The 143411-nt window shown below is 41.5% G+C and overlaps 7 protein-coding genes and 1 long non-coding RNA gene across 21 annotated transcripts; 4 read left to right on the plus strand and 4 right to left on the minus strand.

Annotated features, from left to right (window-relative positions):
* Nucleotides 2518–8135, plus strand: LOC8070245. Its single transcript, XM_002449956.2, has 7 exons — nt 2518–2746; nt 4175–4261; nt 4400–4645; nt 4758–4928; nt 5905–5958; nt 6058–6210; nt 7610–8135. The coding sequence occupies exons 1-7, from the start codon at nt 2633–2635 to the stop codon at nt 7979–7981; spliced, it is 1197 nt and encodes a 398-aa protein (XP_002450001.2). The 5' UTR covers nt 2518–2632; the 3' UTR covers nt 7982–8135.
* LOC110435350 lies at nt 27775–32141 on the plus strand. The gene is made up of 7 exons (XM_021460821.1): nt 27775–28053; nt 29322–29408; nt 29518–29763; nt 29880–30050; nt 30655–30708; nt 30824–30979; nt 31448–32141. The coding sequence occupies exons 1-7, from the start codon at nt 27784–27786 to the stop codon at nt 31817–31819; spliced, it is 1356 nt and encodes a 451-aa protein (XP_021316496.1). The 5' UTR covers nt 27775–27783; the 3' UTR covers nt 31820–32141.
* Nucleotides 36564–45421, minus strand: LOC8070246. Of its 2 annotated transcripts, none has more exons than XM_002451236.2 (24): nt 45178–45421; nt 42026–42249; nt 41761–41860; nt 41560–41661; nt 41373–41432; nt 41219–41297; nt 40567–40714; nt 40349–40472; nt 40047–40224; nt 39926–39954; nt 39670–39818; nt 39498–39600; nt 39297–39392; nt 39001–39062; nt 38772–38910; nt 38499–38561; nt 38295–38354; nt 37971–38132; nt 37792–37865; nt 37616–37709; nt 37372–37508; nt 37199–37279; nt 36995–37100; nt 36564–36896 (listed from the first exon to the last, which is right to left on the minus strand). In XM_002451236.2, the coding sequence occupies exons 1-24, from the start codon at nt 45367–45369 to the stop codon at nt 36840–36842; spliced, it is 2619 nt and encodes an 872-aa protein (XP_002451281.1). In that variant the 5' UTR covers nt 45370–45421; the 3' UTR covers nt 36564–36839. The 2 variants fall into 2 exon arrangements, with proteins under 2 accessions (XP_002451281.1, XP_021317533.1); XM_021461858.1 differs by having other exon boundaries at nt 36627–36896; nt 38772–38907.
* On the minus strand, nt 60247–70126 carry LOC8085994. Its single transcript, XM_021460830.1, has 24 exons — nt 69773–70126; nt 67580–67803; nt 67376–67475; nt 67191–67292; nt 67019–67078; nt 66859–66937; nt 64594–64741; nt 64373–64496; nt 64044–64221; nt 63922–63950; nt 63669–63817; nt 63491–63593; nt 63276–63371; nt 62859–62914; nt 62615–62753; nt 62396–62458; nt 62189–62248; nt 61864–62025; nt 61681–61754; nt 61504–61597; nt 61184–61320; nt 61005–61085; nt 60797–60902; nt 60247–60701 (listed from the first exon to the last, which is right to left on the minus strand). The coding sequence occupies exons 1-24, from the start codon at nt 69971–69973 to the stop codon at nt 60645–60647; spliced, it is 2622 nt and encodes an 873-aa protein (XP_021316505.1). The 5' UTR covers nt 69974–70126; the 3' UTR covers nt 60247–60644.
* LOC8085995 (probable disease resistance protein RF9) lies at nt 76861–93319 on the minus strand. 6 transcript variants are annotated; one of them, XM_021462053.1, is made up of 10 exons: nt 93068–93319; nt 92721–92800; nt 88899–89004; nt 87897–88673; nt 87667–87789; nt 87302–87385; nt 83834–83919; nt 83622–83694; nt 77456–79868; nt 76861–77223 (listed from the first exon to the last, which is right to left on the minus strand). In XM_021462053.1, exons 3-9 carry the CDS (start codon nt 88943–88945, stop codon nt 77492–77494), a joined length of 3567 nt encoding a protein of 1188 aa, XP_021317728.1. In that variant the 5' UTR covers nt 88946–89004; nt 92721–92800; nt 93068–93319; the 3' UTR covers nt 76861–77223; nt 77456–77491. The 6 variants fall into 6 exon arrangements, with proteins under 6 accessions (XP_021317728.1, XP_021317726.1, XP_021317727.1 ...); XM_021462051.1 differs by having other exon boundaries at nt 88899–89028; XM_021462052.1 differs by having other exon boundaries at nt 88899–89031.
* Nucleotides 103457–113369, plus strand: LOC8085997 (disease resistance protein RPP13). Its single transcript, XM_002449957.2, has 4 exons — nt 103457–103752; nt 104029–104105; nt 104355–105345; nt 110878–113369. The coding sequence occupies exons 3-4, from the start codon at nt 104396–104398 to the stop codon at nt 113006–113008; spliced, it is 3081 nt and encodes a 1026-aa protein (XP_002450002.2). The 5' UTR covers nt 103457–103752; nt 104029–104105; nt 104355–104395; the 3' UTR covers nt 113009–113369.
* LOC8076314 lies at nt 122729–124470 on the plus strand. The gene is made up of 3 exons (XR_002453197.1): nt 122729–123082; nt 123460–123663; nt 124162–124470. It is a non-coding gene; the product is annotated as an uncharacterized LOC8076314 (long non-coding RNA).
* LOC110435365 lies at nt 124952–138237 on the minus strand. 8 transcript variants are annotated; one of them, XM_021460851.1, is made up of 7 exons: nt 137986–138237; nt 137639–137718; nt 133816–133921; nt 132811–133590; nt 132581–132703; nt 132216–132299; nt 124952–125262 (listed from the first exon to the last, which is right to left on the minus strand). In XM_021460851.1, exons 3-7 carry the CDS (start codon nt 133860–133862, stop codon nt 125250–125252), a joined length of 1047 nt encoding a protein of 348 aa, XP_021316526.1. In that variant the 5' UTR covers nt 133863–133921; nt 137639–137718; nt 137986–138237; the 3' UTR covers nt 124952–125249. The 8 variants fall into 8 exon arrangements, with proteins under 8 accessions (XP_021316526.1, XP_021316525.1, XP_021316521.1 ...); XM_021460850.1 differs by having other exon boundaries at nt 133816–133945; nt 137986–138148; XM_021460846.1 differs by lacking the exon at nt 124952–125262 and adding an exon at nt 128918–129129.

Here is a 143411-nt window from a genome sequence, read left to right on the forward strand (position 1 = left end):
GAGAACCAAGCTTTCTAATAACAACAAATCTAGATATAAGCTATGAGTTTGACTTCAACTTTACAACATGATTGCTTCGACAGCCCGTAACATAATGATACCAGCCCGCATTTATTGCTTGTATCATCATAGAGGATAGTTTAGGCAGGGTGTACCCATTATTCGCAAGTTTATTTATTTCAACATGCAATGACATAATATTTTTGTGCAATTTTCTTATCAGGTGCCTTTATTCCTATTGCTTAGATTTGTACAACATTCCTTCCTAGCAGTGATAGAAAAGCCAATTTGACATTGGATCAATCCACCATTATCTACATGAAAGCTCTCAACTTCCACTCCCTTAAACCTAAAATTTGAGAGTGTCTCTTCAAGCCAAACGATTGGGTCAAGTGCCTACAGTATATCTAAGAAACACATATATATACATATTGGAAAAATATATTATTTATACAAGCATATTTAAAAAATATTAATTATTGAAAATTTATATCGTTGCTTACTATGCTAGGATGATTGATTAGTACATTCAGCAACCTTGGTTTGAATCCCTGAGTAATACAATAGCCCCAAACTCGGACAACCGGTTTAGGGAGACGTCCAGCCATCTCTTCTCACTAAATTTAATATGTCAAAATTCATATAACTACAATTTAGCAAGGGGAACCAAACAGGTTCTTACAAGTAGAAGGATTGGGATCGTAATACCCATCTACAACACGCTAGCCATTCGCCTGGTGGGGTCCAACATAGAACCGCTCAAATAAAGGACTCGGCAGTCCAACTCTTTAGTCGATGGCTATGAAATAAAAATAACTAGAGCCATGCACTCTTTAATATGAAATGTGAAATTTTGCAGTTCTTAGAAAAAAATAGAGCCACCCATTTAGATAGATCAGATGGCTATGAAATAAAATTAACCAATGTAGATGAACTTAAGTTGTGGGCCGAAACCTGAACTATATGAGTCTAGAACCAAAAATATATGGATCAGAAATTATTTTCAAATTTAAAGCGTAGAATATAACTTTTTCTGCCCCTTATCTCCCTGGCCATGGAAAAGCTATCTTCTCGGTGGCACCCGCCAGCCATGTCAGGCTGCAGGCTGCAGCAGCTTGGCGCCAAAAGCCAGCTGGTGATGGAGTCCAGCGATTCCGAGGCCGACGAGTTCTGCATCTCCACCCGCCGTCTCTTGATCCAGGGCTGCCCGATGATGTTTTTGCAGCTGGAGTTTTCAGCTCTTCTGGGAATTGGTTTTGCAAGACTTCTGAGGGTTCAGACCGAGAAGGCTGTGGCGGCGAGGAAGCCGTGAAAGAGGGCCACTGGTGATGGAGTCCCGCAATTCCAAGGACGACAAGTTTTGCATCGCCAGTTCAGTCAATGAATTAACAAAATAAATCCCAAGCTAATGTTGGCATGATGGGATAACTTGGGCCTTGTTTAGTTCACCCCGAAATCCAAAAACTTTTCAAGATTCCATGTCACATTAAATCTTGTGGCACATGAATGAAGCATTAAATATAGAAGAAAAAACAAAAATTAATTATACAGTTTGTCTGTAATTTACGAAATAAATCTTTTGAGCCTAGTTAATTTATGATTGGACAATATTTGCCACAAACAAACAAAAATGCTACAGTACCAAAATCCGAAATCTTTTCGGAACTAAACAAGGCCTTGGTAGAAAGCCTATTCGATGATGTGCATGAGGGAGGCGGCGTTGGATCAACGATGGGGTGGAGCACGAGACAGGCAAACGCCAACGAGTCCCTAGGAGTGGAGCGCCTTGTCGATGGGTGCTTCGGAAGGGGATTAAGTTGGAATTACTAGACCGCCCTTATTTCTAATTAGTTTGATTATTTTCAGATCAATGGTTGAGAAAAATTTAGGTGGAGATGTAAATAAAAGCACTATTTAACTGTAAATAAAGCATCTCATATGAAATATTAGGTGGAGATGTAATTAATTAACTGCATGCCGTCCTATTGATACCGTTCAAGAAAAAGCACTAGTTAATACAGGAAGAGATATTATAATTAATAGAACAGACAAAAAGTCAAGCAATCCTTTTGCGTATAATAGTATGATGTGTCGTCATGTCCCAAACATGATACAGCTATACTGATGTATTAGTAGGTATATTTAGTTTTCATTAAACTAATGTAGCTCGGCAATCATGATGTGTACAAATACATTCATGTTGCTTCTTCGAATTGTCCATCATAATAATGTAAGCACTTGGTCATGTTAGCTATCTTCATAACCGTGTGTAATCGGGTTTGGGTTGGGAAAGGATTAATTCAACGTGTTTTGCCCATGGGAACAAGTCAAAATTTCCATGCATGTCTTCTAGTCATGGTTCAGAATTGAACTGGCCGTAGCAACTGGGCAGATTGGCGCTCCTTGCGATGACCATGCCTCCAATCCATGTCGAAAGCACCCGAATAATTATCGTCTGGAGGAAAAATAATAATAATTGGAGGAGACGTCTCAATAAGTCTCCTCTTCGCTCTGTCTCTCTAGCTGATCTGATCTCTAAATATAAATCAATGGTTATACAGATTGCACAGCAAGTGAGAAGCAGCACGGGGCAGGCAGGCCAAGCTCTGATACACAAATAAACCAACACGTAATGGCTTCGACGCGAGTGCGCTTGGTGGCCACGCTCATCATCTCTCTTGTGCTTCTCGCCTTGGAGGCTGCAGCTGCGAGGCAACTCAGCGAGGCTCCCCTCACAAGCATTCAGGTACATACAGCGTCGCCACGTTGGTGTGTTTTTCTACTGGAAATCAAAATTTGGGACCTTTTCAATTTATATGTTTGCTGGCTTTCTTTGGTTGATATATATAGTTCTGTTTCTGAGACAGACTACCGTACCTAAAGAGACACTGATAAATATGCAAGCAGCCCACCCTTCTTATGAAGGCATGTTTGCTTGCGCATCCTACTCATATGAGCACCAACATGAACCTGAGCATGCACATCTTGAGAATATAAGGACGATAATCAATATAGGCATCTTGTTGTTAACGAGCACATCATTTAGGCCTATATGAATGTCACAGGCTTCTTCTTCCACTGGCAATCAATAGTTGTGCAGAAGAGAGGCCTCATGGTCTTCCACTGGTTCTTGGGACCTGGGCAGTTTTCCAGGGTCCTCGAGTGTTGCCTCCATCATATCCACAATTATAAACATCCTAAAAAATAAGAGTCCCTATATACATAAAAAAATTCCTTTGTTGTTTAATCTGTCAAACAGCCTGTTGTTGCTCGATCAAACAGTGCTAACCTGTGTTAATTTTAGACAGCTAGCTTTTAATCTGTCCAAACCGGCCATTAGATATGTTAGATAATGTTTACATTGGGTGTCTGCTGGCTTCCGAAGCCTAGCCGTGCCGTCGGCTCTCTGGTCGCTGCAAACTGTTGCTATGTAATTTTTTAGAAGACAATCCAGTAGCGTAGGCGTTCTTGCTTGTTTTGGCTACTCGCCGCTGCAGCAAGTCTCTTGTAACATTTGGTTACTCCACTTCTTAATGAAAAACGGGCTAAACACCCGCTCTAGAAAAAAAAGATAATGTTTACATTAACATTGACCACACCTTTTGTTAACAAAACCAAATAAAATATGGTCACAAACATAAGCCGTTGAGGTATATCGCAAAATCATATAAAGATAAATGACTTTGCTTAGAGTAAGTGATGAAGACTTCAAGATCAAAAAACAATAAACATAGGTCAGTATTGGATGGGTTTGGTCCAAGAGATAGAATTAATTCCTAGTCACTTAAGCTACAGTTCATGCAAAATATAAACTAGGAGCATACCCCGCGCGTTGCTGCGGGAATCGCGGATTAATGGATTGTGTAGTACGATGATGTGGACTATACTTATTTGTCTTGTTGGCGTGGACACTACAATTGTCATATGTGCTATTGGATTTTAATTGTATATATGTGGTAGCACATTGTATGTTAAGATAAATAGTTATTGAGGTTTTACTTAGTGGATTTTAACTCAATATGGTAGTGCATTGCTTAGGTGGATAGCTTGCATGCTTAGAGAAATACTTAGTGGGGTTTAGGATTATAAGAGTTATAGATAACAAGGGGTCATATGGACGATTGAAATCTGTTACGGTATCTTCTTGCAACCATTGATTCTGAGAAATTCACAGAGCCCAGATGGAGATATCATAGACTGTGTGCACATCACTAAACAGCCTGCATTTGATCATCCTCTCCTCAAGAATCATGTTATCCAGGTTCCTTCTACAACACCATTTCAGATTTCATTTCAGTGTTAGCTGCCACCTGCCAATTAATTGTACCCTCGTGTGTCCAATATACATGTTTATTTCGATGTGATTCATTGGTGGTGGTGCTCCATCATACCGTTTCAGATGCGGCCTTCTGACTACCCAATAAGCCATTACGATGAGTCCAGCATTATAACTCATCCTTTCACCCAAACATGGCATCAAAATGGCGAGTGCCCTGAGAACACCATACCGATCCGAAGGACCAAAGATGAGGATATACTGAAGGCTAGCTCTATCAGGAAGTATGGCAAGATGATGCCCATCGGTGTCCCAAATCTAATGTCTGTCGAAGACCCTCAAACATCCAATCAAACCAAAGGTCACCAGGTACAAACTAAAACCTCCCATTCAAGAATATTTTACATCCTATCTCATGGATGTATCGTTATTATATGATCTAACATTGCAAGTATACTTTACTTCCTATCCCATGGATCAGCATGCCGTCGCCTCTGCTTGGGGCAATGATAAGTACTATGGAACCCAAGCCACCTTCAATTTGTGGCAACCGACAGTTGAGAGCGCCAAGCACTTCAGTTTGGCTCAGCTCTGGATCACCAGTGGGTCCTACCAGAACAACGACCTCAATACCATTGAAGCAGGATGGCAGGTAAGACCTAAACGGGACACATCATTCCAAGCTTATGCACATAAATTATATTAAATGCTGCATTTTAAGCTCCATGACGTATCTGCTGCTACGATAACATAAGAAGAAGTAGACTAGGTTGTCCATTCACATGCAAAACTTTTTCTTTCATGAGTTATACTAACAGCACTGTTTTTAGTAACTGAGAGAAGGCTTGAGAGTATAAACTACTCCTGTATTTTACTCTTTCTACAGATCCATGTTACCCACAAATAGTACTGAACACAACATCCATAGTAGGTTCTCTTTACCAACCCTTCTGGGGCCTTTAAGCTCCTCTAATAAGGAATACATGTCTAAGGTTCATATCTAAGTTAAACATTTTAAAACATATATTATAAACTTGAATACAAATATTGATATAGTATTAAACTATTTGTGTCTACTAGTGTTAATATTGGTATTCGGGTCCATAGAATGTTTCAGTTAATGATGCTACAAGTGAAATAACATTGCTTCGGCCGGACAAAATCAAGGATGGACATATATATATTTATAGTCATTGGAAGAAATATTTTATTCTCAAAAGAAGACACTGCCACACAACAAAATCGATTTGAATCCCAAGCAGTTGTCTTGATTTTTATGTTTTATTTATGGTTTATGAAAAGGTAGCAACATGTTGTCCACATATGGCAGCTCATGCATAGGACACACCTCAAAATGGCATACTGACTCATAGCGCATCTAGCAAACGGCAGTATGGAAAATTAAAATCAAACTGTCCAGATGCAGTTAAAGGGAAATCGAATCAACAGGAAAATAAATTTTCTTTCAAAATGTTGGAGAGTAATCTTAATTAATTATATGCATACATGACGAGTAACAAAGCAGAATATAACTAACTGCATGCCGATTCAACTGTGTAATATGTCAAAGAAACATGTGCAATTTCTTTCAGTGTGGCTCATGGGCTGTGCACTCTACTATATTGCAGGTTTTCCCTAATCTGTATAATGATAGCAACGCTAGACTCTTCATATACTGGACTGTAAGATAAATACAAAAATCTTTTTTTCTTCATTGGCCATGTTGAGTTCTCTTTTATTAAGTTGTGAGATAGATTAAAGATACTAATTATTTATGGCAGAATGATGCTTATGACAAAACAGGATGTTACAACCTATGCCCAGGATTCATCCAAACAAACAATCAAATCGCCATTGGTGGCAGCATCTCACAACTGTCCCCCGTCTCCATTTATGCAGGCTTGCAGTATGACATCACTATTTTAGTTTGGAAGGTAAAACAGAAAAAAATTTTATTATTATGAGCATTCAAAATAAAATTCATGAATTAGTACAAATAATTTGTGCCAGTTGCATCTTGTTAATTCTCATGGGGCCTTGACTTCAGGAAGAATCTAGCTGTTCTATTTTTTCAGTTTTCAAATATAATGATGTTTTTATACTTATAGGCCATACTATGGATTTGGTATATTTGTGGTGTCCCACATAGTAATGCATTTGTCCGGTTGCTTGTATGATACTCTTTTTCTTTGCAAAACCAAGTACAGAACCCTACCCCTATTAGGGCATGCGAGAGACTAAGGCCTTGTTTAGTTCCAAACTTTTTTGGGCCAAAAGCAAAATATTTTGTGTTTTTGCATTTTGGAAGTAAATGGGGTCAAAAAATTTTGGCCTTAAACTGTGCAGTCCCAAACTGAGGTATTAAATACGGGTTATTTGTGTCTCTGTTTTGCAAAATGTTTTGGAACTAAACACCAAAACCAAAACATTTTGGTGTTAGATTTTTAGTGGGTTGTTTAGGTTTTGGGGTTTTTGCAAAAAAATTCCAAAAACTAAACAAGGCGACCAGCAAATCTCGGCACAGATGAAGTCACAATAGGTGTTATTGACGGACACATAAGAAAATATTCTGAAAAATGCAAGCACGCGTGCTATGTCGATGATTTCAGTCCAAGTGGACAAGTTTCATTGCATGGAACGTTACCAAATGAGGTATACTGTCAGTTCGCACATTGCACAGATTTTAACATAACTTAAGGGATTACTAAAATGACAAATGTAGTCATCGATTAAACCTTATTGATTTGTTTCTCCTAGAGTAATGAATTATTTTTAAACAATCTCTGCTAAACCTGATCATGGCCATCATGTATCGAGGATGCCTTATATTTCAATATCAAATGCAACATTGTAATGTAGGATGTACGGAGTAGTCTACAAATGCAACATTGTAATATGTTAGCATTTGGTACAACGGGAGCAAACAAATATTTCTGTGCATTAATGACTTTAATTATACATTTTAATAGTATAGGTGAAGACATACTCATACAAATAAAGGAAGTCGTTTTATAAGTCTAACTTTGACTCCTTGTTTTTATAAAAATATTTATCAAAAAGTGGTATTTGTATATTTTATAGGAATTATTTTTCAAGATAATCTATTTATATGATTTTTATATTTCCAAACTCAATAACTTAAAAGTTATTTATGATTTATATTTTCATTGTTTGACACAAACCTTGTCCAAAACGACTTTCTTTACGAGTATAAAGGGAGTATGAACGTTTTATATGCACTTTCATTATTTTAATACTTATTGGGGATTGGCAGCCATAATTATGGTTGTTCACAATCCTCTCATTTTAATTCTCCTGTAATTTTGTTTGTAGGGCCGAAAGGATGGCAATTGGTGGTTGAAAGTTGGAAGCTATGTTTTGGGCTATTGGCCACCGTCCATCTTCACCAACTTGGCAAACAGTGCCGAGTCTATCCAGTGGGGTGGTGAGGTGTACTCGCCTAACCCTGCTTCCCAAACTTCGACAGACATGGGCAGTGGACACTTCCCTGAGGAAGGGTTTGGCAAGGCTAGCTACATCAGGAACATCCAAGTGGTAGATTCGTTCAACAGTCTCATATCGCCAAATGATGTGGCCTTGGGAGGTGCGCAACGCAACTGCTATCGAGTCCTAAATGGTACAGCAAGAAATTGGGGCACTTACATCTTCTATGGAGGACCCGGGAAGAATCCTAACTGCCCATAGCAAAAAAAAAAAAATGCATCGCTTTTAGAGTGCAAACATCTCCACGGCACAGGCAAGTAGGGTTTTGTGTGTGACCAGGCACCCAATAAATAATTTTATTGTCTATATATACTTGTGAATGCATATTCGTTGTAATGATCAGTTGGACAGTTGCTATGTGTGTTTGCATTTTTTTTATTTGCATCTGGTGTGAACAAGCATTAGAAGGATGCAGTGGATCACATATTCATGTGTGAACACATGTTTAGGAAGAGGAACAAGCTGCATCCTTTATTTATGTTACCTTACAAAAGTATACAACACTCATCCTTGAGCGAAGGCGGTCATGATTTTTCAAAAAGCGAAGGCGGTCATGCTCTGAAGAAGGCAAAGAGCCGTGGAAAAGTTCGTTATGCTGATATAGTTGACGGTCATGATCGTGCTTAGTTTATTATCATCACTAAAGTCATCCAGAGAAGTAACACTGTAGGAGATGTCATGCAATAGCTGATGTCACGCCGCAGGCACCCTACGATGCAACCGCAAAGTCATAGAGATCACGCCTCCTGATTTTTATGAGTTTCTAAAACATTAGGCTTTGTCAGCTAGGATTCGAACACGGGACCTCTTGCCTTGCATATACAATTTTCTTTCACTACAACAAAGTCACTTATGAAAAAAGATATGATGTTGTCCCTATGAATTAACATGCATGAATCATGTATTTGTTATTTTAGATTGTAAATGATCTTAGATATAAAATATTTAAATACAAAGTTTTAGATCTCGTCAGGCAGTACTACAACATTGATATAGGTTGTGTCATCATCCGAGATCATTTGAAAATTTAAAATTTGAAGTTTAAAATCTGCATAAATGGGCTGTTAAATGAGCTCAAATGAAAGTCTTTGACTACATGATTTTAGACGTGGTTCATCTCTCCAACTTTCATATAAATTTTGTGCTTGTCTGACCTAATTTTAAAGAGGTTATATTTTACCTTCAAAAAAGAGGTTATATTTTATTTGTTCTGAAGCAATTTTATAGTGTGATTGACTATGAAAAATGTGTTTGTGGGGTGCTTGACTAAGTCCAAAACCTCTAGAAATTGAGCAAATAATTTTATTGAGATCACTGAAGAATAACTGCCTGGGTATGGTATCGGAAGAAACTTCCGGTTCAGGGGATACAAGTGGAATAAAAAAGAAGTGATGGGTTAATATAATTGAGAAGGCAAGAAAATTGGTCCGTGATGGAAGTATGGAGTTCCTGTAACTCAAGCTAGGTCAGATATCAATATAATCACCTAGTATTTTTTTTATAACCCATGTAATAATATGATTGGGTCTAATTAAAAAGGATCAACGTCTTTTGCCCGCAAGAACAAGTTACGAGACCAGGTTGCCATGATGCATGCCAGCCTTTCTGTACCGTTCAAATCTGGTTTCAGGACGTATGTGTCAGCAATGAATGAAAATAATTAATTAATGACAACAGCCGGATAGGAACATGAACATTGTATCCGTTGACGCGCCCAAATTCCTCCCGATCGAGTTTCCTTTCGATCCACGACTGCAGCATTATATCAGCATGCATGCATGCACAACGAATTCGTATATGTCATATGCATGCATGATTGTTACTTGTGTGTGTGTATAATAAAGAACAAGTAGCAGATAGTGAGCTGCACGTCCACTTCAACATGGGAAAATACGAAATTGCGTGCTTTATTTCCTCGAAGACTTGGACCAGGTAAGTCTCTCCACAACTTGACGCACGGGTCCAAGATTAATTTTTTAAGACTATCTCCAACAATCGTTATCCAAAATATAATACCCATTTGTCCTTTGGGTAGTGCTACAGGTAAAAAGTTATATACCTATTTTTAGTCTTTGTTGGGGAACGGCTGCATCCTTCCCCCTGGTAGCGTCGGAGGTTATCCTTCACCTGAGGAACCTCTGACGCCTAAAGCGTCGGAGGATACCCTTCGACGGGAAATGCTAATGTTGACGACTCGTCTGGTCGTGCTAAGTGTGTGCAGGGACTGAGACACCGGCGGAGGTCCACGAGCGAGGAAAGGTGGGAACCTCCGACCCTCCCGGGTCCGAGGATGGCGGGAGAACGCAGCCAGGCCGAGGAACCTCCGACTGAACCAGGCCAAGGAGGAACTCCCGGGGTGGCCGGGTCGAGCAACCTCCGGCCCAGCCGAGCTGAGGAACCTCCGACACCAAAGCGTCGGAGGATCCGCAACCGGGCGGAGGATCCAAGCCTCCGACCAGCTGAGGCCCCAGTCAGAGGATGAACGAAGGGCTTGCAATGTGAAATTACGCAGGTGTATCAGGGTCAGTAGACTGCGATGAAAGAATATACCGGAATATTCCCCCACCGTCACGGGGCATTTGTGTAAATGTCATTAGGTCGGTTTGCAGGCCCTATAAAAGGGGCGCGATACCGCCATTAATAGAGAGAGAGAGCATTCACTGTTTTCACCTACTACTGAGCCTACTGTCCGTTCGAGCTCAAACCTCTCACGGCACCGAGTGAGAAGGTTCACGGTTCACCGTACTGCTGGGGAGTGCGGAGGGCATCTCCCCAACATTGGCGCCCACCGTGGGGCACGAAGTATAACCTGCGATGGCTGGAAAGAGAACAAGCACCACAAGACCTCGGGCAGAGCCCTCCAGGAGAGGAAGGCCGAGGAGGGCCGTGCGGAGCACGTACGCGGCCGTGGAGGGAGAAGGTCCTGAGGGCGGGCAGCCAGAGAACGAGCAGCCGGAAACACACCAGGAACCTCCTCCCGCCGCGGGCCCGACACAACCCACGGCCACGCAAGAGCTCCAGCAGCTGCAAACGCAGTTGCAGAACCTTCAGCAAGAGCGAGACCGGATCACTGCTGCCTACGCCGCCAGCCAAGAAGCAGCGGTGGCCGCGACGCAAGCGGCCGAGATCAGGCAGCAGCTTTCACTTCTGCAGGCAGAAATCCTCAGCATGCAACCTCCACCTCAGCCGACGATCCAGCCCGCTGTTCTGACCAGCGCCGGCCCGACATTAGATGTGCAACCAGCAGACTACGGTGGCATGCTGCGGGGCACGTTGGACCTTCGTTCCCCCTTGTCCGAAGGATTGCAGACCTCGCCTTGGCCAACAACCTACAAACCTATCACGCTCCCTAAATTCAGCGGAAAGGCAGACCCGCGCCAATTCCTGATGAGTTTCGAGGCAGCCGTGGCCTCAGCTGGAGGGAATGAAACTGTGATGGCAAAATCCTTCGTGATCGCAGCCGAGGGAGATGCCTTGGCGTGGTACTCGATGCTCAGACCCGGGTCGATCTATTCATGGGAGAACCTTCGAGACAAGATTTTAGCGAATTTCCAAGGATTCGCGGTTGAATCACTAACCTCCACGGACCTGTTCCAGTGTCGTCAGAATCAGGGAGAGGCACTGCGGGAGTACTTCCAAAGGTTCGTGCAGACTAAGGCGAGAGCACCCGGTGTGCCGGAGGAGGTTGCCATTGAAGCGGCCATCAAGGGTCTTCGCATAGGGCCCTTCGCGGCTCATTTGGCCAGAGAAAAGCCAGCATCCATGCACGAGCTGTACCACGAGTTTGAGAAGTATTGCAGGTCAGACAACGACTACCGCAAAAGGTTGGAAGACCAAAACTCTCAGAAGAGGCAGAGCAATGATAGAAATTCACAGAAGAAGAACCTCAGCCAGGATGAACGCCGGCCGCAGCGAGAGGCTGGTGGGCAGATGATGAATATCGAGCAACCGAAAAATGACAGGCCGGGAAATAACCGTCCACCAGCGGAAGCGCGAAGCTCGGAATGCATACCCAATCAAGCCGGAAGAGGGGATCGAAATGCGGGATGGCGAAAAAATCAAAGTCAGCGACCACGGAAACAGTATTGCTTCTTCCATGGAGAGGAGAAGGGTCACTCCACCAGAGATTGCCCAGATGCAAAAGAAACTTAGGAGAGGATCAAGAGCAGGTCAGCTCCGCAACCTCCGATACCAGTTGCTCAACCTCGGGAAGTAAATCACACATTCCCTCAAACCTTCTACCATTCATACGTCGGAGGTTCAAGCCAGCAGCACCCAGCTCCACTTCAGCCCAGCGCGCTAGCCTCCGCTTACTATCCCAGCTTCCTACCAGCTTGGCGTCCAGCCCAGGAAACCGCGGACCACAACCTTCCACCAAACTATGTTCCTCCACGACCTCCACATATTACGTACATCGAAAACCCGCAACCCTGCCAGCAGTCACTACCTCCTCCCCTAAACCAGCTACAGCTACTCCAAGCCCCACCACCACCAAAAACCGAACCCCACCCCGATAATCAGATCGACTCCTGGACGCAAAGGTCATCAGAGAAGTCATGTACCCGGAATGGTTGGCAAACGTAGTCCTGGTCTCCAAGAAAAATGGCAAAATATGGATGTGCATAGATTTTACGGATCTCAACAAGGCTTGTGTCAAAGACTCCTTCCCCTTGCCAAGGATAGATACCTCTGTGGACAAAGCAGCTGGTTGTCAGAGATTCTCACTGCTGGACTGTTTCTCCGGATACCACCAAATTTGGCTCAAAAAAGAAGACGAAGGAAAGGCAAGCTTCACAACCCCATTCGGCACGTATTGCTACACCAGAATGCCAGAGGGCCTCAAAAACGCTGGAGCAACCTTCTCCAGAATGATGGGGAAGGTTCTAGGAAGTCAGCTGCAGAGAAACATTATAGCATACGTCGACGACGTTGTCGTCATGAGCAAACGCAAGGAGGATCATATCAAGGACCTTCAGGAGACCTTTGTAAACCTTAGATCTGCCGGACTGAAACTCAACCCGGAGAAATGTGTATTCGGGGTCAGCAAGGGAAAAATGCTGGGATATATCATCAGCTCCGAAGGAATCAGAGCTAACCTAGACAAGACAAAAGCAATCATGTCAATGGCAGAACCTTCAAACAAGAAAGAAGTGCAAAGGCTGACTGGCCGAATAGCAGCCCTCAATAGATTCATCTCAAGATCGGCAGAACGGAGCCTCCCATTCTTCAAAGTGTTGAGAGGAGAAGGTAAAACAGAATGGGGTCCGGAACAATCAGAGGCCTTCAGGCATCTCAAGAATTACATTGCAACCAACCTGGTGGTAACAGTGCCTGAGCCAGACACCCCACTACTACTGTATGTGGCTGCCTCCGACCACGCTGTCAGTGGTGTCCTGGTGCACGAGACAAGCGACAATAAGGGAACGGTGCAAAGACCCGTTTACTACGTATCTGAAGCTCTGTCAGGAGCAAAGCTGAACTACACGGAGATAGAAAAAATCGCGTACGCGGTCCTGTGTGCATCGAGAAAGCTCAAGCATTACTTCCAAAGCCATGAGATTAAAGTGCCCACTTCACAGCCATTGGGTGATGTCCTTAGGAACAAAGAGGCTTCCGGACGTATAGGAAAATGGGCGGCCGAACTATCACAGTTTGACATCACCTATGTCCCCAGAACCTCCATCAAATCTCAAGCCCTGGCTGACTTCATGGCAGATTGGACACCTTCGAACAAAAACGAGGAGAAGGTAATCGATCAGCCGTGGACGCTGTATACAGATGGCGCCTGGGGGCAAGCGGGAGCAGGAGCAGCAGCCGTTCTAATCGCACCATCTGGACTCAAACTAAAGTTTGTTGTACGACTCGAATTCAAAGCAACAAACAACATAGCTGAGTATGAAGGTCTCATCCTCGGGCTGAACAAAGCTAAGGCTTCGGGAGCAAAAACCCTACTCATCAAAACAGACTCCCAAGTGGTGGCAGGGCAAGTGGAGAAGGAATACCTAGCACACAACCCGGAGCTAGCAAGGTATCTGGCCGTCGTAAGAGGCCTGGAGAGAAGGTTCAAGGGATTCACTCTGCAGTACATTCCAAGAGCCGAAAACTACGAGGCAGACGAGCTAGCGAAAGCAGCAGCCAACAACACCCCCTTGCCAGAAGGAACCTTCCACCAGATTGTTGCAACACCCGCAACCGAAACGTTGCCAAAAGCCTTTCGCTCAGTCCTGCTGACAGAAAGCGAAGATTGGAGGCAGGCAATAGCCGATTGCCTCAAAGGCGAGACAGCTGTAGATGACGAAGCAACAGCCAAGAGGATGGAGGCAAGAGCAAGGAATTACACCTCCATTGACGGGATCCTGTACAAGAAAGGCGTAGTCCAACCTTTGCTGAGGTGCATATCACAAAGCGAGGGCAGAGAACTCCTACAAGAGATACACTCCGGGATGTGCGGGTCTCACATTGGACCTCGCGCGTTGTCTGCTAAAGCATTAAGACAAGGCTTCTACTGGCCAACTCACATTAAAGATGCTGAAGAAATAGTGAAGACATGCAAAGCCTGCCAAACCTTCTCACCAATTCAGTCAGGACCTTCAGCACTAACTCAGCTCATACCAGCATCATGGCCGTTGCAGAGATGGGGAATGGACCTGGTAGGACCAATGCCAACTGCCCAGGGGGGAAACAAATTCACCGTCGTGGCCATCGAATACTTCACAAGATGGATCGAGGCTAAGCCACTGGCAACCATAACCTCTGAAACAATCAGGAAATTTTTCTGGCAGAACATAGTCTGCAGATTCGGAGTTCCACGCTTGCTCACAGTTGACAACGGGAAGCAGTTTGATTCAGACAGTTTCAAGGAATTCTGCCATCACATAGGAACCAAAATTGCTTTCGCGTCTGTTTATCACCCAGAGTCAAACGGGGCCGTGGAGAGAGCAAACAGAACAATATTCTCCGCAATCTCCAAGACCTTACTCAACCTACGCAAGGGGAAATGGGTGGAAGAACTACCAAGAGTTGTATGGTCACATAACACAACAGTTTCAAGAACAACTGGGTTCACTCCATTCAAGCTCTTGTATGGGGAAGAGGCAATGTTGCCCGAAGAAATCAAGCATCAAAGCCTGCGTTCCATGAAGCAGCAGTTGGCTGAAGATGAAGAGTACTGCAAGGAAACCTTAGAATCAATAAGACTTGAGGCAGTGGAGAACATTACCAGGTATCAACAAGAAACCAAGAATTGGAGAGACCGCAAGGTAGTACGAAAAGACATACAAAATGGGGACCTGGTGCTCAGGAAAAAAGGAGATCACCCAAACGCTGGTAAATTGCAACCCAAGTGGGAAGGACCTTACACAGCAATACAAGCGGGAAGGTCGGGATCCTTCTACCTGAAAGACCTCGAAGGTAGAACCTCCACCCACACGTGGAACATCGACAATCTACGTAGATTTTACATTTGAGTGTAAGGATGACCCCTGCAAAATAAGCGGCGGCATCCACATCCCTAAATACGCTTGTTTTCTTTTTCTCTACTTTTTCGCATTCCAAGGTCTGCACTCTTTTCCTCACAGGGGTACTCCTACCAGGAGGTGAGGTTTTTAACGAGGCAGAACCTATGTAAAAACCTCTGAAATATAAAGAGGAATCCACCCCAGAACCAAAGCCCAAAAAGTCGAAAAACAGCCAGCAACGAGGCTGTAGCATTCGACAAAACATCACGTGATCACAAGGACCCTCCGCAGCTTTCATCCAAAAGATAAGAAAGCTCGGAACGTCCTCAAAGGTGAAAAAACACCAAATCCTTAGCAAAAGACCTAACCAAGAGCCGGGCAGCAAGGATAACATGGCCAAAAAGTGAAAAAGTCCTGTCCTCCTCAGGCATCACAACATGGCCAGAAGGAACAAAACCTTCAAACCTGACAAAGACCTGAGGAGAATCAGGCATCAGGAACTATATTATATTTGCCAAAAGGCAGCGGAGGTTTACCATTCACAATACAGACATCAACAAAATTCACATAACCTTCACCAAAATAAGGTCGAAGGTATCCTGCTACTCTAAGCAGACCCCCAACAAACAAAGTGTGAAATTAAAACAAAACTACAATAACCCTCAGTCAGGTACAGCAAAACCAACTACCGCAACAACCATCAATAACCCAACAATAAATTTTTACCTAACTAAGTACATAAAATAAATGCATGAAAGCCTATAAAACCAGGCTCACCCTGCCCCCACCCTCAATCAGGATCAGTATACAAAGACCCGAGCATCGAGTACAAACCTAGCAGTCAAAAAGCAAAAATTCTAGGCCACCATGGAAGCAGGAGTTAGCCTCACAACAGCAACAAAAGTTTGTATCGCACGAAGCTTCGTAATACTAGAACTGCGGCGTTATGATGAACATCGACCACAAAGTCGTGTTCAGCCACAACAGAAACAATAGAAGTCAGACTCAGAGGTCTCTGAAGGGTATCGCACGAAGTCTCGTAACGTCCCTTCAGAACCTCCGACTCAGATACCCGAAGGTTCCCCTCGACAACACTCCACGGGAGTCGAGCAAAGGAAAAAAATAGCACAATTCAGCGGAGGCTCCTTCGCACCAATAAAGTCGAAGGTTCTAAAGCCAAGAAGCGGCGATCCTCCGCACAAGGAAAAATCAACAACACCTTCGCAACATCGAGCACCAAGCACAAGCAGGCCACAGCAACACAAAGATCCTTAGGATCAACACCACCGTGACGTTGCAATGTATAAATGCTGTAGCGCGCAATGTATAAATGCTGTAGCGCGAAGGTTGTAATAAAAATGAGATCGAAGGTTGTAGCAAACTTAAAAACTTTATTATTGATGAACAAATCATTACAAAAGAACAGTTACAAGGAAAGAATAAAATTATCCTTCGACCCATAAAAAGTCGAAGGTTATAGGTAGCTTGTACAAATCCAACATTCAAATCCTCTGTCGACTAAACAACCGAAGGATCTATGAGTCACGTACAAATCTCATGCATGAGTCACCAAAAACCCTAAAATCACTACAATAATCCCGTGCGAGATAATCAACCAAATCGTCAACATTAAGCGAAGGACGCGTAGCTCTCCACCAGTCTATTAACCAACCACTTGCATACAAGTCGCCACGCTTGAACGTCAATGGCGTCACATAGCTTCCTTCGACAAAACGCGGAGAAAGAACACATTCAGGAGGGGAAAGAACAACCTGCGCAGAAAATCCAAGTCAAAAATCACTGAACCAAGCGAAGGACTCAAACTTATCAAAAAACCAAAGTCTCGAACCTCCACACGCCCAGGCAGGTAACGCTCATACACATCAGGCCCCTCCAGCCAAAAAGATTCCTCAATCTCCTCTCCAAATATGCGAAGGATAGGATACTTCAACTGCATAAACACATCAAACCAAGTCATAAAAAAAAAGAGAAAAACACAAATAGCCTACGGCAAGGTAGAAACAAAACAAAAACCACCACCTAAGCCGGAGGCCATGAACCTCGGCGCGCAAGCGACTGGATAAATCCAGATCCTTCGCCATCAATATCATATCCAACAAACTCGAACATATCCACCAATCTCATGTTAGGGAAGGCAACTCGCCAGTACTCCCACAATTCGCCAGAAGCATAAATCCCTTTGTAAAAAATCGAAAGGGGAGTAATGAAATGATCCTGCGCAGGTCCTCCGCCAGAGACCTGCGCAGAATCAAAGTGTAAAACAAAGGCTTATCTGAAAACAACTTAATATATTACATCCTCAACAGTCTGTACAAAATAAGCAAGACCTCCGGCCTTATTTACAAAAAGCGTCACATGCTTGGACGCAAAAAAGACTAGTAAAAACCTAAAAACTAACAAGCCTCACACCTGAGGCGGAGGAGGAGCAGAAGTCTCGGGCAACTCTGAAACCTTGGCACCAGATCCCTCCGGAGCTTTGGCACCAGCATCACGAGCCTCCGCTTCAGCCTGGGTCGGAGGACGCGCCTCGCTTGGTGGACGCGAAGGACCGGCCTTGTCAACCTTAGCCTTCTTCTTCGTAATCTCCTACAAAGTACCCATCTTAAGTAACATTGCAAAGCAGCAAAGCAAAATACAAAAAGAAAAAAACCAAATCAAGAATACCTCAGCGCGACGAGCCTCCGCCATCTTCTTCGCCTCAGCCCGCCCAAACCTAATCCAGAACGAACTGATAAAGTTCCGGACAGATTTGCGCAGGCCGGGGGTGCCCTCGCCAACGTCCTCCGCCGTGGCAAACTCCACCTTATCAACCCCCTCGGCGTGGGAGCAACCTCCGCGCCGCAAAAGCCGAGCGAAGGAGCTAACCGCAGCCAAAGCCCCAAAATCAACAGCTCCTCCGACAAAGTCAGGGAGCATGCGAATATGGGACTTCAACCACGCGAGGCTAGCCCCAACGTCGCCGCTGGGCGGAGGAGCAGAGGTGCTACCTCCGAACTGTGCTAGCGAGTGGGTGTAGAGCCCAACAACAGCGGCAGCCTCCACCTCCGCCTTCTGCAGATGGGACTGCAACGCAACAGCAGACGTCCTTTCAGCATCCAACTCCTTGCGCAGCCGGTCAGCAACGTCTTCGGCCTTCTCAGCGCGCTGCACAGCCAGGTCCTTTGTCAGTTCATGCTGAGAAGCACTCTCGCGAAGGACAGCCGCAGCAGCTTCAGCCTCCTCCTTCTCCTTCTTAAAAACCTCCGACGCAGTCTTAAACTCTTCCTTCTCCTTCCTTAGCACCTCAACCGCCTGCCGAATAGAAGCAAATCCCTTAACTTCCTCCGACAGGCGAGCCTTCTCAGCCTCCAAAGTTTCATTTTCCTTTTTAAGAGCCTCAATTGCTTCATCACGGCAAATAACCTCTCGGGAGCACCGCTCCTCTAAGGCAGCAGCCATGTGATGACCCTGCCCAAAAACAACACACATGAAACCTCCGAATAAAAAACGGCGAAGGAAAATACAACACATCACAAACATACAAGGCTATGGTGCTCATATTGCACGCGGAGGAGCGTGTCAAAGTCCATGCCGCGGAGCTTCTGACGAAAACGATCTGTAAAGCAAAAACAAGTAAGAAAAAACATCGTAAGAACCATAAAACCTTTGGCGGAGGCCAGACAACGAACCTCCGACCAAGGAATGAACCTCGCGCAAAGCACCAGTCCAACCTGTGATCGAAGGATCAGAAGCACCTGCGCAAAAACAAAACAAACCTTAGAATAAAATACCAAAAAACAAACCAATGGATAGAACAAAAAATAAGAAACTTACCGGGACCAAGTACATCAGCAGGCGAAGGCCTGTTGGCCAACGCGGAAGGCGCAGGCTCACGCCGCGGAGGAACGGCAAGTCCTTCCTGCGCAACGCTGGCGCCTTTTGCCATCTCCTCCGCGGTAGCCAACCCAGCAAAAAGATCCGCTGAAAGATATACAAAAAACATGAGACCAAGTCAATCAAAATATGCATAAAAACACATAATCAACAAAAAATCATTACCCATGTACAACGAATTAATACCGTCACCAGCCGGACGAAGGGGAGCCTCCGCCCTCCTGATCCTCCGAACAGAGGCGGACTCAGCTTCATCGCTGGACTTCACCTGAATCTCCTTAGGCGGGGAACCTCCTCCAGCAGACACCTCACGTGCAGGACTCGCCTGCCGTGCAGGACTCACCTCCCGTGCAGGACTCCCCCTAGGGGCCTCCGCGTCGGAGGAATCCTCACCAAGAAGCGACGCAAAAGGCGCCCGCACAGACGAGGCCGCACGAGAAGCCTGAACCTCAGGACCTCCGCCAGCAGCGACGGTCTCCGCAGGAGTAGAAGCCACCGAGTTCGACTCGGCAGCAGAAGATCGCGCGGAAGAAGACTCCACAGGAGTCTCCAGCACAACACCCGCCTTGCGCTTCTTCGCAAGCTGCTTGACTGCGCCTCCCCCTTTCCTCTTCTTTGACTCCGCCAAAGCAACAGCCTTGGAAGAGTCCTTCTTCTTCTCCAATCCAAGCAACACATCCGGAGGAATAACATAATCCTCATACTCGATCCCCAATTCCTCAAAAACACGGTTGAAGCGGGGCATCGTCCCGAGCGCAGACCTCCGCTGGAGATATTCCTTCTCCGAGATCTTCCCGACGATCCTCCGAGCAGAAACCTCCACGCGATCAAGAAAGGACTCCTTGGTCTCATCCTCCGGAAGACCCGCGCCAAACCGGGGAAACGGTAACCCCTCCGGAGGACCAAACACAGGGACTTGCACCATCTCAATGGTGAACTCATCGGTCCTGCGGCCAAGGGGCCAGTAGTCAGCAGCGACCATCTCCTCAACCAAATCCCGGCCTCCGGAATATCGGCATGCCAGCGCAAATGCCTTATCACAGGCCAGTCGTTCCTCCGACATTTCCTGCGAAGGATCAACCTTCGAGAAAGGCTTCAGCTCCTTCATCAACGACGCGTAAGGATAAACCTTATCAACGCTGCCATCATCTAAAGTCCTCGACGCAGCGGGGGTCTTCACGTAGAACCAGGCTCTCATCCAATCCTTCTCCCACTTGCCCTTTTGGCAGTAGGAGATCTCGCACCTTGGCCCAGGCATCGTGCGGCGCGGCATGAACGCGCAGCTTCCAAACTGCGCAATGCACTCAACACCTTCAGCATCCTTCACCTTCTTAGGTTGACGCTGAAGTTCAAAATACGCGCAGAAAGTATCAATGTGGGGCACGGCTCCGTAGGATTCACACGCCCAGGCAAATTTGCTAAGGGTTAGTATCCCATTGGGGCTGAAATGCTGTAGCTCCACGTTAAAACTCTCCATCACTTCGCGAAGGAAATGATACGGAGGCATCCGAAGCCCGCAGGTGAAGAAATCCCTAAAAACCACCGCATAACCTTCCCCAGGCGCAGGCACCGTTTGACCCGCAGGAGGAGCCTCCGCCCGACCATCCTTGAAAAATCTAGCCTCAACCATATCGGCGATATCCTCCGTCCTCACAGTCGACTGCCCAAACTCAAAGGTAATCGCCGCCATCTCCTCAAACTCCTTCGCACTGATCAGATCACCAACAGAAGCTTCGACGTCGGACAACGTCTCCTCCAGGTCTTGAGCTGCTGCCACCTCAAGCATCCACTCCTCAAACCTCCGCGACCAACCACCGGACCTCACACTAAGAAAATTACGCAAAGGACCAGAAAAATCTGACCTTGAAGGACGAGGCGAAGGAAAATGAGCCACTTTATAGCCTCCGCAAACACTTAAGAGCTATACGCAACTAGAGCGAATGCAAGTGGGCGAAGGAAGAAGCGCAAACAACAGGCAGCAAGGGTGAGACCCAAGAGCCTCCCCAATGCCCTTTTATAGGGGGGGGCCTGCGGCAACGTGACCGTTGCGATTCCCCGCGCCCAACGGCTATAAGCGGAGGAATCGGCCCGACCGTTGCGCCTCGTCAATGCCAACGGCTACCTCCAACGGCTATAATATCCTCCGCAATCCTCCGCAATCTAACGCGCGTAGGATATCAGACTAACATAGCAACAATGATCGGAGGATCCCGGCAAAATAAATAAACCAAGAAAATTTATGACTAAGTAAAAGAAACAATTATCCAACATTTGCTAACAAACACATCCTGCGCACCAGGGGGGAAGGCAGCAACCATGCTCATAGTCTCCGCAGCGTAGCATGTTTTTGAGCACATGGACCGCAGGAGTGCCATTAGCCCAAAAAGAGGGGAACTGTTGGGGAACAGCTGCATCCTTCCCCCTGGTAGCGTCGGAGGTTATCCTTCACCTGAGGAACCTCCGACGCCTAAAGCGTCGGAGGATACCCTTCGACGGGAAATGCTAATGTTGACGACTCGTCTGGTCGTGCTAAGTGTGTGCAGGGACTGAGACACCGGCGGAGGTCCACGAGCGAGGAAAGGTGGGAACCTCCGACCCTCCCGGGTCCGAGGATGGCGGGAGAACGCAGCCAGGCCGAGGAACCTCCGACTGAACCAGGCCAAGGAGGAACTCCCGGGGTGGCCGGGTCGAGCAACCTCCGGCCCAGCCGAGCTGAGGAACCTCCGACACCAAAGCGTCGGAGGATCCGCAACCGGGCGGAGGATCCAAGCCTCCGACCAGCTGAGGCCCCAGTCAGAGGATGAACGAAGGGCTTGCAATGTGAAATTACGCAGGTGTATCAGGGTCAGTAGACTGCGATGAAAGAATATACCGGAATATTCCCCCACCGTCACGGGGCATTTGTGTAAATGTCATTAGGTCGGTTTGCAGGCCCTATAAAAGGGACGCGATACCGCCATTAATAGGGAGAGAGAGAGCATTCACTGTTTTCACCTACTACTGAGCCTACTGTCCGTTCGAGCTCAAACCTCTCACGGCACCGAGTGAGAAGGTTCACGGTTCACCGTACTGCTGGGGAGTGCGGAGGGCATCTCCCCAACAGTCTTCTCCAACAACAAGACCTAAAAGACAACACTCTCTGCAAATAGGTCTCAAGGAGAGAGGATACCCAAATTTGGGTTATGCCTCTCCTGATACCCAAAATGGGTCTTCTGTATGGGTACTCTGTTGAAGGCTATAGGTATTGTGTTGGAGACCCATTTTAGGTTTGGGTTCCCAAATAGGTCTCCTATTGGAGACAGCCTAAAGACGTTATAATTTGTACTATTATTGGACTGAGATATATACATTGTTGCCTAGCCAAACGCGGTGCACTCGTGAAGTATTGGAGATATATAGGATCTTGAGAGTAAAAAATGTAGTCGCAAAAGAGATATGACCAGGATCGAACGTCGCATCGTCCGGCCACTCCGTTCCACCACCCAGCCGATATGGACTATACTTGTGGGTGGAACTGACCAAATTTTCCACACGGTCCTGACCACGTCGACGTCTCCTTGTGGCGAGAAGCAATCTCAAACATGTTCAATAGTAGAGGATGTCCGGCATGGCAATGCATGCGTGCAATTGGTCGGAAGGAAAGGAGGGTTTGGAACTTTGGATCTCTTTTCCCTAAACCCTAACCGTGTGTTTGGTTGGAGAGCGGGGCGAGCCGGGTCGGAGCGAACCCATTCCTGTGGCTGTTTGGTTGGAGGATGGGAGGGTTGGGTTGGCTCCAGGGTGGAATATTCCTCTCAGATGCGGGTTGGACTCATCCGTCAAAATCTGGCGAACGGAGCCGCTCCAGCCGGGTTGGCTCCCACCAAACACTAGAGATCACGAGTCCTGATATTAGAATTTCTAAAACATTAGGCTTTGTCAGCTATGATTCGAACACGGGACCTCTTGCCTCGCATGTACAATTTTCTTTCACTACAACAAAGAGTCACTTATGAAAAAAGATATGATGTTGTCCCTATGAATTAACATGCATGAATCATGTATTTGTTATTTTAGATTGTAAATGATCTTAGATAAAAAATATTTAAATACAAAGTTTTAGATCTCGTCAGGCAGTACTACAACATTAATTGATATAGGTTGTGTCACCATCCGAGATCATTTGAAAACTTAAAATTTGAAGTTTAAAATCTGCATAAATGGGCTGTTAAACGAGCTTAAATGAAAGTCTTTGACTACATGATTTTAGACGTGGTTCATCTCTCCAACTTTCATATAAATTTTGTGCTTGTCTGACCTAATTTTAAAGAGGTTATATTTTACCTTCAAAAAAGAGGTTATATTTTATTTGTTCTGAAGCAATTTTAAAGTGTGGTTGACTATGAAAAATGTGTTTGTGGTGTGCTTGACTAAGTCCAAAACCTCTAGAAATTGAGCAAATAATTTTATTGAGCTCACTGAAGTGATGAGTTAATATAATTGAGAAGAAACTGGTCAACGGAAGAAACTGCCGATGCAGGGGATACAAGTGGAATAAAAAAGAAGTGATGAGTTAATATAATTGAGAAGGCAAGATAATTGGTCCATGATGGAAAGTATGGAGTTCCTGTAACTCAAGCTAGGTCAGATATCAATATAATCACCTATGATTTTTATAACCCATGTAATAATATGATTGGGTCTAATTAAAAAGGATCAACGTCTTTTGCCCGCAAGAACAAGTTACGAGACCTGGTTTGCCATGATGCCAGCCTTTCTTTACCGTTCAAATCTGATTTCAGGACGTATGTGTCAGCAATGAATGAAAATAATTAATTAACGACAACAGCCGGATAGGAACATGAACATTGTATCCGTTGACGCGCCCAAATTCCTCCCGAGTTTCCTTTCGATCCACGACTGCAGCATCAGCATGCATGCATGCACAACGAATTCGTATATGTCATGCATGCGTGATGCTATATAGTATTTACATACTGCCAAATAAAGAACAAGTAGCAGACAGTGAGCTGCACGTCCACTTCAACATGGGAAAATACGAAATTGCGTGCTTTATTTCCTCGAAGACTGACCTGGTAAGTCTCTCCACAACTTGACGTACGGGTCCAAGATTAATTCTTTAACGACGTTATAATTTGTACTATTATTATTGGACTGAGATACATTTGTTGCCTTGCCAAACGCGGCAACAGCTTGTGCACTCGTGAAGTATTGGAGTTATATAGGATTTTGTGAGAGTCAAAAGTGTAGTCGCAAAAGAGATATGACCAGGATCGAACGTCGCATCGTCCGGCCACTCCGTTCCACCACCCAGCCGATATGGACTATACTTGTGGGTGGAACTGACCAAATTTTCCACACGGTCCTGACCACGTCTCCTTGTGGCGAGAAGCAAATCTCAAACATGTTCATTAGTAGAGGATGTCCGGCATGGCAATGCATGCAATTGTTCGGAAGGAAACGAGGGTTTGGATCTCTTTTCCGTGTGGGAAATTACTAGAAAAGGATTTATAGCAACACATCTTTTTTTAGGGGCGGCTCAATCTAAAAGCGTCCCTACAAATGGTCCCAAAATGAGCCATCTCCCTATAAATAGATTTGTATATAAAGCTGCTGGTATTATCAGGCACTCCTATAATAAATGACCTTATTTATAAAGGCGGCTTTAGATTCAGACGTGCCCTTATAAATGGATGTTGAATATTAAATATTACATATGAAAATTTGAAATTTTCAAACATCCTCGGATAAAGAAATGATCAAAACAAAAATGCTATATCTCAAAAAGTTGACAACGTTTTTATTTTAAATCATCTCATCAAGAAAAACTACATTTGAATTTTATACATTTAAATTCGATTTTTTTCAAACATCCTCGGATGGGAAAACAACCAAAACAAAAGTTTCAGATCTCAAAAAGTTATACAATTTTGCAGTTGACAACTTCTTCATTTGAAATTCATCTTGTCATGAAAAACTACGTTTCGATTTCTCACATTTAAATTTTGAATTTTCAAACGACCACGGATGAAGAAACAGGGAAAACAAAAGTTATAGATCTCAAAAAGTTATATAACTTTATAGTTGAGAATATTTTTATTTAAAAATCATCTAGCAAAGGATAATTATGTTTTAGTTTCCAACATTTGAAATTTGATTTTTTCAAAAGGGCTCAGATGGAGAAAAAGCAAAAGTAGAAGTTGTAGATCTCGAAAGGTTATACAACTTTTCAATTGACTACATTTTCATTTGCTTTCTTTGAGACTCCCAAATACTCATTTTAAATTTAGTTATGCATAACATGAGGAGAAAGAATATATGCTATAGACACAGTTTAGCGTCATGTAGTTGTTAGAGAGTACTACAATGCAATGTTGGGGGTCGTCGGTTCGAACCCTTGAAGCCACACGAAACACATGTTTTTCGCGTTACTTGTGATCCAGGTGGTGGGGCCTTCTGGGATTAGATTTTTTTGCTATTTTTTCACCCAGATTAGTAATTTTTAGAAAATAAATTTTATAGTAGCGGCTCGTTCTTAAGCTGTGCCTAACTACATAACGATTCATTGGGACGGCTGATCAACTGCTTCTACAAATCGTTGATTTGTAAGGGTTGTTTGGCACAGCTCAACTTCACTAGTAAAGCTGTTTTTTTAGAAAATAACTTCATGAGTGACTTTCTAGATGAAGTTGAGCTGTTTTAAAAAAGTGTTTGGCAAAATAGCTTCACCAACTACTTCATACATAGTTGAGAGAGAGAAATGAGGGAGAAGCTGCAATAAGCTACTTTTTTCTAGCTTCATCCAACTTATGTCTTTGTGAGAGGAGGAGAAAAACAGCTTCACCCATGAAGCTGTTTTGAAAATAAGTGTTTGGCAAAAAAAAAAAAGCTCACAATAGCTTATGAAGCTGTTGTGAGCTATACCAAACAGGCCCGTAGTCTCTTATTAAATAGGGGCGTCTAAGCCAACCATCCCTAAAGAGGGTCAAGAGCTGCCCGTTTAAATCCCGTCCGTAGTAGTAGTGTAGCGGTAAACATGCCATTTTTCTTAGTAAGTACTCTACTTTTTAATAATTTGTAAATAATAACAAAGTTAGGTGAGATTCAGAAGGATCATCTTTACCAAGTATAATTAGCTTAAAGGAATTAAAGACTGTAGTAAAATGTGCTCTCTACCTAGTCGTCGCTGATGCCGCGCCCACACACACCCTCTGCGCGCGCCACTGCTGCTGCACCCACCCGCCATCATCTGTATCGTTTGAAGATGGCAACTGGTATTACCCGTATGCCCGCGGGTAAAAACCCGGTAGGGCGAGGGTACGAGTGCAACTTTGTGTCTGTAGTTGTAGGTGTGGGTTTGTAGTTGAACCTAATGAATAAAAAAATTGTACACATAGAAAACTTATAGCTGTATCCGCTTCACCCGAAAACCCGCTCCAACCTCGTGATACGTAGGTCCCTTCATATACTATATTTATAAACAAAGCAACATAGTTTTATGATTTTCTCATTTGTATCTATTTATATATAAGAGAACAATTTTTATGTTGATATAATGCTAGGTAGTTTTGATTTTCATACTTAAACTCTTTTAAATCTATGTATGTATTATTAATTTATTATTATGTGGTTTTATGGGTACGCCCATAGGTATGGACGTGGGTGTAGATTTCTATCCATTTGGATTACAGGTGCAGGTGTGGGTTTGGGATTCAACCCTCGAGTGTTGGTCTCTATGTCTTCCACTCGCAGGTAACATGCCCGTTGCCATCTTGTACTATTGTCATATAGCTTTCCATGGCGCCCCCACCCTAACTCTCTGTGCGTCGCCGTCCAGCTCTGCTTTGCCGACGAGCTCCGTGCCACCGGCGAGCTCTGCACCGGTGACCTCCAGGCGCCGACGAGCCTCCACTCGTCTTAGTAGCATGGAGATGTTGGGCTTAAAGCGCAAGTTGCAAAGCGTATGTACATCAGCACGATCCATATATATGTACATGCAGGCAGCGTCGCTTCCCCACGGAAGAACTTGCATCACTTGTGGTGGCCCAACCAAAGTATCTTGCTTTGCTTTCATCATCTAATATACAATATAAACCTTCTATATATCTAAAATATTTTTGGAAACACTACAGCGACAAAAGGGTGGTGGTGCATCTCAATCTGATCACCTGAAGCTCGAGGCAACTGCTGACCGTATACCGTGTCAAGAACGCAAGGATGATATCTAAAATGTTCTGTTCTAGCTATCCACTAATACTGTAGCATTTTATTTTCTCTACTACTTTTTCCACGGTGTCCGATCCTCCTTTCACGATCGAGGGGAAAAAAATTAACGAACCGTGAGAACGACGCGCGCGAGGACCTGAGAATCGAGCCATCGAGGGAAGAAAACAAGTGGCGCGTACGCGTTGTTGAAGAAGGCCTGCTAACTCCGAGTCTGCAGCGTCGTCGTCGTCGTCCAATGTCGACGTCATCGTCGTTGTCGAGTCGTCGTCCATCTCTTTTCCCCGTCCAAAGACGAAGAATCCTGAACCAAGTACCATGCTGTTTCGAGGCACTATTTTGTCCATCCGATCCATTCTCCAGCAGCTAGCAATATATACTTCCTCTCCTATATATATAAAACGGCATAGTACGTCCGTGCTCACGCCCATGTCGCAGCCGTCGTCGCCTATATATATATATATATATATATACGTATGCAAAGCACAGCCAGAACAAGGAAGACGAAGCCGCTGCCCGATGGCAATTTCTTGGCGAGTGTGCTTGTTCGCGCTCGTCGTGGCTCTAGGGTTTCTCTTCTTCTTGGACGGTGCAGCGGCGGCGAGAAGTGCAGGGACGTCGTCGGCGGCAGCGCAGCGCCGGCGAGAGGTTCGAAGCCTCCTCACGCGGCTCAACAAGCCTCCTCTCGCGACCATTGAGGTATACACACATCAACTGGCCTATAGCTACACGCTCGTTACCAAATTGAATAATAAACGAAAATTCCTCGGAGTGAATTCTTGCCAACACGTACGTACGTACCTTATTTGCTAGTCCCAAACACTCCAAAATAAATAAATAATTAATTAATCATGTGCTCATCGTTATATGCCCGTGCATGCTGCCTCGCTCGTCACTACCTGGATCGATGTCCAGTAGTGCGTGAATTGCACTTGCAGCACCCATATGGCACACCAAGCATGCATGGAGTAAATGTGGTGCTAGCTTGGCCATTGTTTTAAAACTGTGTTTTATAGCAGCATAAAAAACCGTGTTTTAATACAACTGTGTTGTAGCGGACCATTACAGTGTCCCTATAAACCGTTTTATTTTTTTTTAAAAAAAAAACTGGTGCTTTTTGATACAGAATACGTTCGGCTCAGCATATATATATGCTAGCTTGACGAGTAATATCCACGTACTCCTGGAATGCAACCAAGTTTCCTACGAGAAGTCTTCATCTAGAAACATTTTCCATGTATTGGTGGGTGCACTCCATTGTGGTTTTTAGACGAGAGAGGATACCGGAAAGATATAGCTTACTGATGGTTTTATTAAGTCAGCCGTCCAAAACAAACGGTTTTAAGCAACATTTATTTGACTCGGTAAACAACAGTTTCATTTTTTTTAAATAACAACACATAAAACTTTCAAGGGTATTGAGGTCGTTGTTCTGGTAGGACCAGAAAATTGATTTTTAGAATTGGTTCATAAGCTACAGTGCGGTCTAGCAATTATAGAAGCAGTTGACTAGGTCGTCTGGCAAAATATGAAGTTTTCTTTGTAGACCACGTTGATGGCGCGTGTTTCATTAAACAGATAGCAAAATATGAAGTAAATATAACAGTTACTACGTGTGTAGTCCTGCCAATATGAAGTTGTCTTTTTTACTTTTAACAGTATATATTTTGCCAATATAACAGTTACTATGTGTGTAGTACTTATATTATAAAATCAAGCCAACTCTGTGTTGTAACCTTATTATATTTTACTTTTATAATGACTTTGCTGGAAAATACACACAAACAGGCACAAGGACAATTTGATTTATTTTCTTCAATTTATTTGGTAATTTTGAGGCTCGAGATTAACGTGTGGTGGAGGCTCCTTTAGTTTTATTGATCAAATACTAAGATAAAAATATATATGTTCTCTTTCCCTGCCTTGTTGCAAAAACTGATTCCGCAGTTGTGTTGACAAATTATCAGAGCCCAGATGGAGATATCATTGACTGTGTCCACATCTCGAAGCAGCCAGCATTCGATCATCCTCTCCTCAAGAATCATAGTATCCAGGTTCCTCTCTTTATAGCACCGTTAACCTTTTGGTTTAAGTGTTTTGCATGTTAAGCTAGCCTACCTAATCATGAAATGACTCAAATGGTGCTCTATGGTCACCTTTCAGATGATGCCCTCTTGCCACCCAGAAGGACTCAATAACAATTCAAATATTGCACCAAATCCTTTCACCCAAACATGGCATCAAAATGGCAAGTGCCCAGAGAATACCATACCGATCCGAAGGACCAAAGAAGAGGATGTCCTGAGGGTGAGCTCCATTGAGAGATATGGCAAGAAGTCGCCTTGGAGCATCCCAAACCGTTTTTCCATTGATGACCCTGACTCGGTGAACGTATTAAGAGGCCACCAGGTACAAAAATGTCCTCCTAGAATCACATTCATAGTATTACTAATCTTCCCTTCTGGGTTTTTGTTATTATTTCTGAAATTTCACATTCATTTATTATTTTCTCACTGACTGAGCAGCATGCCATAGCATCTGCGCCGGAGGATGACAACTACTATGGTACCCAAGCAACCTTCAATTTGTGGGAACCAATTGTTGAGATGGACGAAGGATTCAGTTTGACCCAGTTCTGGATTAGTAGTGGGTCCTACTCAAACAACGACCTGAATACTATAGAAGCAGGATGGCAGGTGAGTCCTGTTACATAAGAAAAGATACAGTATGTCTAAACAAACTCAGTTGAACAGAAGCAAACAACAACCAATTGGATGAGCCATGACGAGTACAGAAAAGACAAGTAGCAGCTACTGTGAGAACAGAATGAAGACACTACAAAAACAATCCCAAAATAGGGAATTTCACATATTGGTTGACGTGTTGGCAAGACTTCACACTGCATCTAGACACCCTCAATGAAAAAAGACAGAATAAGCCGTCTGCGATACTAAGTTCATCCTGCCTGTTTCGTTTGCTTCCACCAAATGACAATCTCAAATTCTCTGTCCTCTTTTGTGAAATTCTCTGCACTGTTTTGTCAGCTAACAAAATAAATCTTAGATACCCTAGCTAGGTAGCTATCTAGAACTTCATTCAGTCATTATTACTAGTACTTGACAATTCTTACAGGAAAATAAATTGTATGCCAATTTAGCTGTTTGAAAGTTCAAGAAAAATTGACAGACTTGGTAGACGATAACATGTACTATTATGTAAGACAGTATTTGTTAAAGGTGTAGTTCGCTGTGAAATATCTTTCATTATTGCTCATGTACAAAAGCTTTCTACAAATTGTAGGTTTACCCAGGTCTGTATAAGGATAGACACACAAGACTCTTCATCTACTGGACTGTAAGATAAATATTATGGTGCTTTTTATCATCATTTTTTATATTGGTCCCTTTTTTGTAGGGTCATAAATTGCATAACAATGATCTAATTCTTTTATAAATTTGGAATATTGTAGCGGGATGCATACAACAAAACAGGATGCTACAATCTACTATGCTCAGGGTTTATACAGACAAGCAACCAGATTGCCATCGGTGCTAGCAACTCCTACCTGTCCCCTGTCTCCGTCTATGGTGGCTCACAATATGACTTCACTATTTTAGTTTGGAAGGTAAACACAAAAACCTTTCACAATCCATGCCATCTACTTTTTGTTCATACTCAATGTACTTTCAGGCTTTATGACACATTACATATGGATTTAGTTTGTCACCTTGCATGTTAATGTTTGTCTACACATGCACCACTTAGACTGTTAAAGTAGTGCTCTTTTAAGCGATTTCCTCTACTGCTAGTGATTTCTAAGGGAGTTAGAGTGATCCAAACATTTAGCTAATGTACAATTGCAATTTTTCCCATTGTGAACTTGTTTGGTGGTCTTGCTGCTAAATTAGACTTAGGACTTAAGACTTAACAGATCTATAGTACAGATTGAAAAACTATCAACTATTAACATTTCTGATTACATATGGCATGACATGGCATTTTTTAATTCATGCACTTTAGATAGGGAATCAACAACAATATTCCTTAATCATGATTTTGTCTACTGAAATCTCCAAAAAATTTTGAATTTCAGGACCCAAAGGATGGCAATTGGTGGTTGCAAGTGGGAGGCCATGATCTAGGCTACTGGCCAACTTCGATCTTCACTAGGTTGGCAGGTAGTGCTGCCTCTGTCGAGTGGGGAGGCGAGGTGGCATCGTCACCTGATGCTGGCCAAACATCCACACAGATGGGTAGTGGACACTTTCCTGAGGAAGGGTTCAGCAAGGCCAGTTACGTCAAGAACATCCAATTGGTAGATTCGACCAACAATCTCAAATCGCCTAGTGCTGTGAGCTTGGTAGCTAAGTGGCCCAAGTGCTACAACGTGCAGAATGGTACTAGTGCTGATTGGGGTACTTACATCTTCTATGGAGGACCCGGGAAGAACCCTAACTGCCAATAGCAAAAAGTGAACTGGTTGCAGCCCAAACATCTCATTGACAAAAGAACAATATAATTCCCCATAAGAAATGCAATATGCAGTACTCGACGCCGAGTAAGTATTATTAGGATGTATATCATTGGGTGTAATAGTATGCTTTCCCAGTTGTCGCATTGCAAGGGTAAACTGCTACATATTTGTCTACGTTGTAGCCATAAACATAAGGAATGGAAGTTTGAAGCATATATAAATTCAGAGCATGTTTTACAATATCAAATAAGCTGGTGTCATCATCTGTAAAAATACAAATGCACTGGGACTGCTGCGAAGTTTTTATTAAATTGTTAATCCCTTTTTATTCAATATTTTAATAGTAACAATGTCAAAAAAATCGTAGTCTAACCATTTTTTATTTAATATTCTAAAAAATAGTTGTGCCTAAAAAAATCGCTACATATTTGACAAAATAACACTATCGCGCGATATGCGTTGGCATGATAAGAGTTATCACGTTAGACTGTGTTGGCTACGTCAATAAACTTGTCATGCTACTCTAATTGGTCTGACAGTATTATTTTGTGGCACCACAGGTAGTGGTGATGAGACTCAACTTAAAAAAAAATCGTAGTTCTTGGATACTACGTCAAATGAATGTGTTGTTTATATGGAAATTATAGATAACGATGAGATCATCAAATTTTTAGTTTTGAGTTTTGTCATTTTAGATACTAAGATGCACAAACAAATAATATAAATTCAGCAGCATAATAACCACGTACTACTTTTTATATAAAGGTTTTAGCTGTCAATGAGACTACAAATTTATGATTTTTAGTTTTTCCTATAAAGGTCGTTAAGATCCTCAAGAAAAAAATATAAAGTTTTAGCGACAGATTAATTGTGGTGACTTGTCACCTCACGAGAATTATATTTTTCTTGAAAGTTGTCCACGGAAGATATTTCCTATATCAAAGTTGTATGTGCCGATGGCATTACAAGTTTTAAGTTTTGAAGTTTTTCATTTGAGATTGTTAAAATACTAAATAAAATAATAGAAAATTTAAGAGGCATAGTAATCCCTTACCAAAGCTTATTCTTTTTAGAAAAGTCATTTACTTCTTAATTCATGTCCCTCAAAAATGTTTTTGGAGTAGTGATGATGAGGACATCGAACCGATGGATACGTCCCTGAAATGCCCCCTACTTTTAAAATGGTTGCAAAGACCAATTGCCTCTAAAGTGGTAGCACTAGAGGCAGCTAAACTTTCCAACTGCTATAGACGGCATTTCTAGGGGCATCTAGAAATTTCACTCATCTCTAGAAATTGCGGCATTTTGAGGAGAAGCTATTATTATCACAAGCATACGACTCAATATAAAATAAAGAAATAGGAGCATCGTGTGTCCTATTTTTTCAAAGAACACAAAGACTAAGAACTTCTTATTAAATATATAGGACATACATAGAATACAAAACAAAAAACTACTCGTCTGATTTTAGATAGATATTATTTCACATGTATAGAAGGTTTTATTTTTATATATTTTGATTTTTTGTATTTAAATATTCTATAATAACCAAATAATTATTCATCTATTGAGCTTCCCATGCTTGTTCTAGAAATTATTCATCTTTTGGATTGGACTACTTTTTTTCCATCTGGAATATTTCTTTCGCTCTCCATGGATGGAGCACTTTGTTCCATATATAAAAGACGAGAAAAGTATTCCATCAATAATGAGGAAGAAAAACGCGTCGTCTCACTATGGTTTGGTGTACATCCACATCATCTGCAGTACGTTGACCTTGCTGAAAGAAAAGTATCACAAATCAGAGAACACGCAAAGCCTTGAACCACACCACGGTAAGGCCCACTCTAAGGTGACGCGACAGTCCTGCAGGCCGGCACAATCGCGTAGTGAGCCGTACACCGTGCAGGCCCAGGCCTGCTTTACAGAAAATGATGAATCCGGTCCGTTTCATGCCATCGCTGCCGCAAGCCTTATATATGCCATAATGTACCCAAACTAGACGTAATCGTAGATTAAAAAAAATAACCTGCAATCATTGAAAATAAAATTTCTAGTCATTGGAGACTCATAACAATATTTTTTGTACAGTAATTTTTGCTGATCAGTTAGGATTTTTTTTTATTTCTGAATTTAGGTTTACGATAATAAAACCATATTTTCTACCCCCATAATTATCCGAAACTGGTTAATTAACTCTGTCAAGCAGTTTTGAAGGGTGGTTTTGCTATGGTGACGTTGGTTTTATCTTTATCTTATTTATTTATTTATTTCTACTGAATCTTTAAAAAATTATATTAAATCATAGAAAATCATATTTTGTTGGACTCCACATGTGTAGATCTACATAGTGAACATATAGTACGGTTGTGCTTTAGTACAAGTTTTTACTATAACTTTAGATCTATACTTTTATGTAATTAGTTGGAATAATTCATAGATCTAAAGCTACAACAAAAAAATTATACTAAAGCATACCTTATTATATGTTCACTATGGACCTACTCATGTGGAGTCTAAGAAAATTAGATTTTTACTTTTATGTTTTTTGTGATTTACTATGATTTTTCAAAGATTTATCTGAAATAATGAAAAAAGAAAAACACAAAACAACCGTGACATAGTAAAATCACCAGTCAAATCGACTTGAGAGGGTTATTTGACCGATTTCAGAAAGTTCAAGGGGTAGAAATTTGGTTTTATAGTTTGGAGGTAAAATAATTCACTCTGTATAGTTGAAGAGGTTACATAGACTTTTTTCTAAAAAGATTACAATAGTTTTATACTCTTTTTGTACCGAGTTGTAAGTCATTCGAATTTTTCTATGTATATAGCTTTACTATATGTCTACACATAATCTATATCTAGGTATACATAGAGTGGGCAGAATAGCTTACAATTTGGAACGGATGGAGAGGGGAGTATATGGTAATGATCAGCAACGGAATCTCCTCAACAGAAATAGGCCTCGGTAAACAAGATTTGCGGCTATGATTTTCGCTACTGGCATGTGAAAAAAGGCTTCCAGTTATTGCAACCTCCTCTTGGTACTACACATATATAATCACTGTCAGTTCTAAATCCTGTATCACCATCAGTTTTGGGTTCATTGGTAAAAGTTTGTATCAATAATAAAGATCGTTATAACCTGCAAATAGGCACGGTGACAAGTGTTTATCTCTCTTAGCTTATTACACAAACTAGTTGTAATAGTGGATTAAAAAATTGAAACAAAATGCTGCCCTCTCACGAGCTTGCCGCTTCTCCATAACCAAGTTTGTGGCCTCCAACGAGACATGCATCAACGTCCTTGGCGAACGTATTCTAGTCGGCCAGCTTAGGCCATCATAGGCCAGTAGCCTAGCTGCGTGCTAGAGGATTGTAGCCCATTACCCACCACTTGAGGTAGGAGGAGGACTCTTCCGCCACACCATAGCCCGCATGCCGCACTGGACCAGATAATCCTACAAGGATAGTGAGAGAGGGCAATAGATATAGAGAGGATAGAGGAGTGCTATAGACAAAGAGGGTGCATGATTTCACTTGCTACCGCATCCATGTGCTATGGATCTTGGTTTGAGGTCACAATGGCTTGGCCGCCGCCAGTCGATGCCCTACGCGTTGTACTACGGCCACTACTTTGACCAACGACGAGGAGAATGCCAAGGTGGCATGGGGTGAGGGGAGTTGTCACGCCATCCACTAGATCTAAGTCGTGCCATACAAGGAGAGTTGCTATGCCTTTGTCATGCCACCAAAGGGAAAGATAGATAGAGGGTTGCTTCGGTTTGAGAGGGGTGTTGTCGAGCTAGGGTGAAAGAGACAATAATAGATAGATTGGGGGCGTCATCAACTTAGGCCATCGGTGAGAGATATACCCCAAGAGCGATGATGTGATTGAGAAGTCAAGCCAAATGTTTTACTTATATGGTACTACAACAAAGATTTTTAGAGGTGGGTGTTATTTATTTAGAGAGACAGGTAAGGGACCGCCTTAACCAATATATGGTCACTGTTATTAATTGCCTCTGTTAATTGTTTCCAAAGAACTAAAACACATATTCGGTACTCTAAACATTTTTTCTACTACAAAGTTGTACATTATTGTATTGAGAACTATAACTTTCAGTTTTAAGAGACAACTCATTTTGTTAACAGAGACACTTCATTGCCTCCAAAAGTAGCATGTGATTTTCAAAGCAAGGTCAACATATTTTAGGAGACACCACCATCTCTGAAAATAAACTATAGGCCTTGTTTAGTTCCCAAAAATTTTCAAGATTTCCCGTCACATCGAATCTTTATACACATGCATGAAGCATTAAATATAGATGAAAATAAAAACTAATTGTACAGTTTGTCTGTAATTTGCGAGACGAATCTTTTGAGCCTAGTTACTCCATAATTAGATAATAATTGTCACAAACAAACGAAAGTGCTACAGTTGCCAAAACCAAAAATTTTCGCGAACTGAACAAGGCCATAGTGGCAGACCACATCTGTAGTCTGTCTCAGACCATTTTCGGAGATGGGCCACTTAAGTAGCTCACGGAATATATTGAGGCCAGGCACCTCTGGATATATTAGTGACCATTAGCATCGTTACAAGCTTGTAATATAAGTGTGGAATATGTGCACATCATCACTACCTGTTCATTTGGCCTGGTTGTATCAGACGTTTGTAGACACCATTTCTCTACTAGTTTCTATAGATACAATAGTCACACAAAAGAAATTTTGTCGCACACAAAATCCAGTGCCTTTTCTCTTTTATTAATTAATGCACCTCAACATACTTAAACAATATGGTAACCAGTCTTCAAATGAACATCCACTAAACATGTTTCATTACAGGACTCGATGGCTTGTCCACTAATTCACATCCTGTGTGGAACATCAATCTCAATGCAAATTAAAGCACACAAACATAAGTACTAAAACACACACAAATAGAGAAAATGCAATATCATCTCTCACATATATTGTGAAACATAAGAACGACATCCTCCGTTTATGCAATGGCAACATAGCTCGGCATCTTTGAATCGCCTGGCCTAGCAAACACTATCTGCATGTTGTGCATACAGCAGTCGATCAAAAGGTGCCACATAACTGAAGCTGTTAACTACTATTGTTAGCTATATATGGTGGATAGTAAACCCATACCTGGTAATCCAAACCCATGTGTGATTTGAACATAGCTGCACAGTAGTTTAAATAGTACTCCCAAGTACGTATGAATTTTTCGTCAAATCCAAGGGCCAAAACTTTTCTGCAAAAACAAAAAAAAGAAAAAGAAAATAGTACTTATTGAATGTCGTAAACAAATCACTTGTAGCTGAGGTTGAGTTATCTAGAGCTAGCACTTACTCTCTATTGGCCACAAAGTTGTCCCTCCAGTGAATCAGAGTCGGGTAATAATGGTACCCAATATTCTCAACGTGATGTACGCTGCAAAGGAGTACTCAAAAAGTAACTGATAAATCATGGAGGTCCTAGTTAAATGATAGCTATAAGAAGTATATAAATAGTTGAGTACATACCATAGCCTTGATGCATTAGACATGGCAGATGTAATCCGAGCTAAAGAAGGTAGGCAGCCACCTGGGAAGATATATTCCTTCAGGAACTCAGGCCTCGTCCTCATTTTGTCATACAATTCCTCAGGGCACGCGATCGACTATGCATATAAATTTAATTTTCAGATGAAAATAGTTAGTTGAGGTCTAACATTATCGCCAATAATAAAATGATGTATAAGATAAAAATATATTGGTAATGATCAACCTGGAGGACAAGTAGGCCATGTTCTGCCAAATGATACTCGCAGGATGCAAAAAAATCTTCGTAGAACTCATGGCCAACGTGTTCAAGCATCCCACTAAATGAGCAAGGAGAAAATTGTTATCAGACCCCAGCAGCTGGTCTATCAATTCTATGATCACTCCGCCAGTTCTACTCACCAACTTATAATCCTATCAAACTTTTGGCCATTCGCTATTTGACGGTAATCGCAAAGCAGGAGAGTTATGCGGTCCTGCATATACAGTTATATCTCTAATCATGTTTCTTTCTCCAATGATTGGTAATATTTCTAAAGGACAGTCTCAGGCCACTACTATCATAAAGGAATATAACTGACCTCTAATCCAAATTCTTTCACCTTTCTCTTTCCGTATTTCAGCTGCTCCTCGGATAATGTAATTCCAGTGCACTTGCAACCAGTTCTCTTCACCAACCTTATTGCCAATGAACCCCAACCACATCCAATGTCAAGAACATGATGCCCTGGTTCCACCTTAGCCTTCAGTTAAATGGTTTCATTGCAATATAGAAGACATCATCAGGTCATGTTGGTGTATATATGCAAGCTCTTGAAGTTAGTATGGAAAGCTCAAAATCAGGAGAAAATTATGATGGCGGAGTTCAAGTCGAGCACCATACATATATATTATGATCATTTTACCTTATTAATTAGATTGTCGAGTTTACGTAGCTGGGCTGCTTCTAAACTCTCATCTTCCACCTATCATTGGAACCAACATCAAGGCAACCAGGGTAATTTCAAATAGTGTACTATTATTCATAGCACTACAGTACATGATTTACATGTTTGTCAATGAAGCTACATAACATACTAGCTGGAGATCGAACCACGATATTTCCATACCTTGAAAATACCACAAGAGTAAGTCATTGTCGGATCCAGAAAAAGAGCAAAGAATTCATTACTCTGCATAGAAATAATCATGTTTCAGAACAAGATAGTACTTTGACTGTTCATTTATACTAGAAATATATGATTTGTAGCATGTGGACGGGTAGAACAAATTAGAAGTATTTATGACATTGATTCAATAACATAAGTAAAATAGTTGCAGAAAATCTCAAGCAGATGGTAATAATATATTTTCAGAGAAAAAAATTAACAAAATCCACTGACCAGATCATAGTGTGCAGAGATATTTTTACGAGCTTTTGATATAGTGTTTCTCCTTAAGACTTCATGCAAAACATATTTTGCTAATGTAACTCCATTGATTCGAAGCAAGGGTGTCCACCAGCCCTTTTTTATATAACTACTGCAACACATTTAAATGAGTTTATAAATAGCACATTATGTTTGGTCCCTCACTTTAATGAAACAAAATGTTTATTTAAAGTTAAGGTACCTTTTATTGTTGGCATGGCTACTGCTCAACCTTTTCCGTTCACCTCTATTAGCCAAAGTAATCTGTACCATATGGATAAATGTAGTCAGCAAATAAAACGAGAGTAGCTTTGTGAACCCATATATGTTAATATTAACATGCACATTGTATCCATCCATATATAGACATGAGATTTCAGAGTTTAGTTCATGAATTGTACCGGTACAATTATCTTGATTGTGCCTTCATTTAGTATAACAACTTTATTTTGTTTAAAAATATTTATGGACCAATTGAAGAGACCACTGTATACATACCTCTACAATATTCTGAAGGCCTTCTTTTTTATCAACAAACGAGATATAACCATTGATGTAGGAATATGCGAAACCAGGGTCTCCTTCGGTTGCAATCTAATAGAAAGATGAAAAAGCCTAGATGTTTGTCACATGAGGATACGTGATGAAGAAAGTAGAAGGTAACATAAAAGGATGAGAGAAAAGTAGTTATAAGAGAACCTTCCAATAGAATTGGGGGTTGTGAACTCGTATCACACATTTTAGTTGACATCTTTCACATGTTTTACCAAAACTAAGAGTAGTGCCTCCTTCTTCGAGGATGCTGTGCACAAAACTGAAGTGAGAATCATTATCAGGGATTTTGTAGTATACGAGTTCGTACAAGCCTCACCTAAAGTTACCAATGGTTATGTATTTGCCCATGTTTTTTGCAACCAGAAATCGTGCGCCGGCCTCAGTCCATGATGGGACCATGGGTTTTGGGTTAACCAAAAAGTCACATTTCTTGCCAAGCAACCCAGAAGCTACTGCTTTCCCAGCCTAAAATAATTCAGTTTGCCATAAACACAATGCATGTCCATGAATATTTGCGGAACGTTTTGGCACTTTTGTGATTGAACCTAAAAGGCCAAGTGGGAAAGGAATACCTTCACGCTGTCCTCATGATTTCCATAACCTGTTATTCAGTAAAAAGGGACATTTCATACTTATTATACTAAAATTGGGTAATTAATGGCAGGTTGCAGCGAAAACAATAATCGAAGTCACCTTGGTAGGGGACGCAGAACCATATTCCCCTCTTCCCTTGTATGTTGTTGAGCTCAAGAGTAGCCTTTGCAGCAGCCATGGAAGGAATCGGGTGGCTAGTATGCCATTTAAGCAATACATGATCCGGAACACGAGGAGGGTTGAGTGTTGCAAGAAAAGGTCTGGCAGATTCAGTGTTCTAGCATTTTGAAAGCAGAATGTTCCATGATTATTTTTAATCCTTCCATGTCATGTGAAAAATAATATAAATATATTCATTGATCATCCATCATGGACAAGAAAAATAATCAAACTAACAGCACCTGAAGTATATTTAACCAGTAGGTAACACAAACACCACTGCTTGTAGTCCCCAAGAAGTTCCTCGCACTCCATGCAGAAGAATTATGTGGCATAAAACTTTCATCACAGTGGAAGTACAAATCACTGCACAAAAAAAGGAAAACCTAAGAACTGTGAAATCATTGTATCAACAAAATGAAACCAGTAAAGAATAACACAATAGTACGGTTAGAAATACCTGTAGATATACTGGAAAGCTTCTAGAACTCTCTGTTCATCAGGTGTTGCTTCTGTTCCTAGTACTTTTAGAGCATCAGGAGGATGAACACAAAATATGATCCTCTCATATATCTCTTCTGAGCCATCAGCCTCCAAAATTCGGTAACCTGCTTGTAGCATCATAACATTTTTATCATGAGTGAAAAAGTAGGGTAATTTACAATAAGGAAATGACTGTAGTAGGCAATTTAAAAAACATCTCCCCCAGAATCCATGTACATGTTGGTCACTATAGTTGGCAAATTGGGTCATTTGAATAATCTTTCTCATATCCATATATACTGCGGATTATCTCTGAGCACATATAGAACTTGTGTGGTATTTTAACTTCTATATTGTAATTATTAAACCGCAATTGAGAGATATAACACGACTAGAAGATAGGTAAATTGCAAAAAAAAAAACATGTACACATAAAGGTTATGACAAGATATCATTTATGTATGGAACAAAAAGGATATAATACCATTTGAAATCAATAATCATGATAGATGAAATGCATAAAAATCCAAGAAATGCAAACAAGAAAATGGAAATATATGTGCAACTGTGCATGTCAAATACTCATGAATCACCAGATATACATGTAAGATATGGAACAATGGATCTACCTCCCTTAAGTCTTGAAACTGATCTCACTTTACATCCGGTTTTAATTTGACAACCCATGCTCTCCAATTCCTCCCTTACCTGCTTATATACAAAACCAGGTCATATAACATATTCCATTCCATGTTTTTGGACAAAGAGTTGCAGTTGCAGTACCTTGTTCACGTAGGACCCTGAACCACCTTTGACATTTAGCCACTGTAGGGGACTAAACAACTGAATTCATACATAATTCCATTGGACGAATGAGCATAATATTAGCCAGACTGATAAGCTCTTCTGATGTATCATAAATTAGAATACAGAAGAAACTAATAAATATTTAAAGTAGATTTTTAGGCACCTCGAGAAGATGATTATCGCAAAAAAATGAAAGCACAAAACCGGCAGGAAAGCCAAATACGTTCTGTGATGGGCAGGACCAAATGCATGCACACATTGGGATCTGCAGCAAATTCAATATTTAATTTGTGCAAAGGTAAGCATCTTAAAACTGATATGAGAAGCTGTGGTTGGAGTATGTATAATTCAATTAGTAGCATACAAGGTAAGCATCCTGGAACAGCTGCGAATATCTATGTGACTGAATAAATTGACCTAAAGTCTCATTCTGGTCAGGGTTTCTTGCATGGTCCTCTAGGTACCTTTAAAACAAAAGAAGGGTGTAAAATTGTCAATCATTCAGCTTCCATGTCTATTTGACTTTAAAATAATGGACAAACATCGATCACTAGATAGGTATATATACCCAACATTGTACAGTGTTATCCTAACAATGTAATAGATGATAGAATAACTTGTAAACTCACTTGAGAGCATGGTTCTTGAACTTGAATATCTCATTGATCATGAGCCAGAATCTGGGGCTAAGAAAATTGCTCTTCTGCACCAGAACACTAGATATGCCATTGCGGCTACCCCACTCAAAGCCATTACCTTTGTTTAACCGCAAGCTTGCTGAGAATGACATGTCTGATGTCTCCATTTCCACCCCTAGACGTTCAAACCATTCCATCATGTTTGGGTACGTCACCTGCAATTCACTATTTTGTTATTGTAGAACAGGAGGTGATACCCATACAATACTATACAATACACCAGTGGTACGTTTAGTTTGTTTCTATTTGATGCTTTGGATATGTATGTTGTAATAGTTGTCCATTTAATTATCCCTTGCTGTGAGGAATCTCGGTATCTGCTGAACCCATCTCCAAACATCGGAGCTGGACGTTCGGGAGGTACAAGTTGGAAATTATGTTCACAGGAATCCCGGCCATTCAATCTACTGTTGGTGGTAAAATTAGGGCCTTTTTGCTTACTTCCACCAAATTGAAGAGCAATGATAAATATAAATGTTTTAAACTAGATTTACGTTTGATGCATTTATATACATTTTATTTCACCAGCCTATAAAAATATATGCACTAAAAAACATCATAATTTTCCAAACAATGTCGGATTAATACATTGTTTATGGCAAACTTGCACTACTATAGGATTTCTTTTGGACAGCATTTGGCTTTTGGGCTCGGAGGCAGGCGGCCTGGTAGCCTGCCTCGGTTATTCAAGGCTAGCCAGCTATGTCAGCAACTACCTCGGTAAATGCTTTAACCGAGGCGGGTAACCTAACAGACCCGCCTCAGTCAATATATATTAATCGAGACGGGTATCGTAACGCAACCGCCTTGGTAAATCATTAAACGAGGTGGGCACTATTTCAGCTACCATAGTAAATGAAGTCCAGCCCGCTAGCCTATAATAGCCCACTACCATCTTCGATATATAAACGAAATCATCAGAAACCCTAGCTCCCTCACTCTCTCCCAGTACCAGCTGCACCCTAGCCTGACGTCTCCCTCAACCCGAGTCATCTTCTCACCCTCTCTCTCGCAGATCCGGAGTCACATGCATCGGGGGTGCCTAGAACTGGCATTACGGCGGTAGGGCTGGCCGGATCCGGCGTCATGGGCATCAACTCCGGTGGTGGGGGTAGCCAAATCTTGTGGTGTTCCCTCCTTTGCTCCCAGATCCAGTGGCCGAGGGCCTAATCCGATTGCGAGCAACCTGATTTCGGCAGTTCGACGCGGATGCTAGCACCAGCGAGCAGTGGCAGCCCGTGGATGGGCTCAATAGGCCTGTGGATCGGCTCGCTGTGCCTGTCCATGGATTTTATTTTTTTATTTGTTTCTTATTTTATTTACTGTGGCGGTCATTTCAACTGCCTCGGTAAATCATTGATTTACTGTGACCTTTCGTTCGAGGCGGTGGCAAAAATCGCCTTGGTTAATGCCTTATGCCCGCCACGGTTAATTTTTTTGTTGTAGTGTTGTAGAGGTCTACGAGATCTACAGGTTTGTAATTGATGATCTTTTTCCAATTTGAATCATTTCGTGTCCTAAAAATATGTTTAAGTTTTCAAAATTTAAATTCAATTTGTTTATTGTTTAAACCAACTAGGATTGAGATATGTTTTGCGAGATCTAAAACTTGGTTGTTAATACTTTTCACATTACAAACCATTAGGAGCAAATAACATGTGATTAGTATAAGATAATCATGCAAAAATATGCAAAATGATAGTTTCGTATACTTAGTTACAAGAGATCTAGTGTGGCTGGTAATGTTCGTGCAAGCATGAGGTCTTGAGCTTGACTCCTAGAGTCCTAGGTAGTAGGTACCACATGCGCACGTATCTCACAAGAATTCTGACTGATCATATGCCGCCGCAGTTTTGGACCAGCGGTTTTGTTCTAGCACTTTTTTTTTTTGCTATTTTTTCAATTTCTGGAAATGATCTTTTTATGTGGGTCACATCTCAACGGCCTGTGTTGGAGCAGCTGGAAATACCAATGACCTCTAGAAATAGATTTCCTGTAGTAGTGAACATGTGGGATTTCTTTACTTGATGTTATCTAAAATAATGTGGAAACGGATGTCTTCTTTAATTGAATTGAAAATATTTATTTGAATAATGTTTTCTTTTGTTAACTGCAAAGACAAAATGTTGTTGACATGAACAAATTGTTATACTCACAGTTCTCTGCACACATGGACGTCGAAGTTTGTAAAAGCAAAGGCATTGGAAGGTGTTTGGAATTTGAATCTGTTGATGCCTCCAGATTCGAAGTAAACATAGTAGGAAGCTTAAAATGAGCAAAAAATGGCCATGCCAAAATGTTTTGTTTCATTATAATTCATCAATAAACTGTTCCATTAGAATCAGGAGATTTATAGTGCATGGAAGAAACAAATGACACACATTCATTCATTTAGATCCAATGGTTATAAAAATTAAATGAACCTAGTATGAGGAACTTAAGTTTGTGGGCCCAGACATAAATTAGGTGGGCCAGGAACTATTTCCAAATTAAATTTGAAGGACACAATTGTAATACTAATATAATATGTTAGGACGGCTCGCTCATCTCTTAGGATTAAGTACAACGTCAGTCAGTCTAGTGGCTTTAGGTACGAATATGCTTCCTTCTAGAAGAATGTGGGGGCTCTGTCATGTCTAATCCAATCCCCAAGATTGCAGCCAAAATGACCTTGGCCTACCATGGACTGCTGCGAGCATATGCATGCACAAGACCGCAACAAACACAAGGCATCTCCATCATGGACTCATGGTTGTTATCCGTTCAGCAGGGTGCACATGACTATTCGGTTCAAGACCGAGTGCAGGTGTACTATATGATCTCTATCTCCCTATGAGTATACAAAAGAAAAAGACCAAGAACCTTTCTTGTGAACGCTGAACTTTAATTTTATTTTTCGCACCATTTTACAGTCAATGGTTTGCGTGTTGCACACTCTTCAGTCATATTATTAACGGCATTGATCATTCATGTTTCACGTCATATGGCACATATATATCACATACTACATAGGTAGCAGGCTAATCTAGGAAAAGGAGAGCAAATGCAACAGTTTTCGTGTGTATGCAGTGCAAGTTCCGCACCCGGTTGAAGACCATGAAGTCCACGTCGACCAGAACAGGGCCTGATGATCCGCCATTGACGGCAACCGTCTTGGCGCCGCCGAGATGCTCCTCCTTCTCATACACGGTGACGCGCGCGCCGCCGCTCCTCGCCAGCTCGTGCGCCGCCACTAGCCCGCTTAGGCCGCCACCCACCACCGCCACTCTCATCATCTCTCAAGCCACTCCAAGGGGCAAGCTAGTTTGTTGGCTTGGGTTGCCGGCTTGGACTATGCCATTCTACAGGCAATACCGTTTATATAGAGACATCTCAGAGCTTGGATCATCCATGGCAGATAGGAAAACTAAATGCAACGCCATACCAACCATCCACCTTCTGTAATTATTATCTTCAATTTACTACCCATCATATTCGCAAACAAAAATTGCTACCCATCAAGCACCGGTACAGTAAGGGCCTTTACTCCCGGATCTAAAGCCCTATGACAGTAGGATTGGTACTACGTGTTGCCAAAGGAGAATGGGTTGGGTGCGGGTCCTTATATTGGGAAATTCACCCCACCCACAAATCAACTAAGGCCTTGTTTAGTTCGCAAAAGTTTTTGGATTTCGACACTATAGCACTTTCGTTTTTATTTGACAAACATTGTTCAATCATGAAGTAAGTAAGCTTAAAAGGTTCGTCTCACGATTTACAGATGAACTGTGCATTTTTTTTAGATAAATGATAGTTTATATCCGGCTTCTTCTATCCACTGATAGAATCAGGCCAATAATTACAGAGAGTTCTTGACAGCCAACAAATCGACCAAGCAAAACGAAATAAAAACATGACCAATATATCTAGCAGCTAACCATCCACGGGCGCTAAAAAAATGCAGAGCTGATGTCTCAAGGTAAGTTCCAGATGAACTGTGCAATTAGTTTTTGTTTTATGTATATTTAATGCACCATGCATGTACCGCAAGATTTAATGTGATGGAGAATCTTGAAAATTTTTTAGAACTAAACAAGGCCTAAGGCGCAACAGGGCTTGGAAGTGCCACGGCGCCTGCTACCAATGCCTCTCATTGGATCCAGCTACCCTCCATCCGGTCGTGCAAGGAGGCCGCACTGTTTCGATGATTCCGTAGATTATAGTAGAATTTCGAGGCAAAACCAACGGCATTGGTGAGCTTATGAAATTATCTTTTCATCCATATATAGATCATTGAAAACGGAGGTCTGCGTGATAGTCTTGGATCAGCCAAGCACGACTCGAACTTGATATAGACGTCCATTTAAACAAGAACGTTCATGCCTCCATGTCTTTTCCCAAGTACTTCCTTATCCTCTAAGTATTTTCTAAAAATAATAATATCATTAGGCAGCAATTTAGTATAATTATGAAATATAAAGTACATAAGAACGCGGTCATCTGTACAATTAGTTGCCGTGCTCGCGCTGTAGTAACTGCTCCCAGCACAGCAACTTTAGTATTGTGTGTATTCTAGGAGTGATGTACTCATCAATAGTGTGAGAAATGGTTGGCTCCAATATTATCCTCTTCATTAGTTTCGTGACAGGTTATTGCGCTACATACATGACAAGTTAAATAATCAATGCTCAATGCTATGGAAATGAACAGAAGTGTCGCGTTGGACGACTGCCCTCGTGGTATCAGGCCTTGTTTAGTTCACCCAGAAAACCAAAAAGTTTTCAAGATTCCCCGTCACATCGAATCTTATGGCACATGCATGAAACATTAAATATAGACAAAAATAAAAATTAATTACACATTTTAGCTGTAAATCACGAGACGAATCTGTTGATCCTAGTTAGTCCATGATTGAATAATATTTGTCACTAACAAACGGAAGTGCTACAGTATCGAAAACTTTTCACTTTTCAGAACTAAACAAACAAGGCCCAGTATCAATGTACCACTCGTGTTTTGGAAGCAGAAAATCATTGGTATATATTAAAATTAAAATTAGTATCATTTGTCATTGTCCTATTTACTGCATGGCAGCCGCTCCTTACAGCATGGGCACTTCATGAGCCTTGTTTAGTTTCAAAAAAATTTCGAATTTCGCTACGGTAGCACTTTCGTTTTTATTTGACAAATATTGTCCAAATATGAACTAACTAGGATCAAAAGATTCGTCTCGCGATTTACAGACAAACTGTGTAATTAGTTTTTATTTTCGTCTATATTTAATGCTTCATGTATGTGCCACAAGATTCTATGTGATGGGGAATTTTGAAAACTTTTTGGATTTTGGGTGAACTAAACAAGGCCATGGTTGCATGGCTGCGTCAAATCAGTCCTGCGCGTACAACCAAAAACCTTGCCACGCCCATGTCTGCTGCTGTGCCATCCTTCCTAGTCTGCAGGTCCGGTAAAGGAAGAGTAACTTTCACTGCAGTAATGTGACATGGTAGTAAATACGACTTGATGTTTGTCCTCGCCCATGACTTTATATTTGTCTCGTTCCGAAGAATCCAAGAATTTGCTTGTAGTGCTATGGTTTCATAATGACTTTCATTGCCTGTGTCGTATACCTCATTGCAAAACGTTCCCAAGCATTATCACACTTCAATCCGGCATCTATACTTAAATTATATGAATATTTTTATAACTAGAAAGCACAAAAGGAATATTATCTTGAAAAAGAACGCAGAAGCAAAACATATCATGTAGTTTAAACATTAAATTAATTCTTGTAAGATAACATAATGCAAACAAATTTGAGCTACAACTGGCCACATCAATGGGTAAGCAAAAGGTAAAACTTGGAATATATATGCTTTATGTCGTTTGTGGATTGTGTATCTGAATATATGCATTATGTCATTTGTGACTTGTGAATATAATGTTTTATATATGGTCACATTTTGAAATTGTGATTTTGAATTTGATTCTTTTTTTTGGGAAAACGGGTCTCATACCGTCCCTATAAAAAACATAATAAGAGCAGCTAGTCATACAATCCGCCCTTAAAATCCTATTTGTAGAGGTGGCTTAGGTTACCAGCCATCCCTACCAACATATTTGAAGTTGCGGCTAAGTTACTAGCCGCCTCTACAAATAAAGAACTGCCATTCCCAAATTAGTGGAATTCTCCTAGTGTTTTTAATTAGTAGTAAAACACTACAACTAATCATGGCACTAGGAAATTTTTATTAGAAGACATTTACTAGGCAAATTTTATACTAAATTTTGAATGTTAAAATACTAGAAAAAACCCACATCACTAGACGAAGTTGAAAACACCCCTACAAATCCATAATTATTTGTAGAGTCGGTAGGACAGGGGCAGCTGTCCGAGCCGGCCAGGCTCACCAGCTGCCGCTACGATACTTTTCTATGGTTGTGGTTCTAGATCAAAAAAAATCTCAGGACCAGAGCCCCTTGCTCGTGCCCTCCAGCAGTCGCAACGAGGGCTACAATGAGGATCAACACCTCCGTTGCTGGAGGCACAAACAATGGAGGCAGTTGTCTCGTTTTGGAACCATTTTTGAGGCGTTCTCTACAAATGCTTTTTGCACTAGTAAGAATAGATAAAAAAAAACTGATGATGTTATTATAAATTGTTTATGTAGTACTAGTGTGTTGGACCTGAAAATTTGAACGAGGTTAACTAAAGATAAGTAAGGTGACATTTCTTACTACGGACACTAGAAACAAAAGATTCCTCTTCAGAAGTGAATGTCTTGGTTGAGATTTTGGTTTCACATGGAGGTGGATCGGACGATTTTGTCAATGGAAAAAGCAGATGCACGGAGTATAGGTGTAGTGCATGCACAGTACGTACTTAGACCTTGTTTAATTGAGGATGTGAAAACCTTTTAGGTACTGTAGCATTTTGTTTTTATTTGTTTAACTATAGATTAACTAGTCTTAAAAGATTCGTCTCGTAAATTATAGACAAAATATATAATTAATTATTTTTTTATCTATATTTAATATTCCATACATATGACATAAGATTTGATATGATAGAGAATCTTAAAAAAATTTAAGTTTTGGATGAACTAAACAAGACCTTACCCAAGCTAGCCCTCAAGAATCCATATAATGTTGCATGTGCGTTGCTCCCTAGGTGGCTGCAGAAGCAGCTCCGCAGGATTTCACATGAACCTACGCGGCTACGCCCAACAGATCAGACCTGAGGCCTTGTTTAGTTCCGAAAAGTGAAAAGTTTTTGGTACTGTAGCACTTTCGTTTGTTTGTGACAAATATTATCTAATCATGGACTAACTAGGATCAAAAGATTCGTCTCGTGATTTACAGCTAAACTGTGTAATTAGTTTTTGTTTTCGTCTATATTTAATGTTTCATGCATGTAACACAAGATTCGATGTGACGGAGAATTTTGAAAACTTTTTGGTTTTCAAGGTGAACTAAACAAGGCCTGAGAAATTATTGGTCCCATTACTAACATTAATATCAATAATGGTCCAGTGCTGAGTCGACGGTACTGCTGCACTACAGCGCCAGGCCCAGCGTATACCAACAGTACGGCGCCCAGACAGACGACGGCCAAAAGTGCTCCAAAAGATGGGAGTTGTCAGCGTTTTTTAATTTGATGAGTTATGGGCTCATCCTTATGAGAGAGGAACAAGATGGTTATAGTTGCTAATGGAACCAGAATCAGATTCTGGTAAGATGTCTGGTTAGACAGGTGTCCTCAGCAAGTCAGATTCTCCAAACTGTACAGGATTTGCATGCAGCAAGATTGGTGGACAGGAATCTAAAGTTTAGGAAGAATCTAGGAGAAGAAGAGGTGATACTACTACAATATTTTTTTTACTGAGGCAAGCAAAATACCTTTACTAACGTGGTTTTTACAACCGTCTCGCATAAAATGTCATGGTTAATGTGACCTTTTATGAGGCGGTTTGTCGTCCGCCTCAGTAAATAAAATAAAATAAAACAAAAAAAGCCCGATGAGCCCATCCATGCGCTCCCACCGCCACTACTGTCGGCGCTCACCGGATCTGGCTCGCAACACCGCCGCTTCGCCCGTGCCCAGATCTGCCCTCCCCAGCCCCAGATCCGGCCTCCATGTGTACGCCACTGGATCTGGGCTCCTCCTCTCCTGCGCCGCCGGATCTGATCCGACAAATTAGAGTGGGAGGAAGGGGAGGGGCGCCATGCTGAGGGAGGAGATCTGCCTTGGCCGCCCACGCCACCTGAGCCCCGAGATTTGCCAGGGCTGCCACCATGACCGCTCGCGCCTTGAGATCCACAACCACAACGCCACGGCTGCCATGCCCTCATGATCTGCGCTGCCTTGTCTGGCAAGGCCATGCTTGTGCTGCCTTGTGCTTCTCGTGGCCTCCCCACCGAGCGCAGCCATTGCAGTAGAGAAGAGCTGGTGAGGGAGCGTAGGGAGGGAGGGAGCAATTGAGGTAGAGCCGCACAAGAGGAAGATGAGTGAGGGGCCGACCGCTCGAGTGAACCAGAGGGAGCGAAGGAGCACGATGGCTTAGTAGAGAAGTGAGGGGAGACAGAGTGAGCACAGCGGCTCAGGAGATGAAGAGGAGTGAGGGGGCTTGCTCCCTACAAAACCCTAACTTGCGTTCATATACTAGTCGTAATTATCGGGCCTTGTCTGGGCCATTTGGGCCATGGCCTTTTTTCCTTAGGCGGCCAAGTTAGTAGACCAGCCTTCGAAAATAGACAAATTTTGGGAGGTGGGCCAGTTATAAGGCCCACCTCAGTTCATAGATTTCAGAAGGTGGTTATTTTTTAACCGCCTCCGTAAATCTATTTTCTAAGGTGGTTGCATGTAACCGCCTCGGTTAATAAAAAGTTCCCGTCTCGGTTAATCCGAGGCATTAACCGAGGTGGTTGAAATTGCTGCTCACCTCCAACGAGGTTTTAAAAAGGTCATGGTTAAGTTTTTTGGTAGTGTGACTGAATTAACTGAGCTAATAGAAGCGTTAGAGATGGTGGTGATCTCTGATTCATATGTGTTAATTTTTGTGTGGATGATGTGGCATGACAAATAGGGGAGCAACTGAAGAAAAGGAAAGGCAAAGGGTTCGAGTTTTGCAAATACCATGGTCAACTTGAAACACTACTTTTCAGCGAAGGAACAGTGTTTTTTTCTCTCACAATATTTCAGCATTAGCATCAACATAATCCAAATTTCGGCGAGGATAGGCTCATAGACCTATTTCTTTGACTAATTTCAGGACATGATGAATGATTCCCACCAAAAAAATTTCATCCATCCCATCGAATCTTTGAACACATGCATGGAACATTAAATGTAGATAAAAAATAAACTAATTACACATTTTGGTTGGAAATCGCAAAACAAACCTTTTAAGGCTAGTTAATCCATGATTAGCTATAAGAGCTACAGTAACCCACATGTGCTAATGACAGATTATTTATGCTTAATAGATTTGTCTCGCAGTTTTCAGACGAGCTATGTAATTTGTTTTTTATTAGTTTCTAAAAACCTCTCCCGACATTCTTTCAACACATCTGATGTGACACCCAAGAATTTTTCATCTCCAATCTAAACAGGGCTTAAGAGTGTAAATCTTCTTTTGTATTTATACCTATATAAGAGTGCATGCACACCACTACAGAAATGAGGCATTGGTCGATGCCCAAAATCGCCAAAAACCTCGGCCTTTTTGCGGCCCGGGGTTAAAGGCCCCTTTAACACCGGTTCGTAACACGAACCGGTGCTAAAGAGTCCTGCCCAATGGTTGACCTAGTATTAATATAGTTTGCAAGAATGAATTATAGTATCTTTTTATGATCTTAGAAAGTAGGATAGTTTAAATTAATTGGTTTGTTAATATCACTTGATAAGTTTTTATTACTACATAATGTCCATTGTATAATTTAAAAGATTTGTTGAAGTAACTAGACAAATAAATAATATTATTAGGTTCTTCTTTAATCATACATGTTTAATAGTAAATGTGGAATTTATAATTGTTTAAAAATTGAGTATGGATAGTGGATGGCAACCGTGACCGGGTCTTCGGTCTCTCAACGGGTTCAAAAGCGATACTGACCGGAACTCCCTCTCATTAATTGTGGCAAGTGTGGACAGAAGATTGTGATGGAGTACAAAGTGTCGAAAGAGGGAGTAAACAAGGGTCGTATATTCTACAAGTGTCCGGATCGTAATGTGAGTTTTTTCCAGACATTTGATTATATGTGCTTATTTTTTAAAATGATATTAATTAAACTTTAGATTCTCTCTTTTAATTTCAGTGGGACGGTACCGGCGGATGTACAGGTTGGTACTGGGAGAAAGAATACATTAACACATCAAGAAATCTTTTGCACAGGTGGTTGAGGCTGAAGGTGATGAGGCAGTGAGCCGGCGAGAAGAGTTCAATGATGTTGATCAAGCGAATGATCTATCTATTATAGTTGGGATCGGACGCGAACTAATTATGGTGCTTAAGTGCATTTTAGTTTTGGTTTTTTAGTGCTAGTTGTGATTGTATTTGTTGTAGCCAAGCTTGCTTGAATTAATCAACTATGTGTGTTAGACATATTGTGCAATAAGATGAGAAACTATATGTGTGCATGGTTTTCATAATATATATGTTATATTTAATGCAGATGGTAACACGTAATTGGATGTATAATGCCGATCGGCGCTCTGAAGAGTTCATTAATGGCATGCACTATTTCTTAAGTGTGGCCGAGACAAATAAGAGCTCGGCACATGAATGTTTGCAATAAACAAGTGGTGCATGGAGGCGTCTAAAAGGGGAGATAATTGGATTTCTGTTCGTATTAGACAACATCACTACTTCCGTAGAGATGACCTCATATACGTCCAGTTCGAAGAATTGCACCAATTATGTCACCTCGACGCTCTCGACAAATCTCTTGTCATCTGCTTTTGTTTGTAAGTATTTCTTTCTCTTTATTAAACTTCTACCTTCTTTAATTACATGTATATAATCCTTACACACTTAGGATTTGTATGTATATATGCAGGCACTAAATGAGAGAGCTCAGAATCAGAAATGACAATAGTATTGGGTTCGTTGACCCTTATATTGTTTTCAAGGCTCCGCAGACAGTGTGGACAACATCTTATGAGACAGAACTCTACACCAATCTTATGAGGTTCTTTGTAAACCAAAAAGAAAAACAAAAAAAATACTCTTCCCCTTCAACTTCGAGTGAGTTATATAGCTATTAAGTGCATGCACATTTTATTTTACTTATTATTACTCGAGACAAGTTTTATATAGTTATATATAGGCCGGACTATATATATGTGTGTAAACAGCTTTCACTGGATACTCATGGTCATTAAAATTTCCAAGAACCGGTTGATCATCTTTGACTCAATGAGAAAACCAAAAGAAAATTATCAACAAATGGTAAACATTATTCAAAGGTACGTAATGTCGATCTCAGCTAGAAGAATATCACAATATGACTCTAAAATTATTAGTTCAGGATCCACAATGGCTGTGTGTAGGGTTTAGAAAAGATTTATTAACCGTGAACATCTCAGTGGATGTAAAGCGCCGCTTAACATAATTCATCCACAAGTAAGTTTTACTAGCTAGCAAACTTTCGCTAACTTTTAGCCTTCTTATTGTTGTGGTTGTGATTATTTTTTATATATATATCGTACAATGGTGTTTAAGACAAGAAGGAGGAAAACCTATGTGCCTATTACGTGTGCAAATTCATGATGACATAAGTCAATCAAACACCCACAGAGACGCTTAGAGTACGTTACATGTCTCTTTTCATTATCTCCTGAATTATATTGAATAACTTAGATAACTAATACCTTTTTATTTATTTCAAATTAAATACGGAATGGTTGAGGAAAAAGGTCATGCAAAAAGAACGAATCAAAGCTATCCAAGAGACGATAACAGGATTTCTCCGCGAGCAAGTGATCAATCCAAACGGCGAGTTTCACTTCAACGGCAATGAAACTCTTATTCCAAACAACGATGATCATTTGTATCAGTTTTAGACATTGGGAGAAAAAAACTCTATGTATATATGTGTTACGAATTTGGTACTTATAAAACTATATATAAAGCTTTTTACATATCTATTTAATTTTTGATGTGGCCTATTCATTTTATTATAGGCAAAGCTTAATTATAAAGCTAAGCCTATAATTTTTATTTATATATGCTTAATATACGTGTAATATATATATATATATATATATTATTGTATCAGCATAAAATATGTATTGAAAAACCTATTATTATTATATAAAAACAATAAACAGAACCGAAGAAATAAACAAAAAAAACCCTTTAACACCGGTTGGTATTACCAACCGGTCTTAAAGGGAGGGCTTTAGCCCCGTTTCCCCGGACCGGAACTAAAGGCTGAGCCTTTAGTCCCGGAAGGACAGCACCGGCGTGGCAACAGGCCGTTCTCAACCAGTGCTAATACCCCAATAAACAGCAGTGGCAGTAGGTACCTCATGCTAGCCCCTCTCGGGTGTCCTTTTGTTAGGAAAGAATATAATGCAATGCTCCCTACTCGTTGGTGCCTACAAGCAGCTCCAATGAGTTGTTGAGTTTCACATGAACCTTTACACCCAACAGAGAGGTGAGAATTTATTCGTTCCATTTATTATAACATTAATATTAGACCATGGTCCAGTGCTGCGTCGTCGTGGGTACAGTGTATAGCAAAAGAATTAAAGATGTACAGCTTGGATCGACGACAGGATCGGGCTGAAACCTTGCTAGCTACTAGGCCCCCGCTGGAAAGCCTGGCCCGCGCGCGGCGGCAACACGGACGCACGGCCCACAAAGCTATACATTGTCGTAGCCTCATCACTTCAAGGTTAAATGCCGAGCAGCTAACTGGCCGCCAAGGTTAAAGCTATACATTGGCTGCCAACTGGCCGCCCGTGTAGAGAATTCGCTGCTGACTGTAGACTGCTTGTCTCCTCTCTCTGCCAGCCTGTGTAATTAACCAATATAATGCAAGTCATCCGGGAGTACTAGGAAACATTATTACTGTATGATTTCCTATACCTAGCTAGGCCTTGTTTAGTTTCCAAAAAATTTCTACATTCTCCGTCACATCGAATCTTGCGGCACATACATGAAGCACTAACTATAGACTGAAAACATAACTAATTACACAGTTTGCCTGTAATTTGCGAGACGAATCTTTTGAGCCTAGTTAGTCCATGATTAGACAATAATTACCAAATACAAAATAAAGTGCTATGGTACCCAAAACCAAAAAATTTCTCCAACTGAACTAGGCCCTAGTCTCTACTATCACTTAGGACCTGTTTGGATGAGTTTCGGATTCTTTAAAAACCAGTTTTTTTACTCTAGTTTATAAAATCTGGGTTCTGAGCAAAAACTGGTGGAGGTGTTTGGATCTCTAGTTTTTAAGAATATGGCTTCATTTATTGCTCATAGGGTCATAAAAAATAACAAAAGATATGTATCAGTAACTAGATCTCTACAAAATTAATACTTCCTCCATACCAGATATAGATGACGTTCTGGGCTCTGGACCGATTTTCGCAATACATGTCGTTTAGTCTGGGTGAGCTTGGAGACATACGCGAGTGCCCCTGCTGCCTCGGTCCCCGCCAACATGCGGCCACCTCGGGCCTCTCCCGCATTGACAAAGCGCCTCCCCTCCACTCCCTAATCGCCTTAAAAAAAGACAAGCGGGCACAAGACTCAAACACCAGACCTCTTATTCAGCTTTTATGTTTAGTATGCATCGGCTGCAGTATTTAATAGGGGTAAAACTAGAATATTACCCTCTAATTAATGACTCCTTGGTAAGCACAATCATGTCCTAAACGTCATGTATTTAGGGAGTATGTTGTTTGGTTACCTTCTTTTTTGTAGAGATTCATGCAGCCAAGACATATGTTAGTTATTCTTTGCCTCACATATTATCTAATTAGAGTAATTGTGCTCATTGATTCTATAGGGATTATGGATCTCAATTACATGCCTAGATCTCATGGGGTGGCTCACTTGTGAGGCGCTGGTACTGTAGGTCGCCCGTGCGGTGGTGGTGGCAGAGTTCGTCCACCTCCAGCAAGGCAAGAGTTCACCTGGCGTGGCTCCTCTTCACCCACATGCGTGTGCTCAGAGTTCATCTCCGTGTCTGCCTTTTTTCTACTCTGACTATGAGCTCACCTTCCTCCTCAACTCCGAGAGTTGAATAGCTCGAGCTCTTATTTTTTCCTCACGCTTCTCGCGCACACATGCGGTCCTTGTCCCAAGGGGGATGACCGCGTCCGCCAAATTTGCTAGGGTGAGGTGAGCCCGGATGTTGTGGGAAAATCCCCGAGTGGGATGTTCCTTACTCCCGGTGACTATGAATCAAACACACAAAAAATTGAGATATCCCAACTTAGGTCCATCCTATCCCTCAAACAAAATACTAGCTCAATCACCTGCACACAAGCAGTAAGTTCTGCATTATTTGTGAGTTAGCCCAAGGTTATACCTTGGGCGACTCAAAGTCAAAAGATAATTGTAAATCAGTGCTGAAGGCACAAAGGCGAGTTTTTTTCATCATTTTATTTATAAATGGTTTTTTTAAACAAGGGCCCCAAAGGCCGGCCGAAGGTTTTAGGAGCATATTTTTTTTAATAAGAAAGTTTTGGCCGTCACGAAAAAAATTGGCTAAGGCCTTGTTTAGATACGAAAAGATTTTGGATTTCGCTACTGTAGCACTTTCGTTTGTTTGTGGCAAATATTGTCTAATCATGGACTAACTAGGAGTAAAAGATTCGTCTCGTGATTTACAGTTAAACTGTGCAATTAGTTTTTATTTTCGTCTATATTTAATGCTTCATGCATGTGCCGAAAGATTCGATGTGACAGGGAATCTTGAAATTTTTTTGGTTTTTGGAGTGAAGTAAATAAGGCCTAAGTCTTGTTTAGTTCACCTCAAAAACCAAAAAGTTTTCAAGATTCTCCGTCATATCGAATCTTGCGGCACATGTATAGAGCACTAAATATATACGAAAATAAAAACTAATTGCACAGTTTACTTGTAAATCGCGAGATGAATCTTTTAAACCAACTTACTCAATGATTGGACAATATTTGTCAAATAAAAACGAAAGTGTTACAGTCTAAAAAAATTGAAACTAAACAAGGCCTGAGTACAAGGGCGTGCAGTGGTGTGGACTGTGGAGTGTGGGGACAGTTGTAGCCACCCGAGCAAGTTATTGCAGCTCGCAAACCGCCAGACGCCGTACGTGTTCGTTGCAATGCTGATTGGCGTTCTGATCTGATTCGGGCCTGCTTAGGCCCCTAAAAATCTAAAACTTTACAAGTAGATTTCTTGTCACATCGAATCTTGCGGCACATGTATGAAATATTAAATATAAATAAAAAGAATAACTAATTGCACGGTAAAAGTAAATCACGAGACGAATCCTTTAAGCCTAGTTACTCTATAATTAAATAATTTTTGTCAAATAAAAACGAAAATGCTACAATATCAAAATCTAAAAACTTTTTGCATCCAAACAAGGCCTTAGTTCTTCAAAAAAAAAATTTTATACGTCTCATCGAATCTTTGAACACATATATAAAAAATTAATATAAACAAAAAACTAATTATATAATTTAGTTGTAAATCACGAGATGATTCTTTTAAACCTAATTAGTTTATAATTAGCCATATTTGCTACAATAATTTACATGTGCTAATAATAGATTAATTATAACGAAGAGTGTAACTGTGTTGTTTATGCGAGGCGAAAAGGACAAGGACAATGACTGATTGAGGTTCCGATCTGACTATGTGCTTGTCTTATGAGTGCTACTATTTTAGCGAACGAACACTCAGCAAAGCAAACCGTACGAACAGAGCTAGCAACCGTACTAATAAATTTTACATATATATATATATACATACAATACAATGTTTGTTTTAAGAATGACTCCACTATATACGGTACAATATATAGAGGGCGCATCGTAATTCCGTGGGAAAAATTCATGAAAAAAGGGCCATGCGTCCTGTGCTAAGAGAATACCGGAAGGACGATGAACAGGAGAAGGCATCAATGGAGCCATCGGTCGAATTCATTTAGGCCTTGTTTAGTTCCAAAATTTTTTTGCAAAATCGACACCGTAGCACTTTCGTTTGTATTTGATAAAAATTATCAAATTATGGACTAACTAGGCTCAAAAGATCGTCTCGTCAATTTCGACCAAACTGTGCAATTAGTTTTTATTTTCATCTATATTTAATACTCTATGCATACGTCTAAAGATTCGATGTGACGGGAATCTGAAAAATTTTGTAAAATTTTTTAGGAACTGAACAAGGCCTTAGCAGTTGGTGGAGTCATGGCGTAGGTGTCGGCGTAGGCGTAGGCGTAGGCTCATAGCCATGCACATGCCATGCAGCATGATCATGTCCGTGGCGAAATCTCTTTTTTTCGGTCTATGGCCTTGTTTAGTTTAAAAAAAATTATCTAAATTTTTAGATTTCTCGCTACATTAAATTTTGCAGTACATGCATAGAACATTAAATATAGATAAAACAAATATCTAATTACATAATTTACCTATAATTTACGATACAAATTTTTGAGCCTAATTAGTCTATAATTGGACAATATTTATAAAATACAAACAAGAATGCTACCGTGCTCATTTTGCAAAAAAAAAATTAGAACTAAATAAGGCCTATCTAAAGTTTTTTTATTTTATTTTTAGAGACAATATCCGGCATAAGCATAACAACAAGTTCCGTCTCAATGTCATGTGACCACATAGGTTTCTTCTAACACGTCTGGCTCGCCCATTATATATCCATGCATTCAATTTCGACCCGAACTGTGCGAAGAAACAGCTCCTACCCAACACAAGATTTCAGATGAATTTCCCGCACGTTGCCGCGAAAATTTGAGTAGATTTAGAGAAATACTGGGTGAATGAAACAAAGAGTAAAATAGCAAGTTTCTGCATACAATTACAACAGCTGTTTCCTTCGTTAAATTGCCTTATTGGCAATGAAAAAAGAAACGTGGAAAAGAAAAAGGAAATGGAATTTATTTGGGCCAGACCTGAGCTTGTTATTCCTTCCCCCTGAATATCTTTGCATTCAACAGAAAGTGGAGTGGTGGGCCATATCTAGAGTGGGCTTACTGCCTCCGTCCTGCATTGGGCCCTAACACACAGCAGCCCAGAAGGAGAGCAATTTCGACGGGCCAGGCCCGGCGCATGACACAGCTAGTATTGGGCCAGGCCTGGTCCAACTTCGACGGCCTCACTCAGCTGCATGTTTCACGGGCTCAGACTAATCAAGGAGAGTAGCCCTGTCTAGATGGGCCTCAGTCCAATATATTCTCTCGTTCCAAATTATAAGACGTTTGATTTTTTTTAATTTCAAATTTAACCACTCATCTTATTTAGAAATTTATATAAATATGGTCAAACTTAAATTATTTTTGAAGAACTTTATTAATAAACCAAGCATGAGAAAAAAAGAGATATTTTTTTTATAAATTTTTAAATAAGACGAATGGTGTCGATTTCATATCGGTTTCCACTATGATATTTACTAACAACACTTAGCGGAATGGTTTGGGACGTTTCCATATCACCTTCGTATTAGTGATGTTTCTATGAAACTTTTTCCTATTCATCGTTGTTACAACCCAATGTTAGAGAACATCATAAATCAATAATGTGTTGCACCATTGTCACTAGAAATATGTCACAGAGAAGGCTAGATTTGTTGGAGTGCTTGTTGCTCCTTATGCAATAAATCTAAATCATATTATGAACTTGGAGTAATACTCTAAGATGATACCACAAGTTTGTGTTACAAACCCTAGTTTCTAACACAAACTCATAGTAGTACTCACTCTGAACATTACAACTTCCGGTTTGAAACTCAAGCACAGGAAAATAATACTCTCAAAGTTCACTCACCATGAGCATCACTACAAGCTTTTTAACATAAAGTGTGGTTGTGCGTGTCATTGCAACCGGTTCATTTGTAATACGATGTTTGCAATAAAGCCTATTTCTCTAGTAGTGTTTAGAAATATGTTATCTACACAAATTTTTTTTCACACCACACATTAGTGCCTTTTCTTTTTATACTTATTAATAAACTTCAATATATTTAAAAAATATTATTACAAAGTCGTCAAACTCAATATGTTTGGCAAGACTCGGCTTAGCACCAAGATGCCATGACCACTATTTCACCTCCTAGGTGGAGCACCAATCTAATGCAAATTAAAGCACCACTAACACACATGAGCAAGCAGCTAGGTACTTCCCTTGACATCAAGTACTGGACCACGGTTTAATCCACAATATTCACCTGCATGGACTACTAGCATGCATCTTATACGTGCCTCTCTAATCAAACTATATATCTCACGCATCCAGCTGCTGACCTGCTCTCCAACACAAACGTACATGACTGAATAAAGCTCACACTAACATATTGCACTGCAAGAATCCTTTTGATACATAAACACAACAGCCTCCACCTATGCAATGGCAACATAGCTTGGCAGCTTTGAATCACCTGGCCGAGCAAACACTATCTGCATATCATACAAACAGTAGTCAACCAAAAGTTACCTCATAAGTGAAGTTAATTACTATTGTTAACTATATAGTGTGGATAGTAAGTGCGTACCTGATAATCTATACAAATGCGCGATTTGAACAGAGCTGCACAATAACCTAAATAATACTCCCAAGTACGGATGAATTTTTCATCAAATCCAAGGGCAGAAGCTTTTCTGCGAAATATCAAAACAAATAAGAGAATCTAGTATTAAGTAGTTATAAATAAATAAGCATTTGCATGTAAACTTGAGTATGAGGCACAGTATTGTATTTACTCTCTGTTTGCCGCGAAGTTGTCCCACCAGTTCATTAGAGTCGTGTAGTAGTGATCCCCAATATTCTCAACATGTTGTATGCTGCAAACAGGAGTACTCAAAAACAATATAGAACTGCGTGATGATGCATAGATCACTTTGTAAAACACAATAGCTATGAAGTATAGTTAAGTACATACTTGAATCTTGATGCATTAGTCATGGCAGACACAATCCGGGCTAGAGACGGTAGGCAGCCACCGGGGAAGATATATGTCTTTACAAACTCAGGCCGCAACCTCATTTTGTCATACATTTCCTCTACGAGTGCAATGGTCTGTGCATATAAATATTTTCAGAAAAAAAAAAAACTTTGTTGAAGACTAATAGTATCCCCAATCTCGCAATGGACTATGCATATAAATTTAATTTTCAGAAAGAAAATTAGTTTGTTGAAGACTAACGTTATCCCCAATCATAAAACTGTGTATAAGATAAATATATATTGGTAATGATCAACCTGGAGGACAAATATGCCGTGTTCTGCCAAATGATACTCGCAGGAGGCAAAAAAGTCTTCATAGAACTCATGGCCAACGTGTTCAAGCATCTCACTAAATGAGCAAGGAGAACATAGTCATCAGACCAGCAACTGAGGTATCACTTCTATGATCACTTCAGCAGAACTACTACTCACCAACTTATAATCCTATCAAACTTTTGGCCATTTGGTATTTGACGGTAATCGCAAAGCAAGAGAGTTATGCGGTCCTGCATATACAATAGATATTTGTAGTCATTCTTTTAAATTTCTAATGCTAGCTAATATTTTGAAAAGACATTCTTGGGCCACTACTATCAAGAAAGGAATACAACTTACCTCTAATCCAGCTTCTTTCACCTTTCTCTTGGCGTATTTGAGTTGCTCCTCGGATAATGTAATTCCTGTGCACTTGCAACCAGTTTTCTGCACCAACCTTATTGCTAAAGTCCCCCAACCACAACCAATGTCAAGAACATGATGCCCTGACTCCACCTTAGCCTTCAGTTAAATGGATTCATTGCAACAACAGGACATCATATATATAAGGTCAGGTTGATTTTACCCAATGCATATACTGTGGTTGTCTCGAGATCAGGTGAGATTTAATTGATCTAAGAGAGTTCAAACAAAGCACAACTCATGCATGTTATGATTTTCTTACCTTATTGATGAGACTGTCAAGCTTACGTAGCTGGGCTGCTTCTAAGCTCTCGTCCTCCGCCTACCATTAGAACCAATATATCCAGGTCATTGTGCAATCTTAAGAGGAGTGCTACTCACAAGAGTATATATACTACATAATTTTCTTGTTCGAGCAGATAGCTACATAATTTACAATGTGGAAATCAAATCCTGAGATTTTGCAAACCTTGAAAATACCAGAAGAATACGTCATAGATGGATCCAGATAAAGAGCAAAGAAATCATTACTCTGCACAAAATATTTCACATTGAAATAAATCTGTCACTACTTAGTCAGTTCAACAATGGAAGTGAATGATTTCCAGCATATGGATGGAGATAGTTGTAAAATTCGAGCATTTAGTTATCTTATTCATTCTTAAATATATAAACAAAGCTCACTAACCAGATCATAGTGTTCAGATATATTTTTACGAGCTTTGGATACACTATTCTTCCGCCAGGCGTGAAGTAGAAAGTATTTTGCAAATGCGACTCCACTAATTCCAAGGAACGGTGCCCACCAGGCCTTCCTTGTATAAGCACTGCAGGACACATTTGAACATGTTCAACAATAGCAAATTCATATACGATCCTTCACATTGATGAAACAGTTCAGACGTTTTTCTTAGAATTAAGATGAGATATACCTTGTCTTAGCAGTGCTGTATAATCTCTTGCGTTCACATCTATTAGCCAATATAATCTGTACCAACAAGGCTCATAGATGTAGTCAGAAAACAGAAACAGAGTAGATATGGGTGAAGCTATGTAACTAAACAAGCAAACATGCCTATGGCAATTTTTTTTTATTAAGAAATTTCCGACTATCATAATTATTATTTGTTAAAAAAAGGTAGTTCCCTCTTTTCTATTCCGATAATAAAACTTTGTTTTCACCATCCAAACCACCATTGTCCCACTAACATATTGGAAAAGATTAAACAAAAATTGAATCAAATTGTGGTTGAAGGATTAATCTTGAACTTGCTTTCCTATAGTGTCCTAACTTTCACTGGATTTTATAAATATGTAAAAAACCAATCGGCCACACACAATTGTCTTACCCGTACAAGGTTCACAAGGCCGTTTCGGTGATCAACAAATGAGATATAGCCCTGGATGTAGGCAGATGCAAAACCAAGGTCTCCTTCTGTTGCAGCCTAATGAAAACATGAGGCACAGTAAAGATATTCACATGAGATTTGAAGAAGAAACTGGATTGTAGATTGGAAGGTAAAAAAAAAAAACTTCAAATCAAATAAGGAAGAGAGAAGTGAACCTTCCAATAGAACTGGGGATCGTGAACTCGTATCACAGATTTTATAGGACATTTCTCACATGCTTTACCAAAACTAAACATAGTGCCTCCTTCCTCGAGCATGCTGTGCACAAAACTGATGTGAGAATCTTGACTAGATAGACTCTGCTGTGTAAGGATTTATCTGTACTAGCCTCACCAGAAGTTACCAATGGATATGTATTGGTCTAAATTTTTTGCTACCAAATAACGTGCGCCAGCCTCAGTCCATGATGGGACCATCGGTTTTGGGTTAACCAAAAGGTCACATTTCATTCCAAGCAATCCTGAAGCTGCTGCTTTCCCAGCCTGAGTTAATTCAATTTTGCATAAACAACTCCCATAAATATCTGAATAATATTCAGCACCTTATTAATGATGAAACCTAAAAAGGTCAAGTGCACATGGAATACCTTAACACTGTCCTCGTGGTATCCGTAGCCTGTTATTCAAAAAGAGTGCAACATCTCAGTCTTACTTACATTGTAATTAGTTAAAAATGGCATCCAGGTTGGTGTGAAACAAAAGTGGTCACCTTGATATGCGCCACAGAACCAAATTCCCCTCTTTCCTTGGATGTTCTTGAGCTCATGGTTAGCCTTAGCAGCAGCAATGGAAGGAATTGGGTGTTTGGTATGCCATTTAAGCAAAACATGTTTGGGAACACGAGGAGGGTTCAGTGTCACAAGTAGAGGCCCGGCAGATTCAATGTTCTAGCAATTCAAATGTAGGAGAAAGTTCCACAGTTAACACTTCCATATTGTGAAAAATATATTTATATATTCGCTCATCAACCACATGCACAAGAAAAATAATAAATCTAAAGTCACTTTATGAAGCTACCATGTTACTTAGTCACTGTACCTGAAGTATATTTAGCCAGGAGGTAACACAGACACCACTGCTTGTTGTCCCCAAGAAGTTCCTAGCACTCCATGCGGAGAAATTATGTGGCATCAGACTTTCATCACAGTGGAGGTACACGTTACTGCAAAGACGAAAAGTACAAGAATTGAAAATTATCGTACCAAGATCATGTAAATGAGGAATAACACACAATATATGGTGTATAGTGTATGTGTTACCTGCGGATATACTGGAAAGCTCCTAGAGTCTTCAGTTCCTCATTTGTTGCTTCAGCTCCTAGTACTTTTAGTGCATCCTGTGCATTAACACCTAATATGATCCTATCGTACTTCTCCTCTGAGCCATCAACCTCTAAAATTTGGTAACCTACTTGAAGTATCATAACATTTTTCTCATTAGTTGATAAGTAGGGTAATTTCTATAAGCAAGTAACTGTAGTTGGCAGTTGAAAAGTTTCTTTTCTAGAAACTACCTGAATCCGGCTCTTTCCCGAGTGTTAATAGGTTCACAGAGTGTTTTTTTTGGTATTTGGTAAAGAAGCCTCTTTGCAAACACTCGGCAAAGAGGGTTCATTGCCGAGCGTCAAGAAAAACACTCGGAAAAAATTTCAAATCAAATTTTGAAGCCTAAACGAATTCAAATCAAAAGGTTTCCAACTATAGAGTTGTATAATTTTTTAAGATCTACAACTTTTATTTGGTTATTTTTTCATTTGACAAAGTAAAAATAAAATTGTTCACAAATTTTTTATATCTTTCTTATAGTTTATGAAACTACAAGAGAGATATATATGTTTTGTGAAAAATATTAGAATCATCTTGTCAAATAACTAAATAACCAAAACAGACTTTGTAGATCTTGAGAAGTTATAAAATTTTGTAGTTGACAACCTTTCATTTGAGTTCATTTTGTCATACAAAATTGTGTTTTTATTTGAAAATTTTAAATTTTGAATTTTTTAAACAACCTCGGATGGGAAAAATCCTTAAATAAATTTTATAGATCTCAAAAAGTTATGAAACTTTGTAGTTGACAACCTTTTGATTTAAAATGTTTTAGGGGCTACAATCAATTTATATGTGGTTTGGTATAATATATAAGGAATCCAAATGTAATATAAAAACAAGTGACAATGTGGTGCGTGGTTAGAGAGTGAGACATGCGAGAGGGAGGTTATGGGTTTGAATCTTACTGGTCGTGTATTTTCTGTGAAAAATACCAAGACTTGCGGCTTCGACTTTGTCCAAAAAAATTTCCTATTTTTTGGGTTATTTTTCATTTTAATCTTTGCCGAGTGTTGGACTTTGCCGAGCGCCCGAAAAATAGCACTCGGAAAAGACCGCTTTGCCGATGAAAAATTTGTCGTGTGATCTTTACCGAATATGGCACTCAGCAAAGGCTTTACCGAGTATATTTGGGCCTTTGCCGAGTGCTAGCACCAGTGTCCGGTAGTGACACAACTATATGTTAGTTAATTGGTTCAGCTAACTGCTGTGAAAGAACCATGGCACTAGAAGAGCAGCCTCAGATCAGTAAAACCTAACACCCCATATGCTTCACGGTAGCATTTGGTTTGCCTAATTGACACCTTGAAGATTTGGACCAGGTCCTTAATATATTTGTTCATCAACTTAATAAAGTTGTGTTCTTAAAAATTTTGAACATTTTGATTAAAACGTTGTATCATATGAATGTTACTAATTCAATTTTAAGCGATATATGTTTTCTAAAATAATACTATTACCCATATAATTGTTTGATATAAGAAGTTCAATATCTTAAGTGCATGCCATGGTGTACACTTAAATGATTATTTATAACATTGTAAGAGTTAAGAAGGTAGCCTAGGACCTAGAATCTTCTTTTAATAACAAAAAAATGAAAATTATTATTAAGTGATGAATTAGTATTAGAGTCTCAGCACTAAACGTGGATAAAAAATAGTAGCAACTTGATTAAATGTGGAAAGCTAAAATATAAATCAATGATATTACAAAATGGATGCAACAAGCACTTGTATAATTTATGTTCAGATTTCAAATCAATATGTATCACACCTGAAAAAAAAGATAAATCCTAGAAATTTTAAATAGAGGTCCCTATGGAGCCTCCATATTATTAAACCCACTAAAAAAAGATAAATCCTAGAAAATCTTATAATATTGGTCTACTGTAGACATCATTGATAGCAATAGCCATTGGATCTATAGCGAAAGGAATAGAACTATGGATATAGATGAAAATAGATGTAGATCAATAATTGATAGATTTATTTATTACAAATAAATAGAGACTATAGTGTATATTTATCATGGCTAATACTCTAGAAAATTATCAAAGAGAAAGCATTTATTATAAGTATTTTTATTAGTCACTGTCTTCTCCTGAAATTGTGCCCATGTGAGAACACGTTTTTTTTTGACAGAACGTGAGAACACGGTTTGGTTAAATAGTTTTATAAATATATGGAATAATGGATTTACCTCCTTTGGACTTCGAAATAGAGCTGACTTCACAGCCGATCTTAATCTGACAGCCATTGCTCTCCAATTCTTCCCTTACCTGCTCATACATAGGTCATGTGATACATGACGGATTGACGATCCTTTATGTATTTTACAGAAGAAAAGTTGCATGCGTTACCTTGTTCATGTAGGACCCCAAACCACCTTTGACAGTAAGCCACTGTGAGCGACTAAAAAACTGAATACATTCATAATTCCATTTTATTAATTAGCATCATAATACTAGTCAGATTCACAAGATCGACCTTTTGATTCACGAGAATGGATATCTGAAATAGATGTATAGTTACCTCAAGAAGCTGATTGTCCTGGAAAAATGAAAGAACAAAAAGGGCAGGGAAGCCCAATACTTCCTTCGACGTACTGGGCCAAATGCATGCACACATTGGAATCTGCAGACAATATACTATTTTTCAGTGTCTTGAAATGATATGAGAACCTGGAGAAAATCTGTATAAGTGAAGTTCTAACATACAAGGTAGGCATCCTGGAAGAGCTGTGAATATCTATGTGACTGAATGAACTGCCCCAAAGTTTGATTCCAGTCAGGGTCTCTTTCGTGGTCCTCCAAGTACCTTAGAATCAAAATAAAGGATCAAATTTATCAATAATCCAGCATGACTATATGGAGTATGGCATAATGCACAAACTCTCATCATTGAATTCAATGTGAACTCACTTGAGGGCATGATTCTTGAACTTGAATATCTCATGGATCACGAGCCAGAATCTGGGGCTAAGCAAATTGCTCTTCTGCACCAATACACTAGACATACCATTGCGGCTTCCCCACTCGAAGCCTTTACCTTTGTTTAACCGCATGCTTGCTGAGAATGACATGTCTGATGTGTCCATCTCCACCCCTAGCCTTTCAAACCATTCCATCATGTTTGGGCTTCTCACCTGCAATTACATCTTGTGTTACAGTAGACATGTAGCAACGTAGCATATAAAACTAGAAATGGTACTTTTCATTCTATCACTACTTCAAAAAAAGCTTTCTTTTGGGATGAAAAAAAGAATTATATTATATTATAGCTAAGTACATCATCTTGTTACAAGCACCCTGGAATACACTACGTATATCTAGAAAATGATCTTCATCTATATTGTACTCATGCTTTGTATAGCTCCAAAACTCAAACAAAACATGTATGATGATTCATATAGATGACCACACAAGCAAATGCTCGACAAAAGACTTGAGAACAGATGCTCAACAAACGACGACTAACATTCCTGTAGGTGGAGTTGAGGAATTTATTCTTTCTTGTGTCTTTCTTCTTCTTTCTACCACTGAACAATATGTAAGATCGATCTAAAACTTAGTCTATCTAGTCCTTCATTGTGGTCAGATCTGACCATAACAAAATGAGAAGAGAACAGAGAAAATTATTTCATGGCAGTGACATCATCACCACCTCAATGTCGCTGTTCGGAAAGCTAAGCCTCTATGTCATCATGCCAAGGAATTTGCTGACGCTGTATTTATCGCCCTCATTTTTAACAGAACCACCATAGAGAAAACGAATCCACTCTACTCCCCCGCCATTGCCAGGAAGGAGGAAGAGAAGATAAATCCCCATACCAAACTTAATATGGAGGGACACAAACATTTTATTCTACTAGAAAACTTATTAAAACAAGAGATCTCCAGTCTCTCCAACCTCCGGCAAGATGTCGGAGGGGAAGAGAGGTGGACCAGCTGTGGTGAAAGCAGAGCTACTTCTCTCGCTAGAGCAGGCCTGGGTTCAATTTTTTTTTTTTAAAAAAAAAGCTTTAGGAAATAGCCCAAAAACTTTGGTCTTGTTAGTTCCGAAATTTTTTTGGTTTTCGGTACTGTAGCACTTTCGTTTGTTTGTGGCAAATATTGTCCAATCATAGACTAACTAGAGTCAAAAAATTCGTCTCGTGATTTATAGGTAAACTGTGTAATTAGTTTTTGTTTTCGTCTATATTTAATGCTTCATGCATGTGCCGCAAGATTCGATGTGATGAGAAATCTTGAAAAGTTTTTGATTTTTGGAGGGAACTAAACAAGGCCTTAACAGACACGGCCTGTCTTGGGCCCACCATACAGTTTTCTAGACAGATCCAATGCAAGGCCAAGGCGCACCTCAGGAAATGCATTAGGCCAGTCTCAATACATAGTTTTATGACATAGTTTTATGGCATAGTTACAAGACTATAAACTAGGTAACCGAGCCATATGAGTTTCATGGGGATGAAACTCCTCTCTCATATGATGAAACTCCTTCATTTAATGACTCCATCAAGTCAGCAATTTTGCTTATGTGTCACCTTATTTAATGTGCATGACACTTATGAAATATGTATTGAGACTAGTCTAAGTTGGCTCTTCTGAAAAGTGGCCCTCTATATATTGGATTTAAAGGAGCAACTGTGATCACTGTTTTTCCCAAAATGGCTCTCATTAATAAATACCATTTGCCTGAGATGGCTGGGCCTACTGCTTTTATAATAAATGCATGAGTTCCGATGTGATCGCGTCTGCTAATAGACACTGTGTTCAAATAGTCGTCCACTTAATTATTCCTCTCTGTTGCTGTGTGGTCTCATGTTTGTACGTTCGTTTTGCACGTCGTCAGCATCTTTGTGTGGTCTCATCTTTGTACTACGTTTGTTCTAATAGATCTGGTCTGGACAGAACGACTTTTGTCTTATAAAATAACGAAAGAACTTTTATTCAAGTTCTGAACATTTTTCCTTATCCATTGTCATGTCATTTGGCATATATATACTATAGGTAGCAAATTTATTTTCATAATAACTAATGACTAAGCCAAAAGAGAGCAAAGAGACAATTACGGTTTTGGGTGCTTATATATATGTATATATGCAAGTTCCGCACCGGGTTGAAGACCATGAGGCCGAGGTCGACGGCTACACGGCCGTCTGCTGCTGCTCCGCCGTCGACGGCAACGGTCTTGGCACCGCCGAGGTAATCCTCCTTCTCGTACACGGTGACGCGCACGCCGCCGCCGCCGCTCCTCGCCAGCTCGTGCGCCGCCACTAGCCCGCTTACGCCGCCACCCACCACCGCTACCTTCATCGCTGTCTGTCGATCGCCTATATATGCTGCTTAATTAATATGCAAGTCCCGGTGTAAGCTATACTAGCTAGCAAGGCTCGCACACGACACTCTCCGTTTATATAGAGAGCAATCGTCGTGTTGTCGTCATTTTTGGTAGGCCAGCTGCTAGCGAGATATATATAGTAGTCATTTTAGGGAGAGCAGCATGGATGATATATATCCAAGGCAGGCACAGAAGGCAACAGCGCCACTGGCACTGCTCGGACCACCTCCTCCTGCAATGGCTGTGCAGCAATTACTGACACTGAATACCTGCTCAAGAGTAGGGATGAAAACGATACGGATATTTTCTGACCATATTCGAGACCAAATTCGTTTAGAGAGGTTTAGATCTGTCCGTATCCGAGTCCGAATATTTAACATCCGATACCTATCCGTATCCGAATATTTAAATCGTATATTTATGATGTCGATATCCAATCATATCTTATCCGACATGATTAACATTATCTGTATTCGAATCCGAATTCGACCAGAAATATGAAAACAAATATGATATCGATGATATCCGTTCGTATCCGATCCGTTTTCATCTCAAGAGTGAAGACGTACTGGTGTCTGCGCGCGACGACAGTGCATATGCTTCTCCAGATCCAAATTAAAAACCTAGCTCCAAGACAATACTCTGTAGAGCGGACGATGCATCGCGGGTAGGTTTCAGGCTGCTTGTTGTTGTTGTGACGTGCCAGCACCCAGCAGCGCTGAGGTATACGCTCACGATTGTACTTGATACCGCCGTAGAAATCCGACCCCGCCTACTCCCAATTGGCTCCCGAAGAAATTAGATGTTCATGGCTCGACCAGTTTGTAGCAATATCCGAGAGACGAAGAGGACGGCAAAATACATGTCGCATATCCAGGGCTTAGAACTTATTGAAGGAAATATTCCACGCAAAGCACCTGTGCACCCACGTACAGTACGTATTTCTCATTTACCCATGTCGTTTCACTGCCGAAAACCTGATATTTGCCATGTTCCCCAAACATTGTCGTGTGCAAACAACTGGGCAAACGGCAAAGAATTTTTTTGCAGTGTGCGTTCACTAGGCCCTTGGCAAAAACCAAATGCTCGGCAAACAGGATTTTTTCCGTGTGTCACTTAGCGACACACGACAAACATAATCTTTCCCGACTGCCCTCAGTCAATGCCCGTTAGCCCACTGCCAATCTCGGCAAACAGGAAGTTTACCCGTGTGCTAGCTCTTTGCCGTCAGATGCCGATAGCAAAGTCTTTGATGTGTGCCCATTGGGCTGCGCCAGCCGAGTGCATGCCTGGGGCACACGGCAAACTACCTGGGTCCAGTTGTGGTTGTGCATTAGTGGAAAGCAAGCTTGCTGGGTATAATGTGCTAGTGGACGCTAATACGTAATAACGTACAACTTCTTCTTGGCCATCTTTGAGAGGATACGAAGATACGGAACAGTCAGTGGAGTTTGACCTAATGGACAAGTTCTTTTCAGGCAGCAACAAAGCGAAGACGATGGAGATCAACTTGGATGTGGACGACTGAGGGAATTGATTGTTGTGGTGTTTCTGCCATTACCAAACTCCATTACAATGCACGAGCAGTTTTGCTAGAGGTCACTAAAATGCCAAACACCCCACTAATGTTTAGGGGCCACTAAAGTTTAGTGGCTTTAGTCACCAAGGGATAGTTAAAAGTGACTAAAGTGTGTACATAAGACAGCTGGTTTAGTGATCTTTAATTAGTCACTATATAACCAAACAGAAGATCACTAAAATTTAGTGGTCACCCAAAACTTTAGGGGGTGGGGGTAAACATGCCCTGAGAAAACATGAATAAAAACTGATCACATCTTATTAGGATGGAGGGAGTGACTTATTTGGCACTTCGGTTAGTTTGTAGGCCTAGTGGTATTATGTGGATAGTAAAATGTCTATTTGGCCATTATTAAATGTTTTTTTCTCATTGATAATTAGGTAAAGATATCATAGAAAGTTTTGTGATGTTAAATAGGATGACACATCAGCAAATGTACAATATTTGGTCTATATTGATGAGGAGAGAGAAAAAACGTTACATAAGCACTGAGGGTCAGGCTTCGCTTCATCTCCATCGACTCCAAGCCTGTGATTCCATCTACATGCGTGCCTCTAGTACGTCTCTTCCTTCCCGGCCGCCTCATCGCGCCATCTCCATCTTCTTCCCAAAGTTTCCTCCTTTTTCCCTTCAGTGGAAAAGGGCAGAGGAGGAAAACCCACACCACACCCAAATCGATGTTTTTTTATTTAAAAAAGACTAAATCATACAACCTGATTAAGACAAACAGCATTGGAAAACCAAGTCCTCAGTCCTTAACGTTGTAAATACGGGGCCAATGCAAGTCGGACCATATATAGAGCAAAATTAGATCATATTGGTTGAGATCCGTCGTTAACGTCTAGGGACCAGCAGATCGGAAAATGAGGCAAGTTAATTATTATAATGCCGCAGAACTGTGAAGAAATGGCCAGATCGAGGTTACTGTGCAGCGGGTGGTGGGAGATCATGATGAGCAGCGTTTACTGTGCAGCGTTTTGCTTGAGTACGTGCGTTGCGACATGGGACACACGTCATGCATGGACTGGACGTGGGGCAGGTGCGGCCCATCTGTATTTAATCTTTTTCCAGCATTCTAGGGAACAACAGATCATGGTGGGAAAAAAAATCCTACACGTCCGTTCGACGCAGCACAGGGCATGTTTAGATCCCTTCAAAATTCTAAAATTTTATAAGATTTTTTATCACATTGAATCTTTGAGTGTATACATAAAGTATTAAATATAGATAAAAAAAATAATTACACAGTTTATATTTGATAAAATGAGTACTCATGAAGTATTAAATATAGATACAATTTCACTTGTATTTGATAAATATTATCCAATCATGGACTAACTAGACTCAAAAGATTCATCTCACAAATTATAGGTAATTAGTTATTATTTTTATATATATTTAATGCTTTATGCATGTAACGTAAGATTCAATGTGATGGAAAATCTTAAAAAAATTTGCAAAATTTTTTGTAACTAACCGAGACCCTATACGACAGCACTACATAAAGTTATTTTAGGCCTTGTTTAGTTCCGAAAAAATTTCGAATTTTGGCACTGTAGTATTTTCGTTTTTATTTGACAAATATTATCCAATCATGGACTAACTAGGCTCAAAAGATTCATCTCGTGATTTACAGGCAAACTGTGCAATTAGTTTTTATTTTTTCTATATCTAATGCTTCATGCATGTGCTCTAAGATTGGATGTGACGGAGAATCTTGAAAAGTTTTTAGTTTTCGGGGGTGAACTAAACAATGCCTTAGCGTGGTGTGGTAATCGATGGTGCGTTTTTTTTGACAACATTGATGGTGCATTAGAAGTGGCCAAGGCGAATGGCCTTGAGCGTGCGGCAATATGATAGCACCACATCCCTAGGAGACCCCACACAAGCATGATGTACAGGCGAGGCGGGACTCTTGGCACAAGCCTGATAGGTTAAATCGGGCGTAACAAGAAAGATAAGACCAACTCTCATATTTTTCTTGTAATAGAGATGAGCGTGTGCGCTCGTGTTTGTAAGCATATATATATATATATCTATAATCGTAGGTCTCGAAAAAAAAAACTCAGGGGAATTTTGGTCTTTCCACCATGGCCGACATGCTCCATTGTCTTCATAACATCTGAAAGCCAGCTGGATGCTGTTGTATGCAGAGTGTTTGGTGAGGAAGAACAGCCACACACACTACTGCAAAAGCGCTCAAACTACCAGCCGAATGGGATCACCATATTATACAAATAGAGCTACTGCTCATGCTGGGTCATCGTATCTAGCAAAAGGCCATTGTTCCTCTTAAAATCTTATGCGTTAACCACCCTCAATTCTGAAGATTCTAAACCAAAGAAATTCTTCTATCAGACTAGACTAAAAATTTAAGTCCCCATTTTTGCAAAGAACTTGGTAAAGCGGTTTAGAACCATGCTGTTTAAATTCAATAGTGGAAGTAGTTCATAGTTATGTATGGCAACATTAAAATAATGTTGTTTACATTCCCTTATCATACTCTGTTGCGTCCAAAAATTGCTATATATGTTCCCTATTTCCCTACGTTAATTTGGTTATAGGTACGAAATTCGTCTACTCACAAGCATCATGAGCATGCACATCCAAGAATTACATTTTTAAGCTCAGACAGGATAGTGAATCCAATATACTCCATAGTAATTTGTTAAGAATCTAGAGGCATATGGGCAGATGTGGGAACGTGACCACATTGCGGCGAGCACATGTGCCTCTGTACGATCTTGGCAGAAAAGCATGTGCATGACGACACCAGCAGAGCGATTTATGGCAAAATTAGTACGCACCAAACAGAGTAAATCCTATACCATATCTGGTCGAAATAGGTATCAAGGGCACAGCAGGTCAGCAGCTATTTATGGCAATGTTCGCACGCACCCCGCCTCTAAGGTTTAGGGTTTAGGGTTTCACTCAAGCAACGAGTCAATTTTGGTATGTGACTACTATGCTGCTGAAAATTTACATTTTTTTAACATCTTAATGACCTCACATGACTTTACTCAAAATTCAGAATTTGTAGATCTCATCAGGAGCTACAATTTTCATATACAAAGTATCTTTATCTATCATCATAAAAGAATGATTTTTCTAGGATGACAAGCCTTGATACACGGTTAATATGCCACTAAAAGTTTAAATTATGAGTACTTTTAAGCATCATAATGATCTCAAGTGAATAATTCAAATCTCAAACTAGAAAGCTATAGATCTCATTGAGACCTACAATTTTCATATACAAAGTATCTTTATCCGACACCATAAAAGGAACATATATTTTTCTAGTAAGGCAACAAGCCTTGCTACGTGATTAATATGTTGTTTATATTAATTTGTTTAAATATTAATGATCTCAAATGAAAAAAATACCAAAACTATAAAATCATAGATCCTATATAAAATTTTCAAATCATGTTTTTACAAGGTCGTATGAAATTAACGGTATGATTTTTTTAAGGTGAAGTCTTATCGCTGACATGTGGGTCCTGTAGGCCAAATCTAAGTACTGAGTTGACTTGCTACGTAGGATGGTTAGGTAAACATCTTTTTAGAATGAGATGAGACCGTTACAGCTTCAGGGTGACAAAAATGGTGGAACTGTACTGACCAATTTAATATCTTTAGATAACCTAGAGGACTGCTGGCCGGTGAATTTCACTTCTAGGTTTAATCTATTGGAAACTTTTCTACATGTCTATCTCTATGTTCTAAGTTTCTCTTGTGTTGTATCCAAATATGGACCATTGGAGACTTTTCTACATTTTCTGGTCATGTATGATAGCAAGCGACATGCAACTCCAATCTTGTGTTTTTTCTATTTCGTGTTTTATGTACGCTATGTTCCACGGAGATCCCAACACTTATCTCTACGATCAAAATTGATATTAATGTTGTAGTAAAGAGATATACCCATATCACTACTCAGCACAAACACTTTAATGCAGGCACAGTCACCCCTATAACATATGTACACAAATCCTACCCCTACGAGCATCTCAGAAGGATTGAGTCATAACATCACAAGATTCACGAAGTCACCATAGATGTCTCGCTGTCGATGGGGACGTCACCTACCACTAAAAGTATAGCGCCGTTAAATCTATGCGAGCACCCGTACCAAGTCGAGTACTTGAACCGGAATGAATAAGTTTCACTGCAAGAAACTCAACTAGCTAGGCCTTGTTTAGTTCCCAAAAAATTTTGCAAAAAAAAACAGATTTCGCATCACATCGAATTTTGTAGCGCCTGCATGGAGCATTAAATATAGATAAAAATAATAACTAATTGCACAGTTTGTGTGTAATTTACTGAATCTTTTGAGCCTAGTTAGTCCATGATTAGACAATATTTATCAAATATAAATGAAAGTGCTACAGTATTTATTTTGCAAAAAAATTTAGAACTAAACAAGGCCCTAATCTATGACCAGTTTGCAGCTCACCTGCCTTTGTCCAAACTAGAGATGAAAACAGTATGGATATTTTCCGACCGTATTCGAGACGTTTAGAGGGGTTTAGATCCGTCCGTATCCGAGTCTGAATATTCAACATTCGATACTGTATCCGTATCCGGATATTTAAATCGTATATTTATGATGTTGACATCTAATTGTATTTTATCCGACATGATTGACATTATCGGCCGTATTCGAATCTGAATCCGACCAGAAATATGAAAATAAATATAATATTGATGATATCCGTCCGTATCTAATCTAGTCCAGACTACATATACATGAGGTGGTTACCGCAGAGGTGCAACACAATGCTTCCTGATTGGGGGGCTGGGCCAGCGAGATCACGAGGAAGACTTACTCCTGCAAAGGCCCACTAACGGGCCCAGGACCACCTAGCAGTAAGCATCCAACAAACTGAAATCGGCCCGAACCGCATCGTCTCCGCAATATCCTCAAAACTCAGCAGAGTTCCTAGTACATACATGACATCGTCCTGACTACTCTTGGTGTTCTAATCATTGATGAGGCTGCTCAAGTACGAGAACGATATTCTGAAAAGACTGGCATGTAAAGTACACGCGGACTAGTAAATGGCATGAGAAGTAAAAGAATCAGATACGTATGAGGAAACGAAAATGACAATTAAGTTCCAACACATGAACTCGCTTCACGTCTTCAAGTGACTGAGAAAATATGGTGTTTACTAATTATAAAGGAATGAATCACTTCATTCATCTTTATTGGACATTGAATTCTGAAGAGATGGTCCCCATGTAAATGTCTGATGTAAGCTAGCAAAATGATGAATATATACTTGCCACAGCAACATTTAGTCTTTCTTTCTTAGTAAAAGATTAAGCTATTTCATGATGTCATAGTTTTCAGTAACATCGACCACTTTATTTAGACAATGCAAAAATCCAGCATCACCCTTCTAAGAAGGAGCATCAGTCCATGCTTATTACAGCGACACGCCCAGAATTTAAACTTATTACAGGTTCACAAGTGAAGTCCAAGACAGTAAAAAAATAGATCATCCATTGGCCGCAAAGAACTGCATGGCTTTTGATTCTAGTAGCTTGCAGGGTCAAGAATCTGTTATTAGCCTTCATCAGAGTGCTGCAATAATAGAGAGCGCAAAATCGTCGCCACTGTGTCACCATGAAAAGAACCTACAAAAAGTTTTGGATGACATTTATTAAGTGACATGTCGTTCCTTGTGATCTAAATTGCCAAACAAAAGATAGTAGTAGCAGCCCAGTCAATAAAAAGTAGCTATGCTTGTGACCCCCCAACTTTTACTAATTATTGAAAAGATGGTTAGTTTCCTTGATGGTTTGATGCCAAACAAAATAAATACAGCTCAACAAAGGAAATGACATAATGGCAAAGAAAACAACATACCTGTGAATTCACTCCAAGTAGCCAAACGGGTAATACCTACTGACCGACCGAAGTAATCTTTCCCTCCTCGTCAGTATCATTAGAAAAAAGGCTTGTCTCCACGCCAGTTGCACTGCTGCTGCCAGCACCATCGATAATAATGGTACTTTCACCATTTTCTTCAAAAAGCTTTATAGCCTTCTCTGGGTAAACCTGTTCATTGTCGTTAACGCAGAAGGTGATCCTGTTGGGGTTCTCCTGGGCTTGTTTTCTCACTTCGTTAATAACGGCATTGATGCCTGGAGCGTCGCTTCCATACCTCGGGGAACCACATCGGAAGGTGATACTTTTGAGGCTCTGGAGGTGTTTGATGCCCATAGGGTGTTCAGTTGGTAGGCAAGCATAAAACTTGAAGTTAAGATATTTCAGCTTAAGCATGGCTCTTTCATGGAAGGTTATACGCGGCGCTCGGCAATCAATGGAGAAACTCTCCAGCTCTAGAAATCCTGTGGAAGTGATTGTAATAGGATCTCGTGTGCGCAATTCAAGTTGTAGTGCAAGAGCATGCAGTTTGGGCATCTCCCCCAGAAACTTGAAGTCCTCCTTCTCAAGCTTCCAGACACTGATTTCTAAGGAACAAATATTCCTTAGGTGAGTTTTAACCAACTCCGGGACACCTATATGTCTTTCACCGATCTTAAATCTCGCAAATGGTAGGGGTTCCTTGCTTGATCCAAAATGATCAAATACCGTGATCGATAGTTTGTCTCTGCAATTTTCTGCTGAAGAAGTACCTTCATTCCAAGGTCTGCGGACGTCCTTGTTGAGCAACGTCAGCGCTTTAGGAGGGTCACTGTCTTCGACAAGCACACTGAGTGTGTTTGAAATCCCACCTGCTTCCCATGGTAGCTCTCTGACCAAGGTGCTACTAATATTCAGAGTCTTCAAATGTTTCATCAGTTTCCCCAATAATTCATTGGGCAGCTCTTTGAGCATTGTGCCACTTACATCTAGAGTTTCCAAATGCTGCAGTTCTCCAGTTTCCTTGGGTAACTCTCTGACAAACGTGTGACGGAGGTTCAATGTCTTCAAACACAGCAGCTCTCCGATTTCCTTGGGTAGCACAGTTATCATTGTGCTCCTCAGATCCAGAGTTTCTAATTTTACCAATTTTCCAATTTCTTTAGAAACTTCTCTGATATGTGTGCCTCCTGCATCAAGAGTTTTCATTTGTTGCAGTCTCCAAATTTCCATGGGTAGCTCTGTGAGCATTGTGTTACTCACATCAAGAGTCTCCAAACACTTCAGTTCCCCAATTTCTTTTGGGAGACCCAAGATTCCTGTATTACTTACATCTAAAGTCTTCAAATTCTGCAGTCTCTGAATTTCTTTTGGGAGCAGATTGATTAGTTCCACCCGGAGGCTCAACCATCTTAGCCCGACCAGCCCACAAATATCCTCCAGATCAGCGTTAGTTAAGTGACCTCCATGAAGGTACAGCATTTGCAGGTGTTCAAAATGCTTCAAGGAAGATATCCACGTGTAATCAAAAACATATAGAATGTGAATATCTGACATATGTAATTGATCTGAAATGTCCACTTTATAATGGTAGCACTGAATACATAACCGACGGACTGGTGGTATGGCTGGTATACGGGAGAGATCAGACCAACAATCTGGAGATGCAAGGAAGTAATCTTCATGTGATTTGCACTTAATAAGGAAGTGCAGCATCATGACATTCATTTCATATTTCACAACCTTTTCCGTTATGGTGGTGGATGAGTAAGGCCAAATGAAACCCTTGTTTATAAGCTCATCAATGTAGCTTTGGGCTTCTTCCTCTTCCTGAACAAATCCTTCAGCAATCCATATCCGTATGAGATCATTCCTTCCAAAGATGTGATGAGGAGGATAAATACAGCAGTGCAGGAGGCAAGTCTTCAGATGGAGAGGAAGCTCATGGTAGACATGGCTGAAGCTCTCTACAAATGGTCTCAAACCAGGAATAGTTAAAATCCCTTCCAATGCTCGGCTTTCAGCGACATGAAACCATTTGTGATCAAGTGCTTGTCCGTCTTGTACTGATAGCTGCTCAGCCACTGCTGAAGACATACAAATTATTGCCAAGGGCATACCACTGGTCACCTTTGCGATAGAAGAACACGGCCCATTTATGTCACATTGAAAGTTATTGACCTTGCCAGATTTCATAAGTACCCTTTTTGATAAAGCTGATGCGGCAACAGGAGAAAGACCCGCAATTTCATAGACAAATGAATTATTGTCCATCTGATATTTCTCAGCTATACCTTTATAACGAGTTGTACTGATTATTCTACTTCCCGAATTATTAATCTTTGGAAGAGTGTCGTTTCTGATGCATTCCCAGTCTTTCCAATCCCAAATATCATCGACTATGACAAGGTACCTAAAAGTTAAAATGAGAATGGTGAGATGATAGTTATTAGGTATCCTAGTATTACTCTAATGCATGCCTTAAATAGAGCCTGCACATTAATCCTTATAAGGGACGTTAACAAAATGTAAAACTTAGAAATTCTCACAAAAATAAGAAATATGTTGACATCAATTCCCTAGACTCTAATAATCAATTAATCATTGAAAACAATAGCCATTAGATTGTTATGCCTTCTAAATAAGTACCCACAGTTAAAATAGCAAATGCAGCATTCTTATAAGGGCGAGACTTAGAACATAGCATATAGGTAACAAAACGAGGGAATCTTGGAGAGGGTGACTCGAAGGGTGACTCGCATCACCATGAGAGGTTGCATCGACCGATGATCCTAGACAACTTTCGTCCAGAAAAGGTGGGAGTCTTCTTCTACATGCAATGCGGCTCCGATTGACCGTGCTCGTCTGGTAATCCTCCTTCTGCAATTCTCTCGTTTTCTCGGTCCGAGCTCTCTAGTTGGGACTATGGCATTTTCGTGTTCGGCGAATCCTTCGAAGGGGTCACGGTTGCCGAGCAAAGTCAAGTGGACTCCATCATCAGATTTGGTTGTGCTCCGAGATTGCTAGAGGATAGAGAATGTGGAAATCCTTTACAGTGTTCTGAGGATGGAAACAGAGACATTTGTTCTCCCATGGAGGGGGGATGGCTGGGTTTCGAGATAAGGATTTCTAGAATTTAGCGGTCGTGCAAGGACATTACAGGGCTTGGCAATGGCGGCCATGGGGATCATGCGGCTAGTCGTCGGTCGGGTCTTCAAACTATGGATACATATCTCTCTATTCAGGAGGGCGTGATGGCAACAAAGAAGAATTCAAGGCGTTTGATTCTTGCTCCTAGAGCTTTGGATTTGGACCCTCCTGATTATCAACCTTCAATCCAAGGAGGGATTAAACTGGCAAAAGAATTGGCTACAACTGATATTATGAATCATCTCTTTCAGTGGTGGTGGTGGTGGGGGCTTCAAAGGACGATCATCGGGATGATATGGCTATTGCATGCCAAAGTGTAGAAGCAACATTAAAAAAGCATGAGGATGGTTCAAAAGCCCTATCTCCAAACCATAGAATCAACTGCAACAACAAATTCATGATAGTCTGGAGGTAGAAGAGAAACTTGGCAAAGGGGATGGGAAAACTATTTCAATCAATCTTGGTCCCCTAGTGGGTCTCGACCTGGCTGATTTTGGATTACTAAAGGTCGTTTGATGCTAGATATATGTTTCCTTTTCATGTATAGTTAAGGGAGAGTCAATGGCCATCCAAGATCTGCATCAAAAAGCTAGGAAGCAAAGGATGGAGGATTGGATGGATGAAGATGACCTCTTGGGTGGTGATCCTAGAAGTAAAGGTAGGTACTACATGGTGAAGTTTTTAGTAGCCCCTTACCCACATGGCGAGGCGGTAGTCCTTGAGCTAGTGGTTAGGGTTGGTCTCATCGTCATACTTAGTGATGTGCATTGGTGGTTGGAAACACATAGGGTAGGAGGGCACCCAGATCCTGGCACCGAACACTAGAGGGCCACATTGGTCTTGGCAGGGCTCCCTTCATACCACTTAGGTGTCCATGACTCAGCTCGAGCATGGTGCTTGGCCTCAATGGTGTTGTGCACATCACGGACATCATCAATCCAGTTGGACATGGGCAGACAACAAGGGAAATGCTCATGCCTTTGCTCCTATTGGGGTTTGGCACCCTTGGGCCTTGGGTGGTCAGAGCTGTTGTTGGAGGTATCACCATTGTCCTATCATGTTGGCAGGGAATGTGCGTCAGAGTGGTCCCTGTTGATGATGGTCATTGGATATGATGGCCTAGAGGAGGCAACATGGTGCTAGGTTACCGAGCACTCGACCTACTTTGCCTCGTGATGTCATTCATTGGTCTTTGGATCCTGTGTGTCATAGATGTCGTCGAGGCGGTAGATGGTGGCTGCCATGTTCTAGGCTAGGCGAGGGAAGTGCAACAAGTTGGGAGCCCCCATGCAGTCATCGTCATTGGTGGTGGGCCAGGTGGCCTGCTATTATGCAATCACTTCCCTTTGCCACTAGAACTCTGCCTCTAGGTCTGCCTACCGAGCCTGCAGGATGTGGAAGTACTCGTAAGATGGAGAGTAGTAGTCGACATCATCAGAGTCATACTCTAAGCCATTCCTTAAGAGGATCCCGAGGATGGTGCGTTGCAGCACCTCTCGGCTGATGAGGTGCTCCAGCTCCATCTGGAAGGACATCATAGCATTCTAGATTCGGAACAACATTTCTATGTAGTACCATTTGTGCTCAGGTGGTGGGAGCACCATGCTGGTGTCGATCTAGCAGTGGACGTTGGCCAACTTGTAGAACATCTAGCGGCATTTCGAGATGGAGATTTATCTCTAGAAATAGCTATCAACATATTCACACACACAAGATACCGAGATAATACTGGTTCAGGCACGTGTTGCTCCACATCTAGTTTGAAGTAACTCTCTGTATTCGTTTGCTCGGTTATAGGGGTTACTTATTGTAGCTATGCGCTAGTTGATGGCATCCCATTCGGGAGGCCCCTACCCCTCTTTATATTGTCTAAGGTGTAGGCTACACTAGATCTGATTGGCTAACAGATGTTTTTTCTGGTATGTTATATGGAAAGCATAATAGAATGACTCTCCTATCGCATAGATATATGGCGACACCAGATATCCTTGGAGTGACTTGACCTCCAAGCTTGTCGATGTGCTTGGCATGTGTTAGCCTTGGGCAGATCAGAAATTCCCTAGTTTTTCCCATGGAATGATAGCCATCACGCTTATGTGGTGAATAACAGTGATGTATACCAGCTAACCAGTAAAGGATAACCAATTGTGGTGGTTATGTGATGAAGAATGACTACTTTCTGGGAAAACTAGTAAAGGAACTACCAAACCTGCCGTCCGGGAGGGACTCCATCATGCCATGGACATCCATGCGTTGTGTTAGGTTTGCTAGCAAGCCTAGGACACCATCCTTGATCATCGGATCAGACAATGAACAACAACTTTGAGGTTGAAAGAGATTAGGGGCAGTAGAGAGGTAGGGATTAGATTGTTTTTTCTGTAATTAGGGTAACTCGACCCGTTGTGGCCCCTTTATACTTCTGAGAGGGTACTCTTATCTCGTGATGGGTCAAATCTCTTGCAGAACACATGAAAATACAACCCAATCTTATATTAGGCCGTCACAATCGGCCTAACCAGATTTCTATTTCAGCCAAGCAATAGGGCAAAGCCGGTCCAACTGGCTCTGGGAGGGTGACTCTTCCTATAGTCAAAATTACTTCATCCCAAGTCCAAATTAAACGTTCTATATATGTTTTTCCATCGTCTCAACAAGAGAAGCTCAATCATGAAATCCATTCTGCATTCTGGGAACTTTTTCCAAACCCAGCCTAACCGGTTTTGAAACCGACATAACCGGTTTTCCACAAAGTTGTCAACAAATATCTTGTTTATATCTAGTAGCACTAAATTAAAAACATTGATCCAGTAACTAAAGCGGAGGGAGTACATGTGGTGGCATTACACGACGCATATATTTGTAGAAAAGGACCTATCTAAAAGGTATGATGATGCATGGAAACATTATTGACACCATGAGTATATGCAGGAAAAGACCCAATCTCTTGAGTTCTAGACAGAATCATGCGTGGTATGTTAATATGACGTATATATCAGAAATAGCATTTTTACTTTACCTTTTATCCTCAAGAAGTTTCGATATGATTTTCTTCAGATACTTGTTGTGATCATCAACGCGTGCTTTCCATTCTGCGAATAGTTTGGGACTTAATATGGTGTCAACGTACACACGAAAAAGTATATATAAGTAGCTTGATTATGCAAACAAGAAGCTCAACTAAAAAGATGCATGCGTGGTTAGTGCGTACAGATTTCGTAGTATGCAAACCTTTTCTCAAGAAAAATACTGCTACAGACATGATCAGTTTGTCTTCTGCACCGGTGCCCTGAAGCTGTGTATTTCCAGTTACTTCCCTGCCAGTAGTATTAGCAGACAGTATGGCGTTATTCCCCTCCGCTTTAAATTACTAGTCCATCGTAAATCATATGGTTTTTCTTTGTTTATCTTCTAATATTATAGATATATAATACAGATACTCTATAGTTCCAATCCTGTTGTGATAAACTTATCATTTGCTAAACTATGTTTTTCATCCATATTCATAGCTTTTTTCCATAGCATGTTAGATCTATATGTCTTTAATATGAATTTCGGTTGATACCTGAGCTTAAACTGTAGTGAGTCTTGTTGCAGCCCATGTTATATGACATAATAAATTTTTTTATCTCTCAGTTTTAATCTTGTTAATTGCTACATTTTTTCCACAAAAAGTTCAAACTTTTGTGCTTCTAATATCTATCATGAACTCTACTTTTGTCATTTCTAAAAATAATAATTCTAGGCCATAGATTGCACACTTAAGTGCAATTATGACATAAAATATAGTTTAAAACAAGCACCATATTGCATAAGATCAGTGGTAGAGCTTGAAGTAAGATTTAAGATGGAGCAATGGTACTAATCTCAAGAAGATATTAATACCTAAGCTTTATAATAACTATTACTCTAAAGGAACCTTAAATAACAAAAAGTATGGTCACCTGTTGTTAGGGTTGTAAACCCATGGTATCTGAAGGCATCGATTAGGTAGCAAGCCACACGCGGCCCGCAATACACTAGCTAGCTAAAGCCCAAATGACTGAGGCCTAGATATGCCAAGCACGTTAGGCCAACGCCTAGGCCAGGGTTGGCCACGACCCCTTCTCCTGTATTAGCCATGCAACACTCGACACATGCATGACCTCTCCCTCGTCATGACCTCCAAAAGGGATGAGAAGCCGTCGAGTGTAGCCAAACACGCCTGCCCTAACAAGAGTGAGCATGACGCACTAACCCAGCAAGAATTGAGGTGACATCAGTCACCTTGGCTCGGTCACATGTCATCCATATGCCACGTTGCATCAATAAGACAACACCGCACGGTGGTGATGATGGGTACGATACCCACCATCCATATACGGACCAACAAGACACGCGTACGACCCCACCCACTACGGGATGGGATCCACTATTAAGGCCTTGACTTAAAGGCCATCTAGACTGGTTGGGAGCCACGACCTCACCGATCGGGATCGTGGCCCTCAGCGCTCCAAGATGACCAGGCAACCAACGACCCCGAGGTGGCTACCAACTCCTGCACGACACCTCGGGAAACTAGGATACAACGATGGACACCACGTTGCACGAAGGCTAACGAACTACAATCACGGCTATAGTATCGCCATGAGCGGCACAGTAGCACCATGTCAGACTCTGGTGCAACGTGGCCACAAGACCATGACAATAGCCATGCCAGGACGTGCATCAGAAGATGGTGCAACTTGCAAGCCAAGTTAGCTAGGATCTCCTCCTTGTAATAGCCCGAGCCCTGAACTCTATATAAGGGCAGCTAAGGCACACACATTCTTACCATTTCCATTCATCCAACATAGTTGTAGGGCTCCTAGAGCTTCCAGTCGAGCTGTCCCTCATCAAGCATAGGTTTTACCGCCTCTTTCACCATTCTTGCACACCCCATTTTTAGAACTTCACAACATTCAAAGCAAGAATAACATCTCTAAGATTGGATGTAGGGCTTCGGCCTTAACCAGTATAAATCCTCGTGTCTATTAGATGCCAGCGCGGCAATCATATAAGTTTACTAGTCCAGTTTATGAAACACCGACACCTATGATGCGCACTAACCCTTATTTTCAAGAATTTGAATTCCTGATCAAGAAACTACATGTGCAGTAATGGCTATCAATATATATAAATATGTCAAATATTCTTTTAAAATGTATAATATATCTAAAGTAACAACTTATATAAACTACATATCATGGATATCAAAATATTTTTTATATAATTTTTAGCATGATTAGAATATGAACTATTAAGGAAATATTTTTCATGATAGCTAAAATATAACCTATATATTAATCTTATATTCAGGCATGCAAAGTTGATCTACAAGATGGTACAACATGTATGTAGCTTTAGTCAAATGTTAATATATTAATATTAATACAAGTGGATAATATAGAAACATATATTTTCTTTTACGTTATTTATACATTTTTTGCAATCGATAATGTTGAAAATGTAGAGGTACATTCCATAAGATTTTTTAGCTTCTTAAATAATGACAAAATTTTTAATTAATATGGAAATACATAGATTATCTATCATAACAATAGGTGTGTAATTTGATGCAAATTTACCGTGCTTTGTAGATTATCTACACTATATATATAAAAACTTAAGCGTACATTTCAACTAAAAACATATCACACAAAATGTCCATAGATATATGTGAGAATACATGGACTATGTGGTCATACTTATTATATATACTACAACAGTGGTATTTTAGTAATATATTAAAAAAATATGGATTTCTTTGAATTTTTAGCATGGTAAGATCTAGAGTATCTTAATATGAGTCGTATATAAATATACTCGACAAACAAGTATGAACACAACATAATGATATAAGGAAATTACTTCGTACTCTTAGGAGTAGCTACTCCCATGTCTATATCTCTAAATTTAGGGTGTATATGATCGGACGAAATGTATGTAGACGAAGTATATGATCATTCCACATATATATATATATAACATGCTTTATGGATATTGGATTAGTTTTCATAAAAGTTTAAGCATATACATGTAGAATAAGATATTTTTGTTCATTTTATATAAAAACATATATGGGCAATTTTGTTAAAAATTAAAAGCTAGTACATTATATTAACCTATTTCATAATAGCAAAGGTACAAATGTAGAGGTTAGGTGGAAGTATCTTTCGTAATGGTATACATGGGTAATTTTGATGCTAATTCAGAGGATTATTTAGTACTATCTTTTATAACAATAAAAGTGGATAAGTTAGATATACGTTTTAAGGCTACTTTTAATTATGTTTCATTCTGTCGAAGTGGGTAATTTAGAGTCAAGATGAGAGGGTTACTTCATTCTATATTTATAATGGTACCTGTGGGTAGTTTGTTTTTATAAATTAGAACGTAAGGTGTCTATTGGAGTCCCGAATTAGTTATAGTAAGATAAGATAGGTTACTTTAGTTTTATTTGTAAGTCAGAATCTTTAACAGATCAAGTTTTCAGAAAATATATCTATCATTCCTTGAACTAGGAATCATGTTTCTTAACAAAATCGTGATTTCATATTCAAACAAAATAACTAAACAGGCTCAGTGCCCTCATTAAGATTCAGCTATTTGCACCCCTAAGACGAACTATACTGTTGCATGTGTCGTATTGGGTAACTGCACATGCCGTAAATTCCATACCTTCCGAAGAATCCCTTTATGTTCTTGATGAGTATATTTTCTTCCTCTTGCAGTTTATTCAAAGTTTCTGTGTCTTTCTTTTGCCTGCGAACAGTTTCAGGAGGTATACTCTGTTACAACCTCATTCTAAAATATATTTCCTAAGTTTTATTAACATATCTTATTAGATTTGTCCGAAGTCAAACATTTGCATCTTGAACCATCAATTTCAAGAAAAGTTATATAGGTCAAACCTATAAGGATTTTTTGGAAATGGATGGTTAATAAAGTTGCTAATATTTGATTTAGGGCAAACCTAATATGACATGTAATAAAAAAGAACAGCAGTATAGGTTGAAAAAGCAAGGGCTGTGCTATATGCATACTCGTCATTAGCTTTGCGGAGTACATCTTCGCAGAGTATATCTTTTATGGCTTTGATGAAGGAAGAATAATGACTGCCCCATTCCAATGCAACCGTGTCAGCTAGACTGTTGGTTACTACTTTTCTGCATACACAAATTTGTTGGTCTGTACGTATTATTAACTGTAACAGAAACAAGGAGACGAAGACATAAGGCTGTGTGACACTGAATATGAAAAGTTGCATATATACCTCTTAGTGATGGCAGACACCATGACTTGAGTACAAAGACTTGTCAAAACTCGCGTCACGTTTGGCCTTCTCGACAATGAAACAAAGGCATGGCTTTTGAATTTCTTTCTGATTCCTTGGTACACTTGGTCAGCAAGTGTGGTTTTGCCCATCCCTGCAAATCCTACAATGCATACAGTGTGGTGCTCTTCCAGCAATCTAATGAGTTGATATTTCTTCTCATCCATCTCCACGAGCTCCGACGCATCGTTGTGGATAAATTCAGACATGATTGGGTCAACATTCGGCTCAGCTGGCTGATGATGCTCCGAGATGGTTCTTCCCAGAGTCTTCCAGTCCTCCGAGCACCGGTTGATCAATTTTTGCACCTCATTCTTCAGCTTCTCGAATGGGTTTACTGCGTCGGTTTTAGGCTGTGTGAAGGCGGAGCTGTCGGCAAAGACGCCGCTGTCGATGTCTTCCTCAACACTGTAGGACAGCTTCCGTGCGTCAGCCATCCATTCGTTGCACGCGGAATCAAGACGAAGATCCTCCCTGTCCCATATCGTCAGAAGGAGAGAGTACATGGAGCTCAGCCGTGATTTGACGAACTGGATGTCTTCTCGCCACCTCTCGAGATGAGCAAATTCGGCCCGGTCATCCAGCAAGTTAGTGAGCTTGCTTATGACGGGTTCCAAGGCTCCCGTCGCTGCAGTCACGCGATATCGCTGCTCCATCTCTGCTAGATCCTCTTTGCACCTCCCACTAGATACGATCGAGCATAGTGGCTTCGTCAGCCTAATTAAGAAAGGAATGTATATTAGTGCTAAATATCAGAAATACTCTGCGTTGAGCATCTCCAACAATTTGGTATATGACTTGCTAAACTTTAAAATTTAGCAAAACATAGAAAAAATGTTCTCCAACAGTTTGCTAAACTTGCTTGCCATCTCATCCCACTTGCTATCCATGCGAGCCGCGCGCGTATATTTACACGCGTGTATCCGGCTTGCCATCACTCACCCGCGTCTGTCGGAGCTTTTTCCCGGCCCATATCCCGCACACCGCATGCATCCACTTCCACGCGCCAAAGGACGGAGCGTCGATGATGGCCTGGTGATTATGACAGCTGATGGGACAGAGCTCCACGCTCCTGCTGATTAGAGCTCAGGCATAGATACGACAAGAAAAGTATAATAAAAAATTGATGAAATATGGACCATGAAATCATTGCAATGGTTCACCGATTACATCTGATGAAATATAAATATATAGGTAATAAAAATCATAGCTAATAAACCGATTACATATAATTGTTCAATCTATAAATGTATATACCATATAAATTCATATAGCATAGGAGTATAAATCTGGATGATGGTTCTATAGGTGCTCGATAAGGTCTTCTTTTCAACTGTTGATGTGTCTCCTTGTTTCTAATCTGTCTATGTGCGTCAATATATTCTTCAAGTATACGAAATGCTCGTTAGGGTCGATCCCGACGAAACGAGCCGGCCCCGACGGAGTTCCTGTGGCACGACGGGAGGAGGTCTTGCAGCGGTGCGACGGGAAGGGAGGGAAGGCGCCAGGTGACCTGTTCATGCGATGGAAGGGGAAGAACCAGGGTCGCGGTGAAGGGAAGGCATCGAGGTACCGGTCAACAACCGAATCTGGTGAGCCATCTTTTTTTTTATTTGGCAAGTGAAATATAGCAAATTGTTGGAGATGACCTCTTTTCAACTTGGTAAATAATTATAACAACTTGCTAAAACACAAGATTTGGCAAATGAGAAATAACAAACTGTTGGAGATGCTCAGGAGGAAAACAAATAGCAACCAACGTCCATATGACACGGGATGATAATTAGCCAGTCAGCCTCTATAAATTTTTTCTCTCGTTGCAAAGCATAGACACATGTTCTCATAAATATCATAATTTTAGTTTTCATGTTGTCCATGTATGGTACAATTAAATTAAATATCAAGGTGCTCTAGAGTAGTCTCTTTGGGATTCATTTGAAGCCCATATAATGTGTAATTCAAATCTCTGATCAAGTCAGTAGGGAGTTATGCATCGACATGTCAAGAACTGGTCATTCCATTGATTGTTATGATGGGAGAGGTACCTCAATTTTTTTATGTAGGCACTCTCGTTGGGTATTACCCTAGTCCATGCATATAACCTAAACACAATTTCATTTACGGCGCACTGGACAGCAAACTTCTCAGCATTTCAGTTTAGTGTCTGATTAGTTGGACCATTGGCCTTTCTTATATAACAAGCCTTTCCATCCGGGGGCAGGTCGGTCTAAGGCCCGTCGTTGGGCGGACGAGGACATCATTGACGCCCCCGACTCACACATGGCGCCAATCTCCTACCCGGATGCGCTTCGTCGTGCGTTGCTGCCGCCGCGGCCCGAGCCACCCTTGACGCACACCAGACATTCATCTTCGGGCCATGCTGGCGTGGTGCCGGGCCGAAGAGGTGGGAAGCGGCGTCGGCCGCGGCGTCCACAGCTTGCATGGCATGCCCATTCAACCATTGGAGGGCCATATCCCGGCACGTCAGCGCCTCAGACGTCGTGGGCGGAGGTGGTGTGATAGGCCGCGTCCACAGTTGCTGTGTGGCCTACCTGTATGGTCTGTGGAGGGTCGCACCCCTCGCCAGCGCCGCCGTTGTCGGATCTCCGCCCTTGACGCCGACGGGTGGCGGGAGGTACTCCAACGACAGCAAATGGGGTCGGCTACCACCTCGGTTGTGTCTCGCACCGGTCAGTTGCAGTTCCAGTAGCCTCGAAAGATCCCCGCGGAGCGTTTTGGGAGATGCTTCAACTGTCTATCCGCTATTCACCAAGTAGCGACTTGCCGGTTACCTCGGCACTGCCTACGTTGTCACGGTCTCCACCACCTTGCCAGGGACTACAAACGCCCTAGGCATGCTGTGGCACCCTAGCATGTGTCCCGCAGCTCGACTTGCGCGGGGGGCCTGTGCAGGTCACCGTGGACTGTGCGGGCATCGGGGGAAGACGGCGACATCGACGACCACCACAACCATGAGGAAAGCTGGCGAGGGCTGCAACCTCTAGCGGCAATAGCAACGCTGCTACTACCATCGAAGCCCGTGGCTCCCCTGTGCCAGACCTCGCGGGGATGGAACCGCTCAGGAGCTCGATGCCACCTGTGTGGATCGACCCAATGCTTGAGGAGTTCGGTATCTTACTCTAGGTTGCTACTTCCTCGGTGACAGTTGCTCCGCGCACAGCAGACTCGTCATCGCCTGTGCAGGCCGTGCCTCCTCAAAGACACTCTCGTTGTGCTGGTCACGGAGGCGCCCCGCGGCGGGCCCTTCGCTACCGATGGACGGTCTGATGGCCGATCAAGCCACGTCTGGCTTCAGCGACGCGGCGCCCACGTCGGGCGAGGCTACAACCCCGTCTCAGCCACGGTGCCAGAGTCGGCGCTGCTGATGCCTTCTCGTGCGAGTCAGCTTGACGTCGCGTGTGGGGACGAGACGCCGACGCCGCTCGATGCCTTGCAAGCTTTCTTGACAAGGTACGAGTCGAGCAGGAACCGCCCCTGATCGCCTCCCCTCCACAACAGAGGACGGCTGTCAGGAGGCCCCCGCCTGTACGGCCTAGGAGCAGTTGGATTGCCGCCCAACCGTTGGCGCACATCCCGGCCTCCAAGCGAGGCGAGGTTCTCCTAAACAGACGGCTAGGGATCGCTCCACCGACCTCACCGGATTCGCCTGTGCCAAGAGGGATATTCGACGCCCTGCGTACTAGGACCTTGTCGTCGAGTGAGGTGGAGGGCCTGGACGCGTTGTTCCCAGCGTTGAACGGGCACGCGCGCGCAAGCTCTTCTGGGAGGACTCGACGTTGAGCGTATTAGGGTTGATCCATTTATGTAATATCGGTCCACAGAACGATCACCTAGCGCGTTTGTTGTGCATTGGTTGTATTATAAACTCTTTCTTTCTTAATATAATGATATGCAGATCTCCTGCGTATTCGAGAAAAAAAATGTTTCCAGTAAGAATTGCACGAGTAATTTGTTGGTACAAATTTTGGTTTGTTAGGGAAGTGTTAAGTGCTCCACGGCCTTAAGATGGGTAATTTGTTTTTTAATTTATTATATATGTTTATTGGAACATGGCAAAGAAAGATGAATGGTAAAAAATGGTGGCAGAAAAAAAAATCCTTGGAGGTAACAAGGAGCAGGAGTTAAAAAAAACCAGGGCACTCAGATCGGACAGAACAGAAACAGAGGAGTAAAAAGAATCGGAACACATGGGCCTTGTTTAGTTCCGAAAACTTAAAAGTTTTCGAAACTTTAGCACTTTCGTTTTTATTTGACAAACATTATATAATCATAGAGTAACTAGGCTTAAAAGATTCATCTCGTGATTTACAGGTAAACTGTGCAATTAGTTTTTATTTTCGTCTATATTTAATACTTCATGCATGTGGCGTAAGATTTGATGTGACGAAGAATCTTGAAAAGATTTTGTTTTTGGGGTGAAGTAAACAAGGCCATGGATAGAAACGCTCAAATCAAACAGAACGAAGACGCTGTAAAAACTGACGGACAATGAAATTTGTCTACTTTTATACGAAGTAAGATATATACTGGAAAATCTCTGACCTAGCTGGTATACCTATAGAATCATTATGTACTAGTAGGTTATTGGAATTTCCGGTTGTTTTCGGTGTGACGGATCGGAAGTTGCGGATAATATAAGAGCGTTATTATTGTTGTCTGTTGGAGATGGAGAGGAGCAAGCGAGGCTATGGTTTTAATTTGGGGAGAGAAGGACATGATGGATGAGGCATGCATCCGACTCACCTTTCTCACAGGGGAAGCATGTGTTTCATCATTGAGGTTGGAATGGAACATCAAAACCATGGAGTAGTAATAATAAGCACCTACAACAGACCAACAATATAATCCGTTTGCAATATCTGGTGAATGCATGAATGAAAAATAGTGTGCGTAGTATATACGACGCAAGCAATTTTGCTCAGTCAGTCAAGCACAAAAGTTAAGATCTAGCTTAATTAGTGTCATGAGATGGCATTGTATTCCAATCGTTAGACAATAGAAAATAGACCACATGTATATATTGCACTGAAATATATAGGGACGAAGAGGGGAGATTAATTAGCAATGGAAATTCCAAGTTAGTTACGTACCTTATTATTAGCTTGCTCAGGTACTGTGCGCTCTGGGAGAGAATGCATGGTCGTTTTGTTCACCGGGCAAGAACATGGGCGACGACCATGTTGTTAGCTAGCTGGGTCGTCAGAGCTGCCATTGGCATTGTGAGGAAAGAAGCCGTTGTTATCAGATCGGCATAGGAGAAGCGGAGGACGCGAGATGGGGGCAAGAGGGGAGACTGGGAACCTTGGGTTTGCGGATCGGACCTTGGGTTTCGGGACCAGACTGGGAACCTGCTCCCTTGCATAATCAATTAGGTCAGTGTCAATGTACTCCCTCGATACCCATAATTCTTAACGTTTATGATATAATTGTGATAACCAAAGAATGATTAGGTCAGCCTGAGGCCCTGGTGGGCGTGGGTTGGCGCATGCAAGCGGGATTTCTGGTGACAACTCATTTTTGCCAGGGGTAAATAGGTCCAGCAGTATCATGCATGGCTAGACGTCAAGTTTTTTAAAAATGCTCAAGTTGTGTAGAACGTCAATTAAAATAGGTATGGAGGAAGTATAATTTTATGACACAGTTACCAAGACTATAAACTAGGTAATATAACCGAGCCACATTAGTTTCATAGGGATGAAACTTTCTCTCTCATCTAATAAAACTCCATTTTAATGACTATGCCAAATTAGTAATTTCACTTATGTAGCACCCTATTTAATATGTATGACACTCTCATGAAACATATATCGAGACTAGCTATGCATCAGAGTGAACTGCAGTGCCGAAAACAAAGGATGTACTACGTAGATCTCCAAGCATGTACTTCCTCAGTATTGAATTTAGAAGTGGAGGGTAGCGATATTGTCTTCAGGAAACACAACTTTGACCTCTTATTTTTATAAAAATATTTAAAAAAATGATATATGTATATTTTTTATAAAAGTATTTTTTAAAACAAATCTATTTATATAGTTTTTATATTTCTAACTCAACAATTTAAAAGTTATTAATGATTTATATTTCTAATATTTGACTTTTTAATATTTGACTCAAACTTTGTCTAAAATAACTTCTAAGAGCAAGTACAATATTAATGGGCTTATAGCCAAGCTAAAGCTTATGTGGAGGAGATAAGAGAGGAGAGAGATAGTAGCTTGGGCCTTGTTTAGATTCGAAAAGATTTTAGATTTTGACACGGTAGCACTTTCGTTTTTATTTAACAAACATTGTCCAATCATGGAGTAACTAGGCTTAAAAGATTCGTCTTAAGATTTACAGACAAACTGTGTAATTAGTTTTTGTTTTTATTTATATTTAATGCTCCATACATGTGCCGCAAGATTCGATGTGACAGGAAATTTTGAAAAGATTTTAGATTTTGGAGTGAACTAAACAAGGCCTTGGCTCTTATGTAAGCAGTAGCACCAAACTGGGCACGAATGTATAAGTTGGTAGGGTGAGAAGGAATAGAAAAGAGAAGAAATTTTAGAGACAAGTATGAGACAACTTATTGTATAACTTGGCTCTAATCACTTGGCTTATAGCCAAACATTTGGCTTTATTGTTGATCGAATATTTATTATCATAGAGATGTGTGCCAGCTGTACTACCTACTCAAGTTAAAAGTCTTCAATTCTTAGAGCAAGGGCAATGTATATGGACTAGTTGGTCCATAAAGGTGGGTCCCGTGTCAGTTGTCCATAGCTATGTATTTCGCTACAACGTGAGTCCATTAGATGAGCCTCTCTTGGTATAAAAAATATTAAAAAATTAATCAAGTTGCAGCCAGCTTCTTCCTACGTGCAGGTGAGGTGATTGGGCCGAGCAGATCTTGCACGTAGAGAGCAGAAACACTGAAACACAGAGAGAGAGAGTAATATTTTTTATTGCTTATGGGCAGTCCATAAGACTATGGTCGACTTTAGCTATGGACTACCTTATAGACCAGTTCCACAATGTTTTAGCTACCTGATATTGAATATTTAACTTCCTATGGACTGGTTTCAGACAACATTGTGGTTGCTCTTACACTAGGGTGGGCATCATCGCGAACGCGTGGACGATGGGAGTGAGGGCCCCCTAAAATTTAAGTGCTGGGACCATGGGAGACTGCTGAGCAACATACACAAGCCGACGAGGCGACGACCACGACCACCACACCCTATTGTCCAACGACAACAGTACGGTGCTATTGTCCAATGCTGGAACAACACGTTCGTACGTTTGCATCTTAATTAATAATTGGCGGCACCAAATGAAGTCTCTATGTTAATTTTCGTAAGGCGCGTTAGATAAAAAAAATGTTTAGTGTTAGAAATTCTCACGAAATATCTATCCATCAAATCTATAGGCTCTCGTGATCTGCAACCATTAGATATAATTTTATTTTCTACAAAGTTATTCACCACTTCCATAATTATCTATACTACAAAGGAGTAAACGAATTGAAAAATACCTGTCACCTAAAAACATCATTTATTGATTTGTTTGTTCGATTTGAACCGGAGGTCCCTGGAAAGGACAAGGAAGCAAGCCACATTGTTGATTGAGTTGATATAAAATATCTGCAAGTGCAGTCGAGAAAACAAAGGATGGAGTAGTTTCTCAAGGATGTAGCAGCAGGGTAGGTTGTGTATGTCGCTAATCATATGAAGATAATATGCTTGCCAGCTGCATTAGCTACTCAAGTCAAGTCTTTTGTTCTCACATCAGACAAGGGAGTGAGGGTCGGCATCTACGCGAGCGAGTGTGGACGACGGAACGGGCGGCCGGTGGCCATGAGGGCCCCCGCAAAATTAAAGGGCAGCTGGGACCATGGGAGAAGCTGGCAGGGATCTGTCACACCCATATTTTAAGAACAATATAGAATGTATAAAAGACTCATATGTGCTCCAGAAATAATCACACACATAAGTAGACAAATCTCAAAAGTACCATTGCAGTGTTTATTACATAGCGGAACATAATAAATCACATAGTCTTATACAAAAATGATAGCATAAAGTAAACAACGCTCTCGACGGAAGCTCCACATAGGGACACTGTTGACTGGTTGACTCCAAACCTAGTACTCATAGCGATAATCCTCATTCCAGTCATCTTCATTATCATATCCTGAGGTGTTGGAAAATTGCAAGAGTGAGCACATATCGTACTCAACAAGTATAACCAGGGGTTCATGAGGCTCAAATAGCTGACACTGGTTTGACTGCATTTAGCTTTTAATGGTGGATAGCATGTTCATAATTAAATAGCAATTGTCAAGGTAGCATAAATAATCCATTAATCACATGATCAAGTGTAAGCATAATTAACTCATAGCATAAACGATAATCAAATGAACATAATAACATAATAAGCTCATCATCTTAATGTAGATGTCCCCAAGGCCACTCCTGACCGTGAGCTCGGCTAGTATACCAGTTTTACACTCTGCAGAGGTTGTACATCTTTATCCATGAGTCATGATTTACCCTTTTGCCCGAGGTAGCTAATCTCTTAACCCCCTTCCTAGGGAGGTCGGCAGGGATCACTATGAAGCCTTTCAAAAGTTCGTCTAACAAGTTAGGGCCGCAAGGTTTCCTTTGCGCGCAGATATAGAGCCCCCCTTCCAATGGCACAATGACTCGCAGCCTATACTCATACAGACAGAGGCCACACTATACCCAAAACGGTTCAGCCCCTCCGCCCTTTCGGGTAACCTCTAACAAGCTAGAAAAGGACTTCATACTGAGCTAAAGCTAGAGCCATTATAGCCCTCATGGTTGCACTGTTATCCCAGGTGATCACGTACAGACAAGATCTCATACAGTTATTTGTCATTCTTTTATGTTCATTGCATAGCTATTAATCATCTTACAAGATCATGGATTATATCAAGCACTAGCACATCTACACCAAATGCATATCAAGTAGGTAGCAAGGAATACAGGTAACAATCATCTATGATTTTGCTGAGGTCGACAAGGTGATAGCATGCATATGATATATATGTGTATTTAAGTGAATAGGTAACAAGGATGATCCCAAGTTATACTTGCCTTGCTCAAAGCTCTCCTGAGCCTGCTGCTGGCCTTCGAAAGATTGACCTTGATCACCGACGTATCGCTCACCGTCTATAACCGATCATCAATCAACAACACGCATTCCAATGTAGACAATCATACACGAAGCAAACAAGCTATAATTAGAACAATACACCAAACAGTGGTAAAACAAAGATAAAAGTTTATCAAAATGTTCTACGCAGCGCTACGATCACACAAAAGTAAAGTTCACGAAAAACGGAATTAAAACGTAGAAGTTATGAATTTTCTAAGATTTCCTATAGAGAAATAATCAATTAATTAATACCAGGAAATTTAAAAGTTTCAAAACAGAGAATAAATAATTCTAACATGTAGAGCTCGTGAATACGAATCTAACGAAATTCGAATGGATAAAAACGGAGTTAAAATGAGTATTTTATGAGCATTACAAAATCAGTGGCATTTCTGTAAATACTGGAAAGCGCATTTAGGTTTCAGCCGACCGGAATAAGCTTTCAGAACCGGAAGGATCGCGGGTTCTATTTTGGAATTCTTTGAGGGCTCTTTAACAAAATACCCCCCCGAAGGGGTATTTTCTAATCTCCACCGCCCACGGCCGATCCAACGGCCGAGATTCAGCGGGGAAGGGAACCAGGCGGCGGCCGGCCGCCGGAAGCCAAGCACAGCGCGGCGGCGCCATTGGTGACGCCTCGGAGTTCGCCGTCGACCTCGGTTTCTGCGGAAACAAGCACCAAACTCCGAATAAAAGGTACCGGGAGTTGGAGAAACGCTTCGCGAACTCACCTAGATGGTTTACTCGGGCCGAGGGATGGCGGGGAGGTCGGGTCGCGGCGGGGATGAAACTCGGCTTGACGAGATCTCACCCGTGCTGGTTTAGGTCGCTTAGGGTTCGTCCTTTGCGGCTCAGAGGGGAAAAAACGACACGCGGGGCACCTCTAGGGGCTTTATAGGTTCTCGGTTTGCGAAAAAGGGCAAGAAATCCCGCTCCCGGATTGGATTTGGCCCGCTGTTCGTGACCGGCTTGGACTCGCCAGGGAGGAAGAAGGAAAGGGTGCTGACATGCGGGCCCGTGCCGTCAGCGACAAAGAGGAGGGGGATCAGGGCGCGCACGTGTGGCATGGCCACTGGGCCGCAAGCTGGCCGATCTGAGCTGGGTCGCAGGGAGAAGGAGGCGCGGGGGAAAAAGAAAGGCAGGCCGGGGAAAAAGAGTGGGCCGGGGAGAACTGGGCCGCGCCCGGTTGGCTGGTTTCCAGGGGGTGACTTCTTTTTTTTCTTCTTTTTCTTTTCTGTTTCTTTTTTTTCCACTTCTCCTTTGTTTTCTAAAGTCTTTTTGAAAAGAGATTTTAAATCCTTTTGAAGATAAACAAAATACATAGACAAAAAGCAAGCAAGCAAGTAAACAAATAAATTGATTCCAGCATGAAGGCACCACCATGTTTCTAACCTTGTAATAAAATTTAGTTTTGACAAAAATTATTTATTTGCTAAATTCAAATGCCCACAAAAATACTTAAATAAATCAAATTAAATCCTATTAATTTCAAATCGAATTTTGGGTGTTACAGGATCAAGCAACAATACCACTGCAAGCAAGCTAGCATCCCATGCGACGACAGTACAGTTCTATTTAATTCCAATCCATTTCAGTACTTAGATCCTGTTTGATACTCTAAACAAAGTTAGAAGTTAGAGTTATTCTTTAACTTATGACTAGCCCTCTAGCTAAAGAGGTGTTTGGATGCAAACGTTAGATTGACAATTAATATACTTTCTCAATCATTTGACTCCTTTCCAACTAGATGTGGTGTGGTCTGCTGTTGTGTGGCCTCCTTCCACTCATGGCTTCGACTCGCGGTGGACGATAAGGAGGGAGCTCCTCATGTGGCTAGGGAGGAGCTCATCACCGGCACTTGCGAGTAGAGATTGAGATCCGTGAGTCCAGAGCCGCTCAATGACGGCTACGAGCCCCACGCGTCGAAGCCATCTCCGTCCATCGATGGGAGATGACGGCGAGGTAGGCTTGTGGCGGCGGCACTAGTTCCCGGGAGGCAGCCGTGTAGCTACGGATTCACATCGCGCATGGGAAGAGAAACTGGTCACACGACGGGAGCCAATCCCGTGTGGCAAAACAACGCTTTTCTTGTGGGCCCACCTCAAATAGCCTCAAATAGCCCAAATAAATACTTCTTTGGAGGATAGTTTTTTGGAGTGGATTAGATGTAAATAACCCTAATCTAACTCTCATGTTTTGATACTTTAGGACATTTTTTTCTTAGTCGACAGTTTCAATAGAATTTTATTATAGTTTTATGCATATTAAATATGCTGGTGTGACACTATATTAATAAAGAGAGAGATGATAAGAATTTTATAGAAATAGAGAGAGTTTCATCCCCATAAAATTCTTCTCACTATTTCCAAAATATTGATGTGTTGAAAACTAAGCCATGAAACCCTACAGAGGATGACACATAAGCAGTAAATGATATTTTTAGGTGAAGGTATTTTTCAATTCGTTTGCTCCTTTATAGTATAGATAATTATGGCAGAGGTGAACAACCTTGTAGAAAATAAAATATGGCCTTATTTAGTTACACCCAAAATCCAAAAACTTTTTAAGATTCTTCATCATATCGAATCTTTGGACGTATACATGGAGCATTAAATATAGACGAAATCAAAAACTAATTGCACAGTTTGCCTCTAATTTGCGTGATGAATCTTTCGAGCCTAGTTATTCTATGATTGAATAATAATTATCAAATACAAACGAAAATACTATAGCGTTCCAAAAATATTTGGTGAGGAAACTAAACAAGACCTACATCTAATGGTTAGATCACGAGAGCCTATAGATTTGATGGCTAGATACTATTTCTAATTAACGTGAGAATTTCTAGCATTAAACATTTTTTTTCGAACGTGCCTTACGAGAATAACATAGAGACTTCATTTGGGGCCGGCCTGGTTCAATCGGTAAAATTTTGGGATTTTGGGTACTGCAGCATTTTCGTTTTCGTTTGTATTTAATAAAAATTATACAATCATGAACTAACTGGGCTTAGAATATTCTTTTCAAAAATGATAGGTAAACTATGTAATTAGTTTTTGTTTTTGTCTATATTTAATACTCAATGCATACACCGTAAGTAAAGTTTTCCAAATGGGCCAGGCCCGCTAGGCTGACACGGGCACGGCCCGAGAAAGCACGACCCAAGCACGCCCCGGCCCGCATGCCGGCGTGCCCGTGCCAGGCACGGCTCGCTATCGTGCCCGTGCCTAGGCCGTGAGTTCGGCCCATGGGCCAGCCCAGGCACGGCACGGAAATGTGGCCTGGCCCGCTTAGGCATGACATATTCAATATCAGTCGTCCGACTTGAAACCCTAGATGATGCTGCCCATTGGATCCGACCATTGCTGAGCCTTGTATAAAATCCAAGGCCGCCCCCACAACTCCTCATTCGCGTCGCCTCGCCTCTCCCCTCTCCCCTCCCACCGCAACGCAACCCTCACTGACTCACGTCGAGTTAGCCGTGGCGAACGACGACTCCACGGGGCGAGGGCGACGGCGGCTCGCCGTCGTCACCTCCCCTTCGTCTCGCCGGCTGGCATCTCAAGAGCCAGAGTCGCCGGAGCCATGAAGAACCAGGTCAGCTAGCTAGATCCATTCCCCAAATCCCTAATCCCCAGCTCTTCTTCTCGTTGTTCCCTAATCTTCTTCCATGCTTATCTGCAGATCCGCTGAAGTGGTGCTGCTCGGAGGACTCGGGAATGCTTCTACGTCGTCGGCGACCGGGAGTGCAAGGAAAGCCGAAACCCTAACCCTAGCCCCGCCCGTTCTTACTTCTTCTTTTTTTGCTAGTTGATGTTCTATTCTGTTCTTGTTCTAATCAGTGCAAGTTCGTTTGTTTGCAGCCGTTTGAGGCCACCGCCGGTTAGGATGGCGGCCGTCCGGGCTGGGCGTAATGTCTCTGAAGACACGGCGGAGGCCAGCGCCACCACCATGGATGATGAGGACGAGATGCTACGGAACCAGCCTTAGTCATAGTCTTCATGTTTAATCTTTATTTTGGCTTCAACTTGGGTTTGTAATATGAGAACTTGGACAATGTAAGAACATTGAACTTTCATGAAGCTAGGCTGTACTCTTTTTCATGACTAGGGTTTCTCAAAAGGGTGAGTTTTACCTAGCAGGTTTTAATGAGGCAGCCATTGCACATGCTCTCAATATATTTCTATTTTCTTAGCTTGTGTGTTTTCTTTGGTTTTCTTTCTCTGGTTCTTTTCTGGCAATTTAGATTTCATAATCTTCTTGTTGACTTAATTCTGATTCTGATGGAGTACTTTGTGAAACATGTGGCTGTACCTAGGCCGGCATGGGCACTGCAGTGCCATCGGGCCTGTTGACACGGCACGACACAGTTTCTCCTTGATAGTGCCATGCGTGGGCCATCACTACGGCACGTTGGCACTATCAGGCACGGCACGGCGCGCTGCCGTGCCCGTGCCGTGTCATGTCGTGCCCGTGCATGTGCCGTGCCGGGTGGCCTATTTGGAAAACTATAACCGTAAGACTCGATGGGATGGAGAATCTAAAATCTGTGGCAAATTTTTTTTGGAAATTAAACAAGGCCTAAGATGCAAAAGTACGAACGTGTTGTCCCAGCATTGGACAATAGCACCGTACTGCGGTCGGATCGGATGGTTGCCTGCTTAGGCCTTGTTTACCTCATTCCAAAATTCAAAAAAATTTAAGTTTTTTCATCACATTAAATTTTACGGTACATACATAAAGCATTTAATATAGATAAAATTAACTAATTATACTTATAATTTGTGAGATGATCTTTTAACTGAATAATATTTGTCACAAACAAACAAAAAAATACTATCGTATCCACAACAAGGCCTTAGTGGTAGGGTCGTCGGTCATGGTCGTCGCCTCGTCCGCTTGTGTATGTTGCTCAGCAGTCTCCCATGGTCCCAGCCCTTAAATTTTAGGGGCCCTCACCGCCATGGCCCACTCGTTCCGATCATAGTGAGGCTTTGTTTAGTTCATCCGAAATTCAAAAAGTTTTTAAATTTCTTTGTCACATCGAATCTTGCGGCATATGCATGAAGCATTAAATATAGACGATAACAAAAACTAATCACACAGTTTGACTGTAAATTGTGAGACGAATCTTTTGACCCTAGTTAGTCTATGATTTGGACAATATTTATCATAAACAAACGAAAGTGCTACAGTAGCGAAATCCAAAAAATTTTCACATCTAAATAAGTCATGAGGTTAGTTTCTCTCAAAAACCATTTTTTTAAAATTTCTTGTTACATTAAATTTTTGGACACATACATAAAGTATTAAATAGAGAAAAAAATAAAAACTAAATGTACACTTTATCTGTAATTTACAAGACGAATTTTTTAAAGCTAGATAATCTATGATTAAACAATATTTATCAAATACAAATAAAAAATACCACAATAGTCAAAACCAAAAATTTTCGGGAAACCAGACTCGCGTTGATGCCGTCCCTAGTCTAAGAAAACTTTTAACTTGAGTAGCTAGTACAGCTGGCAAGCATCTCTATGATAATAAGTACACATGCATGCTTCGAGATCTACATACATATAGTACATGTTTTCTCGACTGCTATATACTGCAGATAAATATTGTCAACTCGTGCCCTGCTTCCATCTCCTTTCAGGGTCCGTGGGCAAACCAGTTTCTATCATCACTTTATTTACTCAAAAAATTTTCATCCATCCTATCGAATCTTTGGAGACATAAATAAAATATTAAATATATATAAAAAAATAAACTAATTATACACAGTTTGGTTGAAAAAATCGCGAGACGAATCTTTTAAGCCTAGTTACTCTATGATTAGCCTTAAGTGCTACAGTAACCCACATATGCTAATGATAGATTAATTATGCTTAATAGATTTGTCTTGTAGTTTCCTGACGAGCTATGTAATTTATTTTTTTATTAGTTTCTAAAAATCCTTCCCGACATTCTTCCAACACATCTGATGTGACGCCAAAAAAATTTTCATCCTCAATCTAAACAAGGCCATGGAGACCAATTACTTAGTTTTGGCCTTGTTTAGTTCCCAAAAATTTTGCAAAATTTTTCAGATTCCCCGTCACATCAAATCTTTAGACGCATGCATGAGGTATTAAATATAGACAAAAATAAAAACTAATTGCACAGTTTGGTCGGAATTGACGAGACGAATCTTTTGAGTCTCGTTAGTACATGATTGGATAATGTTTATCAAATATAAACGAAAGTGGTACTATTTTTATTTTGCAAAATTTTTTGGAACTAAACAAGGTTAAGGATTGCGCTGGTTAGCACCTCCTCCTCCTCGGGCCTTGTTATCCCCCTTTGAAGATGGACTCCACTCCGATGGCTAATTGATTATGCAAAGGAGCAGGTTCCCAGTCTGATCCGCAAACCCAAGGAAGGTCTCCCCTCTTGCCCCCATCTCTCGTCCTCGGCTGCTCCTATGCCGATCTGACAACAACGGCTTCTTTCCTCGCAATGCCAATGGCAGCTGACGACCCAGCTAACAACATGGTCGTCGCCCATGTTCTTGCCCGGTGAACCAAACGAACCATCCATTACAGAGCGTACAGTACCTGAGCAAGCTAATAAGGTAACTCACTTGGAATTTGCATTGCTAATTAATCTCCCCTCTTCCCTATATATTTCAGTGCAATATATATATATATATGTATATGTGGTCTATTTTCTATTGTCGAACGATTGGAATACAATGCCATCTCATGACACTAATTAAGCTAGATCTTAACTTTTGTGCTTGACTGACTGAGCAAAATTGCTTGCGTCGTATATACTACGCACACTATTTTTCATTCATGCATTCACCAGAATGATATTGCAAACGGATTATATTGTTGGTCTGTTGTAGGTGCTTATTACTACTCCATGGTTTTGATGTTCCATTCCAACCTCAATGATGAAACACAGGCTTCCCCTGTGAGAAAGGTGAGTCGGATGCATGCCTCATCCATCATGTCCTTCTCTCCCCAAAACCATAGTCTCGCTTGCTCCTCTCCGTCTCCAAGAGACAACAAATAATAACGCTCTTATATTATCCGCAACTTCCGATCCATCACACCGAAAACAACCGGAAATTAATTCTAATAACCTACTAGTACATAATCATTCTATATAGGTATACCAGGTAGCAAAATTAAACAGAGACTGAACTCAATGCTTTCTTGCAATGGGCAGATAATTCCAATCTTCTGTTGAAGAACCAAGATAGCACGAAGATGGATCTTGTGGTAGGTGCTTCAGAATCAACCATCAACAGTCTTGTGGGCAAGCTGGGCAGTCTTCTTGCCCAGGAATATGCTCTGATAAGGGGCGTACGTGGTGACATCCAGTACATCAACGATGAGCTCGCCAGCATGAAGGCCTTCCTTCTTGACCTCACCCAGGATGACCACGATAATCGGAAGAAGGACTGGATGAAGCAGATCCGTGACATGGCCTATGACTGTGAGGACTGCATAGATGACTTTGCCCATCGCCTCCCCAAGGATTCAAACTTTTCTGGCAAGTGCTGCTGCCCATGGCTGGCCGCACTGCTTTATGACCTCTGGACGTGCTGGCCTCGCCATGAAATTGCTTCCAATATTGCAGAGCTCAAGGTCCGGGCTCAACTAATCGCGGACCGACGCATGAGATACGGAGTGGAGAGCCCAAAAGGCAGAGAAAGCAATGACTCGTCTGATGATGTCCCTGGGTACGACGAAATTGCTGAGGATCAGCTCCCAAGGCGTGAGATGACTATGAAGGAGCCTGTCGGAACGAGGACTGTCATGGAGGAACTTGAGAAGTGGGTCGAGAACAAAGCTGTAAAGGACCGAACTGTCGCATCCATTGTTGGATTTGGGGGTGTGGGAAAGACCACGATTGCCATGGCGCTGTTCAATAAAGTTATGAAAGATTTTGACTGCCGGGCTTGGGTCACTGTGTCTCAGAACTATGATGAAGAAGCCGTTTTCCGTGATATTCTGAGTCAAATCATCCCAGATTACAATCAGCAAGACAGTTATGAAAACACTGAGAGAAGGAATACAGAGAAATGCATTCCAGGCCAATTCAAACGAGCTTTACAACTCTGCCGAAGGCACACACCGACAACACAGCATGACAATTCTGGGCGGTCCAAATTGACTTCAGCAACAACGGTAAAGGAGCACCTGCAGGAAAAGAGGTACACTTAAAATCTTTGTCTCACAAGAGTCACAAATAATCTAGCATCATCCATTTCATAGTTCCATTTTTATTGTTCCATTCCATTATAGTTTCATTTCTATTATTCCTTTGCCTTATAGTTTCTCGTGCGCTGTCACCTGCAATCACATTAGATGTTTCCCCTGCAATTTCTTTGAACTGAAATTTCTAGAACCAGACAGTGATAGTGTTTTAAGTGTCATCAGTTCATCACCATGGCATGCATGGTGTTCGTCGGATGTCATGAGTCTGGGTCTTTGGTGGATCGGGTACTCAACAACACGACAGAAGACATGACAATGTATCCTGGTTTAGGCTTTCGAGGCCCTATGTCCAACAGAGAATAGTTCTTTGTATTAGAGAGCACGCTCTATGTGGAAACCAGAAAAATGGATGATTTAATTTGGTGAAAGTATGAGCTCCCCACTATGGGAAACGAGTTTATAGCATGCCCCATGATGGGTGAACCCATCCATGTCCTATACTATGGCATGGGTGCCACTCGTTCTGCCTATTAACAGCTCAAAGAGTAACTTGCACAAATGCATTTCACTATTCACACATTCGTCATTCACCTTAGGTCTTGTTTAGTTCCAAATTTTTTTGGAAAATCGACACTGTAGCACTTTCGTTTGTATTTGACAAATATTGTCCAATCATGGACTAACTAAGCTCGAAAGATTCGTCTCGTCAATTCCGACTAAACTGTACAATTAGTTTTTATTTTTATCTATATTTAATACTTCATGTATGCATCTAAAGATTCGATGTGACGGGAAATCTGAAAAAATTTATAAATTTTTTTGGGAACTAAACAAGGCCTTAGTGATTCCAGATCTAGGACAACCAATTCCGTGGGCTTCTAAGTTTGCTATGTGGGACATAGTCCCCAAGTACCCTGCAAGGAAAGACGTAATCCTACTAGGACTCCAACATTGTAATTGAATAGGAGACTTGCTTCCTAGACTATATAAGGACGGTAGGGCTCCATAGATCAGCAGATTGCACAACATCTCATACACAACAATCCAACACAAAGGCATCAAGTTGAACTGGATGTAAGGTATTACGCTATACTAGTGGCCTAAACTAGTATAAATTATTGCCTACACATTTATCGTCGAGTTCTGTATACGCCAAAGCCCACCAAACTCTATCCCTGGTAACCCTACGATAGGTTGTTGGTCACCAAACACCAACACATAGATCCTTTTCTGGATGTCAATTAGTAACCATTTGCCATGTTTAGGACCAATACACAATTAAAGGACCATAAAGGTGTTGTGCTTGAGTACCACATCGTCAATGATGATGAATGACTTCATTACCCTATATAGGCATCATGCTTCTATTATGTCCTTGTGAAGTTCGCCTTGTAATAGTTATCAACTGGTAGCGTCCAGTTTGGTTTTACTGCCATCACTTCTGCATTTTGCTATTGGGTAGATGTTCTGCACTAGGTGGTGTGTCCTCATAGTCGCACTTTAGTCGTATAGAGCATTTGTTGATTATGCAGCTTTGATCCCATTGAATTTTGATTCTAGATTATCAATTTCTTCAAACTGCACTTTTGTCATTGGTTCATTACCATGCCATGCATGTTGTTCATTGGATGTTAGGAGTGTGGTTCTTCGGTGGCTTGGGTACTTAAGAACATGAGAGAAGACAAGACAATGTATCCTGGTTTAGGCTTTCGAGACCCTACGTCCAGCAGTTAGTAGTTATTTGCATTCAAGAGCACCCAAACTGGGGGTTTACAATGAAGTACAATGAGAGTTTGGCTGGGGATTGTTTGGTGCTAACCTACGACTCATGGGTGGTGAGGTTTATCCCCAGCAATTAAGGGAAATGCTCCTATCTCTTTCTCAGTTGCTGGTGGGGTGTTCCTCTCTATTGAGCTATTCTTCTATCGAGCTCTAGTGCTCTGCTTCCTAGCAAATGACTGAAAGCGAAAGAAGCCCCCTTCTATGGCAGCCGATGAACTTGCCCTTATATTCTAGGAAGGTTGAGTACAAGGCGGTTTGAGAGCTATAGTATATACCCTTCATGCACCGAGACCTAGGAGGGTGATGTTGCAACATGGATGGACCTCAATGTTGTCGTGGATTTTGGGGAGCTCTGCTGACGTTTTTGGTGCCCTAGCGCTTGACCGATAGGGATTGTCCCCACTAGACTGGTCTGTACCTAGTGAGCCTTCTTAAGGCTTCCATGACAGTGAAGATTCCCTGGCTCAGGGGCTAACAAGTAGGCCTAGGAGCCCCAGGCCCTTGTAGCTAGTGGTGCAGTTTTCCCAATTGTGTCATGACATCTACATGACTCTGTTGAAGGATTGGTTGATAGCTCTCTTTGCCTATTGTTTGGGTTGGAGCCCTCGAGCCATGAATGCTCGGCTACCAGCCAATGCTTAAGGTGTTGGCCATTGGCCTAGCCACTAGCTCGGGTTTGGGTCGAGCATTGGCCAGGCACAAGCTTATGTTGTTCAGGGGCTAGGGGTATTGCAGAGTCCTTGAGTCTAGGGTGGAGGTAGTGAGTGAGCTTAGGCTCTGCACAACTTTTGATTAGATGGTGCGCACGAGCATGCCCGATGGGTATAGCCCCTAAGCCCCTGAGTGATCCAATAGAGATTGGTTGGGGGTCTATCAGTCAGCGTGCTGTCATGTCCGAATGTCACTCTACAACCACTCTAGTTGATGCCCGCATGAAGCTTTCTGCCACCGATGGATCTCCTGTCGCTGATCCGACACACTACTGCTGTCTCACCGGTGCTCTCCAGTACTTGACACTGACTCGTCCTGACACTGCCTATGTTGTTCAGCAAGTCTGTCTGTTTATGCATGACCCGAGGGAACCTCATCTCGCATTGCTTAAGAGGATTCTTCATTATGTCGAGGGCACACAATCTACTGGTCTTCATCTTAGTGCTGGACCGGTTGATAGTCTCACCACCTACTCGGATGCTGACCGGGCTGGTTGTCCAGATTCTCGATGCTCGACCTTGAGTTACTGTGTCTATCTTGGTGACAACTTGGTGTCTTGGTATTCTAAATGGTAGACCAGTGTCTCTCTCTCCGGCGCCGAGGCAGAATACAGGGTTGTGGCACACGCTGTTGTAGAGACATGTTGACTTCGTCAGTTGCTCCAGGAGCTCCACACCCCGCTCACTTCGATGATGATTGTTTACTGTGATAATGTCAGCGCAGTATACATGACCAGGGATCCTGTTCATCATCGCCGCATGAGGCATATTGAGATTGGCATTCACTTTGTCCATGATAAGGTTGCTCTGGGTCAGGTCCGAGTGCTCCATGTCCCATCGTCACACCAGTTTGCGGACATCATGACCAAAGGCTTACCTGTATAGCTCTTTACTGACTTTAGGACTAGTCTTTGCATCCGAGACTCTGCTGCTACGACTAAGGGCGGGTATTAGAGATATACATAGATATATATTTGATATGTATAGCTGACTCATAGTATACGTGATATATAGTGTTGTAATCGTACACAACTTGTACCTTAGCCTTCCTGGCTATATAATGAAAGGCCACTCCCCCCTATCGGGTGTACGGTGTATTTGCCCTCTACTATATGTTTCTACAGTCTCCAATGCTCTTTCGCTGAATGAGATGAGCTTAGGTCAGGGTCTGTTCACACCACCTCAACACACTGTACATAATCAGTGTTATATCCGGTGCGCATGACCGGTGCATATTGGATGCCTATGTGCAGAAACATAGCACGAACACAAGGAACCCTAAGCACCGGTCATGTCTAGTGCAAGATCCGGTGCCCCCAAGGAGACGACCAGTGCACACAAACAATGCCCAAAAAGCCTGAAACTTGATCATATCTTGGCTAAATAAAAAACCAGTTGTCACCAATATTTTACCTGATGGTCACAAAGGTTATTGGTGGGCTATCCCTAAGAAATCATCGCCTAAGACTTAGTCGAATCACAAGAATTTGACATTTCATGATGAACTTGGTTTTTCTTCCCCCAAAAGACAAAATTGCCTCGAGCTATGAGCTCATGTGGATTCAGAGAAATTCACTTGGTAGAAGTGATCAACACACGTCCTAGCTCATCTTAGATCAGCTAAATGACCCAAAACCACTTCAAACAAAAAGTTGATGCAAAACAAGATATAGGGAAAGCAAAGGATGAAGAACAACAACAAGAAGGATTTCAAATCCTAGAGGAGAACGAGAGGTAAGGGCCTATCTTCCCACTTTCAAAAGGTTCATAGAACATAGATGAAGGATTTGCAGTAGCTACTTCATCTTTTGATCTCCTACAACAATCTAGAGGGAGGGGAAAACCTAGCAAGGGTAAAAAAGACTCACTAAAGCAATGTTTTCCTAGATGTTAAATGGTAAATAGCCGGTCACCTTTCATTTAGCCATTATACATGCTAAACAGTCCACTAAATGGGCTCAATGGACAATTAGACAGTCTAAACAAATGATTAAGCAGAAACAGTGTACCACTGTGTAGCGTTTATACATCGTTTAAACGGTCTAAACGGCTGTTTAGCCAAACAATGCACTAAAGAGATAAGGACGATTAGGGAATCCTCCACTTATTTATATAGACACACATTCCCAACTTGCCCCTTAGATATTTGGAGCGAACCACCTAACCGAAGGTGTTTTCTGGTCCAACTCAAAGTTTTGGTAATCCGATAGACACATGCCCATTTATGACCTAGTTTTGCCTCGATGCAAGCCTCATGATGACACCACGTGCTGCCTCTGGTTACCGCCGGAACTGCACCCGAGTTTTGAGGTCCAAACCACAAAACCGCTCAACACATGTCACCATTGTCCTTGGCCACCTGTCCATCAAGTCCTCCTGCGCCTTCGCTTGACTTCCATCGTCTTGACTTGGTTAACATAGTACATCTCCCATGTACTTGTTGATGACCCTAGGTGTCAGCACCCATAGTCAGTCACCTGGCTTCTCCAGTCTCTCCATCCAAGCCTCGACATCCATCCTTCGTCGCTCCCAGTCCATCAGCATGGACCCGCTTGACCTTCACCTTCGCCGCCGACCACCATTTCCGAGCTCCACAACCACAAGACAAGAGACACATTACACACAACCCAACTCATGCCACAGTTACTTCAACAAGTCAATCCAAAGCACAAATCTCGTTGACAATCACTCATTACAAATCGAACCACAAGCACACATATTAACCTTAGGTTTGCAGTAGGATATCATGTTATTATGTACTCCTTGGTACCTGAGCTCAAGGCAGCCATGCGGGCGTTCTCTAGCAGTCACTTCTTCTTGGTCCTAACGTTAATCATTTTGCTATCGTATTTACACTCATATGAAATCAAGAAAAAAAAACTAACGCTATGTAATATATGCTACGTCATCCAAAGTCATCTCACTACTCAAGATTACATCAGTAAACAATCTGTACAATCTGTCCTAAAATATATGCCACTTTTGGAATCTTGTTTTTTTGTCTCATATGAGATTTCTCTTGTCCCTGTTTGCCAGGTATATCATCTTAGTTGATGACATATGGTCGGCAGAAACATGGAAGCAAATATCACGTTGTTTGCCAGATAATAATAGAAGCAGCAGAATAATAGTTACTTCAAGACTTCGTTCTGTTGGTGCAGCCTGCTACCAGAGTGAAAAAGATCATATCTTTTCAATTGATTTTCTCTGTGATGAAGATGCCGAGATGTTATTCAAGCAGAGTGTTTCTGAATCGAAATGCCGCAATGATGGTGATGCCAATAATTTATCCAAGCAAAACCAGAAACACAGCGACAAGGAAATAATACACCATGGAGAATTATGGAGAAGGTGTGGGGGCCAGCCTTTGGCCATAGTCACCATGGCTGGTCTTGTGGCCTGCAACCAAAACAAACCGACGAAGTATTGGGATAAGCTTTGCAAAAGATTGCCAGCACGAGAGACTTCCGTTACTGAGGTGTTTGACAAACAAGTAAATTCTCTTACTCTGGAAGGAGTTAAAAGGATTCTTGATTGTTGCTACAATGATCTGCATGGAGATCTCAAGACCTGCTTATTGTACTTAGCCATGTTTCCAAAGGGTTGTAAAACTAGTAGGAAGTGTGTAACCCGGCGATGGATAGCTGAAGGTTTTGTTACTAAGAAGTATGGGCTGACAGAGGAGGAACTTGCAGAGACATACTTTAATCAGCTTTTAAGAAGGAAGTTAATACGTCCTGTGGATCACAGCAGCAACGGAAAGCTAAAAACCTTTCAAGTACATGACATGGTTCTTGACTATATTGCATCCAAAGCAAGAGAAGAGAATTTTATTACGGTGATTGGTGGGCACTGGATGATGCCAGCACCGAGTGGTAAAGTTCGTCGACTGTCCATGCAGAGCAGTAGTTCTAAGCCTGGAGATTCAACAAAAGGCTTCAATCTGTCTCAAGTGCGGTCGCTGACCGCTTTTGGGAACATTAATCAGCTGCGTTTTCAAGAATTTAATAACAGATTAATACAAGTCCTGGATTTTCAAGGACTGAAGGGAGTTAGAGACAAACATATGAATCACATTTGTAAAATGCTTATACTGAAGTATTTGAGCCTCCGAGGAACAGCTATTACTGAAATTCCACCGAGAATTGGGAAACTTGAGTTTTTAGAAACACTTGACATAAGGGAAACAGATGTTGAAGAGCTTCCTGAAAATGTAAGGAAACTAAAACGGATCACTAGCATACTTGGTGGGAGTAAAAACAAAAACCCACGGAAAGGGTTAAGGCTGCCTGAAGAAAAACGTAAGAAGCAACAGTTGCAAGATAAAGAGGACGATGGAATGAAAGCACTGCGTTTGCAAGATAACGAGGGTAATGGGATGAAAGCACTGCGCATACTTTCTGGGATCGAGATCAACAAAACAACAGCTGTAGAAAGCTTTTATTTGTTGACGGAGCTAAAGAAGCTGAGTATTTACAAGCTGAGTATAGAGGGTCCAGATAAAATTCAAATCTTCGAACAACTATTATCTTCTATTGAGTACCTTTGCAGCTGTGGTCTGCAGACTCTGGCAATCAACGATTTAGATTCTGAATTTATCGAATCACTAGACAAAATGTCCGCAGCTCCAAGATATCTCGTTGCACTTGAGCTTTCAGGAAAGTTAGAAGAAACCCCAAATTGGCTCCAGAAACTACACACACTGAACAAGTTAACCCTATCTGTCACAGTTCTCAGGACAGGTACTTTGGATCTCCTCTCCAGCATGCCGCTGCTGTATTCTCTCACATTTTCATTTAGTGGAGCCAAGCAGGATAATGATATAGTGAATGTCCTCGAGAAGAATAAATCACAATCTGATGGGGAGATCTTTGTTCCAAAAGGATTCAAAAGCCTTAAGCTTCTTCGGTTCTTTGCACCTCGTGTTCCAAAGCTGGGCTTCTGTGACAACGCAATGCCAGCACTTGAGATTATTGAGATGAGGTATCAAACCTTCGAAGGTCTGTTTGGAGTTAACACACTTGGCAATCTCAAAGGTGTGCATCTCAGAGAGGAGAAACTGGGAGAAAAAGATGAGAAAACAATAAACGGATTCTTGTTAGATGATTTGAAATATAGCACAGAGGAACTGCAGGTAGCCATTGATCACACCTTCATCACTTATTGAATAGTCGAAATGCATTTCTGCCAGCGATCGCCCCCTTCGCATGGAATGGAGATTGGAATCTTATATATATTATTCCCTGCTTTCTAGTTTGCAAAATAAACAGTTGTCTGTCATCCCATGGCACTGTTATTTGTCATAGATGTTTCTATGTACTGCTGTGAAGTTCGGTTATGCTATTACAGTTACAGTGATGGTCTGTTTATTGTTCAGTTATGGTTGCTCTAATAATAAAGTGGAGGACCCTCCATGGCACACCATTTGTAACCCATTTGTAATTTTGTTCGATCAGTTGTAATATTACTCTGTACTCTTATATAAAACTCGCAAACTAATTTATTGTGGTGAATCGTTGTTTTTGTAATCTACGAATGCTTGACTTGGTAACAGATCGATATGTGTCGCACAAGGAAGCAGCATCTTATACTTTGATCGTGTATTTGTGTGTGCGTGTGCGAGGGGAGAGAGAAATATTGAACATCCTAGAATGTGTGTGAGCTGATGTAATACTACACAAGCTGTCCCTTGATTACATAATAAGGCAACGATCTCTACTCAAAAGGTTGACACTGGTTTACTGCAATTAGTTTTTAATGAGTCAAAAATCTTGCATTTGTATCAACAAGTTTAGTGATTGCCCCAATTAATCACATGAAACTAATAACATGAATAATGAATAGCATTTAAAACATCAACAATCATTTGTCATTATTCCATAAGAAGTCCAAGGCCACTCATGACAATGAGTACGGTGGTTATAAAAGTTTTATACTCTATAAAGGTTGTACATTTTCATCATGACCGTGATTTACCTTTTCGCTTGAGGTTATCATCGTGTTGACCCATTATCAAGGAAGGGTGACAGGGTTCACTATAAAGCCTTTTAAAGGTTTAGTATTCCAATTGGCAAGCAGATGTAGGAACCCCTTTATAATGGCACAAAGCTAATGTATTATTGTTCAGACGAGGGTCCTGGATTAGAGCAAGACTATTAATACAGCGAGCTATTGGCTATAAGTGTCTTTGGAGCCTTCCTTTCAGTCCACCTATACAGTAATTAGCTCTCCTAAAGTTTCTTACTTATCTGTGTTTAAGCCGGTTATAACTTTACAGTCTGCTTCTAATCTCTCTCATATCCTCTCTCCTCCACCTCAGCATTGGACCTACTTACTTGCTCTTAGCTGGTAGTGAGCTTGTGGTGTCAAACAAGCTCCTCCTATCTTCTCCTGAGCTAGCAGTACTTGAGTATGAGCAGCGATGAGAATGAATATTGAAGAAACTAGGAACATTAGGCAAGGACCGAAGGATGACATGTATGCAAGCATATATATATATATATATATATATATATATATATATATAACTATTACTTTGTAGCTGGCTACAAAATAACTTATTTTATAGCCACTTTGAGTTACGATAATTACTATATTAATTTACAAGATTATAGTAACTCCTTACTAAGTGGTTTACTATAACATTACGGTAAATATCCCCATGTGTTATAGTAACTCAACTATCGTAAATTAATATATAAAATTATCGTAAATGGAGGTGGCTACAGAATAACATATTTTGTAGCTAGCTACAGAGTATACTCTCCCTATATATATATATATATATATATATATATATATATATATATATATATATATATAATGTAACCGCAAAACGAGGACTGTCATTTTTATCATTAAAAAACATGAAGTGCTTCCTTTATTTAAGACTAAAATAAATAATTACTCGCCGATCTTGACCTCACAAGTCCAACACTAGAGGGTTCATGTCTCAATAAAATGGAACGACGACCTAGAGACTCTCCAGCATAGAGCACCTAACCAAAGATTCTTCAGAATTTGATATGATGCCAATTTCAAATTTTTTTTTTGTTATTAGCCATGTGGACAAACGTGTCTAGCTCACTTATGAAGATGCCAATTAGCAGAAATTAAGTCAAACGAGAAGCCATCTTGAGCCCAGTTAAGAGAAACAAAAGGGTGAATAAGATGCACATGATGAATAATGTATTGTTCAGGTCAATTTCATTTCTCAGTTTCCTTGATTCGCGAATATTTCGATCGTAGCATGCGTGTGGTCATGTGCCTACCTGCGCCAATAATTGTTTCATGCGTGTGTAGTGTATGTAGAGTCATTCTATATCTTAGGGTACTCCCAACGCTAAAAATTACATGTACTTTCTATATCTATTAATTTTTACAGACACTATATATAGAAACTATAATCCCAATAGATAGTTTTTATATAATATTTTTTTATCCAGTCACATCTATTTTCTCTCCATTCTCAGCTAATCATATCACTTCATGTCTTGGATTTTGTATGGATATGGTTTCTAAGGCCTTGTTCACTTTCGAAAAGTGAAAAGTTTTCCGTACTGTAGCACTTTCGTTTGTTTGTGACAAATATTATCCAATCATGAACTAACTAGGATCAAAAGATTCACCTCGTGATTTATAGCTAAACTGTGTAATTAGTTTTTGTTTTCGTCTATATTTAATGTTTTATGCATGTGTCATAAGATTCGATGTGACGGGGAATCTTGAAAACTTTTTGGTTTTCAGGGTGAACTAAACAAGGCCTAACTTAGACCCAGTTTTCTATGATTTTTGCTCTCTCTCTTTAATAACTCTTCTGTCACATCAGCAACATAGAAATCACGATGGTTTCTATATTGAAAGTGTCCTTAATGCCTATGTCGAAATAATAAATGCTCTCCAGCGAACTCATATCATCATGAAACGTACTCATATCATCATGAGGAGTATTCCCTCGGTACCGTAAAAAACTAGACGTTTGGACAACTACCAAACTAACTCCTAATTAATTACTTCTTGGTTACCACAATCATGTCCTAAACGTCAGGTTTTTTGAGTATGGAGGGAATACATATCATAAGGCCTTGTTTAGTTCACCCAAAAATTAAAAAAAAAATCGAGATTCCTCATCACATTGAATTTTGTGGCACTTGTATGGAGCATTAAATATAGATGAAAATTAAAAACTAATTACACAGTTTGCTTATAAATTGCGAGATGAATCTTTTGGGTTTAGACCTTAGTTAGTTCATGATTGGACAATATTTGCCAAATAAAAACAAAATTGTTACGGTACCCGAAACCAATTTTTTTGGGGAACTGAACAAAGCCTATGTTCACCCAAGATTCAAAAATTTTTCAAAAGTCCTCATCACATCGAATCTTACGACACATGGATAGAGTATTAAATATAGATAAAAATAACTAATTGCACAGTTTACCTATAATTTGTGAGACAATTTTTTTAAATCTAGTTAGTCTAATACAAACAAAAGTGCTACAGTACCAAAAACTTTTCACCTCAGGAACTAAACAAGGTCTAAGACAGCATCATTCTAGTTTAGGGGCTCCTTGTCCCTCCTGTTCTTTAAAAAAAAATCCTACTCATTCACCATGCTCACCGAAATGACTTCTGGATCCATCCAAAGTGGTTGTAACCGGAAAAAAAACGAAAACCAAGCTGGGTAGAGTTTTTTTTAAAGGAACACAAGCTGGCTAGAGTTCACGTGGGTGCCAGCTGCCACAAACAAATGTTCTTTTCTGCATCACGGAGTTCACGTGGGTGGCAGATTATTATTATTATAGGCCAGCTGCCAAAATGTGCATCACGATGAGTTCACGTGGGTGGCAGATTTGTTTTGCAGGATCACAGAAGATGCGAATATTTCGATCAGACCATGTATTTGGGCCTTGTTTAGTTCCAAAATATTTTGCAAAATGGACACTGTAGCTTTTTCGTTTGTATTTGACAAATATTATCCAATCATGAACTAACTAGGCTTAAAAGATTTGTCTCGTCAATTTCGACCAAACTGTGCAATTAGTTTTTATTTTTGTCTATATTTAGTACTTCATGCATGTGTCTAAAGATTCGATGTGACGGGAAATCTGAAAAATTTTACAAAATTCTTTGGGAACTAAACAAGGCCCACTCATGTGCGGCGCATATGCCTCCCTGCTAGTTGTTTGATGCGTGCCTACAGGAATATTTATAATTTATCGGTTGGGTTTTGTGCCCATTGGTGCAGTTTGATCGAATAGCTTTGGCCTTGTGTAGTTCCAAAAAATTTTAGAAAATCAACACTGTAGTATTTTCGTTTGTATTTTACAAATATTATCTAATCATAGACTAACTAGACTTAAAAGATTCGTCTCATCAATTTCGATCAAACTGTATAATTAGTTTTTATTTTCGTTTATATTTAATACTTCATGCATACGTCTAAAGATTCGATGTGACGAGAAATCTGAAAAATTTTACAAAATTTTTTGGAACTAAACAATGCCTTTGAAACAAAGTCAAACGACAAGCCAACCAGATCCCAATTAACATAAACAAAGCGTGAAGATGCCGACCATGCACATGATAAATAATGTATTTTTGAGTGCAATTTCATCTCTTACATAGTTACTAGTAAATTTAGCCGGCTCTCTAAATTTAGCTGCGGTAGATCCAAACAGCCGAAACTAAAATTAAACAGCTAAAAAAGTGCTCTTAACTAATGGGAACTGCATTATTTCATTATCTATTCCAATCTATCTGTAACACCCGATTTTAAAAATAAAATCAGATATACACCATATGTGAGTTTTAGAAGACAAACCTCATATATAGCTACAAATAAGGGGTAATATCAAAGGACAACGCATAAATTATATAACGTACATAATAAATCAGAAACAACCTTAGGCAGCAAACCACGGAAGATAACTCCAAACTTCGAGTATTAACTTCACTCTACAGGATCCAACTGACTGGTTGATCATAAGCCCAATACTTCTCCTGAGGTGTGGGGGAGATAGCAAGAATGAGTCCAAAACGAACTCCGCAAGTATAGCAACTAGATAGTATAGATCCCACATTCTCATGATCAATGTGACATAAATAATATAGAGCATCAAACAATAAACAATGAGTTTCTTAACACAACAAGATTCGTCACCCTTAATGTAAGAATCCCCAAGGCCGCTCGTGACCGTGAGCACGGCTAGTATATCAGTTTAATAAACACTCTGCAGAGGTCGTACATCTTTACCCATGAGTCATGATTTACCCTTTCGTCCGAGGTAGCTAACCTCTTAACACCCTTCCAAGGGAGGTTGGCAGAGATCACTATGAAGTCTTTCAAAGGTTCGTCTAACAAGTTAGGGCCGCTTGGTTTCGGTAGTCAGTCCGTGTGATTCTACCCCGCAGGGAATCCACGGTCTGCTATCCCCCATTTGCGCCATGCGGGTAACCTCTAACAAGCTAGAAAAGTTACTCATACTTGACTAAAGCCAGAGCCATCATAGCCCTCAAGGTTGCACTTTTATCCCGGTTATCACTTACGAATAAATCCTCAAGTTGCTAAAAAGTCATTATTATCATTTGTGGCTTTATATTATTCTAGGCACAAGATCATGGTCATAGAATTAAAACCCAAATGCTATACTTGCCTTAATCCAATTGCTCCTGCTGGTCCTGCTGATCTTACTTGCTTCCAAGGCTCTGATCTTGATCACCGAAGTAATGCCCACCGACTAGACTCGGTCAACAATCATCAACACACAAGCAATTGAGGCCACACATACACAAAGCAAACAAAGCTATAATTAGAACAGTACACCAACAGTAAATAAATTTAAATAAAAGTTTTCTAAAATCATCTACACGCTGCTACGACCACGTCAACGAGAAATTTACGGAAAACGGAGTTACGACGCGAAATCTACACATTAAACGGGACTCCAAAGGCTATCTACGGACTTGTATTTATCTAGAAAACCTAACAGTGGTGAATCTAGACAACAATGGTACCAACGCGAAGCTTATGAAATTATGAAACTAACACAACTTGAACGGATCGAAACGGAGCTAAAACAGAGAAGATATGAATTTTCTAAGATTTTCTTTGGAAAAGTAATTAATTAAATAGGGTCACAAAAGTAAAAAGTTTCAAACTGTTAAACCAAGTTTACTAACAAGTAGATCTCGTGATTACGAAACGCAATTTAAACGGGTCAAATCAGAGTTAAAATGAATACTTTATGAGCAAAAGAAAATCAGTGGCAAAACTGTAATTTTGTTACGTTTGGAAACAAACCAGCGAGGAATATGTTTTCAAACTCAGTTGGCGTAACTCTAGGAGGCGCTTTGGACCGCGGGTTCTAAACTCCAAAATCGCAGAGGTTCTTTAACAAATTTCACCCCGAAGGGGATTCTTCTAATCGCGACCGCAAATCTTAGAATGGACGGCCGAGGGGGTTGGGGAGGTTTTGGCCGGCCGGAACAGTAAAACCAACGACGGTGGAGGCCATTAACGGCGACGAGAGCTCGTCGGAGTTGGCGAAGAACGCGCTACGGTTGACCAAACTCAAATCCGAGAGCATTGGGAGAGAGAGAGAGAGAGGAGAGCACAGCGAGTCCATTCATGGCCTCGGCGTGGTCGGGGAAGGCCCCTCGCGGCATGCTCTATGGCCGGCGGCCATGAAGCTCATCGGAGCTCACGGCTAGAGAACTAGGAGGCACGTGAACGCTTGGAATTCGGTCGGGAAGAATGCGGGGAAGTGGGAGAGCTCACCAGCGCGACGAAACGGGCGAGGATGGCTCGATTCGGTCGGACGGCGGGCGGTGGATCGCGGCGGCAGTTCCTGCGCACTGCGAGCGGGAGCAGGTGCGAGGGAAGAGCGAAATGGGAGCAGCAGGGCCGGCTCGGCTCGCGCGTGTCCAAATGAGCAAGGCGCAGGGGAGGAAGTGGGGAAGTGGGGAGCGGGGGCGCGGCTTCGGCCGGTTGCGGCCTCCTACGCGAGAGAAAGGGGGCGGTTGGGGAAGGAGAAGAAGCTGACGGGTGGGCCCTGCCCGGCAGCCACTGAAGAGAGAGGAGGGGTGGGAGGCGCTGCGGGCTGGAGTGGCACAAGCGGGCCGGCCCACTGAGAAAAGAGATGGGAGAGGAGAGGAGGGGGCTGGGCCTGCGTGGCTGAAATCAGAGAGAGGGAGGGGGAATTTTTATTTTTCAAACAAAATTTCAAAGCCCTTTTAAATTTGAATTTTGAACCAAATCTCTTTTGCTCAAATTCACACTTTACAAAATAAAATGTTGCAGCATGTATGCATCAACATATTTTCTAAACTTATGTTAAATTTTAATTTTCCAAAAATTATTATTTTTCCTATATTTTGATGCTCATAAAATTAACTCAATAAATCAAATTTCAACTATTTTAAGGAAGGGAAATTTTAGGGTGTTACACTATCTAATGGCAGCTAAAACTAAAAGTAGTTAGTGACCAAATTTTGCTTGTTTTTTCACCCACACGTGCTTCGGCCTGTTCCCCGCTGTGAGTCCGCGCAAGCAACACTATCGGCACGCGTCCATCTTTTTTCCTGAGTGCCATTTTTTCCCTACAGTAGAGGGAGTGGTAGTCGTACGTGGCACCAGTGCACCCTGCTCCGGCACTCTGCTAGAGGCACCAGGCGGCGACAATGACACGTCGACGGCCACGCTGGCTCTCGCAGGCTTGTGGCGTGAAGCTGGCTGTCAGTGAACTAGTGAGGGATAGAGAAATTGGTGAGTGGAAAGACCAAATGAGCAATAAAGTTAATGGAAATAATTAATGGGGGTTAGCATGCTCCGAGGTGTATTCAATTAGCAACACCCCGCCGGCTATTTTTTTTTTTCTAGATCGAAGTTCTGCCCAGTTTTCATTAAAAGGAGTAGCAGTAACCAAATGTTACAAAGTTCAACACAAGATGCAGCAGCGAGAACGAAGCCAATGCTGGGCACAGAGCACCTATCTAAAATTTAGCTCTAGCAATTAGATGGGGTGGTTGCAAACAGTGGCCTTATATTAGTTACCGGTAATCTCACAGACTTCCAAGATTCATGCAGGATCTGGCTAACGGCTAGTCATTGGCCATGAAGAATAGACCACAGGGTAGAAAATGGAAATTTGATGAGGACAGTTTTCGGTGAGACACACACCAATACGCCTTGTTTATTGTGAGAGCCTACACTCATCCATTATCAAACAAAAGTGATGCCTAGTGTTGGGGGCACAACACTGCCTTCCCCATCCCTGGTTGCTCTAGAGGATCGCCTCCGCCTTGAATCTCCGCCCCGAGATCCTTCGAGCGTTATGATGCGAAGGATCAGGGTGAGGCTAACGGTAACGCGTTTTGTATGGTGCTGTGTAGTTGCAGGAACCGAGCCAGTGGCGGAGGCCGCGAGGAATGGAGGAGAGGACCTTTGGATTCCCGCGTGCCGAAGGATAGGCGAAGGCATGTCTGAGGACGCGGTGACGTTGAGAAACCTTCATGGCCCCTGAGCCGAGGAACCTTCGGCGTCTTCAGTCCAAAGGTTCGGTGTACGACCGAAGGATCAAGACCTGACAGGTTGGAGTCCCGAGCGGAGAGCGCGTGTGTGGAGCTCGTAGTGTGAAATTACTTAAATGGTTTATGGTCAATAGTCTGTAACGAGAGGATATGCTGGAATATTCTCCCGCCGTCACGGGGTATTCTTGTAAAAGGCTTGAACCGGCTTCCATGCCCTATATAAAGGGAGTGTAATTGCATTTGGAGGAGAGAGATCATTTACTATTCCTACCCTCTGTTGCCAACCACCGTTCTAGGGCATTGAGCCAGTTGTCTACATTGTCCTAGACCACTTAGGCCAGTTTCAATGGAGTTTCATGAGAGTTTCATGCACATTAAATATACTGATGTGGCGTTATAGTAATGAAGAGAGAGATGATAAGAGTTTTATGGGAGTAGAGAGAGTTTCATCCCCATAAAACTCCAATGCACTGTTTCCAAAATATAGATGTGTTGAAAACTGGGCTATGAAACTCCGATGACCTTACTGCAACCCGTGAGCGAGCTGCTTGTGCATCGTGCTGCTGGGAGTGCAGGTGCACATTTCCCAACACCTAGCAAGCAAGGGTCCTATAGTAGCATTAAATCATGTTCATGCTTCATTAGAGGTTGATGAATCAATAAAATGGATTTAATGTTGCGTTAAAATATGATTATGTTGCGTTAAAATTGATCTTGAGAAGATCAAACAAAAATAAAGACAGGCAAATGCAATTTTCTAGGTCATCTAGACGTGATTGAAGGTGGTCACAGGGTTTGTTGACTTCACTTGTATTTTTCTATAATTTTATTATCATAAATGTTTTTACTTATCTTGTGACCAGAGATATTATGTTACTACCTGTAATATGGACTTTGCCATATCTTGATTTTTTTTTTCGTCCTCCGCCACTGCCTACCATGCCCCTAAATCAAATGTTAGGCCTTGTTTAGTTCCTAAAATATTTTGTGAAATTTTTCACATTTTCTATCACATCGAATCTTGCGGCACATACATAGAGCACTAAATATAAATAAAAAAAATTAACTAATTATACAGTTTAACTGTAATTTGCGAGACGAACCTTTTGAGCTTAGTTAGTCTATGATTGGATAATATTTGTCAAATACAAACGAAAGTGGTACTATTTCTATTTTGCAAAAAAAAAAATTGGTAGTAAACAAGGACTATGCAAGAGGGGATTGATCCATCGCAGGCAAGCCACATGGTAAGGCACAGCTCCAAACACATGTGAAACCACGTGTTGTGGATGTGCAACTGCCTCACTCCTTCTTCTTATCTATAAATACAGCACACCCCCTCCTCATTTCTCAGACACAAGTAAAGAGCAAAACATAGCTGACCGTTCAAAGCAGCACACACACACTCCCTCCCTTACTAGCCATGGCCTATTGCGAAATGGCTCCTTGTGCGCTAGCTCAACATTCTGAGCTTACGATGACTCTATACACAAACAAGGAGGTGTATTCTGGACCAGACCAAAATGCAGCAACAAACACAGAAGGGTCAACAATAATGGGCAGAACCCAGGTCTACTCGTGGCCTGTAGCCGATGGGGCAACTCCTGATGCAAACATCGTCGGCCATCTCCAGGGCACTAGTGTTCAAGTAGCCAAATCTCCCGCCGCGGTGTATCACTACTCCCTGGGTTTAGTGTTCTCGGATGAAAGGTATGAGAATATATATGCGTCGTTATTTAGTAGTACTTAATTACACACAACTTCGTATATATAGTACTTCCACAACCTCTCTCAAGTAGAACATCATGCAGTTATTTTTTTCGTAGATGCTACACATGTGCTCATAGGACCACCAGAGTTTATTCATTTGTTCAATTCTCATTTTTCAAGATAAAAGCCTACTCACGGCATTTTTTCGCTTTCTGTCAACATACCTCATGATGTATATATATATTGGTGAGAAAAGTTTAGACTGGTTAACGGAAATTAACACAAGTAATTATTTTTCTCATCGCGTGATATATATTGATGAGAAAAGTTACTACAATAAAACATCACGTAATCATTTTGCGCACAATTCAACACAGGTTCAAAGGGTCTACACTCCAAATACAAGGGACTTCCCAAATAAATGGTGAGTGGGCCATTGTTGGAGGGACAGGAGAACTTACTATGGCAACGGGTACTGTCAAACGCACAACAGTTGTAGAGAAAGACTATACCAGGATCTCAGAACTCAAAATACATGCCTATTTATTTCGCTCCAGTGAAGCCTAGCTACTACGCCTAATGTAAGTAAAATACTCGATTATTCATACGAGCAACTCAAAGAGTATCTTTGTAGTCTTTCTAATGCATATGAATAGAGATTTTGGTAAAAAAAAAACTCTCCAACCACTTCTCTAATTAGGTGTCCAACTATAGTCATCCTCTATTCTAGATATCTTGCTAGCTAAAGATGGAGAGCGAGGGTGCCTCACCAGAGTGAGCACAATATATATATTTATTGAAGCTATTCGATGGTGGAAAGATATACAGCACGAATTTTATTCTAATGACTCGAAATGATAATTTAGAGAGTTAGTCTAAGAGAGTTTTGGAGATTCTGTTATATATGAATACATTTAATATTCCCTTGATTTTATAGTTGAAACTCCAGATATATAGGGCATATTATTCCCTTGAGTTTAAGAGAAAGTTTTGGAGTAGGCATCTGTCTTTACTGTTGAAACTTTAGATTTCCTAACTTGTACATATTCCCTTGATTAATCATGTATATCCTTGTGTAGGTTTTTGAGACTTCTGAATCCGATTAATAACCTCCAGAAGGCCGGAGCTTTATGCAGTTGTTTAGACTAGTCTTCGTGCATCCCAGACAATAAATGCCAGTATCTGCACTTCGTCAGTGTTGGCTTGTTTCCTAATAAATAACTTGGACTTTGTATCCGGTTCGTGTCAACTTGTAGTACTTTGCTAGCTGTAAGGGCTGTCGGTGTTGTTGTCACCTTGTACTGAGCTCTTTTGTATTTCAATAAAACTCCGTGTCATATCATGTGTGTATTCATAAATCATAAGATGTATTTTAAGGCCTTTGCTTCTGAAAAAATCTCTCTTTGTCCCTCTCACATGCCGATGTTTGGGCTGCATCTTGTGGGCGCGAACTGGACCTAGTGGCTGCATCAGCAGGATCCGGCGGCTGGAAATGCTCGTGCATCAGTAGGAATAGAGAGAGTTTCCAGCCGCCGGAAATATATACTGATGTGTATTTACACTACAACATGACCTTTTATACAAGGCATTTAAAAATGCCTTTAAAAGTGTTCAGAATGTCTTCAAAGACCTTTTTAGGCATTTTCAAGAATGCCGGCTATAAACTGGACTCAAAAGGTCTTTTGAGGCATTTTTTAAAACGCCTTTCAATATCAATATATAAAGGCATTTTCTAGCTGCCTACAATACTTTTTAAAGGCATTTTCTATAAGCCTTCAAACATTTGTGAAGGCGTTATTAAAAATACCTCCAATCCAACTCATACATGCAGAAATTTGCTAGTAATTAATATCAAAACAACATAATCCATCGAGAAATTAACCAATGAAAGCACAAGTTAATAGCACAACCCAAACATTGGCATATATACACAGTTACATTTGTAAATAAACAAAATCAATAAGGCAGAAAAATAATCAAATATCATCTTCCATTATGTTTGGTACTCGAATACAGATTTTTCCTAGTTGGTTCAAAGGCAGATGCTTCATTGTCTTTACATCAACAATTTTTGCTTCAACTCCCGAGACAAGTGCTCCAGTTGAACCAAACTGATGGGCATGGCCCTTTTGCAGGTACTCTACGGATATTATCCGGCAGGTTTCAGTCATACCATAACCCTGCAAGAGGAGCACCTCTGAGTTTATTGGTAACATCATTGTCATCATCACTCTCGATAAAAAAATGGCAGCAAAACTACAAAGACAATCGTAAAGAAGTAAACATTTTCCAGCATTTTAAACAGCATGGGGACTATATGTCTGGTCTAAAGGTAAAACAGGATGCACACAAACTATACATGTTCAACGCAGTTAGCACTGTGTTGTTTTAGTAATCACCTAAACCTGTCACAATTCTAAATACAGGGCTTCCGCAGCTCATTAGCCTGCAGAAGAGCAACAACGTTACCGTTGTTCTTTACAATCACAACTGAGCACACCATTCAGTTCCTAGATTTCATTTTTTTTGTTGGCATACCAAAACCTAGCATCAGTTCCAAATCAGCATGTCAAAATATGCCACATTAAGCCTAATAAAAGAAAAGGTAGTACTAGTAGTACTCCTCTCTAGTATCTTTCTCCTCCCCACATCTCAAATAAGTGCATTTCTAGAATTCTTGATAACATCAATGCTACATGGAAATTACATATTTATTCATATAAAAAAACTGAGTTGTATAAAGGGCAAAATTACACAATATAACAGAAAAGGGCAAAATAACCGTTGCACTCAGGGCAGTCTCTGATAGTAGGAAGCTTGATATTTTCCTCCCAACAATGGATGAAGAATGGACAGTTCCAATGATCCCTATGCCGATCCCACTCCTGTCGGCGTCTTTCTTTTTCCCGTCGATAATCTTCCTGCTGGCGCCGATACCGATTTTCCCGTTGTTGCCAATGTTCTCGAGGCCTTCTATGAGTTATGACGATACCAGATCGAGGAAGTCTTCCTAAGCTGGTCCCTTCCTGGACCAAGCCTTTACTTCTTGCATCGGCAGTAGTAACTTGATGCTGAGGATCTACCGATGCACTCTTTTCAGCCGTCTCTGATGTTAAGACCCGAGCCTTTCCCTTAGCATCCAACATGTTTGTCGGGAAAGGATGTTGATCTATCTTCATCGGCTTCTGGGCTTTGGAACTGTCAAACTTGATCCTCCCTGACTCTATAGCCGATTGCAGCTGCTGTCTGAATACTTTGCACTCGTTGGTGTCATGTGAAGTTGCATTATGCCACTTGCAATATCTCATCTTCTTCAACTCTTCTGCCGATGGGATCACATGATTAGGTGACAGTTTGATTTGACCTTCCTGAAGTAGAAAGTCAAATATCCTATCGGCCTTGGTGGTGTCAAAGGCAAACTTCTCTGGCTCCTTTTGCCCAAAAGGACAAGACATCGGCTTCTTATTTTTTACCCACTCTGCCAAACCGATTACTGGTTCTTCATCAGAATCTGAGCTTGTTGCTTCATCGACAAATGAAACTTTCTTATTCCATGCTCTTTTAGGCTCGAAAGGCTTGATATCTTGGTCGGAAATCCTCTCCACCAAATGACTTAAACTTTCGAACTCCTGAGAGGCATACTTATCCCTGATATGTGGTAACAAACCCTGGAAAGCCAAGTCGGCTAGCTGCCGATCATCCAGAACCAGGCTATAGCATTTATTCTTGACCTCTCGTATCCTCTGCACGAATCCCTCAACCGACTCATCATTACGTTGCCTCACCTTGACCAAGTCGGTGATCTTCTTCTCATGAACCCCCGAGAAGAAGTATTTGTGGAACTGCTTCTCTAGATCGGCCCAAGTAATTACTGAATTGGGAGGTAATGATATGAACCAAGTAAAGGCCGATCCGGACAATGATGATGAAAATAGACGAACCCTCAATTCGTCCCTGTTACCAGCCTCTCCACATTGAATAATGAACCTGTTGACATGCTCCATGGTTGACGTGTCGTCCTGTCCGGAAAACTTTGTAAAATCCGGTACCTTGTACCGATGTGGAAGCGGGATCAAATCATACGCGGGAGGATACGGCGTCCGATAAGAGTAAGTGTTGACTTTGGGTTTTATCCCAAATTGTTCCTTCATTACTTCAGCAATCTTGTCGGCCCAATAAGCATCGGCATCTTGCCGATGAGGCTGCTGCGGATCCGGCGCCTGGTGGCGAACCTCCACGTGTCTGTTTGGGACGTGACCTGTATGGAACATCGTATTGGTCACCTGCCCTCCAACCTGCGAACCACCAAACTGCTGTCCACCGATTGGCTGTCCTCCGAGTTGCTGTCCAAAATTTATTGGCTGGTTGGGAATTCCCTGACCTTGGAACCCGGGATAAACCTGTCCTTGCTGGAACCCCGTAGTCTGATAACCCTGCTGGGGCGACTGTGGAAAGGCTTGCTGTCCAAGCCATCCATGATTAGCGTTCATCGGCATAGGTGCTGCCGATGATTGGTAATTGGGTATCGTCGTTGAATTGACATACCCTGACTGGGCCATAGGCCTCTGCTGCATCAGCATTGACTCTGCCGATGCGTTGGGCATCTGGAACATTGAATCTTGAGGATTTCCAGTATGAGGCCTCGCAGTAGTAGTTGTGGTATACCGAGGACTCTGGTTCACCGGTACATTGGAAGGTGCCGATGTCACAGGAGTTTTGCCCCTCAAATCAGTTATCTGTGATGTTCCTGGCGTCAACTCTGGAGGCATACCATAACCCCACCAGTTGGGAGGAAGAGTTAACCCCGACATTGCCGATGCCAACATATCTGTTGTCAGTTTATGCTGCCCAACTGAAATTTGTGGGTTGGTTACCATCGGCATAGATAGTGCACCAGTAGTCCCCAATGTACTTGGAGGGACGGCAGACTGTGCACTTGCACTCGTCAAGGCAGCCGATGGAGCCGTAACCTCTGGCGCTGTGGGTTGATGATGGGAAGGGCCCACATAATCCGGCGGGATTTGTCCTTCCTTGAAGGTTCTTGCCACGGCGTTGAAAACCGTATTAGACAGCACACCAGCTTGGTTGATCAGCGCTCGATTGATAGCATTGTCAACCATGTCTTGAAGCTTGCCAGGATTGGCGTCAAAAGTGACCTGCCGTGGTGCCGGCAGTGCATCTTTCTGGACCACTTCGCCGCTCCTGTTTATGCTGAAAGATTTCAGGCATTGCTGCCTGAACTCTTCCATGGCTTGGGCAATAGCTTGCTTCTGCTCATCCTTGAGGTTGGCTTCCGTCACGGGGATGACGTTGTCTTGATCGAGGTCGGAGATCGACATGCTGGTCTTGATCTTGAATCTGTCCCACTGGGCGTGCCAAAAGATGTGTTGATGCAAAACTGATCTGCAAACACAAAGGGCTAATACCCGATTGAAACGTTAAGGCGTGCCAGCCGATTTAACCTTACTATCGGCAAAGGTGATAACTCGAATACTTTAGTCCTGACAACAGCGATGCGCCCGGATGTCACGGCTAAGAGGTATTCACGCGGAACTTGAGAACACGCCGAGCTTAAGTCGACGAATTCCTAAGAACTCGTAGTAAAAAGGAAAAAGTATGACGAAGTCGTCGAAAAAGTAGATGCTGGAATATAAGTAAAAACGTGTATTTGATTGATTGATGGATGTTCTCATTACAAGATCCTAGGGCTTATATTTATACCCTGCTCAAAGAGCTACGACCAGACACGATTAGAATTCGAATTCCAAATTACACGGAACCCGTATACAAAACGATGCGAATAACTAAGGAAATAACAATAAAACCACCCTTCGTGACAAACCGAAACTCCTCCACATGACAACTGGCAGCTTCCGGACTCCTCCTTCGCATCATCGGCAATCTCCTTGCCATGGTCATCGGCAGACCCTTTTACTTGGTTATCGGCACCATATTACTGCCCGAGTATTTAGTCACATTCATCCTTTCCCTCATCGGCAACCATCCTTATCGGCAACCCGCATCGTACTGCCACCTTATCCTGCCATCTTAGACACGTGTCCAAAAACGGTGTCAACAATCTTGTTAATTGCTACATTTTTCCACAAAAAGTTCAAACTTTTGTGCTTCTAATATCTATCATGAACTCTACTTTTGTCATTTCTAAAAATAATAATTCTAGGCCATAGATTGCACTCTTAAGTGCAATTATGACATAAAATATAGTTTAAAACAAGCACCATATTGCATAAGATCAGTGGTAGAGCTTGAAGTAAGATTTAAGATGGAGCAGTGGTACTAATCTCAAGAAGATATTAATACCTAAGCTTTATAATAACTATTTACTCTAAAGGAACCTTAAATAACAAAAAGTATGGTCACCTGTTGTTAGGGTTGTAAACCCATGGTATCTGAAGGCATCGATTAGGTAGCAAGCCACACGCGGCCCGCAATACACTAGCTAGTTAAAGCCCAAATGACTGAGGCCTAGATATGCCAAGCACGTTAGGCCAACGCCTAGGCCAGGGTTGGCCACGACCGCTTCTCCTGTCTTAGCCATGCGACACATGCATGACCTCTCCCTCGTCATGACCTCCAAAAGGGATGAGAAGCAGTCGAGTGTAGCCAAACACGCCTGTCCTAACAAGAGCGAGCATGACACACTAACCCAGCAAGAATCGAGGTGACATCAGTCACCTTAGCTCGGTCACATGTCATCCATATGCCACGTTGCATCAATAAGACAATACCGCACGGTGGTGATGATGGGTACGATACCCACCATCCATATACGGACCAACAAGACACGCGTACGACCCCACCCACTACGGGATTGGATCCACTATTAAGGCCTTGACTTAAAGGCCATCTAGACTCGTTGGGAGCCACGACCTCACCGATCGAGATCGTGGCCCTCAGCACTCCAAGATGACAAGGCAACCAACGACCCCGAGGTGGCTACCAACTCCTGCACGACGCCTCGGGAAACTAGGATACAACGATGGACACCACGTTGCACGAAGGCTAACGAACTACAATCACGGCTATAGTATCTCCATGAGTGGCACAGTAGCACCATGTTAGACTCTGGCGCGACGTGGCCACAAGACCATGACGATAGCCATGCCAGGACGTGCATCAGAAGATGGTGCAACTTGCAAGCCAAGTTAGCTAGGATCTCCTCCTTGTAATAGCCCAAGCCCTGAACTCTATATAAGGGCAGCTAAGGCACACACATTCTTACCATTTCCATTCATCCAACATAGTTGTAGGGCTCCTAGAGCTTCCCGTCGAGCTGTCCCTCATCAAGCATAGGTTTTACCGCCTCTTTCACCATTCTTGCACACCCCATTTTTAGAACTTCACAACATTCAAAGCAAGAATAACATCTCTAAGATTGGATGTAGGGCTTCGGCCTTAACCAATATAAATCCTCGTGTCTATTAAATGCCAGCGCGGTAATCATATAAGTTTACTAGTCCGGTTTATGAAACACCGACACCTGTGATGCGCACTAACCCTTATTTTCAAGAATTTGAATTCCTGATCAAGAAACTACATGTGCAGTAATGGCTGTCAATATATATAAATATGTCAAATATTCTTTTAAAATGTATAATATATCTAAAGTAACAACTTATATAAACTACATATCATGGATATCAAAATATTTTTTATATAATTTTTAGCATGATTAGAATATGAACTATTAAGGAAATATTTTTCATGATAGCTAAAACATAACCTATATATTAATCTTATATTCAGGCATGCGAAGTTGATCTATAAGATGGTACAACATGTATGTAGCTTTAGTCAAATGTTAATATATTAATATTAATACAAGTGGATAATGTTGAAAATGTATTTATTTATTTTCTTTTACGTTATTTATACATTTTTTGCAATCGATAATGTTGAAAATGTAGAGGTACATTCCATAAGATTTTTAGCTTCTTAAATAATGAGAAAATTTTTAATTAAGATGGAAATACATAGATTATCTATCATAGCAGTAGGTGTGTAATTTGATGAAAATTTACCGTTCTTTGTAGATTATCTACACTATATATAAAACCTTAAGCGTACATTTCAACTAAATACATATCACACAAAATGTCCATAGATATATGTGAGAATACATGGACTATGTGGTTATACTTATTGTATATACTACAGTAGTGACATTTTAGTAATATATTAAAAATATATGGATTTCTTCAAATTTTTAGCATGGTAAGATCTAGAGTATCTTAATATGAGTCGTATATAAATATACTCGACAAACAAGTATGAACACAACATAATGATATAAGGAAATTACTTCGTACTCTTAGGAGTAGCTACTCCCATGTCTATATCTCTAAATTTAGGGTGTATATGATCGGACGAAATGTATGTAGACGAAGTATATGATCATTCCACATATATATATATATAACATGCTTTATGGATATTGGATTAGTTTTCATAAAAGTTTAAGCATATACATGTAGAATAAGATATTTTTGTTCATTTTATATAAAAACATATATGGGCAATTTTGTTAAAAATTAAAAGCTAGTACATTATATTAACCTATTTCATAATAGCAAAGGTACAAATGTAGAGGTTAGGTGGAAGTATCTTTCGTAATGGTATACATGGGTAATTTTGATGCTAATTCAGAGGATTATTTAGTACTATCTTTTATAACAATAAAAGTGGATAAGTTAGATATACGTTTTAAGGCTACTTTTAATTATGTTTCATTCTGTCGAAGTGGGTAATTTAGAGTCAAGATGAGAGGGTTACTTCATTCTATATTTATAATGGTACCTGTGGGTAGTTTGTTTTTATAAATTAGAACGTAAGGTGTCTATTGGAGTCCCGAATTAGTTATAGTAAGATAAGATAGGTTACTTTAGTTTTATTTGTAAGTCAGAATCTTTAACAGATCAAGTTTTCAGAAAATATATCTATCATTCCTTGAACTAGGAATCATGTTTCTTAACAAAATCGTGATTTCATATTCAAACAAAATAACTAAACAGGCTCAGTGCCCTCATTAAGATTCAGCTATTTGCACCCCTAAGACGAACTATACTGTTGCATGTGTCGTATTGGGTAACTGCACATGCCGTAAATTCCATACCTTCCGAAGAATCCCTTTATGTTCTTGATGAGTATATTTTCTTCCTCTTGCAGTTTATTCAAAGTTTCTGTGTCTTTCTTTTGCCTGCGAACAGTTTCAGGAGGTATACTCTGTTACAACCTCATTCTAAAATATATTTCCTAAGTTTTATTAACATATCTTATTAGATTTGTCCGAAGTCAAACATTTGCATCTTGAACCATCAATTTCAAGAAAAGTTATATAGGTCAAACCTATAAGGATTTTTTGGAAATGGATGGTTAATAAAGTTGCTAATATTTGATTTAGGGCAAACCTAATATGACATGTAATAAAAAAGAACAGCAGTATAGGTTGAAAAAGCAAGGGCTGTGCTATATGCATACTCGTCATTAGCTTTGCGGAGTACATCTTCGCAGAGTATATCTTTTATGGCTTTGATGAAGGAAGAATAATGACTGCCCCATTCCAATGCAACCGTGTCAGCTAGACTGTTGGTTACTACTTTTCTGCATACACAAATTTGTTGGTCTGTACGTATTATTAACTGTAACAGAAACAAGGAGACGAAGACATAAGGCTGTGTGACACTGAATATGAAAAGTTGCATATATACCTCTTAGTGATGGCAGACACCATGACTTGAGTACAAAGACTTGTCAAAACTCGCGTCACGTTTGGCCTTCTCGACAATGAAACAAAGGCATGGCTTTTGAATTTCTTTCTGATTCCTTGGTACACTTGGTCAGCAAGTGTGGTTTTGCCCATCCCTGCAAATCCTACAATGCATACAGTGTGGTGCTCTTCCAGCAATCTTATGAGTTGATATTTCTTCTCATCCATCTCCACGAGCTCTGACGCATCGTGGTGGATAAATTCAGACATTATTGGGTCAACATTCGGCTCAGCTGGCTGAGGATGCTCCGAGATGGTTCTTCCCAGAGTCTTCCAGTCCTCCGAGCACCGGTTGATCAATTTTTGCACCTCATTCTTCAGCTTCTCGAATGGGTTTACTGCGTCGGTTTTAGGCTGTGTGAAGGCGGAGCTGTCAGCAAAGACGCCGCTGTCGATGTCTTCCTCAACACTGTAGGACAGCTTCCGTGCTTCAGCCATCCATTCGTTGCACACTGAATCAAGACGAAGATCCTCCCTGTCCCATATCGTCAGAAGGAGAGAGTACATGGAGCTCAGCCGTGATTTGACGAACTGGATGTCTTCACGCCACCTCTCGAGATGAGCAAACTCAGTCCGGTCATCCAGCAAGTTAGTGAGCTTGCTTATGACGGGTTCCAAGGCTCCCGTCGCTGCAGTCACGCGATATCGCTGCTCCATCGTCTCTGCTAGATCCTCTTCGCACCTCCCACTAGATACGATCGAGCACAGTGGCTTCGTCAGCCTAATTAAGAGAGTAATGTATATTAGTGCTAAATATCAGAAATACTCTGCGTTGAGCATCTCCAACAATTTGGTATATGACTTGCTAAACTTTAAAATTTAGCAAAACATAGAAAAAATGTTCTCCAACAGTTTGCTAAACTTGCTTGCCATCTCATCCCACTTGCTATCCATGCGAGCCGCGCGCGTATATTTACACGCGTGTATCCGGCTTGCCATCACTCACCCGCGTCTGTCGGAGCTTTTTCTCGGCCCATATCCCGCACACCGCATGCATCCACTTCCACGCGCCAAAGGACGGAGCGTCGATGATGGCCTGGTGATTATGACAGCTGATGGGACAGAGCTCCACGCTCCTGCTGATTAGAGCTCAGGCATAGATACGACAAGAAAAGTATAATAAAAAATTGATGAAATATGGACCATGAAATCATTGCAATGGTTCACCGATTACATCTGATGAAATATAAATATATAGGTAATAAAAATCATAGCTAATAAACCGATTACATATAATTGTTCAATCTATAAATGTATATACCATATAAATTCATATAGCATAGGAGTATAAATCTGGATGATGGTTCTATAGGTGCTCGATAAGGTCTTCTTTTCAACTGTTGATGTGTCTCCTTGTTTCTAATCTGTCTATGTGCGTCAATATATTCTTCAAGTATACGAAATGCTCGTTAGGGTCGATCCCGACGAAACGAGCCGGCCCCGACGGAGTTCCTGTGGCACGACGGGAGGAGGTCTTGCAGCGGTGCGACGGGAAGGGAGGGAAGGCGCCAGGTGACCTGTTCATGCGATGGAAGGGGAAGAACCAGGGTCGCGGTGAAGGGAAGGCATCGAGGTACCGGTCAACAACCGAATCTGGTGAGCCATCTTTTTTTTTTATTTGGCAAGTGAAATATAGCAAATTGTTGGAGATGACCTCTTTTCAACTTGGTAAATAATTATAACAACTTGCTAAAACACAAGATTTGGCAAATGAGAAATAACAAACTGTTGGAGATGCTCAGGAGGAAAACAAATAGCAACCAACGTCCATATGACACGGGATGATAATTAGCCAGTCAGCCTCTATAAATTTTTTCTCTCGTTGCAAAGCATAGACACATGTTCTCATAAATATCATAATTTTAGTTTTCATGTTGTCCATGTATGGTACAATTAAATTAAATATCAAGGTGCTCTAGAGTAGTCTCTTTGGGATTCATTTGAAGCCCATATAATGTGTAATTCAAATCTCTGATCAAGTCAGTAGGGAGTTATGCATCGACATGTCAAGAACTGGTCATTCCATTGATTGTTATGATGGGAGAGGTACCTCAATTTTTTTATGTAGGCACTCTCGTTGGGTATTACCCTAGTCCATGCATATAACCTAAACACAATTTCATTTACGGCGCACTGGACAGCAAACTTCTCAGCATTTCAGTTTAGTGTCTGATTAGTTGGACCATTGGCCTTTCTTATATAACAAGCCTTTCCATCCGGGGGCAGGTCGGTCTAAGGCCCGTCGTTGGGCGGACGAGGACATCATTGACGCCCCCGACTCACACATGGCGCCAATCTCCTACCCGGATGCGCTTCGTCGTGCGTTGCTGCCGCCGCGGCCCGAGCCACCCTTGACGCACACCAGACATTCATCTTCGGGCCATGCTGGCGTGGTGCCGGGCCGAAGAGGTGGGAAGCGGCGTCGGCCGCGGCGTCCACAGCTTGCATGGCATGCCCATTCAACCATTGGAGGGCCATATCCTGGCACGTCAGCGCCTCGGACGTCGTGGGCGGAGGTGGTGTGATAGGCCGCGTCCACAGTTGCTGTGTGGCCTACCTGTATGGTCTGTGGAGGGTCGCACCCCTCGCCAGCGCCGCCGTTGTCGGATCTCCGCCCTTGACGCCGACGGGTGGCGGGAGGTACTCCAACGACAGCAAATGGGGTCGGCTACCACCTCGGTTGTGTCTCGCACCGGTCAGTTGCAGTTCCAGTAGCCTCGAAAGATCCCCGCGGAGCGTTTTGGGAGATGCTTCAACTGTCTATCCGCTATTCACCAAGTAGCGACTTGCCGGTTACCTCGGCACTGCCTACGTTGTCACGGTCTCCACCACCTTGCCAGGGACTACAAACGCCCTAGGCATGCTGTGGCACCCTAGCATGTGTCCCGCAGCTCGACTTGCGCGGGGGGCCTGTGCAGGTCACCGTGGACTGTGCGGGCATCGGGGGAAGACGGCGACATCGACGACCACCACAACCATGAGGAAAGCTGGCGAGGGCTGCAACCTCTAGCGGCAATAGCAACGCTGCTACTACCATCGAAGCCCGTGGCTCCCCTGTGCCAGACCTCGCGGGGATGGAACCGCTCAGGAGCTCGATGCCACCTGTGTGGATCGACCCAATGCTTGAGGAGTTCGGTATCTTACTCTAGGTTGCTACTTCCTCGGTGACAGTTGCTCCGCGCACAGCAGACTCGTCATCGCCTGTGCAGGCCGTGCCTCCTCAAAGACACTCTCGTTGTGCTGGTCACGGAGGCGCCCCGCGGCGGGCCCTTCGCTACCGATGGACGGTCTGATGGCCGATCAAGCCACGTCTGGCTTCAGCGACGCGGCGCCCACGTCGGGCGAGGCTACAACCCCGTCTCAGCCACGGTGCCAGAGTCGGCGCTGCTGATGCCTTCTCGTGCGAGTCAGCTTGACGTCGCGTGTGGGGACGAGACGCCGACGCCGCTCGATGCCTTGCAAGCTTTCTTGACAAGGTACGAGTCGAGCAGGAACCGCCCCTGATCGCCTCCCCTCCACAACAGAGGACGGCTGTCAGGAGGCCCCCGCCTGTACGGCCTAGGAGCAGTTGGATTGCCGCCCAACCGTTGGCGCACATCCCGGCCTCCAAGCGAGGCGAGGTTCTCCTAAACAGACGGCTAGGGATCGCTCCACCGACCTCACCGGATTCGCCTGTGCCAAGAGGGATATTCGACGCCCTGCGTACTAGGACCTTGTCGTCGAGTGAGGTGGAGGGCCTGGACGCGTTGTTCCCAGCGTTGAACGGGCACGCGCGCGCAAGCTCTTCTGGGAGGACTCGACGTTGAGCGTATTAGGGTTGATCCATTTATGTAATATCGGTCCACAGAACGATCACCTAGCGCGTTTGTTGTGCATTGGTTGTATTATAAACTCTTTCTTTCTTAATATAATGATATGCAGATCTCCTGCGTATTCGAGAAAAAAAATGTTTCCAGTAAGAATTGCACGAGTAATTTGTTGGTACAAATTTTGGTTTGTTAGGGAAGTGTTAAGTGCTCCACGGCCTTAAGATGGGTAATTTGTTTTTTAATTTATTATATATGTTTATTGGAACATGGCAAAGAAAGATGAATGGTAAAAAATGGTGGCAGAAAAAAAAATCCTTGGAGGTAACAAGGAGCAGGAGTTAAAAAAAACCAGGGCACTCAGATCGGACAGAACAGAAACAGAGGAGTAAAAAGAATCGGAACACATGGGCCTTGTTTAGTTCCGAAAACTTAAAAGTTTTCGAAACTTTAGCACTTTCGTTTTTATTTGACAAACATTATATAATCATAGAGTAACTAGGCTTAAAAGATTCATCTCGTGATTTACAGGTAAACTGTGCAATTAGTTTTTATTTTCGTCTATATTTAATACTTCATGCATGTGGCGTAAGATTTGATGTGACGAAGAATCTTGAAAAGATTTTGTTTTTGGGGTGAAGTAAACAAGGCCATGGATAGAAACGCTCAAATCAAACAGAACGAAGACGCTGTAAAAACTGACGGACAATGAAATTTGTCTACTTTTATACGAAGTAAGATATATACTGGAAAATCTCTGACCTAGCTGGTATACCTATAGAATCATTATGTACTAGTAGGTTATTGGAATTTCCGGTTGTTTTCGGTGTGACGGATCGGAAGTTGCGGATAATATAAGAGCGTTATTATTGTTGTCTGTTGGAGATGGAGAGGAGCAAGCGAGGCTATGGTTTTAATTTGGGGAGAGAAGGACATGATGGATGAGGCATGCATCCGACTCACCTTTCTCACAGGGGAAGCATGTGTTTCATCATTGAGGTTGGAATGGAACATCAAAACCATGGAGTAGTAATAATAAGCACCTACAACAGACCAACAATATAATCCGTTTGCAATATCTGGTGAATGCATGAATGAAAAATAGTGTGCGTAGTATATACGACGCAAGCAATTTTGCTCAGTCAGTCAAGCACAAAAGTTAAGATCTAGCTTAATTAGTGTCATGAGATGGCATTGTATTCCAATCGTTAGACAATAGAAAATAGACCACATGTATATATTGCACTGAAATATATAGGGACGAAGAGGGGAGATTAATTAGCAATGGAAATTCCAAGTTAGTTACGTACCTTATTATTAGCTTGCTCAGGTACTGTGCGCTCTGGGAGAGAATGCATGGTCGTTTTGTTCACCGGGCAAGAACATGGGCGACGACCATGTTGTTAGCTAGCTGGGTCGTCAGAGCTGCCATTGGCATTGTGAGGAAAGAAGCCGTTGTTATCAGATCGGCATAGGAGAAGCGGAGGACGCGAGATGGGGGCAAGAGGGGAGACTGGGAACCTTGGGTTTGCGGATCGGACCTTGGGTTTCGGGACCAGACTGGGAACCTGCTCCCTTGCATAATCAATTAGGTCAGTGTCAATGTACTCCCTCGATACCCATAATTCTTAACGTTTATGATATAATTGTGATAACCAAAGAATGATTAGGTCAGCCTGAGGCCCTGGTGGGCGTGGGTTGGCGCATGCAAGCGGGATTTCTGGTGACAACTCATTTTTGCCAGGGGTAAATAGGTCCAGCAGTATCATGCATGGCTAGACGTCAAGTTTTTTAAAAATGCTCAAGTTGTGTAGAACGTCAATTAAAATAGGTATGGAGGAAGTATAATTTTATGACACAGTTACCAAGACTATAAACTAGGTAATATAACCGAGCCACATTAGTTTCATAGGGATGAAACTTTCTCTCTCATCTAATAAAACTCCATTTTAATGACTATGCCAAATTAGTAATTTCACTTATGTAGCACCCTATTTAATATGTATGACACTCTCATGAAACATATATCGAGACTAGCTATGCATCAGAGTGAACTGCAGTGCCGAAAACAAAGGATGTACTACGTAGATCTCCAAGCATGTACTTCCTCAGTATTGAATTTAGAAGTGGAGGGTAGCGATATTGTCTTCAGGAAACACAACTTTGACCTCTTATTTTTATAAAAATATTTAAAAAAATGATATATGTATATTTTTTATAAAAGTATTTTTTAAAACAAATCTATTTATATAGTTTTTATATTTCTAACTCAACAATTTAAAAGTTATTAATGATTTATATTTCTAATATTTGACTTTTTAATATTTGACTCAAACTTTGTCTAAAATAACTTCTAAGAGCAAGTACAATATTAATGGGCTTATAGCCAAGCTAAAGCTTATGTGGAGGAGATAAGAGAGGAGAGAGATAGTAGCTTGGGCCTTGTTTAGATTCGAAAAGATTTTAGATTTTGACACGGTAGCACTTTCGTTTTTATTTAACAAACATTGTCCAATCATGGAGTAACTAGGCTTAAAAGATTCGTCTTAAGATTTACAGACAAACTGTGTAATTAGTTTTTGTTTTTATTTATATTTAATGCTCCATACATGTGCCGCAAGATTCGATGTGACAGGAAATTTTGAAAAGATTTTAGATTTTGGAGTGAACTAAACAAGGCCTTGGCTCTTATGTAAGCAGTAGCACCAAACTGGGCACGAATGTATAAGTTGGTAGGGTGAGAAGGAATAGAAAAGAGAAGAAATTTTAGAGACAAGTATGAGACAACTTATTGTATAACTTGGCTCTAATCACTTGGCTTATAGCCAAACATTTGGCTTTATTGTTGATCGAATATTTATTATCATAGAGATGTGTGCCAGCTGTACTACCTACTCAAGTTAAAAGTCTTCAATTCTTAGAGCAAGGGCAATGTATATGGACTAGTTGGTCCATAAAGGTGGGTCCCGTGTCAGTTGTCCATAGCTATGTATTTCGCTACAACGTGAGTCCATTAGATGAGCCTCTCTTGGTATAAAAAATATTAAAAAATTAATCAAGTTGCAGCCAGCTTCTTCCTACGTGCAGGTGAGGTGATTGGGCCGAGCAGATCTTGCACGCAGAGAGCAGAAACACTGAAACACAGAGAGAGAGAGTAATATTTTTTATTGCTTATGGGCAGTCCATAAGACTATGGTCGACTTTAGCTATGGACTACCTTATAGACCAGTTCCACAATGTTTTAGCTACCTGATATTGAATATTTAACTTCCTATGGACTGGTTTCAGACAACATTGTGGTTGCTCTTACACTAGGGTGGGCATCATCGCGAACGCGTGGACGATGGGAGTGAGGGCCCCCTAAAATTTAAGTGCTGGGACCATGGGAGACTGCTGAGCAACATACACAAGCCGACGAGGCGACGACCACGACCACCACACCCTATTGTCCAACGACAACAGTACGGTGCTATTGTCCAATGCTGGAACAACACGTTCGTACGTTTGCATCTTAATTAATAATTGGCGGCACCAAATGAAGTCTCTATGTTAATTTTCGTAAGGCGCGTTAGATAAAAAAAATGTTTAGTGTTAGAAATTCTCACGAAATATCTATCCATCAAATCTATAGGCTCTCGTGATCTGCAACCATTAGATATAATTTTATTTTCTACAAAGTTATTCACCACTTCCATAATTATCTATACTACAAAGGAGTAAACGAATTGAAAAATACCTGTCACCTAAAAACATCATTTATTGATTTGTTTGTTCGATTTGAACCGGAGGTCCCTGGAAAGGACAAGGAAGCAAGCCACATTGTTGATTGAGTTGATATAAAATATCTGCAAGTGCAGTCGAGAAAACAAAGGATGGAGTAGTTTCTCAAGGATGTAGCAGCAGGGTAGGTTGTGTATGTCGCTAATCATATGAAGATAATATGCTTGCCAGCTGCATTAGCTACTCAAGTCAAGTCTTTTGTTCTCACATCAGACAAGGGAGTGAGGGTCGGCATCTACGCGAGCGAGTGTGGACGACGGAACGGGCGGCCGGTGGCCATGAGGGCCCCCGCAAAATTAAAGGGCAGCTGGGACCATGGGAGAAGCTGGCAGGGATCTGTCACACCCATATTTTAAGAACAATATAGAATGTATAAAAGACTCATATGTGCTCCAGAAATAATCACACACATAAGTAGACAAATCTCAAAAGTACCATTGCAGTGTTTATTACATAGCGGAACATAATAAATCACATAGTCTTATACAAAAATGATAGCATAAAGTAAACAACGCTCTCGACGGAAGCTCCACATAGGGACACTGTTGACTGGTTGACTCCAAACCTAGTACTCATAGCGATAATCCTCATTCCAGTCATCTTCATTATCATATCCTGAGGTGTTGGAAAATTGCAAGAGTGAGCACATATCGTACTCAACAAGTATAACCAGGGGTTCATGAGGCTCAAATAGCTGACACTGGTTTGACTGCATTTAGCTTTTAATGGTGGATAGCATGTTCATAATTAAATAGCAATTGTCAAGGTAGCATAAATAATCCATTAATCACATGATCAAGTGTAAGCATAATTAACTCATAGCATAAACGATAATCAAATGAACATAATAACATAATAAGCTCATCATCTTAATGTAGATGTCCCCAAGGCCACTCCTGACCGTGAGCTCGGCTAGTATACCAGTTTTACACTCTGCAGAGGTTGTACATCTTTATCCATGAGTCATGATTTACCCTTTTGCCCGAGGTAGCTAATCTCTTAACCCCCTTCCTAGGGAGGTCGGCAGGGATCACTATGAAGCCTTTCAAAAGTTCGTCTAACAAGTTAGGGCCGCAAGGTTTCCTTTGCGCGCAGATATAGAGCCCCCCTTCCAATGGCACAATGACTCGCAGCCTATACTCATACAGACAGAGGCCACACTATACCCAAAACGGTTCAGCCCCTCCGCCCTTTCGGGTAACCTCTAACAAGCTAGAAAAGGACTTCATACTGAGCTAAAGCCAGAGCCATTATAGCCCTCATGGTTGCACTGTTATCCCAGGTGATCACGTACAGACAAGATCTCATACAGTTATTTGTCATTCTTTTATGTTCATTGCATAGCTATTAATCATCTTACAAGATCATGGATTATATCAAGCACTAGCACATCTACACCAAATGCATATCAAGTAGGTAGCAAGGAATACAGGTAACAATCATCTATGATTTTGCTGAGGTCGACAAGGTGATAGCATGCATATGATATATATGTGTATTTAAGTGAATAGGTAACAAGGATGATCCCAAGTTATACTTGCCTTGCTCAAAGCTCTCCTGAGCCTGCTGCTGGCCTTCGAAAGATTGACCTTGATCACCGACGTATCGCTCACCGTCTATAACCGATCATCAATCAACAACACGCATTCCAATGTAGACAATCATACACGAAGCAAACAAGCTATAATTAGAACAATACACCAAACAGTGGTAAAACAAAGATAAAAGTTTATCAAAATGTTCTACGCAGCGCTACGATCACACAAAAGTAAAGTTCACGAAAAACGGAATTAAAACGTAGAAGTTATGAATTTTCTAAGATTTCCTATAGAGAAATAATCAATTAATTAATACCAGGAAATTTAAAAGTTTCAAAACAGAGAATAAATAATTCTAACATGTAGAGCTCGTGAATACGAATCTAACGAAATTCGAATGGATAAAAACGGAGTTAAAATGAGTATTTTATGAGCATTACAAAATCAGTGGCATTTCTGTAAATACTGGAAAGCGCATTTAGGTTTCAGCCGACCGGAATAAGCTTTCAGAACCGGAAGGATCGCGGGTTCTATTTTGGAATTCTTTGAGGGCTCTTTAACAAAATACCCCCCCGAAGGGGTATTTTCTAATCTCCACCGCCCACGGCCGATCCAACGGCCGAGATTCAGCGGGGAAGGGAACCAGGCGGCGGCCGGCCGCCGGAAGCCAAGCACAGCGCGGCGGCGCCATTGGTGACGCCTCGGAGTTCGCCGTCGACCTCGGTTTCTGCGGAAACAAGCACCAAACTCCGAATAAAAGGTACCGGGAGTTGGAGAAACGCTTCGCGAACTCACCTAGATGGTTTACTCGGGCCGAGGGATGGCGGGGAGGTCGGGTCGCGGCGGGGATGAAACTCGGCTTGACGAGATCTCACCCGTGCTGGTTTAGGTCGCTTAGGGTTCGTCCTTTGCGGCTCAGAGGGGAAAAAACGACACGCGGGGCACCTCTAGGGGCTTTATAGGTTCTCGGTTTGCGAAAAAGGGCAAGAAATCCCGCTCCCGGATTGGATTTGGCCCGCTGTTCGTGACCGGCTTGGACTCGCCAGGGAGGAAGAAGGAAAGGGTGCTGACATGCGGGCCCGTGCCGTCAGCGACAAAGAGGAGGGGGATCAGGGCGCGCACGTGTGGCATGGCCACTGGGCCGCAAGCTGGGCCGATCTGAGCTGGGTCGCAGGGAGAAGGAGGCGCGGGGGAAAAAGAAAGGCAGGCCGGGGAAAAAGAGTGGGCCGGGGAGAACTGGGCCGCGCCCGGTTGGCTGGTTTCCAGGGGGTGACTTCTTTTTTTTCTTCTTTTTCTTTTCTGTTTCTTTTTTTTCCACTTCTCCTTTGTTTTCTAAAGTCTTTTTGAAAAGAGATTTTAAATCCTTTTGAAGATAAACAAAATACATAGACAAAAAGCAAGCAAGCAAGTAAACAAAT

Source organism: Sorghum bicolor, chromosome 5 (genome assembly GCF_000003195.3).
Source record: "Sorghum bicolor cultivar BTx623 chromosome 5, Sorghum_bicolor_NCBIv3, whole genome shotgun sequence".
Classification (NCBI taxonomy): domain Eukaryota; kingdom Viridiplantae; phylum Streptophyta; class Magnoliopsida; order Poales; family Poaceae; genus Sorghum; species Sorghum bicolor.

Bases quoted from the DNA above. Each gene is read 5' to 3' on its own strand.
- LOC8085995 (XM_021462055.1), bottom strand. From the start codon at position 88,945: ATGCGGTGTGCGGGATATGGGCCGGGAAAAAGCTCCGACAGACGCGG. The intron at 88,674-88,898 runs GTGAGTGATGGC...TTTCTTAATTAG, and splicing joins AAAAGCTCCGACAGACGCGG to GCTGACGAAGCCACTATGCT. The intron at 87,386-87,666 runs GTATGCATATAG...AACTGTTCGCAG, and splicing joins CTCCGCAAAGCTAATGACGA to GCAAAAGAAAGACACAGAAA.
- LOC110435365 (XM_021460849.1), bottom strand. From the start codon at position 133,862: ATGCGGTGTGCGGGATATGGGCCGAGAAAAAGCTCCGACAGACGCGG. The intron at 133,591-133,815 runs GTGAGTGATGGC...TCTCTTAATTAG, and splicing joins AAAAGCTCCGACAGACGCGG to GCTGACGAAGCCACTGTGCT. The intron at 132,704-132,810 runs GTATATATGCAA...TTGTGTATGCAG, and splicing joins GTGTCTGCCATCACTAAGAG to AAAAGTAGTAACCAACAGTC.
- LOC8085994 (XM_021460830.1), bottom strand. From the start codon at position 69,973: ATGAAGGTAGCGGTGGTGGGTGGCGGCGTAAGCGGGCTAGTGGCGGCG. The intron at 62,026-62,188 runs GTAAGAAAATCA...ATTTAACTGAAG, and splicing joins TTGACAGTCTCATCAATAAG to GCTAAGGTGGAGTCAGGGCA. The intron at 61,086-61,183 runs GTATGTACTTAA...TCCTGTTTGCAG, and splicing joins ACTAATGCATCAAGATTCAA to CATACAACATGTTGAGAATA.
- LOC8085997 (XM_002449957.2), top strand. From the start codon at position 104,396: ATGGATCTTGTGGTAGGTGCTTCAGAATCAACCATCAACAGTCTTGTG. The intron at 105,346-110,877 runs GTACACTTAAAA...CCTGTTTGCCAG, and splicing joins GAGCACCTGCAGGAAAAGAG to GTATATCATCTTAGTTGATG.
- LOC8070246 (XM_002451236.2), bottom strand. From the start codon at position 45,369: ATGATGAGAGTGGCGGTGGTGGGTGGCGGCCTAAGCGGGCTAGTGGCG. The intron at 39,955-40,046 runs GTGACTTCGATT...ACTGAATAACAG, and splicing joins GTTCTGCGTCCCCTACCAAG to GTTATGGAAATCATGAGGAC. The intron at 37,866-37,970 runs GTCAGTTATATT...CTGTATATGCAG, and splicing joins TGAAAGAATTTGGATTAGAG to GACCGCATAACTCTCCTGCT.
- LOC110435350 (XM_021460821.1), top strand. From the start codon at position 27,784: ATGTCGCAGCCGTCGTCGCCTATATATATATATATATATATATACGTA. The intron at 29,409-29,517 runs GTTCCTCTCTTT...GTCACCTTTCAG, and splicing joins TCAAGAATCATAGTATCCAG to ATGATGCCCTCTTGCCACCC. The intron at 30,709-30,823 runs GTAAGATAAATA...GGAATATTGTAG, and splicing joins GACTCTTCATCTACTGGACT to CGGGATGCATACAACAAAAC.
- LOC8070245 (XM_002449956.2), top strand. From the start codon at position 2,633: ATGGCTTCGACGCGAGTGCGCTTGGTGGCCACGCTCATCATCTCTCTT. The intron at 2,747-4,174 runs GTACATACAGCG...AGAAATTCACAG, and splicing joins CTCCCCTCACAAGCATTCAG to AGCCCAGATGGAGATATCAT. The intron at 6,211-7,609 runs GTAAAACAGAAA...TTTTGTTTGTAG, and splicing joins TCACTATTTTAGTTTGGAAG to GGCCGAAAGGATGGCAATTG.